We start from the raw sequence: 144,179 nt of genomic DNA on the forward strand, positions 1-144,179 counted from the left end.
GCTTTAGATCAGTATATCAAGTTCACATGAAAACTGTTTAATACATTTATACACCCAGGCTGGATAGGGTTTTGTACAATAACCATTTCTCATGGTGAGATAAGGGACAGAACTGAATGAGCCACTAACTGTCCATCAAAGCACACACAGGTTTATTCATGACTCTCCTTACCCCTGGGAACAGATAAACAGTTTAGATATCCCTCAATTAAATCTCTCCAGGACCACCTAGTCACAGATTTGTTTTTGATTTCCTACTTTTAAAACCTTTTGTCTCCATCTGCTGAGTTCACTACAGTCAAGGTTGGTGCAGTATTACCCTTTTTTATGTCAATCCTTTCTTTTGCCAGAAGGTTAGTCAACATTTTGAGTTCCACCCCACTGGCTCAGACAAAATCTCACTGATTGCAAAGATGAATGGGGCTCATTTCCTCGCTTTGTCCCATGGGAGAAGAAACGTACTTAATAATGCTCCAGGTTATATATGGCTCATATATACTGCCAGGGCCTCCCAGCACTGCCTGCTCCAGAGCAGATTTCCTGTATCCCAGACAGCTTCCCATTTAAACAGGCACACACTTCCTTCCCACCATGCAGGTGGGACTGTAAGTACCCATGACCCTGCATGATTAAGCCCATATCTTCTGAGCAGGCCACAAGGGCACAGTGGAAGCAAAAGGGTAGTGTTTAAGCCACCAAACAGCTATTCTTTTATCAGAGCAGCAGCAAAACCAGCACCACGCAGATCCAAAGAGGAAACTCTGCCATAATAAGCTTAGATCAGAGTGCAAAGTAACTGCAGGTGGAAACACGCCAGTTAATGACTTCCAGCTCCTACATGCAAAGCACACTAGAGGACAAATGGAGCAGTGTCTGCCCTTAGCTTGAGAAGTCACAGAGCTTGTTTCTTCCAGCTGCTCCATTTGTGTATTTGGAGAGGGGGTGGCATTAGGGGTGGACAAAAACAATGACACATAGAAACATGACACTCATTTGGATCTCAAATCAGACAGGCTTTCCCAGCATTCTATGATATTAATAGTTGGATCTTCATTTAACCCATTACAGACAGAGCTATTTCATGAATTCAGATATCACACTGAGTCCTAAGACCAGTACTGCTTCTCCTCAGGGCTGGGAAGACAGGGAAGGGAGGGAGGGCTGGGAGCCCACTTCCATTGGGCCACTTCTTTCCTTACCCATGAATTTCAGAACAGGCATTTCCAAAATATACTGAGCTTGTCATAGAATAATGGGCACAGCCACAACCTCATCCTTCACAGGACAGGGAGAAATCCTCCAGCATGCAACTAAAACTACAGGACAAGGGGAGGGAAAGAAAACTGCATCTTTGAACTGCAAGTGGATTAGCACTGAAATAGAGATTGAGCTCCATTATATACAGTGCCCTTGCTGGGAGAAGGATCCAGTCAGACACCAGCTGGAAGTCCCTGAGATAAAAGCTCCTGTAGAGGGAGAAGGGTGAGAAGCAGAAGGATGCACACTGACTTTGCTCTCACTGAGAGACACCTTTACAATCCAGCACCCTGGGAACAGAAAAGAGGGTATTCTGGGACTGAACAAACCTGAAACTTTAACTTTCAGAAGTTGAGTGAGTACTTCTGCCTGATTATTTTGCAGCATGCGAGCCCCATGCTGATTGCAGGTTTTCCACCCAAAACTCAAAGCAAAACTGCTGAAACCACAGACTTTTACAGAAGCTCTGCCCAAAAATAGCTACCTTAGCACAGGTTTGCTGAAAATTCAAATCTCTCTTGTGGGCAGGGCACAGGGTTTCAGGCTGGTGAGGAGAGCAGAAGCTGGGGGCCTCCATGGGAAGGACTAAGGCAGAGGGAGAGCAGGAAAGGCGGGAGCCCAGCCCTGCTTGCCAGAGCAGCAGCCAGTGCACCCAGCAGCTCTGCACATCTATTGCTTGAACCACCAAAGCTGTTCCTGAGCTCTCAGCATTTCTGAACATCAGTCCCTGTATGTGATGATGAAGTTCTTTGCCTTAATTACCACTTCTGTTTTGCTGCCCACTGGGAGTAAGGACCGTAAACTTTTCCAACACTTGCATGAGTGATTTTCGAGCTTCTGCTCCCCCTGATTCATGACCACTCTGCAGTCTGCTCATGCTCCAGCCATGACTTTGTGCCTTCCCTCTCTATTGTAATCCAAGCTGGGAGCCTACTTCACTTACTCTTTTTAGCAGCCTGTTCTCCATATCTGTTATAAACTCAGCAATGCTAAGAACGTAGGACACAACAGTGCTTGGATGGGATACCTGATGTCAGGAATAGCTTCCCTGGCTCCTTGAGTGGAACTGCAGCTTGACAAACACCACTCCAAGCCTTGGAGAATGTGGGAACAACTCTTCCCTTCTGTGAGCTGGATATGTTGTTCTTCACCCTGGCCATTCTGCACCTTTCAGGCACTTCTTAGAGCTGCCAGGTCAGCCAGAAGCTGCTCTTTGCTTTTTTTTCTTTTTTTTTTTTCCTTCATAAGCGACAGACAAAAGAAAACCACAGAGGGAAGAAAAGCCTTTAATCAGCATTGGAGATTTGGCTACTACACTACAGCTCTCTCTTTTATTTTTTAACCAGGCAGATCTATAGCAGAGATAAGCATATGCTTAAGCAGTTTACTGAATCAGAATCAAAAGAGTACTCAGATTCTCCACTCAAAAGTTGCTTTGATACCTCAGTTATGTGATTCACTTAAGCTGTACATGTAAATGAAATAAATCGGGTTTTTTTCCTCCCATGCTTTTGATGCTGATATTTCTTTAGGAAAGAGTGTTATGTCCTCTGTCTAACAGATTTCATTTTTCTTTGGCAAGACTGATGCTGCTGGGTGGTACGAACAGACGGTCACCTTGTCTGAAGTGACACTGACAGTCAACAGACTTTGGTTCCCAGGAGTCAGGCAGCTAAAGGCAGTCTGGCAACTATCTGCTATTCAAAATACTCTTAAATCTCTGCTCTGAAGACACATTCTAGACTAAAAAAAAGCCTTGACATAACAGCCCTGTCTCTAACACAGATTTTCTCAATGCAGTAAAAAAGACAAACTTTCCTACTAAGGGTAGTTCTGCTGGCAGAGAATCTCCCAGTTCAGTAAGTTAAATAACCTAAACAGGAAGAAGATTACATTGATTTAATTATATACCTACAATGGCATTTTAATAATACAGAAATGGCATAACTTTTTTTTCTTTAACCAGCATTTCATTATCATAAGCTTCTAATGTGGGCCTGGCCTTAAAGACCTGTGGGACAAATTTAACCTATAAGTCATTTCGTGCTGGAAAAATCTGTAACCATTATTATCCTTTGCAGATGCAGAAGCCAGTGCACCCTGCTACACAAAGCAAAGGCACTTGCTTTGGTGTTTTTTTAGAGAGGAGACTTCACTTGACTTTAATTTTTCCCCTTACAATAGAGAGCAACCCTGAAGAGTTTTGCAGACAGCTTTTCAAAATAAACACACAACAGTCACGCTGCTGCTGGGAGGAGGGAAAGGACAAGCTCTGCTCCTCAGGGGCAGGAAATGAGTGCTAGGGGAGCAGGAAGACTTGCAGAGGGGATGGCAGGTCCTTGGGAGCACCCGAGCCAGGGCTGGCTGCTCCCAGCCCCAGGAGAGCTCCATCGGTGCAACATCAATTCCCATCAGACCAACAGCCTCAAAGCCAGGCTTTGTGGATCATTTCTGAAAAGCTTTTTACTAAGAAAAAAACCAAACCAACAAACCAACCCCAAACCAACCAAGGTAAGGCTGAGATTTGAAGTTGCTCCCACGTGGCTTTATGCTTTAAAAATCAGGAAGGATAGTGCTGTAGAACCTGACCCCCTTGGTTACATATATACTGCAGGGGTCTGTAATGCAACATGGTGCTGTATATCTGCTTTTTATATACGTATGAACTGAAAGTCCACATTAATTTCTGTATTTAATGACCAAGAGATAAATGAATGGCAGCAAAAGCAGCCTCCATTTGGATAAATACTGGTCTGAGTCTCGGCAGTGGTCAAATGGGAAGTTTGCAAAGCAGGCCTGGAGGAGCAATTAGAAGAGGCTGACCTCAGTGTTAAAACATCCTTCCTTGCATTTTCTCCTTGAAGGGCAGATGGTTGCATGCAATCAAGTTGGGGCAATTAAAAAAAATTACCATTCCAGTGGTCGAAAAGTTGCACCCTGATCAGTTTAAACTCCCTGCAGGTGACTGGGGATGTCCTGCCTGACTGTGCACTGGAAACACAACTGCAGTTCATGTGTCTTTGCTGAGGGAGCCACAGCAAAGGGTCACCCATGCTGGTGTGGCCACCCAGTCTCCTGCAGCACAGGCTGTTCAGGGGCTTTTATAGCACAAGATATGGGATTGCCAGAACTAGACAGGGCAGGGGTTGGTTTGCTGCTCTGACAGCAGGGAATCTGACACCGGTGCCAAAGCCATGATCGACACACTGTGCTGCAAAGAGGTGGGATTTCTGGGTGCTGAACCAGCTGAAGAACAAAGCCACAACACAGTGCAGCAGTTTGGGTCTGTTTCTGAGGAAAGCACCCCCTTGCACAGGGCAAAGCCCTTCCAGTGCAGTGGCAGCAGCCTGGGGGGCTTGCTGGGCAGTGGAGGTGGTTTTCTCTTACATAGACTACTGCAGCTGTAATAAAATGAGTGAGCAGTTCACTGCACCTGAGTTGGTCCCATCCTGCCTTGGTCATGTTTGTTTTGCTTCAGCCTCCTGCTTTTCTCTCTTGTTCTGATGAGGAAAGGCCAGGGCAAGGAGAGGGAAAACATGTTTTCTGCCTTCTTTTGAACAACAGAGGGTTCTGCAATACACTGATCTGTGAGGCAGCAAATACCAGGAAGGGCCAGAACAGCATGAAACCCCTTTGGCCTGATGCTGACAAGAAGTTTACCACTGACTCTTTAGTGTTGTATGGGGAAAGTCCAGGCACTGTTTATGCAATAGTGAATATTTTATGTCTGAATAAGAGGTTTAATTAATGTTGATCATGCCAACCATAACAAAGATACCATATTTTTTTCTGTTTAATCAGCAAAACCCCCACCCCTTCTCTAACTGTTAAATTCTATCAGAATAAACACCCATTTGGTGTTATTATACTTAGTTTAGAAACAGGCGGAGGAAGCCATTTCCCTTGATATTTCCTCTACATAACCTTAATACAACATAATAAACAATTCAGTTATGCTGACACCGTTACTAAATCTGACATCAAGGTGCTGCTTTTCAAAGAGGGAGAAATTAAGGCATAAATTTTCAAGACATATCATTGCTCCACAGCTTTCCTACGACAACACCAAGCCCTTTCCTAGACAGAAAGGCTAATGAGTCTCTTCAGAGAATGGCAATGGTTTCAGCTCATTTCCACAGAAATAGAAATAGAAGCAGGAATAGAAATAGAAGTAGAAATAGAAATGTTGGTGGCAAGGCCAAGTGGGTAAGAAAGGCTCCAGGCTGCAAAAAGCTGAGTAATCCTGCGCAACACCGAGCTGCTCTGGGTAGGGGCTGAGGGCACACAGTTCAGGACAGAAAGACTTAAGCACCCTGCAGGATCAAGCTGTTACTACTGAATTCCCCTCTTTTGCAATCTGTCAGAGAACAGCTGTGCCAAAGTGGAAAAAAAATCCCAGAAAGTTATTGAAACATTCTTACTATTAAAGACCTCATGTTTCCACTGCAAATGGATGAAACTCCCAGTGAGATTTCTGGTGTCTGTTAAGGTCAGTGTTTGCGGAATTACAAAATATCAGGCATTCTGTGATGCTGTACTCATAGATTCTGGGAACATTTTTAAGTAAGACTAGAAAAAAAGTTGCAACTTGCTTGTTGTGCTTTACCCCACTGCTTGCCTGTAAGCACACATAACACTCATTTACTGTCCTTTCTACCACTGCTCTGTGTGACTCAACCTCCTTTCCTTGTGGACATCCCTTCTGACTTTGCCCCAGTTTTTTCTAGTGACTGGGGCTACTTTAAAAAATCTTCCATTGCCTGCATTTAAAATCTCCAATGAAGGGACTGCAGTGACTTTCAGACTGAGCAGCTCCTTGCTACCTTTGGCTGCAAGGGTGGATACTCTATTCCTGTTGTTCAAACTGACAATCACAAAATTAAGGGTTTAAAGAGGTGCATCACACCAACCACCGTCGTCTTCCTCAGTCTCCACCAGTGTCCCCACCAATGTGAGGAGAAAGATTGCAGAAAGCAGAATTAGCCGTGCTGTCTCTCTCTGAACTGCATTGCTTAGTTTTTTCCATAATCACTAGTATATAATATCCCTTTTGGGAAACAAAACCTTTTCCATAAAGAACTGAGGATCGCTTCAGACTGAAAGGGTTTTTCCCCTTTTTCATCCCTCTAGAAATGCACTCGGCATCGACAGATTTTAATATCTCACTTTGGCGAGGAGAGATCAGACACAAAATGGCATTCCATGCAAGTGAGGACTCATTACTGTGAAGCTGTTGTTTCTTGCCCAGCCAGTTATAACTCAAGCCTATAAAACTCCCATTGTTCAAACCTGGAATGTCTCACAGACTATGCCTGGACATGGTAAACCCCAAATCCTCATCCACTGGACTAATATATGGGTTCCCAAACATGCACGGGGTGGAAAAGTAATCCAAGACTGTGCCATTTGAGCAGGTTCTGTCCAGGGGTCTCCAGTGAAGGTTTTAATTCCATCTGTGGAAGTACAGACACTGAGGGGTGAAGTCACTTGCCTTGAGGCATGCAACAATTTAATTGCAGAGCTGGAAATAAAACTGAGGAATATGAACATGCTGGACCATGCTATAATCAGCAGATGCTATTGCTTCCAAGTTCTAATTAAAGAGCTGTCATTACACAAAAAGCATTTGTATTTTGCAGTAAAACTGATAAAGCTCAATAGTCTGGAATAGTGGAGAGGAGGCATATGTTTTTTAAATCTCCCAAAGATGACAATACACTGGGTTTATTTCAGTCTGCCTCAGCCTCTGTAGCTAACTGATCCCATCCATTAGGTCTCTCTCTGCTCTTACAAACCCAGGATCTTGCCAGTCCAAATTAAGTAATGCTTAAAATATATAGGCTACACTACAATTTCTTACCTGAGACTGTGTGAAAGAAACAGCCCTGTAGCACTCTCACAAAATAGACAGAATAACCAGTGGGAAAAATAACAAGTCTGGGAGAGAACAGAAGTCGCTGATGTGCTGCAGCCATCATTAACACAGTTGGCAATGTTTAAATGCATGAAAATAGACGGTAATCCAAATCAAAATGAACCAATTTGGTGTCTTGAGCATGCAAGTGCTCACACAGACACGCAGGAATACACACATTTCTCTGCAAAGGGAGGTCCTGCTTAGCACTATCACCATGCCCAGCACTACTCCAGCAGGATCCACTGCTCCAGCACTGGATCCAGCCCCAGTGCTCTGGGCTGGATTGCCTTAGTGCTGGAGCAGCTGCTGGATTTGCATCCCCAGCTCTGTCAGCCAGGCAGAGCTGGGATTTAGATCCCCAGCTCTGCTGCTTCTGCTGAGAGATGTCTTACAGGGCCACGGGGCTGGGGGCACCACGGGGATGGTGACACCACGTCACTGGTGGCACCACAGGTGGTGGCAGGGCTCTGCCATGGCCAGGTGCTGACTCGTGCCCAGGGAGGGTGTTGGGGTGAAGGTGTGCCCTGGGTTGCTCAACACCAGTGCCTCCAGCTGAGTGAGGAGCAGCAGGAATGGTCTCTCTCAAGCCCTGTCCAGCCCTGCTCCTTCAGGCAGGCACCAGCTGAACACAGGCCGCTGTGAAAGGTGAGAGGATGGGAAAGTGCACTTCTCTGTGTTTCCCACAAAAATGAAATATCTCAAAGATTTTCCTACAACCCAATGGTTACTTGGATTTCTTACCTCCTGAGCACATATTGCTGCCAATCCGGGGGAGGTGGGGTGTGCAAGCACTGCTGGGAACAGGGAGAAACTTCTCTTGCATCCACAGACCAGGTGAGTTTGTGTGAACTGCATCAAGCCACAAGTGGTGTATCCCAGAGCTTCCAATATCAGTTTTGCTAAGAAAAAAAAAAAGAGGTATAAAAATGAGGCCTTCAACTGAGCTTGTTTGCTGGTCTTTTTCCCCCAGGTACCTTGGGATCTCAGGTATCACCTTCCTGACAGCAAAGTCTGCCTTGGCACCAGGCTCAGACCTGAACAGTGACCCCAGGTGAGGACTGCTCAACATGCTGTTATGTTGGCTCCAAGGAGAGCCCAAGGAGGCTGATCAATCCCTTGAGGTTGAGACAAGCCTGAAGCAGCTTCCAGGAGCACCCATCCCTGCCCTGCCTGGCTGGGGATGATTCGTGCCTGCTGCCAGGAGCAGGAGTGGAGCATGTTACCTGTTCTGTGCAGGGAGGTTGGAGACAAGAGACCAGACCTTGCTGTTGCAAATGCTGAATGGGCTGTGTTGTGGAGGAGCTAGGGACCATTTTACTTATAATTCACTCTATTTCCTTCTGACTCAGAGCCAGTGTCCCACCTGTGTTGGGAGCCTGCTACCAGCAGCCAACACAGCTCCCAGGCCATTCCCAAGAGGAGGCACAAAAAGCCCCAGGTTTTTCTGGTGAGATTCTGGGGATCCCTGTCCAGCCCCTGTAAGCAGCAGCCCTGTAAGGGTGAACAGACCAGGCCCTCACAGCGTGGAGAGGAAAGCCCTCCTGCCACCTTTGCAAAATGAGTCATCTCCATGGGGACATTGCATATTTTAATAGTATAAAAGTGAAAAATGGAAAATGTGAAGCAGCAGTGCCCCATTCTGTGGCACTGGTAAGCAGAGCTGCTGGATTCTCCCTCTGCAGTCCCAGTCTACAGTCTGGCAATGCCTGTGCTGCAGAGAAGCCAGTCTCTGCTCTCCGCATCTATTTATCCTTATTTGATCAAGTTTGACAAAGGCTGTGCCTGAAGCAGACTTGAACAGTGACTCAGGTCCACGTCAGCCCCACAGAGGTGCAGCACAGACGTGCAGGCACTGGGCAGCAGTCAGGTCAGAACCAGCCAGCTCCGCATCACTGCAAGCACAGTTACTCACAGCTAAATTCCTCCTGCCTGCATCTTACTTGAGATTCTGTTATGGGCACTCTGGAGCACAAGAAAAAAACATCTTAGAAGGATTTCTCTGAAAGCAAAGACTCATACTAGGCTAGAGGTTCAGGCAGTGTTTTAGCAGAGCTCTACCAACGTTTACCACAAGAGAGAGAAAAAGAAAATGCCTTAAAACAACACAATGAGAATTATCTGTGAGGTGCTCTGTGATCAGGGTGATGTCCCAAGAACAAGGGGCCAGGTGCATCCAAGTGCCTAGGAGATAGAAAGGAGAGAAAAATAGCAACAAACCCCTGCTCCTGAGGAGCAGTTGAGGTCTTTGGCAAAATACAGGAGATGAGATAAAGGCTTGTGTAATTGCTCTTTAGACGGCAAACCAGGGCAGGTTTCAGGGGCTGTGACAGAGAAGCCAGTTGTGCTGCAGTGCGTGAGAGACAAGGCACGGGGTCGTTGGCCTCTGGGGCAGTTGGCTGCCGTGACTTTGCTCTGTTCACTGGAGCCAGAGGCAGCCAGTTGGCAGTCTGGAGTATTCTCTGGAAAGCAGCAGGATCCTTGCCACGGCCCCTTGCAGTGCACATGCCGTCAGTGCGTCATCACGAGCAACGCAGTTGAGAGTTATGTAAGTTTCTACTCCCAATTAGATCCAGCACAGGGGGGTATTAGAGCTGTGCTGGGTCAGAAATCACCTTTGAACTGCCGCTTCCAGGGCTTTGCCAGATTCAAAATTGACCATAAACGTGTATGTGGATGGGTGGCAGTCACTGGGTTTCTCATAGACTCTGACATAGCTCTGAGCTCTCAGCTGTGTCACTGCTGCAGCCACAAGGAAGGTGGCACGAGGTGGTAATTTCATAACACACAAGAGTGGCACTTTACCTGTGGGCAGGTGGAGGCTGCCCATAGGGAATTTCATGGTTGGCAAGGAGAACTACAAATTTGATTCCAGCAGCACTAAAAAATCTGTTTGTCTAATCAGATAAAGGGGTCACACAAGTTACCAGAGGATCCAAAAAGAGAAATTCCTGGCCTATGCTCTGATCAGAAATCTTCAGGGTATGTTGCTGATATGTGTTTCAGTCCTGACAGGATGAACACCAGGTATGGTGTTCAGGTTGACATGCCATGTGCCGTGCTTGGGAGCACAGACAGACCCCATCCTCCTGCTCCTGCCTTCCCAGCACAGCACAGTCAGGGCAGGACAGGACTGCAGGACCTCCAACACCTTGCTCACCTTCTGCAGAGACAAAACAGAACATCTTCACAGACTGCTCTCAAAAAAGGCATTCAGAAAAGAAAGGGCCTTTTCCTCTGCCCACTCAGAAGTAAAGAGATCAAGTGAGAAATCCTGACCCAAGTAAAGCAAGCAGGACTTTGCCACTGATTTCAACAGGCCCAGCTTTTCACCCTGAGAGGCTACTCTGCTGTTGAGTAAGGAGATAAGCTGCCAGCAGCAACAGTCTGGCCTAGGAAATCTGGAGGGGTTTGTTGGCTGATTGCAGAAGCAGTAAATGCACAGCTCACCCACTGTGCAGATGTAACTTGCATGTCTCCCACTTTCAGGAAAGCTGAGGGGTCTGTGTTGTTTATTGTGCAATAGGAAGACATTAATAATCATGCCTGATGATGCTTAAGAATGGAGATAAAATTCTCTATTATCATGGATTATCAGGGGTTGCTGATAAGGGGATGCTGGCAGACAGAAGCTTTACTGGGATGAGGTTTGCATTTCAATGAGCAATCTGCATGGAGAGCTTTCAGCTCTTCTGCCATCAAATCCAGGCAGGAGGAGATCTGAGCTGAAGCATCCTTCCAGGATGCCCTGCAGTGCTTAGAGAGGTCTGACTCCAGCCAGGTCATGGTCAAGGCTGTCAAGGCTAGAAATTGTAGATGGCCTTAACTTTAGAAGATGCTGCACTGAAGGGTGAGTAATCAGGGGTTTAGAAAAGCATGTTGAAAAGACCGTATTTCCTACTATTTATAAGAAGGCTGCAGAAGTATAAACTGGAAGCACTGATGTAGTAATTAAACCTCAGTTCTCCCTCAGACCCAAGGTACTCAGATTTTCTCATGAAGGGAATGGCAGAAGCACGCAATCCAGTTGCCTTGAAAAGACTTTAGGGGCTTTGCTGGCAGCTGGAGCCAACCCAAGCACCCAGCTAAAGACAAAGAGAGCAAACATGTCAGCAAGCATCTCACCTCATGGGGACTGTGCTGAGCCACACACAGAAAAACCTTGCTGCAAACATGCTGCTAGTTGTCCAAGGCAGTGGTGATTACAAGGGAACCCAGAGTGGCAGTTCTGTCCCTCACAACCTCTCCCAGCACCATCCCTCTCCCATCACACTTCTCTGCCCTGTAGCCATCCTATGACTCAGGTAAATCTCCTTCTTCAGCTTGCCAGACAAGCCTAATGAAGGGCTCTTTCTGCAAGCACATGAGCAAGAAACATCCATCCTTCCTCATTTCCCTGTAAAAAAAAAGACTTAATTTTCCCTGAAATACTGTGCATCAAGGAGCTGTCTCTTTGCCAAGTTATCAGGCATCTTGAGACTCACGATGGAGTCTCAAGAGCTGATAAAGCTGTCTGTGCAAGTGGCTGAGGAAGCTCTGAGAGATGAAAGGCAAGCCCCATATCCCTTCTTTGGGCCTCATTTCTACAATTCACGAGACTCACACGAGAGACAACGTTGGCTGCATAAATCCTCATGGCCCCGAGGAGCTCAGCGCAGGAGCCTGCTGACAGAAAAATCAAATTCTTCTTGTGCACAGCACCAACCCTCTGCTACACTTTAAACCAGACCTGAAATGCCAGCAGCCACGCTGACAGAGTCACAAGACAAAACACCGGCTGCTCTCTGTTTGCTCTCCAGGATGCAGCCACCAGCTTGTGTGGCTGTACATGCAGGGAGCATCTGCTGTGTGCTGAGAGTGCCATCAGCTCGGGGAGAGACAGGCACACACACCCCCCTCACCAGCTACAGCCTTACACCATAAACACAAGCTGCTGCTCAAGTGCAATGCTTGGCTGAGCTCCCTGCCACCTCTACGGCACTCAAATAGTTCAGAAACAAGTGGATTGCTGGGACAAAAGCAACCAGCCTTTATTTCTTCTACTTCAGAGCTGCTCCTGCAGGTTTCACAGCTGACAGTCACATAGTGCCCTTTCCCATGGGGTCCCCGCGTGCAAGGAGGGAAGAATCCTTATCCCCATTTCTCAGGTAGAGGAAGACAGTGCTTTGCACATACTGTGAAGACTGGATTTCCTAGAGCAGAAAGGCAGGAGTCCAGACCCAGGCTCCTCCTTCCTCAAGCCAACCCTTCTCACTGCAGTTTTGGCCCATTTCTTCATGTGTGAGCTCCCATGAACCTGGGGAGCAGGTCCTTTCCTATGGCCCTGACTTCATGCTTGAATCCTGTTCTCTTCCTCTTTAATCCTTTGTCCTTTTTAGTTTGGACAACCCTTATTTCAGTTGTTCCGTGCAGAATATGGGTGTGGAGGATTAGTGCTGCAATTACTTTTGCAGGAGTTTGCCATTATTATTTATGCAGCTCTTCTCTAGTGTGACCCATCACTTTCCTCAACTAGTGCATGCAAAACCCAGACCCAGAATTTCAGCTGTAGCTGCACCTCTGCTGAACATGGTCAGATAATCACTTGGCAGGGTCTTACTGGCTGCACTGATGTTTGTCTGAGCCCATGTAACAATGCCTTTGCACAGCTCCCTGCTCTGTAACATGAAAGTACAGTTTCACTGCATCTAGGCAAGGCAAAGGCAGTTGGGAACTCAGGCAGGCAAGTGCAAAACACTCTCTGACTATATCTCCATTTATCTCTGTCTGTTTCTACATGGCAGGCAAAGAGGAGGTTTGAAAAGCATTTCCCTTTGCAAGTCACAGTGTCCTGAAAGCGCCCCAGCAAGCCCAGCCCCAGCAGAGTTGCCTGCACCAGACAAAGAGCAGCAATGATTGTGGCTGCACACAATGATTGGAGGCAGCAGAGCCTGCATACATTTGACAGACAAAACCCTAATAGACCAAGCACACAGCGTGGGTTGACACAGCTGCCACTCTCTTGCTGTCTCTCTGCTTTCCACAAAAGTGCTTTGCTGTGAGGGCAGAGGAGATGCACTGTTGGCTGGGCTGTGCCCCTTCCCTCGCCTGGGCTGAGCCGCCCCGGAACAGAGGTTTAACCTGCCCCTCTCCACCTCCCCTCACTGCCCTGGGGCAGGGGCTGCCCTCCCCAGTTAACACCAATCATCAGCACTGGTTTGACACCACTGGGGCACTGCCAGCCTCCACAGATGGCCACGGAGCAGGGTTTTCATACAAGAAACAGTTGAAACAACAAAAACCCTGCCGAGGCTGATTCAGCTCGTGAGCCTGCATCCCATTAAGCAAGTCATTTTTTCCAGTTGTTCAGCACAGGAACCATGTGGTCGGGTAAGGCTTCCCAGGCAGTGGCTGGCCACGCTGAATCACCTCTCCCAGCCAGCCTGTCAGCAGCCAACTTACTCTGAACTGGACCAAAGTTGCTCTTTCTACTCTAGGAAACAAGTCCTTGTGAAAACAAGTCCTTGTGACAAGGACTTCCAGCCAGTTGAATACTGAAGCCACACTGGCAATCCAGTGTGTTTCATCCCCTAGCAGCCCTCTCAAGAGCATTGCTGCTGCCTTTTGACGCCGATGGAGACCTGCCCAGTGCAAAAAGTTTCTTAACATCCCCAGCTGGCACCTCTCAACATCTTGCAGGCTCCACACGTGGTCTGGAACACAAAGAGGTGGCTGTGAGGCCCTGTGGGGTCCAAAGGGTAGCACAGCTCTTGAGGAGTGGGAAGGAAGCAGAGACCAGCTGCAGCTCCTGCATATGGACCATCACACTCCAGAGCCAGGGCAGACAGATTAACACCACTTTTCCCCCTTTGTATCATGTCCTGGACTTACATTTTCTCACAGACAACTTCACACAAATCTAGTGCCTTTGAGACATACTAACTCAGGGTGCTAAAAAAACTCTCGAAACCTAGTAAAACCTACAGCTGGTGGAACAGCTCTGAAACTGTTTTTCCTCTTGCTCACTGCTGGGTTTTTTTGCTGTCCATTAAGTGATGCAGTCTCCAGACAGGACGTGGTTTGTGCCATTCTGCATCTGTTATCCACAGAAAATGCTAGACTGAAACAGTCATCAGCTGGAAGACTTCAAGCAGGACTTTATAATAAAGGAAAATATTTTTTTAAGGTGGGTAGATATCCCTAGGAACTCAAAGATCCCAGAGTACATTAGGAATGAAAAGGATAGGTGATAGGAACTAAATGTAACTGCATCTTTCAGGGTTTGGCTGCCTTTGAAAATGTGTCCTTTAGTCATTTAGCTCAAGACACAGTTGCTTTTAATTTAGCTTGGGAGGCTTTGACTCAAGGCACAGCTCATAATTACTACTGATGTATATACTGCTCTCTGAAGTGACGCACACTGAATTGTGAATTTTAGTAACAATAGGATAAACATTAACTGGGTAACCATTTTGCAATTGTTAAGCAAAGTCTAGAGATATGGGAGTTTGCTTAACAAAACAGTTCAGAGCAGTTCCTCGTAGCCCTGGACATACTTTCAAGTAGAAGTCATAACCAGGTTGTGCTGGAATCACATGAAGATGATGACGGTAGAATTACCAAACTTTGAGGGTTTGACCTCTGAAGCAGACTGATGAATGGGTTTGGTTCGAAAAAGAAGCTTCTTATCCACTGTGCAAACTCCTGTTTGCTGGAAATATGAGGAGTCATGTAACTGGTAGTGCCAAATCTGATAGATCACGGAGCTGATCCAGAGACACACATACCTGCTGGTTCCTTTCTGTGCTCTCACACAGTTTCAGATGTTGACTGTGAAGCTTTGGGTGTCCCCTGGGTGTTTTGCCAACTACTAACCTTTATGGTCCTTCTACTGACCAAAATGGTCCTTCTCACTTTCACAGGACTCACCCTCTGCACCTAAAGACTTCTGCTGCTTTTTTTTTTTCTATTTTCTTTCACATTTGACAGTTTTCAAAAGCACCCATGTAATGAATGTTAACAGGCATTTCTGTACTGCAGAGTTTCCCTGAAAGCACACCTACAGCCTGATGCTGCACTTTTGCACGTGTGATCACTTGTTGTTGCCTTCCCTGGCAACTGTGCAGTACCCATGCCATGGCAAAAAATTGGCCCTTAGTTCCTCGTTAAACACTGTTTGGGTGCATTTTGTTTTTGCCAGATTATGATGTTTTGAAGGATGAGTATCACATTACAGAACAGATAATCTGAAGCCAAAGCAGCATTAATCTTCCAGTGAATCCATGTCAACACGCTTACTCACGTCTCGTGGCTTAGGGAATGCAGCACTTTCCCTTCAACCTGAGGCCGGACCAAAAATACCAGAGGGGCGCTGGCAGAAACTGTAATTATAAATGAAGAAATCACAAAACCAGCCCTGCATAAAACTGGGATCATCCTCCAGCCTTGAGCTGGCTGCTGTGTTAGAATTACTGTATAAAAGAAGTACAAAGTTTATCAGTATCACTGGGAGACATTACCCCTACCACAAGCCATTATAACAAAGCTATAAAGTGTTACAGTATGTGGAGAACCATGACACAGTAAAAAAAGCCAAACCAAACCAAAACTCAACAAGTCATACACAGGCAGGATTTTTTTACTGAAAGAAATTAGAAACTTGATTTTACCAATTTTCTGGAACAGGATAGGAAGTTTTTAGTCTGCATGAAAATGCACATTTTTAATTTTAGCTATGAACTACACAATATTTAAACACTGGCATATAAAGTGAATCACCTCAGATATTTTTCTTCCTTCAGACTAAGTATATATTTTGGAGATGGGCCATTGGCTATCCAGTAAACAGCACTTCACCAAATGACCCATTTCCTCAGCCAGACCATTTAGAGGGGATATTCATTTGCTTCCTGTAAGTAACACTTGTGGAAGAATTTTCCACTGTGAAGCAGGTCAAGAGCCAGCAAACAGCCCTGGAGCTCTGTGCAAAACCCCCATGGCAGAGCAAGTCAGGAACGCTCACACTGAAGCGGCAGAGATGGGAAAGCTGGAATAGCAGTGCCTGCCCAGCACTAGCTGGATACGTTTTGCTTGACAGGAGGCAGTAGGAAAAGTGTAACAGAAAGGTATTAAGAGAATCCTGTTTTTTTTCCTGAAGCTCAAAGGCAGTATACTTCATAATTGAGAGGACCTCCTATAGCAGTAGGCTTTGAGACCCGAATCTCAAAACCAGGCAGTGTCTGCTGCCCAGTGCTGTTATACCAGGCAAACTCTCATTCCTGTTGCTCTGCCCTTCCAGCAGCCCTCACATGTCTGCTTGCTCTGTGGGGCCACTCGCACCCATTACTTTCTGCAGGGTTAGGGTCACGTTAAAGAAAAAATCCAACCTCAAATCCTTCCAGCTCTGAAGTGATACAATGATAACGAGCAATGACTTCCAGCACAAGAGCAAAGGCTCATGGTCTTCACAGCACTCTGTAAGGAGAACCACCACAGTGGGTCAGGCTGGATCAGGCCAACAGTCAGTCTGTCCTAACCCTGTTCCTGGCACTGGCCAATACAGGACATCAAAGAAAGAGCAGGAGAAGAGGGTGAAATTGGGAGGAATTCAGTGGCAAGTTTCTTCATCCACTTGAGGATGATGGAGAAGACCAGGACTGGCCCACAGATGAAGGCACACAACAGAACACTCTCTGTGGAGGTAGTGGAGGTAGTAAAATCCTCCGTTTCCACCTTGCCTGTATCCAGTGCTCTTTTTGCCACAGACAGCAAGGCACCTGCAGCTCCCTTTCCTTGTCTCTTTGAGACACAACTTGCCTCAAAGCACCAGTGTGTTTGGGAGGTGCCCAGTGTCTGACATACCAAATGCATCAGATTCAATAGCTAAAGCCTGTCTCTGCAAGAGGTCCAAAGCACCCAGAAAACACTGAAACCCAGGTGAGCCCTCACATAACTTGGATTTCCAGACATCCAGGATTCCCAACAAATGTGCAAGATGTCCAGCTTTCCCTTGGATAAGACCTGTAGGTGGAAGAAAGGACAGGTCTAGAGAAGGTCTCCTGCTTAGACCAGGGTTGGAATCTTGTTATTAGACCTGACTGAAAAATGCCCAGCAGACTTTGAACAATATGACTTCAGAGCTCTCTGCCCATTTCTGGAAAAGTTTTGACAAAGTGATGATATGACACAAGACTTCAAGCCAGTCTGAGGTACTGGGAAGAGTGACAAGTGGGTGCTACTGTGAGAAAGTTTAGTAGCACTGTGAAATCCAACAATACTCTTAAACTGCAGATGGAATTGGACAATTATAGCTTTGTACTTTCAACCAAGGACACCACACCTTGTCATAAGACTCTTTAGAGTGCTTTCTTCTGTCCCCAGAAATGCTCTCTGTCTGCCTTGGCAGCTGGTTTTCCTCAATAAGCTGATCTCATGCAAGCTGTAGCCTCACTGGAGCTTGTGGTGTGGTCAAACATAATGAAAAACAGCCACAGCAATCTCTCACTGTGATCCTACAGGCTTTTGGGTGAAGATCTCTGTACCAGTTCAGCTAGTGACTGATGGGGTTCCTAAAAAGTAACAGTTTCTAGATCACTGGTGTGAGAAGGAGCAGTTAGGTACCTTTAAAACATTTTGAAGAGATGAATGCTGGCTATTAAAGTCAAACTTTTCGTAAGAAACATAACATAAAAAAAAGATAAGCAGTCATAAAATAGCAGCCCTCATGGCAGGGCATTAGAACTAGATAATCTTTAAGGTTCCTTCCAATCCAAACCATTCTATGATTCTGTGAAAAGAGAAGAAAACATCAGTCTTAAAAACTACTTGTATTCAACTGTAGTTACTATTGAACATCAGAGCTCTTTTGCAGCTTTGTTGTCTCAAACTCAGAGAGGTAAATAATATGCTGTGCTATGTTTGTTCTTTAGGACAAACAGAGGATATTATACATTAATTTCAAGATATAAACTTGAATGCTTATGAGGTGTTACTTGCTTAAAAGGAGAAAGCATGCATATTAAAGAAAGCCATATGTTAAAAATAATAAATAAAGGAAATACAACTGGAGTGTCAGCAAAACTTGCATTCCACAAGAGAAAGGGCTTAAATCTTGAAGTCATTTCTGGAAGACTCTTAGAAGTAGAATATGGACAAAAAATTCAGGAATCCTATTCTCAGACTGTTTCATAAGATTTGGCTCCTAACCTCCTCTTCACTGCCTTTCCAAGTATAATATTTTCTATGTTAAGTGTCTTTTTGAGCAGTATTCTATATTTCTTTAAAAATAATCTTCAGGTAACCATTCAAAGCCGCTGAAAGATCTATGTTTTTGGAGATAATCCACGAGCAGTTATAGTAAAAAAAAATAAAATCAGAGCCTGTCAATGTCTGATCAAGATAAGAATCACCCTCACATTCTCACATCACTGGACAGATGAGTTTTATCACTTTTTTTATGTAGACCCTTGTTGCCTTGCTTATTCACTCATATTGCCTTCTGGAAGAAGACTAATCCGGAATATTTTTGCAAAAATGCAGTGTTTACACAGGGCTTCTTGATACAGCCTTTGAACCCACAGAATCCAGCTGGGTGTCTGCTGTCTCTGACATTTGCCATACGTAGTTTTGGAGACTCACATCAGTAACAGGAACCTGCAGCTCTCAGCATCTCGCATGGCCCTTGCTGAGCTGAAGGGCTCTGTCAGCTGGCAGAGCTTCAAAGTGCTTTTAGAACAACTTTATAGCAAAACTAGCTAATTACCACAGTCTGCAGCCAAGATGGGCTCTCATATATTATTATATTGTCAAGGAAGAAACTGTGGCATCCCTAAAGATCTGAAGAAGTTCCCAAACTAATCACTGTTGTATATACCCAGTTCCATAGCAGAACATTAAAACACTATGATATTTCAAAGCTGGAAAAAAAAAGAATTTTTAAAAAAGAAAACCACTAAATATCTAACATCACAAAAATTCATTATAAGGGATCAAAAGCAGCTTTAAATTTGACACCAGTGTCCTCCCACACACCCACCAAGCAGGAGCAGCCTCTTCACCACCAGCCATTGTCCCAGATCCCATCCATCAACATCTATATATGCCCATCTTGAAATAGCTTCTTCTTGAATCAAATGCCACACCACCAGCCACACAGTCCTCTCTATTTTGGCTTACATACCTCCAGAAGGCAGCAAGAGCTGGAGAGCCTTGTCTACCTGAACCATTTGCCATTGACTACCACATCTCTTGTCTCCCAGCCCCCTTACTCCTCACCAGGTATGGCTCACAAAGCACACTGCAAGAGACACATCTCCCCCAAACACATCAGCTTCACAGTAAAGGTACCTACAAATATATCACATGTAGCACACCTACAGATGAGGGAAGTGTTAGAAGCCTGACTAGCTAAGATTGTGAAAAATTATGATGTTCCAGATAAAAGCTTTTTTATTTGTTCTTAAACTTCAACCCAGAACTGCCCCTCTCTCTGGTCCACATTTCTGTTTGTTTTTGTTGGTGGTAACTGACACACGCTTAGAGGCTGATTTTAGTATTCAGTAAGAACAACACATTAATGTTTCTCAACAGAAAAAAAAAACAAATCCATTCACAAAGACTCAATTTAACCAATCTGATTGACAGCTGCAGAGCATTTCCATAATTTTAAGACTGCCACATAGCCCTGGCTGTATCTTGAAGCCAAAATCAACGTTGCTTCCACAGACGATGAGAGTGTAAGACTGGAGAGCCCTCTGTGGTCATACACCTTGATCTCCCCAGGCCACAGGACTTGCTTCACAGTTTCAGTTTGAAGGTTCAAACTTTCATGCCCACTTATGTTCAGCACTGAAATTGTAACCAGGCCTTACAGCAGATGCCCACTCTCTGAGGCTGGGTGGCATCAGAAAGGCTGGGTCAGCTGGGTAAGCTGTCCTAAAGGCTCTCCATGGAAAGCTTAACATTTAAAACTGGATCTCTTTCACTTGCTCAGTGAGCAAAAAGGATAATGTCAAATGCTGACATTTGGATATTTTTATAATGGGCAAAGAGACCTTATGGTAGAGGTTCCACCTGCATGGTCAGATATCTTACGTCAAAGGGCACCACTGGGGGACAGCTAATAGGATCCCTGGCCAAGTTCATAAGGCATTTTGTATTCTTTGCATGCAGATCAAGGGTCTTATGCTGTGAAACTCCCTTTGTCCTGTGGTCAAGGCTTTCCTGAAGAAACACAATGCCAGCTATAGCTATCGAGTACAGTATTTTTCCCAAGATAACTCCCTTTAGGGGAGTTATTTGCTGCAACATGTGAGAACCTGCACTGGGGGAGGACAGAAGGTCTTCCATTTATTCTGACTTCAGCCCTGACCATCCACAATCAAGAATCAAAGTTGAGCTGGCAGTTTGGTTGATGACACACAGCTCTATGAAAAGCACAGTCTTTCTGCTGCTCTGTCATGTTCAAGCACACACATTACACACATAAACAGGACCCAACAAATCCTTTCCACCAACATGCCCCAATTTTTGTGTGGTGATGTGGGTCAGGTTACTACTGCATATGGGACTTAACTGTTTCTGACAACCTTCTCACCAGGTAATGCCATCCAGCCCAGCAGGGCTTTTCTGGAGTCACAGCAATAACAGTGTCCCAGAATCAACACAGAAGGAAACAGAGATATCAGAAACTCAATTTAGATGAAGTAACACAACAAATTGACATCAAACAGGACTACACCTTTGTATCTTGGTTCCTTGGTAAATACTCCTAAATCAACATGTTACTTGTCTTAATTTCCATCCCGCTGAAGATATTAATCTATTTTTTGCTTTCAAATCAACTTCCATGTGAGATATTGAAGCACTTGGGAATCATTCCCAATGAAATTAATTTAATACAGTGTAAATCCTGAATAGGAGTGCATATATGTACCAGGATACAGAATGAGGACCCTAACAATAATCTGCTGGTATCTGAAAGCACCAGGAACACCAAACCCTAGCACAGCACATCTTAAAATCAGACACATCCAGCTGGGCTGACAACACACAGTGAGCAAGAACTTCTGTACAACCAGCCCTAGAAGAGTGTAGAGCTGAAGCCAGGTAGAGGCTGGAGAAGAAAATGCTGCCCAGACCTGATGACCCAGAATGGCCTGGGAGAAGGCTGGTAGTACTACAAACACACAGGTTCCTTCTTGTTTTTTTAATTTCATTCACAAGGTTAAGGATGCTTGGTGCTCATATTTACTGAAGGTATTGTCCAGTCACTCCCTACCCAAATGGGGAAACATTATTCTGTGCATCCAAATTAATCCTTATTAGGAAGAACTTTCTTATGTAAGGAACTCCCATTGCTACTCTCATTTCACATAAAAATGGGGCAAATTTATATCTGCTTTTTTCTGCCCCACAACCCCAGTCTAAAAGGAAAGCAATACCCAATTGAAAAATTTGCTAAAAGCACACCAGGGAATTCCCAGAACATCTTCATCTGGAGAGTAGAGTCATGGATTTGCACAGAGACCCAGGAGAGGCACAGAGCTAGGGAGAAACAGGAATTCCAGCTATTGTTGTATGCCATGTGAGCTGTGAGATGCAGATGGTTCCTGAAGGACTGTGGGCCCATCTGCAAGTTACTTACCCTGTGGAGAGAGTGACTTGCAGCAGTGTTTGCTCTTCTGGCAAGAACAAACACGTACACAGTGCAACCATGTGATAACCCTGTGTTATATTCCTTAAAAACAAAACCAAAAGCCCACCAAACCAGGACCTACAATGAAAACACTCTAATCTCACCTGTGCATGCCAGAGCAGGCTGGAACACAGACAGGACACCACTGGCTCACAACACAGTGCCATGGTGGGGCAAGGTTTGCTGCTGGGAGGAACTCTGAACGCTCCAGCTGTTCTCACATTGCAAATACAGCACTAGAGCCCAAGGAAAGTGCTGGACAACTGGATATTAACTTACATCGTGACATGCTGCAGCCAAGCAAGGGACTAGGAGGGCAGTGAAAGCAGGCAGAGGGAAGAGTTGCTCAAGGATGACTTGGATATGTTAAGACTTGAAAGTCCAGAGAGAGCCTCACCACTGAGTGTCCATCTCCACAGGGAAGGGGAGGTCGGCAAAGCCTGGGAGTTAACAGGCTACAGTCAGGCAGAGAACCAAAACAAGCTGCCTGCAAGAGAAACCAGTCAGCCCAGTTAAAGCTCAGATGAAGCTAAGTCTTAGGTTTAAACTAAGATTTACACTGTTTTTTCTCATGTGTTTCTGAGCCTACAGAAAACCTACGCAATTGCACTGTGTTATTTCTTTATAAAGTGAATAATACAGCTTAGCTTGCCTGAAAGTAGAGAGGAAGACCAGCCTAGTTAATTCAGAGAATAGTCAAGGCTCGTGTGAGACCACATCACACCAGCATTTCTCTATTCAGTGCTCTCACACAAAACACTGGAAATTTGTGTTGACTTTAACAGCATTTATCTTGGTCATAGCTGTATCAGGTTGCTACAGGCCACAGGAGAGCGAGGCGGGAGGAAACGTGATGCCTGGTGTCACATTGTGCTGCAGTTCAGAGGAAGTCAGCTCTGTACGGGAGAAAGCAATTAGCTGGGAGCAGTGTGGATGTCCCTAATGGCAGTCTGGGGTGGGAGCCTTGGGCTGGATCCAGCTGTGGCTGGGAGGGCTGACTGAGCAGACTAACTTTCTTATTTTGTGCTTTTACCTCTCACAGTGAGAGGTTTTCTACTCAAACACGGTTAAAATAAGAAAAAAAATTTAAAACAGCTGCCAGAAAAAAAACATGGTGAATGAATCAGAGTTGCTAGAGAATTATTCTTGGGCACCAGTATAACTGGATGCAAAGGCAACTAACTGCAAGAGCAGCAGTCTCAAAATAGCAACGTTTTACAGGCCATGATGCAGTAGAGCTCACTGACACTGCTGACACCTCTAAAGGAAGCACAGCTGCTGGGCTTACAGCAGAAATTCGCCTGAAGCAACATAAGGTTTGGCCATGGACTGTGTGTGTATTCATTTGGCCAGTTCCCTGTGGTGTCCTCATGAGCTGGGGTGCTGCCTCACCTGCACTGACCAGCACAGAGCCAGCTGAGGTAAGCCTGACATACTTACCTGACAGACTTCACAGCTGCTGGCTTACCACAGTACCAGTCCTTTTATTTCTTTTGCCTGCTCAGACATGTTTTAAGTGACTTGCTGCATTTCATACCACTTCAGATGAGGCTATAACAGCAAAAGAAGAAACTCAGAAATTCCTGGGACCAAAGACTACTCTGTAATCTCAGTGCAAAGCTCCTTACTTCATATATTATCTAAAAAAATCGCTCACAATGGAGAAGTCAGAGATTAAGTGATTTCCCTTTTCTTTCAATTTTCCTGAAGAGCTCCATGTGACTCCATCCCACAGTGACAGACTGTACTTGCTGTTGCCTCAAAGCACGTCATTATCTACCAGAGGGATTCAGTGTGACAACAAGGGAGGCACCACGAACCCTGTTTGAGAGAAAGGGAAACCAGAACACGGAGTCGCAACGCCTCTTCCCCAAGGCCATCTACTGAAAACAGTGACCCTTCTCCTGGCAAGAGTGGAGCTCCCCAGCACATGCTGAGTTCCCAAAGACAACAAAGGAAAAGCCACGCTGACAACCCTCCTCCCAAACCGGACAACTCCCTTAAACAATGTTTTGCCAGCCGCACAGCCCTTGAAGATGCCCCCACTGCAGGTGTCTGCAGCAGGCACACCCGCAGCTCTCGGGTGGAGGTGGGTGCCAGAGCAGGGCTCCTGAGCTGCTCTGTGGCACCAGCAGGGCTGGAGGGGCAAGGCTGGCTTTGAACTGCGGATCAAGCACAAGCTGTGATTGTTCCTGCAGGCACTGAGCGGGAAACCTCGCTCCAGCCACCGGAAACGAGGCGTTAAAGCACAAATTACAAAACCTGCTGCCACAGGAGAGGCCTCCAACATATGGCCCTCCAAGCTGAGATATGATTAGGGGGCTGTGAAACACTTGTCGAGGGCTGGTCTTTGTAAGAGAAGCTTGCAAGCAGCATTTACAGGAAAACAGCTGCTGGAAACTTTGCAAGTCCAGCTGTACACAGAAGTTATAGCTATAAAAATACAAACAGTAGCTCCAAAACTAATTCATTTTGACTGAAGGAGGTTGTGCAGCTCCAATGGCAGATCTGAGGGAACCTCTGTAAAAGCAGATGGTTCTGCTATGAAGGCAGGAGCTGGAAGAAGGCGTTTGTCCAAGCCAAACAGAAGTATACCAGTTCTCCATAGGTGGAGTGACCAGAGAGGATTGGTGCTGCCTTGGTTTAAAACCATCTCTTCAGCTACACCAGTGCAAAGCTGTTTGCAGGTCAAGCCTCAGAAAAAATACTCCTGAAGTGCAGTTTCAGCAGAAGGGCCAGAAACTGGCATTTATTGCACTGTGCTCCTCTCACTTGGAGGGTGGTACTCTTAATCCCTGAAGCTCTGCTGCCTTATTTCTGTTATCAGGGCTGCCAAGCAGCCCCTGGGGTACAGCCTGCAACTACTCCTTCACAACAGCTTCCCCAACAGCAACCAGGGCTTTTTGAGCTCCTTTAGACCCCCAAAACTCCCATTCCCAGCAGGCAGAGCCTTGACAGGAGTATACCTCCTCACATGTCCATGAGGAGCACACTGCCTGGCTCCCTCTGGCCAGCTCTTCCTCATCTAGTCTTCATGGGGATCATATTGCTTCAGAGAGGGGCTGATCTTCACCACTGGTCTGAAGGGAGGATTGTCAGCTGACAGCCAGTTTTCCCAGGGCAGTTCTCCCAACCCTGGCGCAGAGGTCGTGTTGGGAGTGGAAAGACGCGTGGAACATGAAGCCTGTTCATAGCAGCTGAGGTTTGAGGTTTGAACTGTGGAATTGTACTCAGGTGGCAGAACATAATCAGCCCCAGGTGCCTGTGTGACGCCCTGCAGCCAGGAGCTGGCACAGCACCATCGCTCCTGCCCCAAGCTCGTCAGTTCAGGTGCACCATGGAAGGTGAAGAGGTCTCTGCAGGTGTGCTTTGCTCCCCCAGGCAGCTCCCTGGAGGGAGTGAATTCATCCAGACTGTGTCTGCAAAGGCTCCACTGCCAGGATTTCTTCTAACCTCAAACATCTGAAGAACTAAATGTGTCAAGCACTTATGTGCAAGACGATCAGCAACACCACTTGCTTCTGATGTCAAGGTCATCTGAAGCCACACGGGTTATGTGTGCTTGCTAGAAAGCTTGCAGGTGATGTTTACGTGGGGAAAAAAAAGAAGCAAGGATGAAGATGCATTTTGGGAAGGATTACTGAACTGGCAGAGAAGAAAGTGCAATTCAGCACTAAAAATAATGGTAAGGCAAGGAGATCCTTGGAAAGGTTCTCCTGTTATGCCGATGGGCACTGGAGAGGAGTCAAGAGACAGATTCCTACAGGAGCAAAGCATGCTAACACTTTACATAAATTGATCCCATGGGCACAAACACAGCTACTAAATGCAAAACGTTTGCAAAAACACAAGCCAGGACCCACAGGCTGACCACAACCTGTCCAAGACCTACTCAGTGTGTCACACAGCCACCAGCACTCTGGGTTCACAGACTGGTGGCCTTAGCAGAGAGGTGACGGGCTAAGGACACTGCCATCTATCACCAGCAGCTCTTTGCACTGTTCTATTTTCCAGGTCCCAATTCATTAGCTGAATTCACACCCTTACAGGGTCATTTTTTGTCCTTCACACAACACAGCTCCAACTCTGGTGGCTCTTTGTGCTAAGGGAAAAGATCTTTCCTTTTGTAAGTCTCTGCACAACCCTTTCCAGGGCTTAAATAGGCCAGTGTTTTTCCTAAGCTCTAAACAGAAACAAAAACATAGACAAACTGCTATTTGACCAGCTATGCAAAAAAAAAAAAAAACCTCCTTCAGCAGGATATGATTTGTGGATTAAAGTTTTTTCCCTTGAGCTCCATGCAACCCAAAAATCTCTTCCGGCAGCTTATCACAATTTAGCTAACCCCAATCCTTAAAAGACTTCTGTATCTCAGCATACCAAGGAAGGTCTTTGTCAGGGACTTTCCAAGAGCCCTTGGCAAACCTGCTGCACACATGGCACAGAACAAGCTTCTGAGCTTCACAGAATGCCTGAGATGCCAGAGTGAGAAATGGGGGGTTTGATGTCAGGAACAGAACAAGCCTGGGCATTATTTCACTTTGAAATCTTTTGCCAGTCATCTGGAACCTCGACAGGTTGTTCCAGAGGCATTGAAAACAGGGGGCTTCAGTCAGAGCGAGGTGCTCCTCACATCCAGACTTTATGTGGTCCTGGAGAGGTGGCAGCAGCTCCCTTGAGTGGACTGGAACAGGTCAGTAAAACAAAAATGACAGAAAACAACTCATAACATCCCTCCTGCTTTCCAGGTGATTCTTCACAGACTGCACTTCCTTTACTCTCCGAGCCATGCATGAACACAAGGCTAAAATATGTGCAGTTCAAGGGATTCATCAAAGGAAGCCATGAATTAGTTGGCAGAAAGCAAACTACATGCCTGCAGTAATGTCTGCACACACAGACATTGCTTTTAAACACTGTCATGGGCTTCTTTGGTAATTTTGGTCCATTCACAATAGCACTATATCATAGCCCTCTTAAAAAACAGAAAATATTATTATGTAATCTTAGCAGTTTCACAAACTTAAGGACCACACTTATGAAAATATCTGGAAGTCTGGATAGGCTTTTCATTAGTATTTTCATTATATTAATCCAAAGAGCAAGATAAACTCCACAACCAGCAGAAAATGCATCACATTTGCAATGGAGCTACATATTGTTAAACTACCCAGAATCAGGTGCTGTCAGCAACTTGAGCTCTAGGAAAACATACTTATAGCTCCTTGAAAAAGTAGAGCATCACATACAAGGACTCACTAGCACACACAGAGTTAACCTCTGTGCGCTGCCCTCTCGAACAGAACTGGTTTTGAGATGTATTTGTTTAAACAAGTTAAGAGAAATGTCAGAGGCCATTTCACCAACAGCACATGACGACAGCCTCCTTCCTCCTTCATCAGCAGAGAACAATCACACACTGGGCACCAGGGGCTTACCAATGTTGAGTCAGAGCAGGAAAATCCATCCAGAAAATACGTGCAAATGAAGGAAAGGAAAGACAGATTTTGCATTTTCTCTTCCCCCTCTTCCTCCTCTCTTCCCTCAAAAAAGGTGAGCTAATCAGAGACTGCCTCTCCTGCCCTGGCTGGAAGAGCCCCATGGAAGAATTTGGCACATCAACAACCTCATCAGTTTCCACAGCTCCCGTGTGGGTACTGCTGGTAAATCGGATACCTGCATAAATCCTGGCTAAGGTTAACAACTTCTGGTTGTCTCAGGGCAGGAAACTGTTTTCCAGGAGTATCAGGAAACAGCATATTGTTCCAAGAATGGGCTTCTGCATAAAGCACAAGAGCTCTTACATCTGCTCCAAGATGAGAAGCTCTGGACTTTCTCAAACCACATGGACAAAGCATGCTGGTGTTTCCTTCCAGCCACAGAGGACATGGAAGGCCCTCTTACTTCCATGGAAGGTCCTCTTACCTTGTAAAGGACCCAGGGCCACGAGGCTTGTTAAGTGTTGGGCATGATAAGGGCCTGCAGACAATTCAATTTTTTTTTCCACTGCTGAAACTTCCTTGATTTCCACTTGTGAGGAAGGCACAGCACAAGGCTTCAATGGCAGTGCCTCTGCTTTGCCTGCCTTTCACAGGGGGATCCACTGCCTGTCAGAGAGGCTCCACAGCACCTCTCCAGACTGCAAATGGACAAACCATTCTGAAAACACCACCGGTCTCGTAACCCTCTCTAGTTTTTTAAGAGCAACACTTACTCAAAACAAACTAAGAAAAGAAACAACACTTCTGAAATTTCTGATTACGCGTTTAACTTCCTATTTTCAGGACAGGATAAATACCAGGTGAGATGCAGTGAGTTATTCTGGTACAGCACAATTTTATTTCTTTCAGAAGACTTAGCCATAAATAACTGAGTACTCCCACCTCTTCCAGGAACACCAGCCTGGCTCCAGCCTCAAGCAAAGGTGTCATACAGAGGTCACTCCTAAAGTTAGGAGAGTTCAGCTATTCTCATTAAGGAGAGTAGAAGGTTCTACTAAGTCAGTAGTGGTAATCAGAGAAGCCCATTAAAACATCTTTCTTCTCACTGCCAGTGCAAGACTGTCTCTTGTTAGTGTTTTATGTGGTCAATCCCTCTTTCCCATGTATTTTTTTCAAACTTACTCTCCTAAAATTATTACAGTTGCTATTCTTTATGTACAGCATATACTCCAGAAGGAAACCAGCTGCTGACCAAGCCAGTAAAGAGGCACATCTGTGAGCCCATGTACACCAAAATGAGCCAGGAGGCTTTTCTCAAAACGTGACCCTGCCAAGATCCCTCGAGCCCTGAGCTGCCTTGCCCCAGCATGAGCACCAGCCACCTTGCAGCTGAAGTGCACTGAATTAGTGACAGGACAAGAGAGGGGAAATTTATTAACAAATGAATTCCTGCTATTACAAACCACTTCCACTGCACTACCAGGGCTTTTAAAGGTTTGTGGCAGGATAGGCCATCTCCTTTCCCAAGAGTGCTATTGAAGGCTTGATTTCCATGATTGCTGAGCTTTTACTGCAGCTCCCATTATCTGTGGCAGGAGCTGTGAGTGTTTAGCTCTTCTGAATCAACAGTTTGAGGGGGGGGTACACACCCTGGCTCTCACTGAAGGCTCAAGATGCAGTCAGTGAGCTTCCACTCGTGTCAGTGAGCTTCCCACGTGAGGGGCAAGTGCAAGTACGTGCTTGGGGCAGCCTGTGACAGTGTCCATGGGGCTGCCCTGAGCTGGGACGGGAACAGGCTGCACCTGCCAAGAAAGGTTTGAATCCAGATCTTGCCCTGGTACCTGCAGTTAAAGGCAGCCAGGAGTGGGGAGGGAGTGCCAGGTCTGGGGTGCTTTGGGACGTGTCTGATCACAGCCTTCGCCTGCACTGATCCAGAACACAAATGGAGCAACAAGCCGATGTGCTTGTGAGGGCTGGACCTCCTGAAGCTCTACAGAAGCAGCAATTTCAGCCCTAAATTTAATTGGCAAGAGGAAGATTTGATAGACATCTGCTTTCTGTTAGAAAATGCTTTAGAGAGAGAACAGATTCTTCAGCGTAATTCTCCTCCATCACCTACAGATCCTCCTTCTTATCTAAATGCAATATCAGCAACTCAGCTATTGATGCTCCACAGGGGTTTAATTATTTGCAAGAAATGACTGTTGGCTGCAGACAGCAGACAGTGCTGGGTAAGGTCCTCTGGGATCAGACTCCAGGCTGCTTTATGGCTTGACATTACAAGGAAATCACCTGAAAATCAGTCTTCTTGTACACGATCAGATAAATGCAGCTGTCAAGCACAAAGCTGAAAGATCTTCAGTGGAGAAGAGGCAGAGTCACTTTTTTTTTTTCAAATGCTCATATAAACTATTAAGTCAAAACGAACTCATGAACCCTATTCAAGCTCTAGTGTCTGCCAGACTCATACAGGCTTCTGTGGGAGGTCTGTCTGAACGAGGATGTTTTCAGCTATCCACCTGGGGGAGGGGAAAAAAAAAGAAAAGAGGATTTTGTTTCAGTATAATCTAGTCCCACCACGTGATGCTGACTGACGTGTGATAAAATTTCCAGAGCTCAGCAAGTGTTTGGGGAGTGACTGCAGCCGCCCATTCAACACAACACAACACAACACAACCACAAGAGAGGAGTCTGAAACAGCGGTCAAGGGGAGAAGAGTGTAGGAAGTTAGGTGTGAAGATGAATGATGACACTAGGTGAAACTTGTGCCAAACATGATTTACAGTAGAGATATTAAATTCTCTGCCTGGGTGAGAGCAAATTGATTGGTCTGTGTTACAGGTTACTTCTCCATCACACTGACAGTCACAGGTCTACACACACCCAGATACACTGCGACAACTGGCTGAAGACCCCAGGAACCCCAGGCCAGCACACGGCTCACACCACACTTTGTCCACTTCCTTCTACATTCAGCAAAGGAAAGGGATTTTACTCCTTCTCTTTCAGAGATCCTACTGTCACAGAATAGCTGAAAATCAGCCACAGAGTGACGACACGACTTCAAGCAAACCAATTCTTTGCTGGTTGCGTATCCCAAACACCGATGACACAGGAGAAAGTTCCAGCTCACTGTTGACACTCAAACGCCAAGGCACCCACAACCCAGACCCTCTGGCTGTCAGACGTTTCAGAATGACACACTAAATATAGTCCTGACCCTAAATATACCCCATGAACACTCTGCATGGAGTAAAACACTTGGCATGCACCAGCTAGACAGATTCATGGTAGCACTGGTGTCATGTGCAGGATAACCAATACGTGCTTATCCAAAACTGCTACACTCCTACACAGGCTGCACAAACTCAGAGTTAACCACAGAGCAACAGGAATTAAAGCAGCAAGGTTCCTAAGGTCTGATGAGTACGAACACAATGACATTAAGGAGAATAACCTGGAATCAAGTTACCAGACAGAAAAAAGGATGGATAGTTTCTGCACGTATGCTGGCTTTCCCCTCGGAAAATAAGGCAAGCATTGCTTTGCACAGCTCCCTCCTGACTCTCCTGGAGCTGCTTCCCAACACGCAGGCAGAAAGGCTCGTGCAGCCACAGGCAGGAGGCACACCCCCACATTCCCAGCCTCCCCTCCTCCGTGGGGGGATCTAGAACAAATTACAAACTAAACATTTCCCAGCAAGACTTTCGGATACCAGGAACTTCATGGTCAAAGGAGCACCACACTAACCTCAGAGTCTTTCCCACAGGAGCTGGGGATCGTGGGTTTATGAAAGCTGGGTCCTTTCACTTTCTGAGCAAGCCAGTTTTAATTCTTGCAAACTCTACCCACAGTATTACTGAAGTTGGAGCAGCCTGGCCCAGGGGAAGCACATGCTCAGCAGCACTGAGTCTTGCTCCTATAAAGGGAAAGAACAAAACCAAATCAAAGAAACTCCTTTACTACAGAAAGTTGCGCTTTGTCTTTGTACAAATATTAAATACTTTGGAAGATATCTCTGTAAATTGTTGTAAGGAACTTGCAGTTGAAAAATACCGTAATAATTTTATTATTTTTGCCCGAATCCTCAAATCTCGTGCACTGTTCTATTTTCTAATACAAGGCAAAAAGAAACTAGAAAAAACCCGCCACAAACAAACCAAAAGATCTGATGGGTGAGGCTTCTCCAAAGAAATCTGCAACAAAATGGTCTGACCAGCCTGTACAAGGGCTGCCCCAGTTTTGCCATGACTTGCACATACAAGGACTTTAAACCTGATTGCTACTGTAATGATGAATCATTGCATAACTGAGGCCTTGCAACCAAAGTATCCTTGGCAAAGGGATCACCCTCTACTGGTTTTTCAGTTCCCTGCTAATCTTTTCACTGCTGCAATTCCAATCCCCAGAGAAGGACCAGAAACACTGCATTGTAATGACCTAGCTAAACATGACTGTATTTATAGCATTATTATTTTCCCTTTTGTACATTTCGGAGTAAAGAGAGAGCAATCAGACCCCTTGAGGATTGTATCCTAACATATCTACTATAAATATTTATCTGACTTAATTTTAGCTTTACCTAGGTCTTTCAGGGACACACAGTGGGCCTTAGCTTGGGAAACCAGAGAAGCAACACAACATGACCTTCTCGTGTTCAAGCCACTTTCCCTTACTATGTCTGGGTCACGTTACCTGTGTGTAACCGATCCAGTGCAGCCCCACAGCCTCACTGCTTTTCTCAGAACTAATGCCAGGACTCACAGTCCCTGGTGGAAGCTGCATTTATTGCTGAGCTTGCTGATGGAGAAGGTAGCATTTTCCATTTTACTTTAATGCTGCATAAGACACTTTGCCATGACAATGAAAAGCCTGGCACTGCCCAAAATAGTATCACTCCAGAGAGGTAACTCCTTTCTGCCTAGTACAGTGTGTTCTCATGAGAGAAGAATGTTCATTCAGCTACTAAAATAAAAGAGGATTTGAATCCTGGTCACAGGAACATCTTGGAAGTAAATTGCCAATCAGAATAACAGCTTACCTTCTGGAGCATGACTTGGGTGTCTACAGTGGTGCCTCCCAACACAGTTAGTGCCACTGCCCTGAGGATGCTGAGGTAGTCCAGCATGGTCTCCTCTCCTATTAACAACAAATTGACCTTAACAATGAACTCGAGTGCTCACCACGTGACAGCCAGGAGGAAAGATCAAGAAGGATTGTTATAAACTGAAAAACTAAGCAATATTCAAAGGCCTCAGATCTGCATCCCTATGCAGCACTACAGAGCTACCACAAGGCTGAAGGGGAACGCCCCCCAAATTAAGTGAATCACTCAGATTTGGACATTAGAAGCAACTCATCTCAGCAGAAAATGTAAATACACAAAGTAATCTTCACCAGAAATAGAGTGCCTCCTCTCCTTGCCCTGGTTTCAGGGTGGAGACAGATTCCTCGGGCACACACTTACAAGGCCAGTCACACGCTCTGCTGCTTTACAATGTTATCAGATGCTGAGAGACCAAACAGCTCATAAATGAAAGAACTTAATTCAGGAACAAATTTTCTTCTGTTTAAACGGATATTTTTTTTTTAACTAATCTCTGGTTATTTCAGTACTCCCTTACACTCTGACCCCACAGGTAGGTCAGTGGCATGAGGAAAAGCCCAGGCTGTTGATGCAGGAATAGTTTGGTTAAGTGGATTTGGTTTGTTTTGTTGCTAAAGAAAACACAGCACTGAGCTGCACCTCAAGTCATGTTTTAGTACATGAAATACTCCCACAGGCTGCAGATCCCCCTTGCTCTCCCTGCACAGGCCAATGTAGGAAGAGCTAGCCGGCTCCCACTCCACCAAGAGCCAGGAGGAAGACAAGGGGTGGTGCTTACAGGCACTGAGGTAACTTAGGAGACATTTGGCTCCTGATTTGTGACTTTTAAATCCTTCCTTCTCCAAATAATTAGTGGAATTCTTGGTCTTCAAGGTGGTATGAGCAGCACAAATTGCCACAGAAACTCTCACTGTGAGTTCTACCTACCATGGGGCCCACATAACCTAGGGATGATCTTTCTACAAGCAGATAGAAGTCCTGCCTAGTTCTGCAGCAAGGTGAGGTTCAGCCCACTCGTGCAGCAGAAGTGTCTGGCATCTCCTTCTCACCCCACACCTGGCTGCTCCCCTGGGCTGTCAGCAACTTTTGATGGGGCTTCACTAGCTGAGGAACAGATTCAGGTCTTAAAAGTAATAATATTAAAAGCAGGTAAGATAAAATCAGTTTTGTGTTTCCTTTAAATGCAGACCTGCTTGGCACAGAGTCTCACCTTGCAGTTGTGTCACCGTGAGGGGAGGTTCACTCAGTTCCAGAACCCAGGACAAGAAGCCAAGGGTGGAGTGGGGAACATTGTCACCAAAGTGTCTGTGCCATGAAACTACACCCACACCAGCCCACTGCCAGAACAGCCCTGTCCTACCCCCACAACCCCCAGTGAACCACCATGCCAGCAGCAGCAATATTCACCAGGCTGAGGAGCAGCTGAATGAGAGCCCTCCCCAGCAGGGCAGTGAAGCAGAGCCTTCAGACCTCAGTACATCCTAGACTCCCTTCAAAGGAAGCCTCCCCTGCCCTGTTCTTCCATGTGAAATAGGTGGCCATGGAAAAGAACAGTGTTACAGGAGGTGATGCTGTTGATGGTGCCTCCTAAGCTCCACACACAGACAGCATCCTGGTGCACAGCCAGGATCACAGCTTCACATTCTCTGCTCACCACAACTTTCATGGATCTAAGGGGACCCACATCTCCTTTTGAACTGTTTCAAGCAGGATGCAAGAGTGGGTTCATCTAAAATACTGCAGAAAACAACATTTCCACCAGACACCATGCAGGAGGCATCTCAACACCAAGGGGAGGGTGCTGGGCTGATGGAGCAGGGGTTAACTGGCTCCTTTGGCCACTCACAATCCCAACAAGCCTCAGGTTAAGTTAAAATACAGCAGAGGTTGCTGGAGAAGCTGTAGTGCTTGAGGGACAAGACAGTGCCCAACAGGCAAGGATGGGCATGGGGACTGTGGGATGTCTGTGGAGAACAGCCTGCCTTCCTGCCCCTGGCCTGTGAAGAAACCACATCTGCAATGCAAATTGACTGTGCACAGGCAAGTTATAGTCCCAGACAGACTTGCAGGCCTGATCTTCTTTCACTTCTGAAAGGGAACCTGGGATTCTCACCATCGATGTTCATACGGTAAAAGCACTGCCCAGCAAACAACTACTAGAGGAGGGATCAGACAACTATTTCAAATGCAATTCAACAAAGGCATCTCTGGGAAAAAATCCAAAGTCTTGGGGGTCCCCCTGCCACTCCCAACCTACCTGTCAAGACTCAAGCCACCATAAGAAGGTGTTTTCATATTGCATGTCCAAAATTGACTCCTGTGGATGGGAAACGGCTGCTCCACGGTGAGACCCACTCAAGTCAGGCAGGTGACAGGGACAGCCACAGGTGGAAGATAACAAAGGATGTTCCTTAGGTGCAGTTTTACACAGTACCCTCAGTATTTGGTATCTAGACCACTTATGTGTATCCTAGAAGGTTTATACTCATGTGATTAACCTAAGCATTAAGCGACTAACTTACCTGCTCCAGAAAACAAAAAAATAACCAAACCTTACAAGCGCTGGTACAAGTGTAGATGTGTCAGATCAGACGGCAGTCAAACTTTCTGTAGAGAAACACGAGACACACAAGCTCTTCAACCAAACAAAAAGAGTTTAAGCTGGTTTGTTGCTGGCAGAGCCGTGTGCAGTCCTGTGCTGCAACACAGCCAGACACCCACTCTCCAAACAACCAGCAGGCCTGCTGGCTTCTGCTGGAGGTTACCTGCCACTCCCACAGCTCCATCAGCCCCAAAGGTTGTGCTAGCTCAGCTTTGGGCACAGACAGATGGGTTACCTGAGGTCAGCACCCAGGGACCATTTAGTTATCCCTTTTACTGGCACAGCTGTGGCAGTGTTGAACTGGGGGGCAAAAATGAGGGATAACATCTTTAACACACACAGCTAGTGGCTCTTAGGGGCTCTCTATGGCCTTGCTCCAACTGCGAATTTTTTTAAGAGGACTTTAAGCCTTTAACAGACCTCACGGGCTCTCACCTCCCCTCTTGTGCTGCGGGCAAGGAGCACAGGAAACCTTTGTACCTGCACCAAAGGTGAGTGAAGCAGAAAAGCCCCCTCAGCAAGCTTGTGCACCGGAGCACACCAACCTCCAAGTGGCCAAACACATTATGTGATAAGAAACACCAACAGCCGCTGAATAATTTATGTGATAAAGTATTTCTGGAGCATTTGATCAGCTCTACTGGCTACCATTACTTTTGCTGAATCAACAGCTCCCGTCAGAGCATATGCTCCAGCAAAAACAAGCAGTGCTGTGACAGGTTAGGAGAGACATTTACTAAATTAAATGCACACCCTGCTCGCTCTGCTGAGCCACAACGCAGCACACACACAGAAATCCAGGCAGCCAAATGCACGCGCTTCCCGAAGCGGTGTCTGAGCACACACAATCTGTCCCTCCAAGGTTTTCCATTAACATACCCACATGTAGAGCCATAAATCAAAATGAAGGAGAACAGAGTGGGCTGGCAGAAGAGCAACAGAAAGAAAATACATTGCAGGCCATTTTGCAAAAGGTGGTGATTAACTATTGTCGGTTAAAAGGAGCGATTCTGCACCTTGGCAGCCTGGGGAAGTGGAGGGAGGCTGGAGAGAAAAAAGGTGTTTAGTTGCTCTTGAAAACAGAAACGAACATGACAGCAATTTTTAAAGAGATTAAAACCATTGCTAAATATGCACTTCATTTCAGAATTTACCACAAACAGAATGAGGACACCAGTACTGATTTCTGTAGAGGAATCAGAGGACCCAAAGCAAAGGAGGGGACTGCAGTAAGCACAGAAAAGACCCTGGCAAGAGGTTGCTCTGCACAACTGCCCTGGTACCTTCCTAAGGCTGCTCAAAGAGCTGCGGTGGCACAAGGGCTGCCCACATCCACACAGGATGGAATTTCAGTGAGCTATCCCTTCACTTCAGAAAGTAGTGCCTGGGATTTGCTGGGGTAAAATGATCAGGTTTTTACTACAAACATCCCCCAGGGATACCCTCACTTCTACAAAATCTGAAATCCTTCCCTGCCACCACCTTTCTCTAAATGGCAGCTGGAGACGACTCTTCTTCTCATATAGAGTTGGCAGATTTTCAGAAAAAGAAAGAAAAACTGCCGTGAATCGCTGCTGTGGGACAGATGACAATGCCACCAGCACTGGGATTACGAGACTCCTTTTGCTAGTGGAAGAGCATTCCTGGTAGGCAAGCCCCCATACTTGCACCCAACTCCGTGGAAGCACAACTGTGGGATCACCCTGCAGATCTGGCAAAAAGAAGTCACTGCTTGTTTTCCCAAAGGACAAGAGGGACCCCAGCACACGCTGGGATCTTCAGCTCAAAACACAAATCCCACTCCTATTTGGTGTTAACAACACACAAACTCCCAACTCCCAGAAGAGAATCTCATTGTCTATCCTTGATCACGCCGAGGTGCACGAGGGTTCACAAGAACAGCCCGGCCCAGCAGGTTATTTTGGAGTGGTGAATCAGTTCACCGGGCTGCCCGCAGCCTGCCAGCGCGCATGACGAGGCAGGAGAGCTGCCAGCTGCCCTTCAGCTGCCGGAGCAGCTCCTATCTGCACAAACACTCTGGCACAACACCCACTCTCTATCTGGCAACAGCAGATTTTACACCGCTCGACGCTGCTGTTAAATACAGGAATCATTTTAGAGCACAACAACAAAGTCACACATAACAGGTTTAACCAAAGCTGCGTATTTTCCTGCTATGGAAACCGGTCACAAGAACCAAAAAGCTGCCCAATGACAAGAATCTTGTGTGCTGCTCTCTCCTAATCTGCACTGTTCCCTTCTGAAACCCTAAAACTGATGAACGGCGACATGGACTAGTTACAGCTGGCCCAAAGCAGCGCTCTCAGCTTTTCACATCAAAGCTCTGCCAACGCATCATCAAGGTCACACCAAAGCACAAGGATGTTTCACCTCCCACCTCCAAATGACCTCAAGCAATGCAAGGCCTCTTCACAAAACAGACTCCCCACATACAGACAGCCAACAAAACTTTAAGTTTAAGGCCTTAGGGCACCTTTTCTTTTTTTTTTTCCAGAAGAGGGAATAATCCCTGAGTCCAAGCAAAATGGGAGCTGACAAGACTTACTTGGTGGTCCACAACTGAGTGAGAGAGACACCACTGTATTTAGAAAAAATGCTCAAAAAGCAGCTATGAAAATTGCAGCTTGTTCTCGTCTACCAAGAGTAGAAAATGTACTGACTGAAACTAGCAAAAGGTGAGCTGAGACTCAGGAAACCTTTGGGAAACTGGGCACAGTTAAGCAGCACAACCATCACTGTGAACTTACAGGTTAAAATCTGTCAGAAAGGCTTACACGAACTTTACCCTGTCTCTGAGCATGGAGGTCCATGTGCAAATGTATTTTCCTATGAACTTAAACCCACTGGTGTTTCATGCCAAGAACCCAAGGACTAAAGCCCTCAGTATTATGTACTGCAGAATTTTGGCTTTAGAGATTTGCTACTCTGCATCTCAGCAAACATTTTCCTGCTCTCTAAAGCTTTGTGTAAACTCTTTATAGGGTTTGTAAGCCATGCTCCCATCTAACACCAGCCCTACTGTGCCACAATCTGGGTTTCAGAGGGGCTTCACACGCTCACAAGACCCTTCCCATAAACCATCGTGGAGCGGAATAAAGCTGCACCTTGTCTGAAAAGCACTTACACACCATAACTTATGCAACAGCCAAGCATTTCATACGTGGAGAAGTGCAGCCCTGCCTTGCAAGAGCAGAAACACCAGGCGAGAGCTGAGCCGTCAGATGGAGCGATAAACGAGTGACTAACGGGGAGGACTCGCACGTGTGGGACCTGCACGAGGAGCCTCCTGCCCCAGCACAGGTTATCCTGCTGTGCCTGGGGAGCTGCACAGGTTATCCCACTGTGCCTGGGGAGCTGCACAGCCTGGGCAATGCAAAGGCACAGCAGACTGTGTGTGTGGAGATACGTGAAGTATCTCCTGCTGCTGTTGTTGAATGCGAATATTTTTTCAGCCCAAAATTGCATTAGTGTGTATTCTAACTTTTTTTTTTCCTTTTTAATGCAAGTTTTCAGTTTATTTTACAGCCTTCTTCGTTACCGGTTTTAAAACACATATATTTATATGGTTTAGAAGGGACCATCTGGACCCACCATTTGAAAAACACATCCTCCTGGCAGACAACTTGTGTACTTCTGAGTAATTAGTGCATGTTTATAGAAAGCCAGGGCATGCCTCTGTTTTTTTATCTGTGAGCCCACTCTTCATTAATTGCCGTATTTCCCAAAGAGCAAGAAATAACATTGTGCCTCTCTCGAACTCAGCTGCAACAACCCCCTGAGTGTGAGGCCAAGATACAGCCACACTACAAAAGGCTGTGACTCATGTCTTCATTCCCTCCCACACCTTCTGTGCACCTCCTTTGCATGGTCCTGCTCAGCTCTGCCCCAGGGCAGGTGGCTTCCTGCAGACAGGCAGCTGCAGATTCAGACAGCCCCGGGTTCATCCAAAAAAGCCCCTCTCTACTGGATTAAACACCTGCTAGGAGTTCTGCATTTCCCTGCTTCCAAAAAACCCAACATTTTTTCCCCCCTCTATTTAATTTCAGACTTCCTTTAATTTTAAAGCTTTTCAGGTTTTTGAAACACCCATATGACCTGATGTAAGATACACCTAAAAGCTGGACCCCTTCAAGATCAAAGGCCTTCAAAAAGCCAGTTTACCTAAAATCTCTAATAACCTTGGAAAGCTGTATACTTTTTAAATTTTACTGTCACCGTGTGCTGAAAAAAATGTGTTTGCTCAGAGTTCAGCCCCAGAGCATGCAATGCATCAGTCTTCAACCACTCCCAGAGATCCCCAGCTCAAATGTGACACTTTCTTAACTGTGTCAAGAACCTTGAGCCCTCGTTTCTAGATCCCTGGCAATAGAGCTGATCTGCCAGCACACCTTGGATGATGTTGTGTAACAACAAAAACCTGTTAGGCCTAGGAAGGTCTGAAGAGATTTAATAAGATATTGTGAAAGGAAGGCAAAAAAAAAAGGGGGGGGATAAAGAGAGGCTGAAAAGGAGTTCACAAAACATGCCTCAAAATAATTTCTTTTCCTTAAAAAAGCTTCCTTCCAGCTTATGTGGGAATTGTTTTTCTATGCAGTCAACTATGTCAGATGCAAAATACTGTGTGATATCCAGTGCTACATCCAAAACTATGAACTGTCCCAAGCGCCCAGGTCAGCTCTCAACCTTTTTCAATATGCAGCATGAACTCTTCTGCACATCCAACAGAAGCCTGTTCCCAACCTTCCAGCTTTTCTTAGATGGTGTGGATCCCTTGCAAGTAAGTTCAGAGACAGAAATAATTTTAAAACACTGCTCTACACGACTGTGTGACTTATGCAGAGGTGTAAGTATTTCTAGGGAACATACTGCAATCACAATGCAGTGCACATTTATATAATTCCCATGATGTAAATCCAGAACTGCCTTTAATAAATGTCATTGCACATGTATTAAGGACATTTAAATGACATGAAAAAGCTCAGATAATCCTGCTTACTCAGAAACTTTGCTGGCTAACCGAAGGGAAAGTTGTCCTAAGAAAAACCAGGAGCAGAGGTAGTAAACAGCTATGGAAAACAGCAGCCCTGAAGTTCAGTAAAGTGCCAAATTACAGAGTGACTCAAGTCTTCAAACTGGCAGTGCAGCATTCACAGATTTATTTCCCCCTATATCTAGTAATGTCATGCTATGGCAGGACTAAACCTTAAGACAGACAACCAGATACATGGAGCTGCCTCCTACATGGCAGCAGCTACTCCAGGTTTAGTGTTTGAAAAAGTCTGAGAGCCAGAATAATCCTATTTAGTTCCGAGAGATCAAACAAGATTTGTAAAAGGGTAACATATCCACAGATTAGTGAAATGTTCTCAGTTTAAACGTGGTCACTGTGCAATCATGTTCAGAAAGTATTTTCATCTGTAGATATAAGGAAAGCTTTTGCTCATGTCCAGAGACATGAGAATTACATGGAAAATACACATTCATATATATGGATATATATGAAAAAACCCAGGAGTGGTATCCATAAAACACCAATCCCTCCTTATCTACCCCTCATATGAATTTTGACTCACTCACTCGTACAGGAAGGTTCTCCCACAGCCATATGTACTATCAACTAAGGGAACACACCAACAGAGCACAGCATCTCTTCCTTAGCACAGAACAGCCCATCAATATGCTCTAGTAATCAACTTTTCTAAACAAGGTTTTCTTCAGGAGAAAAAAAACGTAAGGATACTATCAAATTATCAGTTATTTAGGACAGACAAAGTCCGTGCTGTTATTATTTACAATTAATTCATAATGAACTTAAGATAATGCCCTGATGCACTGCCCCACAGCCAGCACAGCCATAGAGGGGTGCCCTCACTGCAGCCCACAACTGCTCAGAGGAGGACAGTGGGTGAGAGGGGCTGATCCCTCTGGTGACCAGTCACAGGACATGAGGAAATGGAGCGAAGCTGCATCAGGGGAAGCTCAGGCTGGACAGTAGGGAAAGGTTCTTCACACAGAGAGCTCACCACTGGAACAGGTTCCTCAGGGAACAGGTCACTGCACCACCCCTGACAGAGTTCAAGAAGCACTTGGACAATGCTCTTAGTCCTAGGGTTTAGTTTTAAGTAGTCCTGAGAGGAGCAGCAAGTTGGATTCGACAATCCTTATGGCTCCTTTCCAGTTGGAGATATCCTATGATTCTATATGCCAAAGCACACCTGCAACAACAGCAATTACCTGTTTTGTAGAGCTTCCCAGAGCTCATTGTTGACAAGGTCCTTAACAAGGTTCCTTAGCTATGAAACTTCCAAGTCTTTGCTCTTAATTCTTTGTGCTCTGCCACTACTATGAAAATACCAGTATCACTCACTCAGCTCACAACAGAAAAGCCTTCACCCAAGGCAACTGTGAACCAGCTGCTTCCAAAAGAAAATGTAGCCCCCTGAGATCACAGGAAAACACAGCTCAGGGGACTGAGCTGACTGTTTGCAGCATCTGACCTGAAGGGCACAAAGGAACCTTTCTGAAGTTTTCTACCACACTCTATTCCAAAAGCAAAAATGAGCCACTTGCCAGTGGAGATCCTGGGAAAACATTACCTAACTGGTTACAGTATACACAAACCTAATTATCAACCAGACAAGCACCATAAATAACCTAAATAGATGCACAGATGTTACTTCTGTGATAAGAATGGGGGCAGTTAGAGCTGCAGAAAATTCTGGAGCTCACTCAGCCACTACAGGACAGCTTCTGCTCTTTGAATATTCATTCCCGTGCCCCCTAATTTTTTCATCCCACTGGAATTAAGGTTATTTAAAATGAAACATGGATATTTCAATATCCACCAAACACTTTTATTTACAGGAACATCCTATCCAGCATGTCTATAGAGTAAGGGCAGCCAGATAAGTCAGCTGGCTGGCAAGATAAAAGTCAGTATATTCCCTATGTATTCCCACTATCCAGTTGTACAGTTGTCACTGTACAACACACCTCCTGAACCTTTTACCAACCTACCATAAGGACTCACCAGGCACCAGGACAGGCTTTATACCCCCTCATTAGATGAACACACAGATTTTTATATACTTGGAAAAGGAATAGCAAAAACTGTCCTTGAGTGAAATAAAACTATACATTAGACCCACGACTAAAAAAATACTGTGGATAAGGCTAAGTTCATTTAAGTGACTTTAATTACAAGACGATTGTTAAACTAATTTAAGCTGAGAAAACACTTTTTAAAAGTCCACATTTAAATAAGACTTTAAAAGAGCAATTTACAAAAGACAAGAGTGTAAAAAATTACTTCTTTTCATCTTCGTAATCCAGAAAAAGCCTCATTTTTGGAAGCTAAAGTGGACCACTTACTTAGTAAAGGCTTAGTCAGCATCAAACTTATGAAAGTGATTAAAACATTTTCACTCTTAGGAGTGTAGTAAAAATAAAAATAGCCAACATCTTCATTAAACTGACATAAAAGCAAACACATTACCGGTGAAATGGTGCTGTTTCCATATGCCAAATTTGTTGTTTAAGAGGTATCTGGGAAGCTTTTAAGTTAAAGTACAGCATGTTACACCCATAATGAGTCCCTTCCTAAACAGCTGGTTTCTTCCTGAGAAGGTTACAAACGGAGAGCAGGTAACCTCATGTAAGGAACCAGTCTCCCAGCAGAGGTTTAAACTAAGAGGATTACAGGGTCAAAATTCTAGCAGACGGAGAAAGGTTTTATCTGCACATTAAAGAGGCACAGAAACTCTTAGATAACAATTTAATTATAGAAAAAAAGAATAGTTTCTCAGGCCATCAGACTTGCAAGTTGATATTTTTCACTTTGTTTTCTTACTTGCAAATGTCTAAACTGCAGTCAGCTGCTCAGCAGAACATATCAACACACCAGAGCTCTGTCCTACTGCAGCCAGAACGCTTCCCACACCTTCCAGGCAGGAGAAATGGAGGTAGAGTATTGTGACAAACAACCGTCCTAATTAAAGAGGACAAAAGCAAGATGTCCAGGTTGAAAGCTCTAACTCAAAGAACCGGGGAATATCACGAGCAAAGCGCTCACTGTGAGGCACTTTCACCCTTCTACTGTTTTATAAAAAGGCAGAATTCAGCTGGGCAGGAGAGAGATGGGGAACAGTCCTTCAATAACTACCAGCTACTTTATTTCAGCTTACATAACACAAATCCACATAATCAACTTTGCACAGCATCAGTCAATGATTTTGTTTAAAGAGGTGTTCAGCTACTTCCATTTTCTCAACTTCTTCAAGTCATATCCAGGCTCTGCAGGACTGTGTGAAAAGTCAGTCAAAAAGGCAACACAGAGAATGTAGGAATGCTCCTTCACCAAGCACAGAAAACACATATGGGATATGTCATCCTGGAAAGAAAGTGTGGAAAAGTTCAGGTATTTCTTCCAGCGTTTCCCCACTTCACAACTGGTATTTGATCATCAAATAAGGTGTTTAGAAACAGTGTAAAAGCAGCAATGGACATTCTCCTCCTGTGACTTCCCAGCTTAAAAAAAACCATTTATAAAACCAACCAGCAACAATAGGAAATAGCACCATAAGAATTATATGAGATTCTGAGACACTATTATTAGGTTGTATTTTTGCATTCTGGTTCATCTCCCCTTTTAAAGGATACTCTCATCTCTGCTGGCAGAAATTACTGAGTCTTGATAAAAGGAGTGCTTTTACTCTGACATTTACATCACTAGCATGTGCCAATTATTATTATTTTTGTTGTTTATTATTATTAATAAGAAACAAGGCAAGAGGCAGATTTTCATTCTGGGCTTCAATGCATGAAAAATAAATGTCTTCTGTGATCAGTTAACTATTCTAACTGCATGAACTTCACAGTTTACTCAAACGTGGCAAGAAATATTTTTAGTTAGCAAAATATACCAGCATAGTAATGTGCTGTCCACTGTAAACAGGAAGTAAGGAATATCTAGGGAAAAAACAGACTTGTACTGTACCACTGTATGTTCTTCCAACCCTTCCACACAGACAGCAAGCTAAATCACCATACCCTTGTCAGACAAATTTATCATTTAAGCATTTAACAGAGATTAGCATGGCTTCTCCCAATGAACTCAGTAAAGTTACTGACCCATTCACTTGAATAACCAGTTACTACAATTTTCAAAACTTAAATGTGCTGTGCAAGATAAAAACCAGCACTGTGATGATCCCTGGTGCAACATGTGCTGCAATAAGAGAAAAATCTTATAAAGTAAAAGGAAATCAAAAAACTTCATTTACACCAAAAACGCAGACTTTGGAATTTTCCTTTATCAAAATAACCCCATTATGGTTACTTACAACTTTGCCCTAAGAGAACTGTACAATATATATATAAATATATGTATAAAAAACAACAACAAAAAAATCAACTGCTGTTCTTCCTTAATATTAATCGTCATCTTCTTCCTCTTCATCGCTGATCACGTATTTCTTATGCTTCTTACTTGCTTTGTCGTCATCATCTGCTTTTCTCTTTCCAGAAGGTTCACCCTCCTAAAGGCAAAAAAGGACAAAAATAAACCACCATACTTGAAGCTAAAATAAAAAAACAAACTCAGAAGAACAACAAAAAGACCTCAAAGCCATTCTTGTAAGAAAAGCAAAATTACTAGTTCTAGGTTTTCCATTTTGGTAACTGAAATACTCAAGTTCAGCCACCAGTGTCAAAACCCCCACCCCTGGAGCTCCATTCACCTCAATGGACCTGCAACCACATCTGCCTCAGTCTGAGCTATGGCATGGGCAGTCTCTGTCATAATCTGGATTTATAATGTGCAATATCATTCTCAGCAAGTCTTACAAGCATGGGTAACTTGGGTAACTCCTCAGATTTGCAGTGAATTTTCCAAGAAACACACATTCCCCTTAGGCAGCCGTTGTAGCTTTGCTAAGTTTTCAGACTACTTATACTTACATGCCCTAAATCAGAACTACTGAAGCAAAGAAGAAATCCTGTAAGTGGGTAGGCATTTTGTTCATTACAAAACCAAAACCACTCTCTGGCATAAAGAAAAAGAATTATGAGAAGCCACTTGTACTCAGAATCAACACCAGTTTACAGTCCAAGAAATATAACAGTTTATGAGGTGTCAAAGGGCTGGTCAAAGGAACTCAAATCACTGAGTTAATTACCCGTTTGCAAGTAATAACATAATGACTTTTATAGACTGGATGTTCCATTTTCAGTCCCTGAATATAAAGTTAACAGGTTGATTTTTTTACTCCACGTACATTTACACCAGTTCAGTTTGAATCATCCTTCCAAACAACGTTTTAAATCACTACTTATTCATGAAATGAACACCTGAAGAAAAGTACAAAGATCAGTGTTTACAGAGCCATAGTGCTGTCTACTCTCTTATATGGGTCTGAATCGTGGGTCATCTACCGCCACCACCTGCGACTCCTGGAACGCTCCATCAACGCTGCCTCTGTACAATCCTAAACATCCACTGGGCAGATTATGTGACTAATATGTCTGTTCTAGAACAAGCAGCAGTGACAAGTATTGAGGCCATGTTGCTGAGAACACAGCTGTGCTGGGCAGGGCACATCTCCAGGATGAAGGACCAACCACCCCCTCCCTAAGATCCTGCTCTATGGTGAACTTGCCACCGGCTGCCGCAAGAGAGGAGCCCCGAAGAGGAGATACAAGGACTCCCTGAAGCAACATCTCAGCCTTGGCCATATTGATCTTCATCACTGGCCTACCCTGGCCTCCAATTGGGAGGTCTGGAGACACGCAGTCCATAACGCTGCTGCTTCTTTTGAGAGCACACGCAGGATCACCATCGAGGAGAAAAGACAGCGCAGAAAGAATCATGTCCTGCCAATACCATCCAAGGAGTCTTTCTGCTGTGCCTTTTGCAACCCATCTTGTCTATCTTGCATTGGCCTCTTTAGCCACCAGCGTGCCTGTAGCAAATGTGGGTAGAGCCCTTCCCAAATCCTCGTTCGCGAAGCCGAGCCGTGATATTCATGAAAAACTCATCAATCGTGACGTGAAGAACAAGTGGTAACTCAATTATTGCTTAAAAAGATGAGTATCTTTAAAAATACTCTCATGTCTAAGTAATCTCATCCCTTTTCCCATTTGTCAGTTTTGGAAGTGGAGGGATTTTTTTGGTTTGGTTTGTTTTTTTAAAGCAACTTGCTTGGATTTTACGAAGGAGCAAAGACTGAGTTTCAGAACTTTAATTAAAGCTTCAGAACTCTAATGAGTAATTATTTATCCAAAAGCATTTTATTTTGTATTAATGCATGAAGTTAATACCGTGAGAATGTCACTTAGGAAGGAATTTTAAGCATGGAAACCAGAAATTAGTAGGGGTGGGAATCTCAGTGATAGCCTCTTCCTCAAAACAAGCATTCTCTTGTAATCTAGCTGGGCTATTGTTCAATGAGTCATCTTCCTGTTCAGCAGAATACCCCCATTAACAGTGAAACTACTTGCTGTGTGGTGATAAAGTGTATTAATCACAGATTGACATTTACAGTAATAGCAACAAATTGTTATCAGGACAAAGATTTGTGCTGTGTTGTTGACTGACAGCACATAAAAGCATGTGTGTGTACAAGGAACTCAGTGTTTCACATATGTGGATATGTATTACAAATATCACAGTTCCTCTGTGGCCCTGAAATAAGTACTTACACATGGCTGGGTTTTCTGTAACACTGTAGCACCCCTCCATGGCCTGACAGGAATATTACCTTCAAGTCATGGCATTTTAAAATGGAGGTTATTGTTCCTCGAGCAGCAGAGAAATGCTGTTGACTAGACTTTTTCTTCTGAGAGAAGGGAATTGCAAAGTCCTGACATCGCTGTATCATGAACTAACACCTGGTAGTGTCTTACAAATAAACAATTCAATTTCTACAAACACTCACAGAGCTCACAAAATTACAGTTTTGTCTACACGACTCACTACTGTGGTCTCCAGGACTGTGGTCATATTTTCTGAAACATTAAAATTTCCTAATGTATAATAAAAAGCCAGAATCTATGTCCTTCAAAGAAAAATCTGATTTTTACTCCTGCTTCACATTACAATGCCTGTTAGTGCAAATACTCAGGTGACAGTGTAAGAGGAGTGTCCCAGCAGCAAGAACATGCATTCAGAACGCAGCAAACACCCAGAGGCTGGGAAGTGTGGGATTCCTCCTGGGGAGTTTACAGGAAGCACAGTATGGAAGTGAAAATGAGAGCAAGCTTCCTCCTTGTGTAACACTGCAGCGCTGCACCGGCAGTGACACTACCTGAACTAAAAAAGACTCATCTGATAATACCCAGCAGTGATAAATTACAAACTAATAAAACACAAATTCAGATGAGGAATTAGCACTGCTGCTGTAGCTACAGTGACCTTGATCATGTTTCTAATGTTTCGGATGATACTCGGGTGATGGATAATGTCTTTTTAGCAATAGACATTAACTCCTTTTAACTCAGTTTTTTAACTCTTCTATTTAAAAAGAGTAGAAATACTATGTAAAATGCTTCCACTATTTCCATAATAAACAGGAGAGGACCATGTAGCTTGGACAACACTGCACTAGGATTCTAATATTAAGTCTTCTTACTCGTTGCATAATTTTGGTAAAGTCATTTTACATAACTCTGCATAAATTTCTCCATCTTGAAATCAGCAATAACAATAGGGACCTCCTCTGGGAACCACTCATGTCTATGAAACAATGTAGTGTATAAGAAACTGGTGATTAATTACCATGGAAAGCATGCCAAGTCAAATAATACATTTATCATGGCATTAATGAAAACTATGAAAGTCTCAGCTTTAAAAATCAGATTTAGTGCTGAAATTTTCCTCATCAAGAATGAGCAGCTTAAGAACAAAGTCCTTTTCTTACCTCATCACTATTAAGTTTCTTTGCCTTGAGTAGTCTTTGGGTTTTATCTTCATCTGAGCCCTCATCACTGTCCGAAGAGTAGATTCTAGCACGTTCCTCTGCAGAGAAAAATAAAAAGATAAATATTTATCTTTATATGAAACTGGTGAGGAAGAGAGAATATTAAAAATAATTGTCTTACATTTAGTCCTACAAAAATGCTGAAGTCCCAGAGAATCTAAGTCCAGAGTAAACAAAATAAACTTACACAAACTGAATTAATGTCTCCTCATGTATCAACTGGCAAAATACCGTCTTATCAGGACTGTCCTGTGAAATTAATCTATCTGAACCACCCAGGCCCTAATAACGTGCTGTTAAGGTTTATGATTACCTCTGATGCCACCTTTGTATCTGTTTTTGATAGCTGCCAGACTGATTGCATCATCTCCCTCATCCTCCTCATCGTAGCGATCGGGTTCCAGGTAACTGGCGCTCAGCCCACGCTGGTGCTGCTTCTCCCGCATCCGTCGCTGCTGGGATTCTCTGCGGATGGAAGCTCTTAATCTCTCCTCTTCTTTCTGTCCAAAGAAGCAACATATAAAGACTGATGGATAAAAAAACCCCAAACAAACCGTCTCAAGCGCTCTTTGTATTCTACTGCAGCTTTTGAAATAATTTCACAGCAGTGTAAAGGCTGTAAATATTGTCAGTTTTGTCACCTGTAAGGTTAAGCAAACCACACCCATGGCTTACAACTCTTGCCTAAAACTCCAAAACATACTGTTTTTCATAAATCATAGAATGTTTAAAAATGTTCAGCTATATTACAGTTGTGATTTTTTTAGATTAAATCAGAAGATTTTATGTGTGTGAGTTCCATGCCACAATACCTTAATCATTTCTGTGCGCTGAGACTCTGGATCACGACCTGCCATAGGCAAAATACGGATTTTCTGGGTCTTTGAACATCTATCTGCCAGAGACAGAGTCATCTTCCTGTGAGTGGCACTGTCTGTAGAGTGTGGCCTGGTAAAAGATTGCTATGGGTTAAATACCTCTTAAGAAATGTATCCATTTTCAAAGGACAACGGTAGGACCAGCACAGCTAAGATTTCAAAGATTTATCTGCACAAAAGTAAAAGCATCATCCATTTTTAAAACACATGTATAAAAAAATTACATGTAGCCTACATATTACAGTTGAATGGCACATTAACCTTTCCAGATTGGACACCTAATTTAGGACAAACCTTTGGAAAATAGCACATTCTTATTAAACAGTTAAGGTCTGAAGATTTACAAACTGGTATCTCTAATCTTTATATACTCGTTACAACACTTAATTTCAAAAATAGTATCAACATTTGATGTAGAATAGCATGTTTACCTGAAGGTTAACTTTGTCTTGAAAACAGCCTGTCCTTGTAGACCTGTCCCTTGTCTGATGAACAAATGGTTGTGATCTCCCTGCAGCGGCGCCTTGTACACGTCAAAGACCTCATTGCCCAAGTGGAGGGACATGCTTAAAGGAGATTCACAGATGAATTATTTGATAAAGCCACTACAGTCTATTTTTTTGTCTCATTTCTAAATGAAGAAAGCCTTCATGTTTCCTTTTTATATATGGCCAATAATTATATTTCAATCCAAACTAAGCAGAGTATAAACTTTTCAAAGCACCGAGACTAAAATAATTTGTGCTGCACAGAACTGATGTCAAAGCTTGTTGACCTTGTAATTTTGCATGTCATGGCACATCACTGTAAGAACAACTGCATTCCTTCAACAGCAAAAAGCCCAAACTAACCTTCCATCTGACCATTTGACTATCCGTGCATTACTTTCTCTGATCTCATTCCCTTCCTCATCTCGTCGCATCCGCCATCGTATTGTGTTTTCTACCTGTGGGGAAAAACCCAAAACATGTTTTCTAACTCTTAGTAAGGAATACTGTGGTAAAATATACTCTATATAGGTCAAGAATTGCAGTTAGAAAGGCTTGATAATTTGCTGCATGATGCAAAGAAACAAAGGTGAAAAGTGTTGCTTTTATATGTGGAAGGCAGCTGTTGAGTTTTTAAAAATTTATTACTAAAATGAATCAACTGTCCTCAGTGCTGAACTGGCCCACACTTTCTTAATCTGAATCACAACTTCAAAACCATTCCAAGATATCTGAAATAGACTTTGAAGAAATGTGGCTAGATAAGTGTAAAAGAGAAAAAGAAACTTAAAATCATACCTTGAGTTTTAACCTAGTTCTACCCTCTTCATCAAGCATCTCCTCATCTTCAAACTCATCTTCGTAATACTGGGGATCAAAGGGTCTGCAATAAATTTTAAAATACTTTCTTTATTCTTCCAAAGGATTAATCCAGATTATTCTAGAGTTGTGCAAAATAACAGGTTCTTGAAAATTTAAATTTTAAATTATAACCTGCCCACAACAGCAGGCACTGCAGTGAGACAGCCATTCCTGCAGCAAGGAATCACAGCATTGATTCCCCACCTCAGGAGCCCAACCCAAGTGTCCTCACTACCAGTGATTACAGCCACAGTAACATTCACACCCTCCAAATGGTTTTAGCTGAAAAAAGCAAGTCTGCCTCAGAAAATATTGTTTCTTTAGTATCAGGATGATGGGGTGAGGGTTAAGTCTGGAACAAAATACATACAACATTGTACAGAGAGAATAAAATGAAAAAAAAAGTCATCTTATAAATGAGGTGAATTGGAAATTTTCTAAGAGCACAATCTTTGTATTTTTTTTTATTTCAATCTCAAAACCAGCCAAAGAGAAAGGAAAATGAGATCGTTTTTCCTCTCTGGCGACTGGGATGGGAGTGGGTGGGGGAACACTTTCCCTAACCACCTTCCTAATATTTTCCAGGCTGTTGCAAGGGAAAGAAGTGATAAACAGACTCTGCTGCAGTGCAATTCTATTTTCAGTCCTGTCTGACCCCCAGTGATCACCAGGACTTATCTCAGTGATTACAGCCACTAACGGGATTCTTAACATTTCTCTCTGGAAGCAGCCTAGAGCCAGAGGCCACAAAGGATGGTTTCACTGAGCTATGACAGAAACAAGGCTGTGCTGCCACCTAACAGGACACCTACTGAACTTCCAATAAAGTTGCTTAACAAAACACTCAAAGAGAGAGATTTAACAGTAATTTGCTACAAGTGCTGAACCAGGCCTGTAGGGCCTAACATCACAAACTCCAATTATTTTGTTTCACATAATTGTTCCAGCAATGTCTTCAGTTTGGGTTAGGTAAACATGAAAAGGAGTAACCAGCCTCTTCACAGTAAAGCAGTACATTTAGCATATACAGATAAAAAAGGTCGCCATCTAAAATTCAAAATGTTGTTTTTAATCATTCAGAAGTGAATAAAGATCCTGTGCATTTGCCTTTCACATCCCTGAGAGCCTGAACCTATGTTTAAAATTGAACTGATAGCATGGGATTTCAATTAAATCACATTTTTGCTTTTTACAGGCAAGTTATTCAATCAAGCTGAAACACAAGCTCAAAATTACTCAGCACCTCATTACATAACAATAGATATTACAATTGAGTAATCACAGCCACAAGTTTTCATCTTAATGTCAACCATTTTAAACAGGGCAAACACATTTAGTTGTATTACTAAATAAGAGCAATATAGGGAAACGCCAAAAAACCTTATTAGTCATGTATTTAACGTGCAATTACCTGGGCTCCACACTGAGGAAGTTGGGGAGCTTCACGAAATATAAATCATTACCCAAGTCTGTGTTCACTTTTGGTATTTCTACCTCTATTCTGGTCTCTGGAATAGGCTCTTCTTCCTGCTGTTCTTGACTCAGCCCATTCTCATCCTAATGAAAAAATGGAGAGTAGGAGCATAAGTGAAAAGAAGTCTACCTGGCTACTGCTGCTCTAATAAGTACATTTTCCTTACAGAAATGTCATCCATATGCACAGAGAGAGATGGGGTAAAAAAGAACTCACACATTTTCATTGAAAGCAATTCAATTCAGCATTTTCATGTGCCACTTAAAGTGACTTCAAATACCAGTGCAAACTCCAGAGACGAGAGAGAGTAAAGAACAGCACAGAAGCTGATCTACAGTTTTCAGTTAAGCACCAGAGACTAAATGGGCAACAACTCCCAGATTAAAAAGGATATTTTTCTGCATTATCAACAAGAGATGAAAATTTATCATAAAAATCAAAATATTTTTGAAATAGCTGTAATAAGGTACCAAAGACAGCTATGGCTTTGGATGTTATTTGATGTCAATCAAAACTATTCAAAAAGCAGAGCAGGGATGGGGGAAGGCAGACAAATGAATCCATATGATAGTTATGTATAAAACTTTAATAATTCTTTCAGCTGGGGCAAAATTATCCGTAATGCTTACTTCATGTCATTACTTTTTTTCACTCAAATATTATTAAACTCAATGGGTGTTCTGCATTTCAGAGTGGAATGGTGTGTCCATTATCTCAAAAGTCAAGTCTACTCACAATGGGCTGTCCTGGGGTTGGTGGTTTGTCTTCTCCATCACTCCCTGAGGAAATGTCATCTGCACCTCCAAACAGATCCATGACATCTGCATGCTCTTGAGCAGAAAAATTGCTATTTTAAAACACACTTATATGTGCACACACAGGCCTAATGCAAGAACACTCACAGAAAAAAAAAGGTTAACAAATCCCTCGCTCTTATTAACACTTGAAATCACCTACAGAGGTTAAAAATTTCAAATGTTTATGAAGCCCACATTATTCCCTTATCCTGAAAAACAGTTTTTCCATGTATTTTTAAGCTAAGGATTCAAGGTATGTTTTCCTGGGAAGACTCTATCAAATAAGGGAACGTAGTTGAAAAATGGCAACAGAAGAATGTAAGATAATCCTTATTCAAGTAACTTGAACATAAGCAACAGCAACTTCATTATACATTTTGGAGGTTTTACTTCTCAGAAAATCAACACTTCTCTCTCAAGCCAGCTAACCCACCACAAAAACCAGTACAGGTTCCCTGGGCTGCTCTGATTAAAGGAACCATTTCTTAACATCTTTCAATAAAAACATATTGAAAGAACATTCACAGAAGAAAAGTTCATGGAGGAAGCTGAAAAGCTGACAGAACTAACCAGAGAGATTCAGAAGCACAGCATGTATCCCCCCCACAGAATTCCCGCTGTTTCATTATTTCCATGGCACTACAGTCACATGTACAGCAAGTGCTACCAATTCTATCCTGGAGCAGATGAATGGCACCTCAAGATGATGATTAAAGGACTCAAACCCCCACAAAACAACAACACAATTTACCTTTCTGCCCTTCTGTATCACTCTCCACTTCTGAATCTGATGCAATTGGTTTCTTTCGCTTCATTCGCAGAACTTCATCTTCGCTGTCGCTGCCCCTTGCAGACTCTACCAAGGAGCATAATTATTCTCAGCAAATTAAAAACTTTGCTCCACAAATTTTAAAATGCCTTTGTATTAGTAAGCTGATTCAGAGGAAAAGGAATTTTAAAAGTGCTGCATAAAAAAAGCATTACAAAGATGACTACAGTCGAAAGCTACACAATTAATGCCTTTACACTGAAGTTTGAATCTTTTCAGGCCAACGCAAACAAAACAATAGAGACCAAACCAGCAGCAAATCATTACTTCTGTACTCAGTCCTACCGGATTTGTGCTCTTGCTCCTCCTCATCAGAGTGCTGGGCCCTTTCCTCATCATCAGAGTTCTGCATCTTCTCCTCATCAGAACGCTGGGCCCTTTCATCGTCATCTGAGTTCTGCATCTTCTCCTCGTCTGAGGCCTGTGGCCTCTCCTCATCATCGGAGTTCTGCATTTTCTCCTCATCCGAGTTCTGGAGTCTTTCCTCGTCATCAGACACCTGTGGCCTTTCATCCTCATCCGAGTTCTGCGCCTTCTCCTCATCGTCGGAGTTCTGCTGCCTCTCCTCATCATCAGAGTTCTGCTGCCTCTCCTCATCATCCGACTGATCACTTTTGTCCTCCTTGCCCCACTTCTCGTCCTCTGAATGTGCTTTTTCAGAACCATCTCCCTCTGAGTGGTGACTGCCTTCATCTGAGCCGTGATCACGATCATCCTCGTCGTCGTCATGAGCAGCTTCTGAGGCGCTGTGCTGGTCCCCGTCCGACTGGTCGTTGTCCTCGTGCTCAGAGTGCCCCGAGGCCTCAGAGCGATTGTAGGACCTTTCAGAGTGGTTGTCACTCCCTGAGTGATGGGATGCTCCTTCATCCTCACTGTCGTCTCCAAATAGCTCCTTATTGCTGGGTTTTACTGCCTCCCTGTCATCGTCCTGGTCACTGTCGCTTCCAGAGGCGTTGCTACCAGAACCGGCGTTTTCCTGGTCGGAATCTGAATCAGATCCAGAGTCAGAATCTGCAAAACAAGCATCACCCTTTCAAAAGTCAAAATGTCCCTACAAGGATGCCCATAAGATGATGGGCATTGCTTAACACTAACCCCCCCACCACCAAAACCAACCCAAACCCCAGAGAGAGAACCTACAGAGAACTGTAAGAAGGACTGACAAAAGTTATCGAGTACAGTAAAATAAAATGTCTGCTAATAAAGGCACAGCCGAAGAAAGACACAACAAAAAATGATGCCACATGAAGTTTCAAGCCACAAGCTGTGATCTAAGATTCTAAAATTGTAGAAGGAATAAGGAATTACACAAAGGTAAATAAGATTATTAAAATACCGAAGGCTTAAACAAGTAACTACATGTACGTGGCTTACGATATCCTACAAATTCAAAAGTCACCATGTGTTTAACCTAAATCATGTAGCCGGGCACGTTTGTGCCATTGGAGCTACTCGTCAATGCTGAGGCTGGTAAACGCCGTTTCGAGCAGGAAAATAAAAGAACATCTGCCTCGAAAAGCGATTTACAAGAATGGAGACAAGTTCTTTGAAAACACGCTAAGGACCAAAGCCGGGAGGTGCTCCCTCATCCCCTCCCCTGCAGGCACCGACCCCTCGGCCCGCGGCTCCGCTCCTCCCGCGGGCCGCTCCCTCCCTGCCTCCCGCCCGAGCCCGGGCGATGCGAGAGGGGCGATACGGGGCGGGCGGGCGGCGCGGCCCGCCCGTGCGGGATGGAGGGACGACAGGGAGGCGACAAACCCGCACCTTTGTGCTCGGGCTCCGAGTCCGCGTCGCTGCCGAACAGATCCGCCATGTCGGCCATGGCGGCAGCGCGGCCCCGCCGGCGCGCGCGGGCACGTCACGGCGAGCGCCGCGAGCGCGGCCCCGCCCCAGGGCTGAGGCGCCGCCTCTTAAAGGGGCCGTGTCCGTGTGGGCTCCGGCGCCTCCTGAGGGAGGCGAGAACTCACCCAGGGTCAAAGAAAAGGGATCGCGTTTGCCCGTCTCCACCTCCGCTCTACACCGCCCGGTGCGGCTGAAACACAGCTGCACAAAGCAGCCTCACGCCCCCGCCGCATCCCTCAGGGCCCGCTGGTACGGAGTGAAATCCCGCTCCACGGCACCAGCCCCGCATTCCACCACCGTCACTCCGCTCACTTTCCCTCTGGAGAAGGAAAGGTGTTGCTTTGACACAACGTAAACACATGGGTCAGTTTTAAGCAAGTCAGTGTACTGTTTAAAAAAGCAAACAAACAAACCCCCAAAACCACAACAAGAATACAGTACTTTAATCATCCACAGCGTTTACTGGTTTACAATCTGACAGCATATAGTGCTGATAGGCTAAAACACTCAATGCATGTTTCCTCAATGGAAATTTAAATTGAACACTTGCTTGTTTGTAGCTTACAAACACAAGATTACTCAAGCTGTAGAGAGAATGAGGCTATTTCTTTAAAATACAACAGTAATAGATAATTGCTTTGAATTATAGGCTATGTTTCCATGCTTAGCTGGGAACCAAGAGAATCAATATATGCAGTCATTTGACTTCTCCATTAAGGCTGAAAAACAATCCATATGAAAAAATATCATCTCTTAGAAAAAAGACCTTGTGTTTCTGGTAAGTGGTTATCAAAGTAATACCACTCTCACTCAGAATCAATGAAGTCACACACAGGATCTCACCACACCTAACAGCAGAGCGTCCACTTGGTTTGTTGAGACCGTGTGTGATTCCTGGCTACAGACTGAATTCCCTCATTTATTCCAAACAGGATACACATTGTAGGCACAAAAGTGATTGTTGTTAATTGTTCCATGCACCATGCCAAAGGTCTTGCAACAATTTGGATGGCCAAACCCTTCTGGTTGAAAACAACAACGAAGTTTTCTGTGCCCAGTCTGTCAGATACCTGTCCTTAAAGTGCTGTCAAAGTCAAATTCTTACCTGCTGTCTACAGAGCTAAACCAATTATTAAGGTCCACTACTATCACCGGTGACAGGACACCCGAGAGCTGCAGCTTAAAGCCCCTGCCTTTGATTAGGATGTAAATAATTAAACAGCTAAACTTGATTTAACAAAAGTGAGGAAGGGATTTGGGCTATCATTTCCATAATCCAGCCTTTCAATTTTGTCCCTAATTTTCAAGAAGGAGATAACTGTCTAATCTTATTAGATGATGATAAAATAAGTCAGCATAGAATCACAATACATGAACAGATTCTCTGAATATGGCAGCCCTTCAACAAATGAAGGAAGACATCACAGCCTGTTTTTTGACACAAAATGATTATGGTGCCTAGCAAATAAAAAGTAAAGTACAGCTTTAGGCAACTCAGCACATGACATGCTTTGGCCATCTTTATACAGCACTATCTGTAAAAAAAGACACTTAAATGTGACTTCATGCACACTGTATAGGAACTTAAATTTCAAAATCTATAAAGTTCTTGGAAATTTACGAAAGCTAAAACCAAAAGAAGCCCTTTTTGTTACTCATCAGATCACTCCTAGATTTTTCAAGGTTATAGTAAGTATAGTCTTTGGTTTTAACAGAATTAATTCCAAGTTGTTTTGAAAAGCACATATTTATTTGTAATTCTAATAAAAGGCTGATTTTGAAATAGGAAAAAAAAAAGTTCTTCCACAAGTATAAACCAGTTATATACATCCTCATTGAAGGCACTATAGTTTAATATTCTCTGTTACAGTAAAATTCGAAGTCACCTCTGGAATAAAGTCTGTCTTTAAAGATCCAAAACAAGATTTGCAGCAAATTACACCGTGGGCACAGTGTCAGAGACTTGCTCTGTTAGGTTCTTATAGTATATACAAACTGATGCAAACATCTCAGTCCCCTCCATGTAAATTTGTTTTCTATACATAAAAGCTCACCACATTAAGATCTCTGAATGAAAAGAGTTGTCAGTTGAATTCTCTGTTGCTATAAATATAGCCAAGCAGTCCTTTAGAACATTTTTGTGACCTCAAAGCAAACCAGTACAGGACAGTCCAAGCAGACCTAACCAAAAAGCCTCTAGATTTTTATATTATTTCAAAGAAGTGTATTGTGATTATGTGCAGAAGTTGAAGTGATTTTTGTTGCCTTATTAGTTTGCTTAAACAACTTTAAATACTTTAATAATTACTACATCATACAGATCTGACACTACATATTGATTATTTTTTGCATGTCTTAGGTAGTGTTCCAACATCAAGACCTAAGTAAAATTGAAAAATCCTTTCTCAAAAGTGTTACTTAAGTATTAAAAAATGATAGATTTATATGAAGTACAAATAGCTTAATACAACAGCTTCAAATAAAGGATTTTTCGTTTGCCAGCAATTTAGGTCAGTGGTTTTACACTTAAGGTTGCTCTTCCTGTACAGTTATGCAGAATTTAAAATATGTATGTCCACTACTTCTAGAGAAATTGATACTTGTGAACGTAGATAAAGATTTTTAAACAAAGAATATAAACTAAATAATGTTGATGAACACATGAAATCAGTCTAAAAATATATCCAGTTCAGATACAGAGCAAGACACACTTTTGAAAAAGACTTGAAGGATTTAGGTGTAATAAAAAACCTGTCATTTTGCAAGGCTCCTAATTTTTTTTTTTTGCAAGTCTTTTGTATGAGTCCCTCTTATCTCTTGGGAGAAGTCCTTAGCCCATTTAATTTTGTTTGCCTTAAAGGGATGTCTTTAAACTTACTCACAGTATCAAGAACTAATAAAAAATAAAACAGTAGAATTACAAATAACATTGCTGTGAAAGATTTCTCTTCAGTGCATATGAACAAAGCTGAACAGCTCTACACAATGAGTCCAGCTGTTGGGTGAAGAATCCCTTATCACTAACCCATTGTTTTCAGGAATAGACACACCCCTCCACGTAAATAAGCACCCCCGGATTTTCTAACAAACATTTTAATTGGGTCATTATCTTCCCAATGACCTTAAATGTCCCTTCTTTGACTACAGACAATTATACCATTGATTTGCAATTATATTTGAAGTAGAAAGCTCAGCCGAAGTCTTGAAATACAAAAAAAGTTCTTAAAAAAAAAAACCCAGTCAAAAACCATGGTACAGAGACTGGTGCAGTTACTGTGTCTCCACGAAAAACGTGATGCATACCAGCAGATTATATAACTTTGCTTTAAAAGGAGTGGGGTTTCCAGTCTTTTCCCTTCTAAGCCAGGTCAATGTAGTCCAAGATTGCCAAAGCCCACGGTGCCGACCGTGATGACTCCACCGAGTGTTGACAGCAGGATTGCTAATTGTCTCCTTCAACCCTTCTCTTGCGAACTGCAACAAGAGGGACAAAAAAAAAAGTTTTGCTGTTTTATCATGGTAACTGTTTTTTGTATTTCTACAACACGAACATTTATTTGCCACCTGAGGTTTCACACAGCACAACTTAAGGTAATGAACACTTAGTGTAATCCATCATTTTAAGCTTATGCTTTAGCAGTGCTTATTGCCTTATTCACAAACAGTTGCAAATACTTGCAAGGGAAGACTTGTGGGAAACATTAATCATCTTATGTCTGGTAAGCAGATTTAGCCAGTACTCTTTTTTTTCATTGCAGTTTTCTAGTGCTAAATTAAGTTTATATGGCTTCAAAGGAAACAATACAAAAGTTTCACAGTATATTTAACACAATTTATACACACACAGAAGATATTACATTCAATAGCCTAAAACATTCCATTTATTAATGAAAACATTTGTTAGAAAATGCAAGAGCAATAAAAATTTGTGAATAAAATCACTAAAAGCTCACATGCTATTTAGACTTGAGAATATGCAAGATTGCCTGAATGACTGGAGTTTTCCTCAATATTTTATTATTTTTGCTATTTTTTTCACCCTATCAAATTACATTTTCCTTTTCTGTGCAGATATAAACAAGGCTACGGGTCTTACAAATTATATAGGGCATCTCATTTTGTTTTAAAAAGTCTAGCAAGCACATCTATATACAAAGAAAGTGATTCTGTTCTCAAAGCCACTCATTGGAAAGTAGGTGACAGAAGTTATTCACACCTGCTTTCATCAAATTGCAAGAACAGAGGAAAGAATTTCGAACCTTAGACTTCTCCAATCATGCAGTTAAAAGCAACAGGTGCAGTTTCAGACAAAGAACAGGGAAGTGGTACAACAGAGTGTAAGCAAGAGAGAAAGAAGATGTAGATGCAGACTATTTTTTTGGAAGAAACGTACAAAGACAGAGATGAGAGACTTGGAACATCTGAGTTTCAGTGCTGAATACCCAGCTGGGTATTCAGAGTGACCTGTCTCTGTAGCTTCACGGCTGGAGAGATGAAAAGGTATTTGCAGAAACTTTTACTCACATACTCCAGACTAAGAAAGCAAAGAAAAAAAGGCAAGATATCAATAGAAAAATAGATTTACAACAGTCAAGCACTAACAAGAGAACTAGTGAGAAGAGAAACCTTAGAAAGTAAAAAGACACCTGAAGCATTATGATAAAAAAATAACTGGTTTAGAATCTATTTTGAGAAACAGTTATAGAGTGTCTGAGTGCCTTTCTTCTCTCTCTGTGCTCTTTTCTAGTTACTCCTCCTCCATATCTTTCAGAGCTGTTCTCCTCAACTTTAACCTTTACTCAGAGGGGAAGCAGATCTTTAAACCCAATTCCAATTTCCTATGTCATTCCCTCTAATATATTCCTGAACTACTGCTACTACTACTAAACTGCCTGGCCCATTTTCATGCTGATGAGACGTATAATCTTTACCACAAAGCATCTAAAGACAGAATATTTAATTAAATAGAGTTTTAAAATGCAATTCTATTTAAACAGATGGACCACATTATCTTGTAGTTGAGTGCTACCAGTATTTGACATTATACAAACAATTTCCATTCATGTGGTATATTATTAACTGATTTTCTGCTGATCCATTTCGTTAGGATTCTAACAGATGAGCTCCAACAAAACTGACTGCAGCAAATAAAGATGCCACTGCTACCAGCTAGAGAGGCAGGGATGGTACTTGTGCATGACCAGAAGAGATGACCCAGTCCCAGCCTCTGCACGTGACAGGATGTTTGGTTTCCTTGCTTAAGCACTCCAGATGATACTGGGTGTACTGGCATTCAACAGGGCATCCTACACTGTGCATTTCCAGTACTGCTTTTAAAGAAGCAATGAATCTCATCTGAATAAAACTGAACAATCAAAACTATTATTATCACTCCTTTTGCCACAACTCACATGGAATTTGAATGTTCTTGTTCTAGACTATAGTAAAAACCCTCAACTCATACACCTGAACACCCTGCAACAAAATAGAGAACATCAAGCAGCAACAAAAGAGTAGGAGCACAGCACAGGAGAAACCTGAAACAGGTCTAACATTGTGCTATCCTGGTTTTGTCAAGGGAGAAGCAGAATAACCAGACACCTTTAAAGCCTGTGCCACATACATTCAGTTAATAGTCAGTCTCTACTGACAGGTCTTACCCAAATCATTATTTTTTGTGATAGCTGCAGCTGCCCTGGCTCGAGGTCCCTGTTGTGTGAAATGGTATCCGAATTTGAGGATCTTGGTGTTTTCTTCAAGCATTTTGGCAATTTCTACCTCTGCAAGTGTGCCCAGCTGCTGCCTCTGTTAAAATAAAAGGTACACAAAGACAACAGAGCTTATGTGTGTTCATCCTAAAAGAGATCAGAATACTTTAACTAAATCAGTCAATAAACACTCAGCTTCATTACGATTAGTTGAATAGGCAGAAGGTCACAAAATGTGTTTGTGCACTTCAAAGCACCAGGAAGCACAGAAGTGACCTGGAATCAACTTCAGCTGTGTGCTTCCAAGAATCTTAAGGGCAATTATGGAGGGTGTTAAGATAATTAAACATAAAATATTTTGAAAAGTTTATCACAAGCTGAATTCCAAAAATATTCAGTCAACTAGGACTGGCTGGTTTTAGCTTTGATATCACCACCACCACCTCACTTACCTGATTATCAATTTTGATCTCTGTCAACGTTTCATTGTCTTTCAGTGCATCAACTAGTGCCAGAATTCCAACTCCAGTGATGAAGTTTGATTCTATGTTTAAACTTTTCAATTTTGTGTTAACTCTCAACATATCCGCAAGAGCCTTTGAATGTAAGAAAGTATCATTAAACTTATGAATTTTGCTACAGTACATCATAGAACATAGAAGTAATCATTTCCATAGGAACTAGTTCCATAGGAGCAACAAGTTCACCAACACATGGTGTAACTTTGCAAGCTTTCACTTGAGACTGAACTGAATCTTCAACCATCTAATCTTCAACCATTCAATTATCTACATCCCCCTTTAAATAGTATTGAGTCAAGAAAAGGCCTGTCTTTCTCTTGTTACAAACTAAAAAGCTACACAGAATATAAATTGTCTGAAATTAGCATATTGGACCAATTCCATTTTGTAAGCCTTCACAGCCTACAATGAGTAATGCAGGCTGCTAAGTGAAGGCCAAAGAAAGGGCGTTAGTTGGCTGAAAGAACTGGATATGGTTAATTTGTAAACAGGAGATCTGACTTTCAGAATGCTTGTGCCTACAGATTTGGTAGGAAGAGGTAAAATTCAAAGCTCTAAGCACAGTACCAGCATGTAGCTAAAAGCACTTTTATGGAAATATACCTGATCCTATTTCTGAGAAAGGAAGAAAACAAGAATAGCTGACTGCTGAGGTTTACTGTCATAAAAATCATACCCTGTACATTTTTTTCTATCAAGTCACAATGCAAAGAAACCCAACAAAAACCACACCCAAGAAAAGAAGCCTTTATAGATTTTTATTACATTATGTTTCACTCCTGCTGAAAAGAACTTTTTAATTGACCCAAAACCAAAGCTTTCAAATGTTCATTTGTTTATTAAATGCTGTCTTTCAAACTAGATTCCTTTTTAATTTGAAATTAAAACAAATGCCAAGGATTGTTCTGTCAAAACAATTAATTTTGTTTTCTTACCTCTTTCTTTGCAAATAAATAAGGCACTGCTTTTGATTCAACATAGAAAAAACCAAGACCTGACGATAAATTAGTTTAAACTGTATCAAACTAGATACCTTGACTAATATTATGCTGTATATACCAATGCTTTAAGCAAATCTTTGGTAGCAGGGAGATCACAGAAACAAGTATTTTACAATTGTCTTCAACTAAAACTCTAGTTAGCTGAAAAATATTATGAGCTTTTTCAGTTCTCTAATGTGCTTCTTGCAAAGTAATTTTGAATACGCTATTGGCTACTGGAATGAACTAAACAATTAGGAAAGAAAGAAAAACAAGAAAGAGATCAGCAAAATGAAAAATCAGGGGGAAGGGACTGGAAAAAAGAATTCTCACTCATCTCCCACGTGATGCATTGGTGCATATTAGTCTGCTTGTAATCATTTACCAACTTTGATACAACAAAGGTTTGTTAAAGAAAACATACTTTACAGTGTAACAGAATGTAATCATTTTCATCCCTAATCATTTAAACTGGATTAAATTCAATCCCTTACCACTGCCTTTCCATCCTAACTTCCCTTGCACCCCACTTTAGCACATTATCAAGATACTTACAACAGCAACAGGATCATTGCTTCGGGTGGCTGCCAGGCTAAAATTCTTCACATGTGTGTTGGTTTCTAAGGCTTTTGCAAATTCTTTCAGCGTTGGAATTGGTATGTTCTTGAATTAAAAATAATAGCATTTTACTCTCTTGAGATATGTAAGTTTTCCCCCCCCACCCCAGCTTCTTTCATTATCTTATTCTCTTTACAGCAAAATGTCCTATAATATGAACTATCACTGGTCTTGAGCAGTCTAACAGTAAAGATGCAGTGGCTACAAGGGTCACCAATTCTATAAAGCAATAATTTTTACAGGGTAGTATCAACCAAGCTTAAAAGGATTAATTTTAGATAATTAATTAGGGTAGCAAATTTCTCAGTTTATTATATCAGGAATTTTGATCTGTTGCCTTTTTAGACAGCTATTTTGGCCAGCATTTATCTATAATACAGTATTCTTAAACAACGTATTTTATTTTCTTCCTTTAGTAAGTGAAACAAGTAGCCTTGGCTGCTGACAAGGCTGTCACTGCTATCTGCACTGTAAGTCAGCAGTGCTATAGTTCTGTTTTCTTTCAAGCAAATATACAAAAGTTTGTCACATTTAAAAACACAACTGTTACACTCAGAAGCTGCCCTAACAGCCAACAGCTCTTTTGTACAAGAATCAGAGGCATGGCAGGTACAAATATAACTTTGTTTGCAACTGCAATAACTGAGAGCACATTGCTCCACCAAGGACAAAGGATTCAAAAAAGTAGTTCACAACAGTGAACTGCTGCCAACTTGGCAGCAACAGAAATCTGGGCTGGCAGTAAGAAAGTCTAAGACTTTTTAAATACACATTTGGCAAAAGAAACCAAGATGGCTTATTGGTTTAGCTCCAGGTTTCTGAGCTTATATACACTGCAACATTTAGCAAAAAGGCTGCTGTACTTAAAATAAGCCTCTCATGCTCTCTTAGAGAGTTCTGCAGCTTAAAGTGTCTTCTACTGAGAAAAAGCAGCATATTTACTGCAGGCTTCAGGTAATTACCTTAATGTTATTTAGATTAACTTCAACAAGACGAGAATCATTATCTTTAATCCTTTGCAGCGTCTCCTCCACATTTGTGGGATTTGGTGGTTCATCAAAAACAGGCAACATTTTTTCACCTTTTACTATATCTGAAAAGTAAGGCATTTCAGTGTAATCAAACAGGTTGCATACATTCACTGGGAATAAATGATACATATACTAAATATTTACTGTATTTAAAGATCATTTCATCAGTCTTTACATCTCTCCCCCACACAAAGAGCACACCATCCTCTCCTGAAATACTTTCATAAAGTTCAATCCTTTTCCAAAGGTCTTTACAGCCTTTCTGCTTTTATTGCACACCAGCTTTTTTCAGAAAGCACACAGAAGTTCAGTTGCAAACACAAATATAAAACCTAAAAACCAACACACACAATGCACGTTTGTGCCTACTTTTGTCACCAAAAAGTGACTTACCTGCAGTTTAGTGTACATATATTGTAATTCCAGAAGTCAATTAGCAAATGTTATAGACATACACATTTCCAGACTAAGACTAAAGAGTCTAAAAGAATGTTGGTGCAACAGAAAATAGTTAATGCAATAGTAACTGCATGCAGTACAAAGAATTAATTTTTCCAGCACTTGCATACAAACACTTACTTGAGAAGCTGTCTTTGTCAATCCCATTACTGCTTCCTACTACATCACAGAACTGATTGTTTGTTATCAAGTTGGACATTCCCAGTATAGCTGTAAAAGGAAAAAGAGAAACAGCAAAAAATCATTTTAATTGTTCCTGACTAATTCAGCTCAGATGAAGGTTCCTTTAACTAACAAAAACTGATGTCCATACAACATCCAGTTAACGGTACAAGAAGCCATTCAATACCTTAATAATTTAAAAAAGCAGAAAAAAATTAATTAGAGACTTTTTAGTTGGCTTTCATATCTTAGAAAAATTTGACCTCACCAGGTTCCAGCTTCAAAGTTAAAAGTGCTATTCAGTCATGAAATGAAGCTTAAGGAACACAGGTACATAACAACACATTCTTATACACAAGAAAAAGCAGCCACCCACACAACAAAAACCAGGAAGTCTCAGGAATGGATTTAAAGGTTTTGAGTTTGAAAATCAGGTATCTTTTGCAGGCCAAAATAATTTACCTTCCTATAAATTATCACAAAGGAACAAAGTTGAAACGCTACAAGGAAGCTGGCGTATAACATGATACAGTTTCTATCCCAACTACAACTTCCTGAGCTCAGATAAATACACTGCCACACTGATTATAGATCTTTCTTGTCTAAAGATGCACCAGCCCATTCATACTTCAAAACAAACTAACCTGCAAGGTCACCTAATTCTGTGTCTGTGGCACTGGTCAAGGCTTCCTCCAGTTCCGGATCAAGAGAGAATTTTTCTTCTGCAAAAGACTGTACAGGCTTTTGCTTGGGGATAAAGATTTTCCCTGGAGCAAACAAAATGAAAAGTCTGATGTTACTTTGTGTCATGTAGTTACTTATTTTTAAATTGTTCTGTATCTAAAGAATACATATTATATTTAGTAAATCCTGAGAAGAGCACCACAGACAGCAAAAAGGAATGAGGTTTCTTCTGTTTTTGCAAGTCAGAGATGAGGAAAGAGCATAAAAAGAATAAATTTTCAGGAGTCTGTATCATGACTCCAATCTTATTTAATTCTCCTAAGGATTCAAAAGTAACATATAAGCCTCCATTATACCTTTTAAAGAGTCTAGGAAAAGTGTCTAAAAAGATTTAGTATCACTAGAGAACAATGACCAGTATCCTCTCAGAGGAGGAAGGGACCCAGGCAGAACTTTAATCTGAATGAGAGAGTATATCAAAGAATTACCTGAAATCACAGACCTGTGTATTCAGTGCAGTTTTTACAGCATACATGATAATTTATAATTTCAGATGTGAACTCAGTTCTGAAGTAAAAAAAGAGATGCCCAAGATGCTTGAGAAAACCATGGTTTGTGAACAGCACAAAACAATATAACAGATTTCTCTGGCAATGACATTGTTTCCTGAAATGATACTTAGAAAGGCCATGAAAGATTCAATGGCAAAAGAAGCAATAGTAATACCACCAACTTTTTAGTTATTACAGGAAGTAGTAAGAAAAGTTATTTTAGAAGACATGCATTTTAAGTAGAGGTCTGTGTAGTTACCATAATTCCTGCATATATCTTCAGCTGAAAAGTTAGGGTAGGAAATCAGAATACAAGCAAGATATTCTGACAGTTCAGCTGTGAATGGTTTAGAATTGGCCTTTCAGAACACAGAAATCTACCCCTGGGTAGGAGCCAGGAGAGGTAAGGGGTGCTTAGGTTCTGGGCAAATTAACATGGTAAGTAAAAGCTCTGGTACTCATACATTTGATAGAAGTAATTCACTACTAGACAACCATGAATCAAATCTTAACAATTATTAAAGTTTTTCAGACTTTCCAAGTTGCCTGAGCTATCAGCAGAAAGAGCTATGGGAAAGGGGTTCCAACTTCCTTTTGTTATTTCCTGGGGTAGGAAGTGGTGTTGATAGTCTTCCTATGAAGTCTCAGTTCTAATTCAGGAACCCCCCCTCTTCCATATCCATAGTTATACAATATTTCCACACAGGAATCACCCCAGCTCATCCCAATCACATGATTACAGACCTCCTGGGCACAAACCAGACACTAAGATTTTTTTCCCCTCGTACTGCTCACAAGTTTATCTTGTTACATGCTTGGGCTAAGACTAAGTTTAGCACTTTTGAATACCTCCCAGTGACACAAAGCTTTATAGGGATGTTTCAGTTTTATTTAGGGGAAATGAAGTGGGATTTTGGTTTCACCACTGGTGGGAAGCAATGCTGAAGCCAGGCCCTGTGTCCCACAGTAGACACAGGCATCACAAAACCCATCCATCTCCTCTCTCTCTCTTCAAGTTCCTATCTTAAAGTAGTTGTGGTTCATTTTCTTTTTAAAGGAAGTTAGTGCATTACCTCTAGCACAGATTACAGAGAAGTACATCAGCTTTTTCTCTGACAACACAGTCTGATGATCAAGATCTGTTGCTAGCAACACAGTATTTTTGTTCCTGGGTTGCTATCTCTTTGGAAACTTGTATAAATGGTCATTATCCATATTTAGAAGCAGAAAATAAAACTCCTTACATAACTATAATGACTCCAAACAGTAGCTGAATGCAGCTGACATGTATTACCACCCATATCTCAGCTTTGATGGACAGTGTAAAAGAAACTGTTTGTGGTGATTCAGGATTAAAAGAAAACTTTCATAAAGTAAAGGCTTAGGTAGTAGATGCTGCAGGTTATTTTAATATAATTGATACAGTATGTTTCTACCATTTTATGTTACCAGCATCACCTACTGAGGAGAAAATAACTTTCAACTTAAATTGTAATTTTCAGAAGAGATACAAGAATGTTTGACAAGGTTTTAATTAACCCATGAAACAGCCATCCTCTCTGCAGCATCAGTGGAGCAGGCAGAGAGCAGAAGAAGGAAATCAATCTCAATTACAAGCAATTTTGCAAAAATGTATTTCAACCTAGATCAGCTTTCTGTCTGCTTCATCACACAGTACTCACAAAAAAAGAGCTACTTTTCCTGATGTTGCTTTTAAGTAATTCTTAAATTCATAGGTTAGGAACGTCTGGTTCTAGACATTTGCTTTCTAAGAGTAAGACTAAATTTATACATATGTGCCTGACTCTTAAGAAAACCTAAAGAGAGTGAGAAGTATATTCAATTTTTAATAAAGCAAAAATGTTAAAAGCCACTGCCCTCCAGAAATGTTCACTGCAGCCAACTCCAGTCATATGAACTGAGTCAGGAGCAGTTTTTGTTATAAAACAGGTCACACCCTTGTGTACATAATCTCTCATTCACTGGCTTCATGTCACCCTAGCCCAGAATTCAGAGGTTTACAATGCACACACAAAAGCAGGTCCTTCCCCACTCCCCACTTCTAGTAAGGAACTTACTTCAAAAGGGATAAGACCCCTGTGTCTCTGGGGACAATGATCTAACTCAAGGCCTGCTGCCAAGATAGTTTGGCAATTCCCTTCCTCTCTCACTAATGCAAGCTTTAAATAAAAAAAAAACCAGAAACCACTACACATCTGTGCAGCCCATGAGATGTACAGCTTTCCTGGCCCTCAAGTGGAACATTTCCAAATAGCAGGGATTTGATTACATGAAGGAACATGACATCCTCCTTCTCAGCCGACAAGGATATTGCAAAGATTAAGCAATACAACACAAAGAGGCAAATTTCAGGGATGTTCACATCATTTCTGTAATAATTATATATCCAAGTCTTCTATGCCTTTAAGCTAAAATGTTAGATGATGCACATCCCAGGATTAAGTCACAGGCTTTATCTGCTACAGAATGAATTTGCAGTCCCAAGTTCCACACAACTGTATTGCTCAAAAGGCAGGAACACTGGATGCTGTTTGTTGAAGTGCCCTGGACATTTCCTACACAGACTCACAGTATCCAAGGTGGGGCTCAGCATGTTGCAGAAATCAGGGCTGTTCAGTGGGGCCTATTGCTGGCACTATTCTCACACATCCCACAGTCCTACCCCCATTCCAGCAGGCAGCAAGCAGCCACAGTTTACACAGCAGAAGAAAGTCTAAAATCCTCTTTTATAGTACTCCATTTGTGGAAATGAATCAAGTGTTACCTCAGGACAACTGAATACAAGTTTTTCTCATCAGTGGCTTCAAGAAGAAAAGTGAGTAACATCTGATATATTCCTTACATCTTATGTTCCTTAAAGTCTCCTCAGTTCAGAAATCTGTATAATCCACACTTCGTCCATCTCCAGTTCTTACTATGTGAGAGACTTAAGTTCATCAATTCACTTGTAAGCACAATTTAATACTAATTTTTTAAAATTCAACATATGAGTGACTTCCTCAGTGTCTTACTGCAGAAACAGAACTGTTATTCGTTATCTGATTACAGATCACAGAGCAGTGAGTTAGAGAACTGTTTTACATTAAGGCTGGAGTATCATATGTTACTTTGCTCTAGTGCTCCTGTATGGAGAATGTCAATCCCACAAGCTCTTTCTGCAAAGCTCCTACAGGATATTAGCTTCACTTCACAACATGTTACACACTTCTTTAAAGACCAGGGATTCAGTGGCAAACAGAGAACACAGCATCCCAAATCCTGCTGCAGCAGAAGGCAGTGGTGATCCTGAGCAACAACTGAGCAGGGTGGCAACAAAACAGCTCCAGCCAGCTACAGTTTGAGCCTAACAACACTTTCTGGGTGATGCAGACAAATCAAAACAAAACAAAAAACAAACAAACAAACCCCTCAAACTTCAGCAAGCCCCAAGCATTAAAGCAGAATCAGAGAATCACAGAATCAGCTAGGTTGGAAAAAACCTCTGAGATCATTCAATCCTGCAGATTTACCCAGAACAAACACACCCGGCAGGGATGAAACGGGAAAGTTGGAAGAATAGGCTTCAATTAGGAAAGTACAAAGGCTAGAAATGCAAAGCTTAGCTTACACAATACTTTGCTAATGCCTTCCACTATACAGCACAAAGTACATTACTGATCTTAGATATGTTTTTATCTCAGGTGCAATAATTCAGTTCTTTTGCTGTTCCCAGAGAAGTGGGGAGCATTGGTCAGATGAGTGGAACACATTTGAGGGCAACAGTCTCCAGCACTAAAGCCTTTACTGTCTGCATGAGAGATCCTTCTGCTTGCAGTATGCCTTGTAAAATCTTTATGACATACTTCCATGCACAGATTAAGACAAAGCTAGTTTTGTTGCAATTATTACCACATTGCTCTCATTAATCTGTTGAACAATGCTTTACTGTATGGTTCAACACTTAATTGGAACAGAATGTGACTTAAATCATTAAATCATGTTTAAAAACAAAGTAAGTTTTTATTGATGTTTTTAGAAACACAATCAGGCACTGGAAAAATGGAATAGGACATAATGTAAAGATTGTTAAACTTCACATTACTTTAGCACTGTTCATCTCACTACTGGAGGACACTTTACATTATTTCAGATCTTCCACATTTCATAGCACAAAATAAAAGAGAGGTTCGAAAGACTTGGGGAAATCACGTCCTCTATCACTGAAAGAGATGCAACAGTGTTTTAATAACATGCTCACCCCAAAATGAGGTACTTGGGACACCTGGAAGAGAGGATTTTCCTTTACACTGTAGTAGGAAAACAAGGTTACCAGGATCGGCAGCAAGCCAGGATGGCTAAAATTAACCCAGGATAAGCTTCTTGGATAAATCTGCTGGTCAAATCACCATGCAGGACATCAGTTCTACTAAAATAGAATAGGGAGAGAGAAGGATAGATTTGCCCCTTCTTACTCCATGAAATGAATAATTAGGCCAAGTTAGAGCAACAAGACCAGCCAGGCACACAGAAATGTTTTAGCAAATCCTGACCCAAAAAATGGCACCAAGAAAACAGCTGCAGTCCAAATCCATCTCTCTCCTCCCAAAACCTCTGGAACTGAAGGTTGCATTTGTCAGTTTTCTTCTGAATTAACAGGAGAATCAGGCAAGATTTTCACCTACCCCTATTCTACAATGTTTTCAGCATTTCTCCATAATACATTGTTCTAGCCAAAGAGAAAAATTATTATCCATCCTAGTTGTTTGTTATTTTTTTTCTTTTAGTATTAAAGAAAAGCACATACAAGCTCCCTCTAGATAAAAAACATCCTACACATGTATTAAGTTTTACTTCATGCCCTTTCTAAGTTCTAAATCTAGATAAATATAACGATTTCTTGATTTAAAAGATTAAGTTACACAGATTTGCCATTTTTGTGCAAAATGATGCAAACATGGCAGCAAGTCACAGCTGAACCATAATATTGCCATGAGGGGGAAAAAAAGATTATCCCTCACCTACTACAAAATGAGCTTGGCCTTCTTGCCTCCTGCCCATTTACCAGAGCATGAATTTCCACAGAAAACATTTGTTTCCACATTTTTAGTTTTAATGAAAGTAAGCTCCATTCCATTTTTTTCCATTTTTCGTATTATTTTCTCTTCTTATATGGCATTAAAATAAATGGTGGAAAAAGTTATTAAACAGCAACTTTTTTTTTTTTCCAAGAGTTACAGGAAATTTTACTAACTAAACTGGTATGACTCATTGCAACATGCAGACACACTGCTGTTTAGTAATACTTTATTACATAGAGGAAATGACATTTGATCTTTCTTAACCAAGATCTACGTTACAGCTGGTCCCTTCTGTTTTTCTACACGATTCTCACAGATTTTATCTACCCAAACAAATAGTTGTGCTGTGTGCATGTATATGTAAGCTGACTTTAGAGAACCACCCATCTGAACCATAAGGCATCACACCTGCTGCTATGGGTACCTTCTGCATTCAATACATTGCAATATCCTCATCTCAGTTACTCTTACAGATCCTGTCAGCAAAGAAGTGTCACAGTTATCTCAACACAAGTGGTGTTAAACTTCAAACTAAGGTAAAACACAGTGTATGAAGGAAGTACTACATGATACACAGAGTGCAGCACACTGTGAAGTCATAATCCCTCTATTACTTCAAGGAAAAAGTAGAAAGACACCAGCATTGTCAAGCACCTGGCACAGGCAGAGAAAATGCAAATATGCCCAAGAAAATTTTCACCAAATATACACCACTATCTTATAGACAAACTCAGTAGATGAATGAAGACTCAAATCTGAAATAAGCTATGATTCACGCCAGAGAATTAAGCAGAATTAAAGGGTTTCAAACCCTTAAGAAAAGAGGAGCCTGTTCATCTTGGGCAGCTGGAATACAACTTAGCAACAATTTGCTGAAGTCTTAGTGCAGCAGATCTGCCCCTGCTGCTGGGGAAGGTTCAGACAAGCCCGGATTCACAAGCACTCAAACACTTGCAGTGACAGCTAAAGGCCTCCTGCTATGCACATGTACCCAGCACAGCTCTGGGAGTTTCTGTCCTTACCAATACTGCTTGGTAAGGCACAGCGGATTTGGGAACTCTTGTTTTATGGGAAAAATATGAAGTTATTCTTACAATATTTAAGAAGCACATTATTATTTAATTTTCTCTTGAAAAGGTAAATGGTCCCATCAAGTCAATGAGAATACCAGATCCAAAGCAAAAATTTCTAATCCCTGGCTTTAATAACATGTCCATGGTTTTTAGACCACAAACCACTGCCAGATTTCAAAACTTGTTGTGATGTTAACTATGTAATTAGTTAGTACTAACTATGCAATCTTATTAAACCTTTCAGTAAGGACACTAGAAAAACAACATGACTGCATACACCACTTGTCTGGCCTTGTCAGCCTCCAGCATCTTTGAACATTACTGAGTGTCACCCACGACACTGCTCAACTGCTATTTTTCTGATTCAACACAGCATTACAAAGGTTGCTGTCTGTGTTTAGCACAAGGCACAAGCCACAGGCACAATGACAGCATTTGTTATTACTGACGCAAATCAGGGTTAGCTCTTACTTTGAGGATCCCATCCCCATCAGAACTTGGCAATTCATGATAAAACCTTTGAGTCTTATTTCCTTCCTGTGCTACATACAAACAGCACACCAGCTCCAGAGGCACAAAATGCCTGAACAGGAAGCCTTCTGCCTCTGCACAGCAGCAGCACTCACTTGGGAACGCCGCGAGTCAAAAAGCATTAGAGCAGCCAGTGCTCCAATAAAATTCGGTTCACAGCAGTTCTGGCTGGTCCACTTCAGGGATTTCACAACCACTTGCACCAGAAAGGGTGGTGTTACCTTTCTTTTCTCTTGTAAAAGGCACATAGTCCTCCCTGTCTTTGTGCTCCAGCGCCTGCTTCTCCAAGTACGCCAGGAGTCGCTCCCGGTCGAAGGGACCCGAGGCCTTCTTTGCAGTCTGGTCCTTCTGCCGGAAGCCTGCGGGCAGCAGAGCATTCTGCAAAACAAATGGAGCAAACAAGAACAGCTGAGAAAGTCTGGGGGAACACCTGCTTAGTTTCATTTCCCTCTTCCTTCTCCCTCTCCGCAAGGTTCAAACCTGAGACATCATCCTTTTCAGGCAAACTCTGATCTCTTGCCAACTTCCTTTTTTTGGGGCACGGGAGGACACAAAGTAACCTGTTCTTTAGACACAGAGAATGCAATGTAAAATACAGCACACTGCCCTCTGAATAGCACTGAAGCAATTCTTTAAGTACAATAGCTCCCAGCACTCGATTTGCTAGTTAGTTTGAATTTCGTTTCTAGAATGAGCACTGTTTAAATGAGTAGGAGTAAATAAAACTCAGCTATTTCCAGTTTAGACATTCAGTAAAAGCCTACTTCCTCTATCATTTACTTATATGTTTCTAAGTCTTTAAGACAACTGACTCTACTATTGTTTGGCATTTAACACAGAGTATTGCTACCTTTTGACCTGACTCAAAGTGGGGTGTTTCTTTGGTATGATCAACATATTTTAACTAAAGAGAAAAAAAAGAGGATATTAGTAAGGAAAGAACAGAATGTATAGGAATTCACACTCTTTTAAAAGACAACCAATCCCTTTTGCCAGTTCTCCCCTGTTAAAATGCTCATAAAGCCAAAGGCAATTAAAATATCAATAATATCTTGCAGTGCAACAAAATAGGTGATCATAATATTCTTAACTGATCCCTGAACATCAAGATTAAACTTAATCTTAAAGGAAAAACAGAGAACCACTAGGTGAAAACACAAGTCTTGGAGTCTGACATTAGCTGCAGTATCAGTAGAGGACAACTCAGCTCTTTATAGCAGAAAGCTGTAATATCCCAATATTCCAATACTCCATGCTGACATAATCATTCAGGAGCTCAGTAATTATTTGCCTTCTCTTTACAAAGTCAGCATGAGGACACCAATAGATACAGACTACCAGATACAGGACCAGGAATCTTCAGAAGAGGTTAGCACCCTGCCTCTCCCATCAAACTCTAACAGCAGAAGCAGTAAAATAAAAATGGATGCAAAAGGGCTGTTTACTGGAAACAGGAAAGTTAAACAAGCCTTTCTAAATAAACTTTCTTTTCAAGAACATGACAAAGAGCAATTTTTATTTATAAATAAATCCCAGAAAGCTCCTCCTGACTATCCTTTCTTCCATTCTCCTCTATTGCAGTTCCTTGCAAACAGGAAATAAACATTATACACATGTATATATATGGAAGATCACCAGCAGACTAGGAAAAAGCTCTGTCCAAAAGTATATCATACAAAGTCTCAACTTATTTTACCCAAGTTATGGAACAAATGAAAAAAAATAAAACTTCTTTTGGCTAATGCCTACCTCAGGGTCAAGATCATCCAAAACAGTTTCCAGTTGTTTCAGTTCTTCTTCTGAAAGTTTGCCAAGAATTTCATCCTCATCGAGATCTTTGTACTTGTCCAAGTCCTTTCGAAATGGGAGCGTCATGACTTGGGCAGTAGCAAGTTGCTCAAATACTTCAAAACCCAACTCTTAATTCTTAACCAGATCTATGAAAAAAAATTTTAAAAACAAATAAATAACCACAGTTAAGGTAAATATTCAAGCATCTTCAACCTCCAAATACATCTCTGAAAGGAAAGTTTTTCATCCAGTAGTCATATCTGTTGCCCTACAGCAGCCAAGGAGCACGTGGAAGCTGTGTACACCTTCCTTCTCCACTGATGAGAATCCTGTCCTGCCATGCCCTTTTCCATCAGTAACCAAGCCACATCTATTGCCAGATGAAAGTCAGTACCCATTCTTCTCAATGAGAACTCCAAGGCCATAATTCCCTCAGAGCAGGGCAGGTTGTAGGATAGGAGGGAGGAGATGCCAACTATACCTAGTATTTATGAGTCCAGTTAACCCCAGTGGTTTTTATGCAGATGGTTATTTTGACTGCAGATAATGCAGCCAAAAGAAGAGTTAAGATGCTCCTCATTTATTGTTGCTACTGCAGTTTGAGGGCAGTTAAGGAGAACTCTATAAACAAGCTAATTGGTTATTACTGACTCATATCCCTGCATATTACCTACAGAGGAAACAGAGGAAGTCTGCCTCTGAGTTAATTATAGAACTACCATTGAAGCAACATTCCGTTCTGTACAAGGAAAATCAAAATACCTTGATGAAAAGCGTAGGAAATACAGCTCCTAAGCAGCAGCACTCCAGTCAATCCTACAAAAAAAAATTAAAAGTAAAGAACGGGCTGTGTAACTGCTCTCTAAATATTATACTTGGACAAAATCAGGGTCCTTCAAAAGATGTACAGTCTATATAGCACTTCTCATGGGCAAGCAGAGTGCAGGGAACCTTTTTTTTAATGCTCAGAATTTTTTAGCATTTGTCTTGGAAAAAACCAGTTAATCACAGCAGTGTTAAAGCAGACAAGTTGTTTCTTCTCATTTTTCTGAAAGAAGTTACAGGATTCTCATTTTGTTCAGCCAAATTCCTGCTTCAAGTTGATTGAGCACACAGACAAAAAAAGGTAACTTGAATGACTCTCTGTAGGTAAGAAAGAGAGTCCACGAGGTATTTGGGGAGCAAATCTAAATCCATACAGTCAGGCTCATCAGTCTCCTTAAATCCTTTCTTGGCTCTATACAAATACTCGACACAGACCAGACACACAGCAAATGTTATTTCTTCTCCAGTAGCCCCATTCCAGGTCAGATGCTCACACCACACACACAACTGCATTACTTCAAACCTGCACTTACAATGGCCTTCAAAAACAGATCAATGTAGTTATTGCCTCTTAAGTAAAATGAAAAGAAGGACTGTATATACATACACACTATACCATGGAATCCTGCTTAGAGGATTCCTTCACCTCAGTTGTTTACACCAAGAAAGGTCTCCCTGGCTGCCACAGTTACATACAGTGACATTTTAATTCAGAGACACTAAACAGACATGAGCACATAAAGCTCCATCCACACCATTCAGTCAAGTGTACCTGTAAAGTAAATCTGGTTTTAACAATTTGCCATTGCAAGAACGGTAAATTTTCAGTCCCTACCAACATCTACAGCTGAATGAGGAATATATTTACAGCTATTTTCAGCATGTTTTCTTTTAAAAAAATATTGCTGATATAAATACTAGAGCTTACTTGTAAACTACAGCTGACATCGATGGAACACAATTCCAAAGCTGAACTACCAACTTAGACAGAGTTCTCTTGAACATAACAAAAACCAGGAGGAATTCCCAATTCATGACAATTCCCAAACCATGACAGTGGTAAATAACATCAAAAAGAACACTGTCTGGCTTCCTCCAAACTAAACCCAATCATGTTGGAAGAGCCTGGACCTTTTGCAAGAGGCTACAGAGGTAGGAGCATCCGAGTTTGGTGGCTGCAGAAAAGGCAGAGAGCAGCAGACCTATGTTTTCCTAAGTTCCAAAAGTAACTAAGGAGTGTCTCTGTGGCCAAGAGAGCCACCTCCCACAATTCTCCATAGTCTAGTGCTATTTGTTTCTCCAGGTGCACAGCAGCTGATGGACAATTAGCTGATGACAGCAGATGCCACACAATCTGCATGAGAACTTCTCATTCCTAGAGCCTTAATGTTTTGCCCTTCCTGACAGTTCAAGCCATTACACACTATCATAAGAGAAAACATTTCCTGCAGCTGATTACACAGCATTGTTTGGGACCAGGCTGCACTGTCTGAGCCCTACATCAAGACTCTGCTATTTACCACATTTCTGCATGTCCATTTGCATTCAAATATTAAAAGGTGTAGTTTTAACAGGTAATTACAAGGAGCAGAATGGTTAGTAGGCTGCAGAATAATGCTGCCCTTACTCTGAAAGAGAGCAGCACTGCATAACCATACATTACTTCATGTAGGCTGTATTTCCTCTCCATTAATTGCTGTAAAATGCTGCCATCCAGAATTAATTACCTTTTATTTATTGCACTGGTATGTTTCATATGGGAAAACTACTCATCTTTTGTAATACATTAATTAATGTTCAGGTCACAGCCCTTGGTCTCACTTGTTTCTGTAATAAGACCAAAGTAGCCATTTCAAATCCTTAGCTACAGTGTTCAGACACACACACACACAAAATGAAAAATAAAGAAGCAGAACAAAAAGCCCTATCTCTCTGTAGCTGAGCCTTCACTTCATCAAGAGGAAGAGAACCACATGTGGCCTGCCAAATATAAATGTATGTTTTGGACATATTTTTTTAATGCCTATCAAAGGTAATTTTTTTTTAAATATGAAAGCACACAATGTGACAAACCTGTAAAACTTTATGATGGTAGCATTGACTAGCACATCTGTACTACACAGAGATTGCTTGGTAATGACTTTCAGAAACATTCCCTACAAAAGAAATCACAGCATATAAAACACTAGCATATAACATACTAAAAATCAAGTTTTAAGACATGGTGTTAGGAATTCTCATTGCATAAAAGGGGCATAAAGGCCAGCTGAAGCCCTAATCTAACCAAAGAAGCCCTTCACCTCCCATTAAACACACAGTAAAACATACTCTATTTGTTTTCCACCACTCACTGCAGCAGTTCTGCATAGAGACATGAGGAACAAACTACAAGTTTTTAGAAAGAGCAGTTACTTGGCCTATGAATATTTGTGGCACATTATATATATGTGTGTGATCTTACTGCAGAATCACAGGCAAAGCTGTAACCCTCAATTTTGGCTTTGCAAATACTTTGCCCTTTTTTGATGAGCAAGCTAGTTTTCTTCTAAGTATCCTTCTTAGCTTTACCATGAAAACATTACATATATTAAAAGTCCAAAGGGCTTTTTCAGATATATAAGTATAAGGGGAAGTTCTTCAGCGACTTCATAGTCACATAAGAAACATTTAGGGAAATGGAAACAAAGCCATCACTTCCAGTCCACCAAATTTCAATTCTCTGTTTGTTTATGCAGAAGACAAATTGAAAAACCAACAATGAAGAAATTCTGCTGGACATCACAGAGACAAAAATCTTGTCATTATTCCTTTCCCTAAGAAATCAATGAAGAACTAAAGAAATGAGAAAACAGCAGTAACTTTAATTTAGGCCATTTTATAATTACCTGAATCATCCCCTGAAAGACTGTCAAGCAACTTCCATACACCTCTTATCTACAAGTTAAAATATTTTTGTTTTCTCCTCTCCTCTCTGAAAGTGTATTTTTAAAAAACAAAAGATTCTAAAAATAGCAAGCTACCAATTATCTTTTAAAAACTCCCCCCCCCATTTCTATTATATTTAAGGTCCAATTTCTTTGGACCTTAACAGGAGAAACTCTCTAGAAACAAATTGCCCGCAGGAAACTCCAGGGTTGTTAAAGTCCACTGCAAATGGTTTCCGTGACTTGGATTTTAAAATAGAAGCAACATCACGAAAAACAAACCGAGCTGGTTTTGGCCAGCACATTCACAGAGTTCACTTTAATCTCATTTGTTCCTCCCGAGCCTCCTTCCCCCCAGCCTCTGCGTGAACCCGGCCCAGAGCAGGGGGGTCCACAGGGCTGTCAGCATTCCTGCACCACTCAGGGCCCCAGACCATCCCAGCTCCTTGGAGGAGCCTAATCTGAGCATTTCCCCAGGGAACCCTGACGATGGCAACAATTTTATTTTCCAGTGTGCGAGATTATACAGAACTGTTTATGAAGAATGTGCTGCACTTGAAAGAGCTATCTTTACTTACCAAAGCTAGGAGAAAAATTAGTAAATATAAATATTACCGTAATCCCAGAAGGTTCCTTAGGATGTTTTTCTAATGCCTTATGATAACTCTGCTGAACAGCCCAATGCTGCTTTTCTTAGCAGAAAGCTCTCAAAAACCCACCTGAGCCTCCCAAAACTCCAGCCTGGGGTAGGGCACAGGATCCAGGTTCTCCTGCCCAGGGAACCAGCAAACAACCCCCAGCCCAAAGCCTTATGGAGCCAGCAGGTGGCAGCTCATCTTTGCCTAAGCTTTTTGTCAGGGTAAATTGTATTTTCCAGGCAGAAAGGAATAGCTATTCTGGGCTATTTTCCTAGAAAAGCAAGCCCGAGGCTTCATCCTGTTCACAGAGACAATTCACTAAGTTTTACACACGGCAAACTGGACTTCCCCAACTTCACATTTGTCCTCGAGGTGACCCGAGGAGCGGATGGGGACAGACAGCTCCTGCAGAGGAGCTACACCGACCATGAAGATGCTTTCATGATGAAGGAAATCTGAACACATCTGTGTTTGCACTTCCTGCCAGCTCCTCCTCTGTATCAGAGGGCACCTGGAACCAGACAAGGCCCACTTTGCTCTTCTATATGTCCTGTATACAACAACACTGAACTAAGGCACCGCTATCTTGCAGGCAGGGTGCTCCAAGTCATGGCTAAGCTGTCCAGCTGGCATTGTCCCATAAAAACTTACTCCTGTGTGCCTGTTTTTGAAAAGCAGCCACCCACACTGCAGGACTAAATGAACATGCCCACCCAGCCCAGGCAGTGGCGAGGGTGACAGGGCCAGGAGCCCTGAAGCCTGTACTTGGCAAGCTGCACAGGGCACGGAAGTGGCAGCAGTTCAGCACACCCATCTCCATGACACTTCCAGGCACGCTCATCAAACTTGCTGCAGGGCAGCTGTTATGATCCCAAATAAACACAAGGCCAGGATAAGGTAAAAATCCCAGGTACCACAGATACTGCCTGCCTTGAGAAGTTCCTCTGGTAGAAATTGCCACTCCAGCTGTCCATTCCCTCTCCCAATGTGCAGGGCAGCACCACTGAGTCAGAAGTTATTGACCAACCAGGACGAGGGATGTTTTGGCATCATTTTTTTTCAGACAATACTTGGATGTTCATTAGAGATCTACTGCACATGGACATTAATACACAGTATCTCCTCCTGGAGGAACTGCCTGCAGGTGTTTTGGTCAAAAAGAAACACCAGGTGCAAGCTATCTGAAAGTTTATAGAAACATTCAGATATTTCAATCTATTGCAGAGAAGTGGAGAAACTTGCAAGCCTAGAACAGGACAGCAGAAGAAATTAATTTCATTCCCATTATGTTACTTCAGGAAAACTTCTGAGTACGAGCCAGTTTCAGGTTCTCCCTTACATCATGGTCTGTACACCTGACACAGTCCCCAAACTCTAATTGATTCGGTACATTATAGCAAACTCAAAGCACACAGCAACCTCTCTAGAACATCGATTACCTTCAACACAACCTGCGCCTACCCACAAAGAGACGGGCTGACAGGGGCTGGGAACAGGCCTCCGAGAGCTCCGTGCCCACCGCCGGGACAGGCCGGGAGCTGCTCCCCCCGCCCGGGGCCCGCTGCCGGTGCAGGGAGCGCACCCCGCCCCGGAAAGGCATCCCTCCGTCACCCAGCGCCGGGCAACCGGGGCAAAACACAGCGAGCGAACTGCAAGGGTTACGCTGACCAGACCCACAGGCGAAGCTTTCAAAGACACATCTTCGGGTCCCACGGCAAAGTCGGGAGCCGGCTAAACAACCACTCACCCCCTCACCGGCACGCCCCCCGCCCGGCCCCTCTCAGCCCCGAGCCCACCGACCGTGCAGCTGCCAAGCCCTGCCCCAGCCCGGACCTCCGAGACACACCAGCGGGGGTCCGTGTCCGACGGGGTCCGCCGGGGTCCGGCCGGCCGGGCGCCCACAAAGCCCCGTCTTTCCTCCTCCCGCCGCGGGCGCGGCCCCTCCCGCCGGGCTCCCAGCGCGCCGCGGCAGCGGGCGGAGGGCAGCGCTCGCCCGGGCCCTCCCCGGCACCCTGCGGCCGCCAGCACCCGCCGCCCCGTCCCGTCCCGTCCCCGCGGCCGCTCCCCGCTCACCCGGGCGGCGGCCGGACCCAGCTCCCTCAGCCCGACCCGCGCCTGCGCCCCGCGCACGCCGGGAGCCGCAGTCCGGCCGCGGGCGCAGGCGCGGGCTCGGGGCGGCGCCTCACGGAGCGGGCCCGGCCCCCGAGCTCCGGGCCCGGCCCGGGGAGCGGCGGGATCGGGCGGGGTGCGGGTCCGAGAAGGGTTCGCTGGGGAAGGTGTCCCTGCCCGTGGCAGGGAGGTTGGATCGAGATGGTCTGTAGGGTCCCTTCCAACCCAAACCACGCTGTGGTCGTAGGTGCGTGTGGCAGCACCTCCCAGCCTTGCTCGCAGGGGGCAAACTCCTGTGTGCCTTCACGGCTCCGCATCCTCGCAGATCTCTCTTGTTCCTTCTTCTTCCTTCATTTGGCCCCTTCAGGTCTTCACCTCTGCCCACATTTTGCTTTTCCTGTGTTCGAAACATGCAGCTTTTCCCCTCTAGGCTGTGGTTGCGTTCGATGTCCTGTCTCTCCCTGACCGACAAAAGGAGGATTTACAGGGACACAGTGGCTTCTCCTGCTCCTATTGGCACGAAGCAGGTGGAGTCCAAGCCTTCTCAGGCTCTGGTGTGTGCTCAATGAATTTTTTGACGTTTCGGTTAGCAAATACCATGCACTAGTAAACACCTTGTGCTAGTAAACACTATCTGTGTACAATTGTTTAAGGTTTATAACGTGAAAGAAATCTGGACAGGTTGTCTTGAGAAAAGTGAAAGGTTTAACTTGATTTAGTCTGTTCTCTGCCAAATTTCAGTCTACATGAAAGCTGGAGCTGCTCACAGGCACCAGTCTTCAGAGGTCTGATTTTTTTACTGTGAGTTCTTATCTCAATGTTGAAAACTTCAAAATAAATAAAAAACCACAACTGTTAAAATTAAGGCAGTTGTCTGGTATGTGCTACTTGAATGGCTAAGTTCTGGCAACACAATGGAAAATAGGATTTTACAGCAGAAACTGTTGAATAACTATCCTTGTAGGCATTGCCATTCATGCCTTCAGAATAAGGCATTTGTAGCATGAAAATTATAAGTAATAATCATTAATTAGTTCAGATACAGCAGTTTGAACCTGCATTTTCCAGATATCAAGGGTGCTACAATACTGCTATGATCTAGAGAAAATGATTCCCAGGCTTACACAGTAGGTAATACTGAGATTCTGATTTTTTCAGAGTCGCTGGAAACTCTTGGCAGATTTGGGAAAAGAAATTGGTGGTGAAATGTTGGCCCCACGGGCATCAACATGAGTTCTGCTTCAGTGGTGCCAAGATTTCTGTAAGATATATAGAGTGTCAGGTATCATACATCAACAATGTTATTTAATACAGAGTTTATTTAAAATGTTTTAAATTCTAATAACTTATGGCTAATACATTACTTAAAGATAGTTTGCAAAGTCCTGACTGTGCTTAAGTCATTAGTGAGGCTCTTATTAACTTTAACAGAGATAGATAAATTTTATTAAAATCAGATTTGTGCAAACCTAAAATGGAACAGTCCTTATTTGTTGGGCTGAACCATCTGAGAGGCTTCTCTTCAAAGGAAGAAGCTCCCAGTGCACACAAAGGAGGCTGGAGGCAGTCAGCAGGTGATGGGCTTTTGACCACTGTGAGATTCTCCCTCATGAGGCAAGAGACTCACAAAGCCATGCTGAGCCCTTCTGGCACCATGGGTGAATGAAGAGGCACTTTTATAACCACAAGAGCACTTCTGCAAATGCTCAGCAGTAGATTCATAACCCTCCAGTCATTAGAAGGCTCGTGATTTCCAGGCTGACAGACCAACGCCTGCATCAGGGGGCAAACATAATGTTCTCGACAGGATTAGTAGAGGGCTTTCTTTTTCAAAGACTGGGATGCAATTTAAAACAATCTTACATAGAAGAAGAACACTTTTTGAAGAAAGTGTTGCAAATATGAAAACTGAAAAGACATAGAAGACCTGGACAGCAGTGGAACTTCCACTGGTGCTGAAACAATGCACATGCACAGCAAGAGTGGATGCAGCACGGAGCTTCCTCACTGCTGTTCACTGAGCTGAGCTGTGCAGAGCAGGAAAGGAGCATCCAGAGCCTCAGACATAATCCTAAACTGATTAAATCATAACATATTTGCTATCTACAATGATGATGTGGTACAAATGAAGCACATTGGTTCAAAGCATATGTCTTGAGAGAGAAATATCTTCCTGTCTGGGGAATTCACCCGGGATGTAGACAGGAAGGATATTGTCAGTAAAGTAGATGATAATAAAAAGCGATGCCTGACCCTCTATCCTATATATCTTTTTTTTTATGAGAGTGGACAAACTCAGATTGAAACAAACTATGACTGAGGAAATCATACTTCTTCCAATGGCAGCAAAGAAGGACACGGTTCAGTCCTGGTTCTCTTGAGACACAACCCTAACACTTGGAGAACTTTATGTTCTGACATGAAGGGTTAAGATGAGCGTATTCCCATGAGCAGACTGGCTTGTACAGCCTTTGGTAGGAGGCCACAGGGGTAGCTACCTACCTGTGTTTGGGAATTTTTCCCTCTTCTTGCAGATGGCTGCCTTGTGGCCAGCCCCAGACCAGCCTAGCTGAGGTGTGTCTGGAGACAAGCTCAAGCACTGACCATCAGACCCACAGCATTCTAAGCCCTGTCGAATGTGCTCTGCCCAGCATGTGGGAACACACCTCACAGGGTTTTGTTTCTCAAGTGCACCGCTAAGACCATTTACACATATCCAAAATATCCCAATTCTCTGTGTACTGGCTGTATAAAAGAAACGTGTTATGAGGAGCTTCCCCAGTGCATTCTGGTCAGCTACAGTCGGCCTTTGTCAGACCCCAGGCTCTTTAGATAAGGAAGGAAATCCAATGCTGAACAAGTTGTCCTGCAGATCTGTTCATGGAGAAGGAGCTGGAGCAGAAAGGTCTTCACCATTTGCAGACTCTGTAAAGAGAGGACTACAATATCTGTTGGCTCCTGCTCCCTTCTGAGGAGCAAACCACTTTAAATGGGACACTGTAAAGGAGGTGGAGAGCTGGCCTGTGCCTCCAAAGTCTCCTTCTCACACCAGGACAGACAGCAGAACTGGGGTGGGTGGAGAAGCCACTGTATCTCAGCAGACGGAGTAGAAGTCATGTTGCCTTTACTCCAGGGAAGAGTGAACCAACCCAAAGCACACTTTTGAGCATGCTGCCTGGAGCAGAGCAGGGGTGCATAGGTGGGTACAGAGGGTGGTGAGGTGCTGAGGTCTGGGCCCAGGGTCAGCAGTGGTTTTCTTATGTCCTTGGGCAATTCCTTCCACCTTTCAGCCTTCAGCCGTGTTCCTGTCCCCAGTGGCATGAGCACCAAGTGGGCCCCAGGCTTAAAATAGCCATCTGTTCTGTGTCTCACTTTCCACATCTGCAAAATGGAAATTGTGGTTCAATTTGACATCTACTGCTGCAAATTAATTGGTACAGATGAAGTATTTATTGTTACCCTTACTACCATGGCAAATGCAGTGTACAAATCCAAATGCATTTCTTCAGGATTTATAGTACTAAGGATATAAAACATTTTGCAGAAATCAAGTTTGGGTTAAATAACAGATGACTTGTAGTTAGTGTTATTTAATGCATTACTGTGCTTTGCCTTATAAAACAGTCCAAGAAAATCCTATTAACTGTCAAAGCAATGCAATTAAAAAAAATTCCAGCCTAAATATAGTTGGGGGCTGACCAGTTGAAATGCTGCTGGTCAACATTTTAAGGCCTGACCCATGAAGCTCTTATGAACTGGGGCTGACTACTTACATTGGTTCTTTTTCACAGCCATTTCAGAAGTGTCACCTCAACTCAGTATTTTACATGTGAGTAAGAGTCAAATTTTATCTCTACCCTGGGTCTGAATTTGCTGATCAGGCATTGAACCAAGAGGTTTTATATACAGGTTGCTGAATTTGATCAACAGCTGGTCTTTAAGGGAAGAGATCAAAACATGCACAACACAGTAATCGGGTCCAGATGTTTGTCTAAAAGACAAGCCCCGGCTCTAGCAGGAATTAATTAAGCAAAGTCTTACAAGCTGTGTTATAAGGAAACCAGATGAAAAAATCACAACAGCCCCTCTAGGTTTTTTTTTTATTAAAAAAAATTACAACAAACAATTTAAAAGAACTGACCACATTTTGGCTACAAGTAGTTCAGTGAACTAAAACTTGCTTTTGGGTGCCCCAGTTAATGATTTACTGTTGGAACCTGCTGCCAGCAAGCTCAGTTTAGGCAGTGTTGGGAAAATGCCAAACCTCTACACTGCATTCACCATACAGCGGCTCTGAACCAAATTGTCACTGGTTAAAGGGAAGGCTGAGCCAGGAAATATATTGTTTTGGGATCCACAGGACCCTGGTTCTTGAAGGCATCCCCCAGAGTGGAGCCAATTTTTTTCTAGAATAGTTGTCCTCATGTATGTTGTATCCTTAGGGTGTTCACTCTGCTTCTTTCAACAAGTCAAGTACGTAAATTTGATAATATATAAAAGCCTAGATGGGCAAAATGTTGTGCAGAAGTTCCTGCCAGGGAAAAAGAACTGGCTGGGAGCCTTATCCTGCCCTCTCAGATGTCCTTTCAGGCTGATAGCCCGAGAAGTCCCACACATGGGAAATGTGGTCAGTGAAGGTGGCCACAGTCATCTGATGTAAATGTATCACAGCAGGCACAGCCCATAAATGGAACCTCATGTAGCCCAGACATGGGATATAGCTCAGATTCATGAATTGTATTGAATACATTTGTCCTTTAATTTTGCAGTTTGGGAAGATTGAAAGATTACTTAGAGCACACACTCTGAACACAAGACTGAAGTGTGATATGGTTTTACTTTATATGCTGTGATTTTAAGGAGAATGTTATTCCTATACATGTGAGTAAACACGTATATTGTGTTCATCTACATTTAATCTATTTACCATGTATATTTTTGCCTGTATGTCTCATGAGTACAGGCAACCTGTGCCTTTCCTTAGACAAAGACTGATCACGTTTCTAATTTTTTGATTGCAAGTTTGATTGCACGAGGTATAAGGAAGGAAGAAATATAAAACCACAGCCAAAGAGCCTTGACTTCAGCCTAACTCTCCACTTCTTGCAGAGGTCTTAGATTGTTACATTTCTAACAGAAATTAATATGAAGTGAATTTGTCAGCAGATACAAGGTAACTGCAAACAGAAAAGTCAGTACGGGAGGGGTTCTTCCCATTCACATCAACTGAGAAAGAGTTTCAACTTAATAAATACATTTTAAGGCGTGACAGGAAAATCTGACCGAAAAAACTTGCAGAAGTTTATCAAAATACAAACACTCCAAGTTAATTTTCGCTCTTTGTTGATAGTATACATTTCCCTTTCCCAGTATTTATATAATTATGACTCATTCAAGCCCTGATCCTACAGACCTAGATAATATCCCAAAAGATTTGGTTTTAATCCATGCCAATAATTAAATCCACATTTCTCTGTCTCATGTCTGAATGAGCTCTGTTTGCAGGGAAGCTTCAACCCCAACGCCAAATCAACAAATTCCTCTTCAGCCTGAGCCACCAGGTTACAGAGCAGCAGATTTCAAAGCAATTTGGTTCAGCTTCCCTGATACTTCTGGTACTGAACAAGCAAAACCACTGATGCAAACCCTGTTGTCTTTGAATGCTTTAAGGCAGAGAAAGAAAGAAGAAGACTGTGGAATAAATGGATCTGATTCTTTTCCATTTCTGTTGATCTAATATTTTGGATGTTAACCGATGCCTGGATATCCCATTTCACAAGAATTTTGAGGCAATGAGGCTGCGAGCAGATAATTGCAGCTTGGAGCATCTTTCTGCACTCTGCACATTATTGTGAATACAGGTGTTTTCCTAAGCAGCAGTGGCAAAATGCCCATGGTATAGATCTGATTTTTCTGCTGTAAGTCTTGCTACAGAGACCTGGGGTGTTTGTCAGGTTCTGGAGTGAAGGCATTGTATTTCCTAGGTGTGCCTTTTTTTCTTTTTTCTCCGCAGGAAAATTCATCTCTGGTGCAGCATCTGCTTCTTAACAAGGCAATGTCTTGTTTTCCTGCCAATGTGTCATGAAATTTAAAGACATCCCAATCATGGGAACAGCTTTTCTGCTGCTGGTGACTCATCACTTAGTGCTCAGAACCAAGGGCCTCAGTTCAACTAAATCCCAGCATCCTGTGAAAATGTTCTGATAGATTAAATTATGGACAAACTTAATTACCGGGGGTACATTCAAATCATATTACATACAATTTTGACCAAGGGTCAACTTTAGTATAGATTAATAGAACAAATATAAATTGAATTGTCAACACTAATTAAAAGAATGAAGGAAAAACATCAAAATGGTCTCAGAGGCCAGCACCCTCCACTCCATAATTGACTCCCTGGAGCAACACATCTTGGTGCAGGGTGAGGGCCAGTGCAGCCCTGTTTGGCTGGCTCAGTTTGCAGCGGGTGTGTAAGAGGAGCAAATCACGTTCTTTGGGGTCGGCTGCCTACACGTGTGCCCAGAACAGACCAGCGCACCTCCTGGGGAGGGCGTGCACCGCGAGCAAGGAGCGAGTGCTGAACTGCTTAGAGATGTACGTGGGGCAGGGACGGTGGCTGCAGGGGGCAGAGCATCCAATCCACAGTCTGTTTCCATGAGCCACCCAGAAGAGGGGCAAGGCTGCGGCTGCATCACGCCAAGCCAAAGGCGAAGGGGAATAAACCTGTCGCGGATATGGGTTAGGTGGGATTCCACCTGCAGGCTTGGGGCAGACAGAGTCGGAAAGGGCTGAGACAGGCTGGGGGGACCAAGATGCTGGGGGGCAAGAGGGATGCTGCTGGCGGAGCTGGCGCTGGCGGGGGCTGGTGGTGCCGGACTACGAGTCCCATGGTGCCCGGCAGGGCAGGCCGGCGGTGCGCAGCCGCCGCGCCGGGCACCCACCTGCCGCCGCGGGCGCTGGGCTCGGGGCGCGGAGGGGCGCGGAGGCAGCGGCGGCCGGGCCGGACACAGCGCGGGGTAAGGCGGCCCGGGCGGGGCGCGGGGCATCTCCCGCGGGCGGCCCCGCGGGGCTCCGCGCAATGCGGAGCGGAGCGATGCGGAGCGGGCGGGGAGCGGAGCGATGCGGAGCGGAGCGATGCGATGGGCACGGCGGGGCGGTGGCGTGTTGCCGGAGCATCCCCGGCGCGGGGGTTCGGATGCGGCCGGTCCCGGTCCGACCCCACCCGCGGCCGCGGGATCGCCGCCGGGAACCGTCCTGGGAATGCGGGGCACGGAGGGATCGGCCGGGCGGCCCCGCCACGCCCGGGGCTCGGCGGAGACGGCTGTCCCCGAGCGCCTTCCAGGGCGATGCGCGTGTGTTTATTGCGGAGCGCTCGCATCCTTCGCGCCAGGCGTGAAATGACAGAAATTAGATGGAGCGGCTTAATAAAATAAGAAAAGGAGGTGATTTTTTTTGTACGTGGAGATGAGCTGTCCCTCCTTGGAGATCTGTCTTTTGTATGTCAGAAATACGGCAGGACCGGCGGAGGGTGGTTCTGCTCGGCGGCCGGGGAGCAGGTCAGAATAAACGGGCCAACGACAGGTTCAGGAACAGGATGCTGATTTAGGGAATTTAATAGCATTTCCAAGGTCTTGAGATAAAAAATGTGTCCTAAACACCTGCATATTTACATTAGATATCACACATGCCCTGTTTTGTCATCTAATTAAAAAGATATCAGGGTGGCCTAATGCAAGGGGTTTTGCTTTGATGGAAGCTTTGGGGAAATTTCCTTTGCCAGAGTAAAAATCCACAGTTGATCAATGAGAAACTTGTAGAGAAATCTGAGGACTATAAATACCAACAAATCAATGATAACTGGTTAGATTCATGTGACCATCCTGAGCTTAGCAGTAACATAAACTTATGAAAAAAACAGTTTAACATCATTAATGATGAAAGAAATTCAGAAATGTAACGATATCAAATATCAGTTCAAAAATAATTGGAAGAAGCAATTGTATTTTTATACCATGAATGGTACACTGTATAGATCTATGCTTTTGACAGTGTTTAGTAGAGGAAATAGTCAGCAAGTTACTGAGTAGCCTATTTGTAGTAAATAGATGCAGTATTTCAATTTCTTATCATATGAAAGCTTTTCATTAACTGATTATTCTAAGAAATTGCCCTTGAACTTCCTCTGTTCTGCCCTCCACTCTTGGGAAAGAAACACCTGGGACCAACTGGCCTAGTACTGCAGGCATCACATCCTCTAATTCTATGCAAGGGATACAATTATTAGAAAAATGAACTCATGCTCAGGGATGCCTGGCAGTGTCTCACTGAGTTATGCTATCAATATTGCAGTCTTTTATGCATCATTCTGCACTCATTTGCTGTCTAACAGCCTGCCTGCTTTTGCTGTGGTGCTCTTTGCTGTACAGCTCTTACCTGGTTTCCACTATGGATATATTTAAATTTTTACCACTCTGTAAAAAAATGAAGATGGTTATGTGAGTTATTTTAGTGACTTCACCAACCTTAACTCCACATGTATCTCTTTTCCCACTCATCCAGCTTGACTGTATTTGTCTGAACTTAGCCAGTAGCCTCTCTCATCTTGATAACCTAAATAATTTTGTTCAAAATAGTGCCCTTTGCTCTCTCGTTGCATAACTTTTCTTTCTTTTCAAAATTATTATCATTTCCAGTATTTACAACTTCTGGCAAGCATTTCTGCAGTAGACAGCATTTCTGCTGTTACTAATCTGCTTTAGGGGGTTTTTTTGGTAGCATTCCTGTATTATTGAACCTCATAGTTTGGTGCCTTCCTGTAATTGAGTATCCTTTTGACTGAGGCTGAGGTGGCTGAGCAGGGTTTTGCACTGGGAGGCTCCAGGTAGCATCCTGTAGCCACAGGTATTTGCACGTGGTGGGTTAATACTGGGGTGAATGCCCATGTTCTGTTTACTGACCACAGCACACGAGTGTAGCAGTGACTTTTGTTTAACAGTGGAGTTTGGCCATCATTATTTGGTGCCACAAAAAATCTGTAACCTTTTTTTAAACTGTTTTTAAATCCTTCTTTCAAAGAGCAGCTGGGACTGAAAGTCCAGCTGCTGTGCTAAAATAGGGAAATCTGAGAACAGTGACAAAAAGGTAGCACGCCGCTTGCTATCTGTTGGCAGCACAGGTGGAACAATACTCTTGTTAATAGTACCCAGTGTCCTTTTTTCCTATCGATGTTTCCAACATGTGGGAAACAAACACTAGTGTTGTCTTTTCCAGGACTGGCCCGATCTATTTTGTTGTAAAAATAAAAAGTCTATTTCCAGGTACAATTTATTCTCCTGTTCGTTGCTCCAGCTATCAGGATGTGCACATCAGGGATGGTTTCTGGCTTTGGTTTATAGCTAAAATGCAAAAAATGTAAGGTAGTTACAATGTCTCTGTTGTAAAAAGAAAAAACAGCTTAGGAAAGATGCAAAAAGAAGTTTTATAGAAGGTACCTACCAGTGATCATTATTAAGGATCCCAGTTCTGTGGTCAGTAGTATATGCTCCTTACCTTCCCTTTGGGTCTCTCTCTGCTGTGTTTTTGCTTGGCAACTATTGTTCATTTAAAAGATCCACTTCAGTGAATGAGACTGTCTGTGGAAGCAGGGACCCATAACCAAAGGAAAAGCTCTCCAGTGCTTGACACTTGAAAGATGGTTCAATTCCTTGTCTTGCCACAGACTTCCCATTTGACCTTAAACAAGGCATTTCTTTCCCCTGACAGGGCCGTGGAGAGGCTCTCATGTGGCTGATGTGTTTAAGGCACAACAACAGTTGTTTCCACATAAATGTGATTGATCAATGAGGATATCAGACCCTGCCTTTGGCTTCCCAAGGATACCTTTGTACAAAGCTGCAGATAACTGATACCCCAATGTGTGCTTTGCTTTGCATTCATGGTGGATGTGCTGATTACAAGAACTACAGTTCTTTACATAAGACAAAATCTGGGAGACTGAACTGGATAAAACCAGCACCTTGTAAACATCACAGCTGTTACTGTAATGGGCATGGTCTGTGTTTATCTGGGGACCACAGAGCCATGGGCTGCTGTGTCACAGACTGGGAGCACGTCTGCTCTGCGACACTGCTGACCCGGGCAGGCACAGCCTCTTGTTCCAAGGTAAATCAGCACCTGGCTGCAGAATCAAACCTGCAGAGTCTGGTAGTTATTGAAGGAGGCTGAAATGTCATTGATGCCCTACAGGAGATAATGAGGCACTTTTCTTCCAGTTGCTGTCAAATGGACACTTCCAGTCTCGTCCAAGGGCTGTTAGTCGACCACCACCAGTACAGCTCAGCAGGAGGGTGTTCTGTTCACATCGGAGTGGGGCTTATAGATGACAAATTGTGGGTGGAGCTGCCACTTCATAGTCTATTTTGTCTGAATAAAAAGACTCTGTTCTGCAGGATTTTCAGCCTTGCACTTCACACCACTCTCACTTTCAGACAGTAACTGTGTTATGTTTTTATTTTAGAAAAACTAATTAACCTTGCACAGATTTTCCAGTCATCACTGGAGTTCTAAAAATGGAAGAAACCTACCTTCCAGTTCCACAAAATTACTGTTGCCATGAGCAGAAAGATTGTTTCATTATTTTATAACTAAACTTTACCCTTCTAAAAGCAAAGGAGAGTCTTCATCTGCAGGAGACTCGACAGACAGACAGGTCTTTTCCATTTCCTATACTAGATACATCACTGGAGTGTCAGAACACCATAAACAGTCCCATTGGTATCCGCAATGCTTATGTTCATTCTGTCATCCTCTTCCTGTGGGTAGGAATTGAGTGATTTAAAGGTTGCTTTTATTAAGTAAGACTGGCTTAAATCATCATATGGTCACTGTATAATTTGTCATCATTTTTGTATGGAAACAATTCCAATGGTTATGATCTAAAAATATGATGATACGTAGAAACAAGTTACAAATTCATCAGGCATTGTAAAGAATACTTCCTTCCCAGGTCTCAGTTTCATGTTTTGAATGCTTATGAGTAATACCACTAATGTTCTTTTAGAAACAATCAGAAATTAGTTATTACATAACATTATTTTGCATCAGTAGGAGAAGCATTAATGTCTCATCTTTCTTTAATCACCACTGAAAAACTTTTCATGTTATCTGAATCAAAGGGAGTACATCCCTTTATGTCTTCTATAAATAACAGGACATTCATATGGATAATTTTGCAATATACATGATAGTTATTTTCTTATAAAGGGCATGTCTGAGCTCCCATTAAAGTGAATTGATGTCTCACATTTTATTTGCATGGAAGTTATCAGTCCTCCAATTAGGAAGCCAACTGTAATGTAAACGATGGAGTGGCATAAGCATTACCAAGGTTCAGAAGGGCTCATCCAATTATGAAGTGGAGTTTCTGATTCTGTATGATTATCCTAAAAGTTCAGGCCTAGTCTAGTATTAGGACAACATAATTGTTGATTATTCACTGGTCTCTATGTAGGACTAAACCAGTTACTAGGAACAGAACATGAAATAACCCTACATTAGCCCTGGGAAAAACCAGCGTTTTAAATATACAAGGATTTTTAGGGATTCTTTGCTACAGGATGACAAAAGATGGCAAGCTAGTCTGGGAATAGAAGAGATCTGGCCACATCACAGCTCTCCCAGAGCCAGCCCTGAGCTCAGTGCCAAGTGCAGCTGAGTGTGCTCCCCACCAGCCCTGGACACCCTCTTGAGGAATCCAGTTCTACAGAGCCTCAAACAGGTTGTTTGCTTTGATCCACCAAGTGACCATGCTGTGTCATGAATGGAAAAGAGTTAGAAAAGGTGACTAAACTGGAACAGTTCAGTGCTTCTTATGGTGGAGTTCTTCAGAAGATTTTTGGGGGGGGAAATAGACAGAAAAGTTGGGGAATTCTAGAAGACCAAAATCTTTACAGATCTGTCTTCCATTTGCTACCTATGTGAGTTTCTTTGACATGTCTGCATCTTTGATGTGTCTGCATCAGGACCTGTAGCTAATACTATTTTCATCCTACCCACACAAAACTCAGTTCCATAATGCTTCCCTGTATGTTCCTGTCACACCTGTGTGCTGTAATGGCCCTAATGCATTCTTTCTAACTTTTCTGAGGTTTCTGAACCTCCTACCTCAAAACATGATCTCTTGAGTATACATCTCCCATATATCCATGGTTGGAAAGTACATTGGTACATTGGTCTTGCATTTTAAGTATAAGAATTAAAAAGGAACCTTATTTACATGTCAAACAATGGAGTATTTCTAATTTTTTTTTTTTTTTTAAGTTTGAGCTGTCAACAGCCCAGACTTATTTTCCATAGCCATTCCTGGACAGCAGAGAGGTTCCCTGTCTTGATTAAATGTATGATGGGAGCATTCCACTGCCTGGACAGTGCAGGACAATCATCCTCCTTCTGCTGAGCACCTGCTTGTGTTGCACAAACACGGCTCTTAATCATAATGGCCCCAATCCTATTTATTTGGTCCCGTATCAATTTAACTTGGGATTAATTCCACCTGTTTCTTATTTTCATGTTTAGCTGCTTCAGTCTATTTAAAGAAAGGGAAGAATTTTTCCACACTTACAGAACAGTTTCATGACTACTTTTCAAAACACAGATATCCACCACTGTGGTTATGGAGATAGTTTAAAGCAGATCGTGCAGCAGGATTTCCTTTCTAAAGATCACTTGTAATGATCTGGAAAAACGAGAACAATTTCTCAAATCTGATTATAAAAAGGTATTTTTTTCCCCAATAAAAATGCAAAGAACTGTGTTAGATATTTCCTATTCAGCACATCTCTCTGTACATCATAAATGCACATTGCCAAGCAGCTTCTTTCTTAGCTTGTACACACTATCAAAAGCTCAAAATTCATATCATCGGTATCACAGTATTCTCATTTCTGCAGAACCCAGAGACATGATGTTTCTGCAAGTGTACAGGTTGTATTTTGACAGCAAGAGTCTAAAGTGCCTTTGTAGCTGCTGGTCCGTAGAAGGCTCTATAGTTCAGGTTGTCCCAAAACTTCCCAAGGGATCCAAGCAAATGCGAGTGGGACCTCTGTGACAGTCAACATTAATTCAGCAGAGGACTGATTCACCCTCAGAAAGAAACATCTCTTATCAGCAGTAGAAAATTATGACAGTGTCATAGTATCAGCAGAAACTACAGCCTAGAAAGCCCTTTCAGAAATGTATAAGGATAACAAAAAAGTACTTATGGAACATGGCAAGGTATAGAGGAGTTATATCACAGCAGGTGTTAACTACATAGAGCAATAATGATTTTATGCAGGCTGACTAATGACACCCTTTTTCTCTTTGGAAACACGTTTCAAATCCTGCTGTTGACAGGAATGGGTGACAAAGCTGCCCCAAATAAAACCATATGTATTTCTTTCTTTAAAAGGAAACAAAATTAAAAATATAGCCATGGGTTCTTTGAAGTTCACTGTGAAACCTCTGTGCTCCACAAAGATTTAAAAGTAGTATGTGGTTAAACAGAAATGATGCCTCTCACAGTTCTGCATTATCCAGAATCAGCACAGATTTCACCTTTTGGGCACCCAGCAGAGTGCTTTGCTGTGTAACAGTGGGGACTCGGGCCCATGGGAAACTATGATGCTCCATACTGAAACTAAATGCAAAAAAAGAGGTGGGATTTGTGTTCTTCCATTCCTTAATCTCCTCTTTCACACTTCCCTGTAAACGTGAAGGAAACTCCACAGTCTTACCCACGGTCCTTCATTCTGCTTCCCCCAGTGTCCCTAATACAGTGCAACATTCAACAGCACATTTCCTCTGCAGTTAGACTGGACATCTCCCTTCTGCTGTGTGACACCTGATCTGCTTTGGTATGTTCAAAATAACAGTAGCAGGGAGTCTTGATTAGGATTGCTTTTTTAACTAATGGTTTCATACAGTAATCATAACAAAGCAAATCCAGTGGATGTCATGTATAAGAAGTAAATAGTATGTGCACACTCAGAAAAGCCAAGCCACAGTAAGAAGCCACACGGGCAGCATATGCTCCTGTTTACATACACAAAATTAACAGTATGGAATCCAATTAGGAAGGTGGAGATTGTAATCAACACATTAGACAGCAGTTTCCAGAGTGTGTGAATCAAGACTTCAGCATTTCCTTCCCAGACTGAATGATGCTGAATTGTTGGATTTATCGCATTCCCTTGGTTTCCGATAATGTGACTGTGGTGAAAGGTCAATCTAGTGCATAAAGCCAGGACATGAGCAACAGGCATTTCAGCTGAGCTTGCAGTAGCCTCTTCAGCAGAGTGAAAGCTCCAGAAGAGCTTTACTGCTTATGGGGATTGTGGACAAACAAATTCCCCAGGCAGCGTCTTCTGCTTTTGTTCAGTCACAGAGGAGGAGGATTCTGTTGTGAAAGGGAAAATATCAAGGGAATTTCTGTTGCAAATGTGTGCATGCAAGAAAAGCAGGATTTCAGTCTCTCTCACTGCTAATCTAATAAGGGTTATCCAATACAGTGCTTCGTGCCATGAGGGAAGTTAGGTTGATACGTCAGTAATATCTGGGTTTATGTTTCTCTTTGGGGTATCCCTGCTGCACATGGTCAGATGCCTTCTCTTCCTAACAACTAAAAGGAAACAGCTACAATATTGGAACTGTCACCTGTTGAAAAGTGTCTCCTGGCACATCTTCCCTTTTAGGCAATTCACAAAGAAATCAGAGTGTCTGGTGCACACAAACCATACTCTGCAGTACCTACCCATTAGCACCTGGATTCAGCTTGGCAAAGTTTTTAACAAAAGCTGTTATGAACACGGCCTTGCTGATACCAGTAAAACAATTCCTGGCTGTGTTGCCTGATGGAAAAGGTGCAGTGCCGAGGAGAGAGCCAAGGGAGAGGTTCTGGTACCAGGCATCCTGCACCACAGAACTGCTGACCCTCCGCCAGGGAAAGCAGTTGTGTGCTCTCACTAGTTACTTTTCCAACAACATTTAATTACCCCAACCTTGGGATTATATTTCTTTCTTTTCCGGGGATGTGATTAAACTCTAATAAAATAACCATTTAAACTGTTAAATAGTTTTAAAAAGCTCTAATCCCCTCAAAGAAAATTTCCAGCTCAGTTAATGGCTGCTAGCTGAAATATTATGTTTGTAATGAGTTTATCCAAAGGAACTTAGAGAAGGCACCTGATGCCTTACTACAGAATGTTGTGCTGCAGCTCAGTTTGTTTTTACAGTTTAAACAAATATCACTTTTAAATAAATGCTTTCGGTATTTAATAAGTATTGTTAAATTTTATTGATTAAATACATATTGAACTGTTGTTCTCTTTAAGCACCAAGTACACAAAAACATTAGCTCTTTTGGACCTTTTTTGGCCAAAATATCTCTCACACTCATTGCATATGATGATATGTTGATATTATAAGAAAATTACACACCTGTTGTAACTGAGAAACATCAGATGCCAACTAACTTCCTGAAAGAGACTCACAATTTAAAGGATGGTTGAATTCTATCCTGACATTTGGAATGGCTTGTTGATGATGTCATGCCAGGAAAACAGCAGCACCAAACAGAGCAGCAATAAGGAACAAAATGAGAATGTGTTAGGGAAATAAAGCTTTTTCTTGAAATAGGATGTTTAAGTGTTTCAAGTCAAGGCTTATTGTGCCTTGCGGTAGTCATAGAATTCCAGATTTTTCAAATTTTTAATTCTACTAATTATTCTCTTCCCCTTCTGTAGGTTACTGATATTTAGTCTTTTGATAAATAGAAAAATTATATATGTTTTAATATTTAGTATTTTAATAGTGAAACTGTTAAGTAAATGAAATATTTTCATTTGGATCTTGAATAAAAGAAAAATAAAAATCAGGCTTCCAGCTTATATGCAGAGAACAGAACCCACATGGATTTTTTTGGCTTATGACTACTAAGGACGTGGCCAGAGGAAATCAGAGTTAGGGTTGATACTTAAGCCAGTCGTAGGTGCCAGTTGATTGGTTTCCATATCAACAATGACTTCAAAATTCATGAATGCAAAAACTCAGCTGTAAAACTGCACAGTGAGCTGTGTAATTTGGAGAGAGCTGGTGCTGCTGTAGGAAACTGGGCAGACTTGAGGGCCTGGAGCACAATTAAAGTCCCCAGATAATGCTGTTTCTGATCACAGATTAATTCTCTTTCACTCTGTCCATTTACAGGCTGATTCTGGTTCTAGAATTTGTTCTGGACAAGGAAAAAAGCAAGTAAAGACAGAGAGTGCTTTGTCATATTGTCATATGACAAATAATATGACAATGACTGTTGTGACCATGCAAATGAGAGCTTCTTGTTCCTGATCAGTTGGGATCATCTATTAAGGAACCACATTCAAGTTCTAAAACTAAGAGTTTATGAAATACTGAGTCCATATTTTTTCCATGGCTGTGTTTTGAACACCTGCAGGTGCCCCGTGCAGCAGAGTGGTTTACAGATAATCTTCTGAGCTATGAGCAGCATGTCCTCACTCCAAGAATTATTTTGATAATAAGTGCTATCGTGTGTAACTGAACACGTTGAAATAAGACTAAAAACCAGCATAGTTTAAAGATGTTTTGGTAACCAGAGTGTGCCAAGAAGTCATCCCAGGTGATGTGGGTTAGCTTTCAGCCATCAGCAAAGCTGGGATAAGATAGAATACTTCTAGGCATAACATTTTGTTTCTTGTTTGTCAGTGCTGGACTGTTGTCTGTAACTCTACCACTTTCCTTTTGGCCAAAAGAGCAAACAGATACTGCTGTTTGCAAGCAAATTAAATGAAACATTTATTTCAATGGAAAAGGAAAATTCCTAATATTTTTCTTATCTATTCTTGAAGCTTCTCTCTGCTGCTGCACCCAATCCTTGCTATTCCATGGCTACTGCTGCACAGGCAGCCCCAGCACTTCCCACACCCCCCCTGCTGTGCCAGGACATGTTGCTGCTTTGTTTTCATTAATAAAGTGTCAATGTGACTCTGAGCACGTGGGCTTTCTAGGACTCTCAGCTAAATGGAGATACTCATAATGCTTTATTGTTAACAGCAAGTGAGGCCACAAGAAGCTCAGTACTCCTGAATGGTTGAAATCTTGACAAGCAGCATCAGTGGAGCTGTGCAGCAGGAGCCATGTCTCTGCCCTTCCGAAAAGAGTTGGAGAAATACAAGAATATCAATGAAGATGAAATACTCAGCAAACTCTCAGAGGATGAACTGAAGCAGCTGGAGCATGTTCTTGATGACCTTGATCCCGAGGTTAGTGATGGGGGCCGGGGGGATCATAGTTCAAGAGTTCCTTGTTATAAATGCCACGTACTGCAGCATTTTTTATTTGTGTTCTGTTACAGTGTAGCCTAAAGTATGAGCAGCTCAGCTACTTCAGTTGTATTCCTGCTGTGATGTGCTCCTTGCTTTTGTACAAGTCACTGTAGCCTTTGTCTATCCCTTGTCTATTTAGACATAAGCTTGTCTGCAATCTAAATCTTTAATCACGTTTGTACACTGCAGCACAATGAGAAGCTTTTTATGGCTGCTGTTTCTGAGCACAGTGATAAACAAACATAACGTATGTTTGTGAGGATCAAGTCTTTTGAACGTCTGAAATCTGTTGACTGTGGCATTCAGCACAGATATTTTTAGCTGAAGAGAACATATATAGGCGTGATTAAGAAAAGTAAGATTCAGCTACACAACTGTCATTTTCTAGGGAGTAAGGATAATTTGGATATTTGAAGACACCCTCACAAAGAGTTTAAAGATCTCTGGCCTGAGAACCACTTGGTCCTACAATAATAAGGTTACAATCTCAAGTGTGCTGGGAATTCTGAATGTACCTACCCCAAAACATTCAAACTGATGTAGGAGTTTGAAAACTGGCAGATACAATCTGTTCAATCTGGAGGCAAAATAAATTTGGAAAAACACAATCAATTTATAGTTTCTAGTTCTATAACACCAATTTACCTGGAAATTAAGGGTGGGCTTTACTGTTTTCTCCTTCCATGTTGCCACTTCCCTCACTGCTGCCACTTCTACAGTGGTATTTTCTGGTATTTTCAAGTATCTGGAATCTCAAATGGTGACACAGAAAAAAATCAAAAAACGGACACCAACCAACCAAATTAAACAGGCCATGGTGCATTGGAGTCATACTAGATATTTGTGCATGCACAGGTAAAGTGTCTAGTGACTTGAGTTCACTGGATACACTCAGAATTTGCTGGATATTTGCCATGGATCAGATTTACTGTGCATGTTCTGGTCAGTGATGAAGTGTTTCAAAAGTACTCTGGGGCATCCTCAACACGTTGGTTTTACTGCAGGTGCACTGCAAAGTCCACACACCTGTATTCCTTTCTGGGATTCCTGGACTGGCATATGGATTTCCTGGACTAAAATGTGGAAGCCTTATGCGTCTTCTTATGTTATGGGATGAAGATGCAACCACAGGGTCACACAGCTACGTGTTGAGAGTGGGACTTATCTGCTTGCTTCCTCATACTCTAAATAGCTGAAGTCCACATCATTCACCAGTCTCTTTCTGTGCATGCCATTCATGTCTGAAGTCCAGGACACATCTGCATTAGAATGAAAGGAATTTTGTTTTTTATGAGACAGAGAAAAACGGTGAGGAAGAAGATCAAATGAAGTGTGTAAAAGGAGAAGGCAGTGTGTAAAAGATTTACCTGGACTGCAAACTCTGTGGTCATATGTGTGACACAAAGGACTCTGATCTTAGTTCTTTGGTGCTGTGATTGTAAATGTGGTTAATAAAAACATTAATAGGTGGTAAATCAAGAAGCCTGAACAATATACTGGTTTTCATGGTTACATTTAGGTAAGGTGTGTTATTGCTGTCGCCAAAGAGCATTATGCAAAGAACGATGGCACATAAAAACTGACAACATTGAGTTGAAATTTGGAGCACTGTATGAATCTGCCTCCCTCTCCTCCACAGAATGCCTTGCTCCCAGCGGGATTTCGGCAGAAGGACCAGACCACTAAAGCTGCCACGGGCCCTTTCGACAGGGAGCGCCTGCTCTCGTACTTGGAGAAGCAAGCGCTGGAGCACAAAGACAGAGAAGACTTTGTGCCATTTACAGGGGAAAAGAAAGGTACTGCCCATCTTCATGTCAGTGTTGAGCGATGGACTATCTGGTGCCTGGCTTTTTTGTGGAATATACTGGGACAGAAGAGGGGAAGGCTGTTACTGAGCAGGGTGAGGCTCAGGAGTCAGACCTAGAGCTGTTGTGGCAGCAGCTGAAGGGATGGTTTTATTTGCTGCACAGGGGTCTGTCTGACTGCTCTGGAGTTACAGTGGCAGGTTTGAGGGCTTGTCAGTGGCTATGGGAACACACAGGCTCCAGTCCAGCAAAGGGCTCAGTCAGCAGCTCCCTGGGCAGCAAATCCCTCTGTGTGCAGTTAAGCATGGACAAAGGTGCCCTCACCAACCTCACAGGGACTATTCCCATGTTAACCATTAGGCCGTTCAGGAGGAAACATATAAATACCTTCCTGAGTAAGTCTTGCCTACAATTGCTGTAAGTAACAATTCAGGGAATAAAGTTACACAAAATAAGTATTTTTCCACTTGTTTACTATCACATCTGGCAATGCTATTCATGCAGACAGTTTCCCTGCTACCCTTGTCCTACAGCTACAGGAAAAAAAAAGGGGAAAACAGGAAAACCTAATTTGAATAATTCAAACTTTGGTAGGATAACCTTAGGGCAGGAACAGTCATATTTTTTAGCAAACAATATTCCTTTAGCCACACTACCTCCTTTTCCTCTTTTGTAAAAAGTGGATAAAAATGCCTGCCTCAGGCCACTCCTTCATTCAAGAAGAAACTTCCTATGCCTGGGTCCATTTCTGGCCATGTAATGGATTTGCCATTATTTCAATGGGTTCTGCTTAAGGGAAAGCAGATATTTCAAGAAAGTCAAGGGCAGCATTTTCTACTTTATGTACCATTACCAAAGATGTAAAATGTTATCTACATAACATTTTATGGACCAGGAATGGGCCAGGAGTTGTTACTGTCATTACATTGTGTTCTCAGTCTTTGAAACAATGGTTTTAGACAAATGAGATATTTTTCAGCTAGATCTGATGTTATTTTACCATGCAGCATATTCTTTAAGCTACTTTTTCCTCCATCACAATGTCTGTGTCCTGCTCTTCACAGAGCTGATTCTGGGCCCAGTGAATGCAGTGACACTGCAGAGATCCTGCCAGTAGCAGGAGTGGTCAAGCACATCCTGTGCAGAAAGGGAAGTGGTTTATTTTAGTAGGGATTTATTATCAGTTGTTTCCAGTCTCCTACACACCACTGTGCCAAGGCAGTACAAGTCACCACTTGCAGGTCTCTGCAAATAGGCAAAAACCAGGGGTGTGTGGAATTAAATATACTCATAGGACTGGCACTTGATCTCTACAAAACAAGTCCCTGTATTGTCCCCGACAGCATTACTGTGTGTACTGGCCTATTTACTCAATTTCAGTTTTCTTTTGATGAAGCTGAAGCAGTATTGTTCCTACATTTGCTTCCAGATGCCCTTAAGGTGCTTATTAGTGCAACTTATTAATTCCTGGTGTCTCTGGTGTGGAAATACCACTGCTTTGCAAACACAACCAACCACACATTTCACTTTTCCCTCAGCACAGAGTGAATGCAGCTCTGCTAGCATTCTAAACTATTCTTAATTTGGCTTTTGATTCACTGTGTTCATTTACTTCAAAAATTACACTTTCAAGAATTATCACAACTATGAGGTTATGACAGAATTTTAGGCTAAAGGAATTATTTCCCTATTTATTATTTCTTCTATTCCTGGTACAATACAAATTTCTGACAAAATCCTCAGAACTGTCTTTAGCAGATTAAGTCAAGTGAGTGTTCTGTGATTTCTAAAGTAATTTTACAATTATGATCCAAACACAAAGAATTATACTACATTTCCTTTGAAGTCAAAGGCCAAATGCCATGAAAATACCCTTTGTAAGTTAGAAATAACTGAATTAATCTGAGATCTGATGAGGTCCCCTACCTTGACAATTGAGAACTGATGGACTGCACAGTGTCATTTTCTTGCTGCTTTAAGGGAAATAACTGACTTTGAGAAAAAAGCTGCTTATTTTGAACTTGGCATATCCTGTATTGATATTTGAGTTTATCTCCTGCTGCCCCTGGCTTGCTTGGCAGGAGATGTCCTGCAGGAACACCACCAGACTTCCAGCACTTGGGCTTCACGCCCTCCTTTTTTTGTTCTCCTTTCCCCTTGCTCTGCACTGCAAAGACTTCATGCAGAATCTGAGCCTTATAAAACATATAACTGAAAACTCCATCTGCCAAATGTACTGAAACCTTCCCATGGATTGTATGGTGATCCTGCTAATTGGTTGAACCTGGTGAAATGTGATGAATGTTCCACAAAGTCCCTGTGTGGCTGTCTCTGGATCTTAGAATCCATGCTTTTGACTGCAGTGTTACTCATTTTGACACTCTCAATTGAAAAAAAAATAACAACAGAATGGCTGTATTAAAATATTAATTACTTGATTTACATTTATAAGGAGATGTTTTCTCTGAGAGGAAACAAAGCAGTCCTGCAAAGACGTTTTCAAGATATGATACTACATGCTATATGGAAAGTCACTATAATTAGAAAATAATTAGTATTCTTCCAAAGCTCAGTAATTAGTTCAGGATAAATAATTTAAATTTCTAAAATATATTCTCAAAAGAATCTAAAGAAGGATCTCTTCTGAGGAAAATCTTGTTCCTCACCTGCTGGTCTCTAAGGTATATTTACAGATTGGTAAATATTTATATGATTATGTTATATAGATGCCTGTTAAATGATTTATTTATACTTGTAGAAGCATTGTAATGTAGCCATACTGTAGATAGCCCCAAATTAATTTGATACTATTTCTGCAGTTAAAAATTAAATTCTTGAGCAGCTCAAAAATGCATCCAGTTGTGTATGATTAGAAATGGGAGGTGTTGTGGACCATTTGGCACTATTTACCACCTGAGCATACTTGTGTGTCAGTAGGATGAGAATATGCCAAGTGTTGTTTCAGCTTTTGTCAGTGTTTTGTACTATGGTGTTTGTCTGTCACTGGGAAATCATTTATTTTTTCAAATTACAAAACTGGGATGCTTCTGTTAAGTGACATTTCTACCAGTTCCTACAGTTATCATGCGAAGTTGAAACTGTCTTGAAAATCCAGTGATGAGTGGAAAAGAAGGTGGCATTTAAAATGTCCTCCTTCCAGAATAGTCTGTGATACATCATTATTTTTTATCTACTGTGTCTATCTCTATTTTTTTTCTGTTGCTGTTAATGTTTTATTAGAGAGTTCTTGACCAAAAAGCAATTCCAAGCAGCTGCTGAAGGACAAAATTCAGTTGCCTGTGTTGGTCTCTATATGGTGAACAACAATAAGGTTTTGATTGTCCTAGAAAACAAGCCAAAACAAATTCCAGAGCTGACAGGGATATCCAGAGCGGTTAAAACACAGGAAGTGTTAAATATGAGCTCGAGATGGAGGGGCTGATTATGCAGGGAATTGCCTTGTTTTTGATTGTAATTGTGGTTTCAAGAGGTTGGAAATATTTGGCAAAAACAATCGAACGTATGGCATGCATTAGGGTTTTGGCCCTCTGCCACATTGCAGCTGGGTAACGTACTTCATTAATTACTGTACAGAAAGGCTTTAAGCCTGTATAGGATAATTCTCAAATTTCAATGGAAACCCAAGTTTTGCCAGAACGGTCACAGGCGCACACCCGAAGCGGCCACTGAGAAATGTTTTCAGACTGCTTTACCCCACATCCTCCCCAACACAAGTCTGGGCTGGGAGCTTCATTTGAGTGTCCCCACAGCGAGTGTTTGCTCCCACTGTGGTATGAAGTGATCTGGTGGCTTTCAGGAACTGTTGTGCAATACAGCTGTTTGTTGTTAGTGAGCAGTGGCAGTACAGGGAGTTAGGGCTGATAACTGGGGCCATAGTGGTCGGCAGCTTGTGAGTGTTTATTTTGTGCATTTCTGGATTAGCTCCTACTTAGGGTAGATATTCTAGAAATCCCTACATAGAACCTGATGATCTACAGAAGTTATTTAGGCTGACCCACTGCACTTAACACATACAGCTGGATCAGCCGGTTATCAGACTTCCATCACTTCCATCCCTGTGAAGCCTTTTCAGTATCATTTTCAAGTTCATGAATGGTCCAGGAATAAAAACAAAAGGTGGAGAAAATAAGGGGCAGTGCAGGCACAAAATATTCAAGAGCACAGTCAGTGCAGCATGTTTTCTCTCATGGAATGCAGTGTGTACATCTGACCTCAGTTAAGAGCTGAGCGCTACTGTAATACAAACATCAACTGGGAACAACATCTCAGTTTCTGCTTTGTTGCAGGGATTCTCTTAACTGCATGGTATTAATGAAACATAATTAAAAAACGTTCCTCAGTTGTGAAATATCATTAGATGTGAAAGGTTGCTATAAGGATTGATGTTTCAACCCTTCACTACTGTTCCTGTTTTCTTCAAGGTCTTCTGCTCCCTGCCAAACCATTGCATTTTGGATCTGATCCAGTTCTCATCAAAGTCATGGAAAAACTCCAGTGGATTGGGCTATTATTATTTGTGACTGGAAAGGGAAGTGGAACATGCTTGTATGTGATTAAATACTAACATTTTCAGCCAACTGATAATAGGGAAAAGGAAGAAAATAAGGATCATTAAACCAGAGAACTTTGGGCCAAACCCCTGTTTTCAGAGACCATCTATCTTGCATGTGGTGCTGTGCCAAGCAGAGTATCAATATACAGCATTAGTAATAATACATTTTCAGGTTAGAGTATTAGAGTAGGTGCTAATGAGTTCTAATTCCATTGTCTCTAACAGACTTTTCTCAAAGGTTAGGGTTTGGTATAAAGACACGGTATCTTTCTTGAATTGCCAAGGCAGTCTTTTCACCCCCTAAGCTGAAAGAGTTTACTTAAATTTTTGCCACCTTCTTCCTGTTCTTTAGGGCTTACATTTAGAGCTGATCTTTGTCTCTTAAGGCACTGAAAGTGTTGCAGTTGCTGACAGTAATGCCTCTAGCCAGTGCCTTTCACTGCTTGCTTTTGTAAGACCCTGTTTTAGTTGCTCATGACTTTGCCAGACTTGCACAGTTCACACTGAAATTTCCCATGCTGAGAGGCTGCCTCGAGTTGAATTTTTGGAAAGTGTCAGCAAAAAGGACTTAGCTGTTTCCAAGAACAAGATTAGGAGAAAACACATTGTTTTATCCATCTAGAGTAAATTTTTCCAGCTGGTTTTTTATGACCTGCAGTGTCTCCATGCTTTGAAGAGGGGACTTGAAATATGTGCCCTTGGGAATCCCCAGGGAAAGACACTCAAGTTTGGCATCTTCAAAATGTTGTGCTTTCTTGTACATCCAGTTTGTTATGGTGTTCTCCAAATAGTGCCCCTGCAGTGTGTTAGTCATGTCCTCAGAGCTGTGCAGACAGCCCAGCAGTGCCCAGGGAGGCCTGGTGTGGCTGGTCAGAGGGCACTGGGCTGTGCAGGATGTTCTTCCAAATCTGAGAGGCCACTGTCACACCAGGAGCAAGGGCAGGGAGACTCCCTCCTGCTCTGACAGTGCTCCCCTCACTTTGTAAAGGAGAAAAAGAGAGTAAACAGGCAGCAGAGAGGCTGGTGCAGAGAGGTGGAGGAGCCTTTTGAGGAGCTGTATAAATATTTCAGGGTGAAGGACTCGATGTGGCAGCTCAAGGGAAAGGAGCTGTAGGAGAGAGCAGTGATAAGGGAGAGAGGGCAGAGGGAAAGGGGGTGGTGGGAAGGGTCAGGATTCAGAGATGTGTAAAACCAGGAGACACAAAGGATGGGGAAGGCACAGGGGGCAATGAGGTAAGGAAAAAGCAGAAGAATATGTGGGATGGGAGAAAAGAGGCCAGAGGGGAACATAATCATTGTGTGGAATATGGCTCTGCCCAAGTTTCAAGGCTTTTTGGTGTCCAGGAGAACCTGAAGCACAGTGGCACAGTTGGACTCTCTTCCTCCTCTGCCACCATTCCCCATCAGACCTAAGAGCTTTCTGCTCTGTTGGTGACGTGGAAAATCCAGGTGGTGATCCAGAGGATTGCTGTAGGGCTACATATGAGCTGTTGTGATAATCCATGTGAGGCTCTGATGAAATTCTGGGCTTCCTTCTGTTGTAAAAAATGTAGGTTGGCTTTTGTTTATTTTTATTTTAGAAAGCATACTCCCCGGGAGAATTCTTTAAAGGGTATTGCTACTGTGGCAGAATCACAGCATGCTGATCAAAGTCAAAGATGCTGGTGCAATTTAACTTCCTTTTCTGTGTTTACTCACAATAGATTTAATAACTTTGGAAAGCTTATCTTTGCAACCTTCCTATTCCATTATCATAATTTTTAAGACATAGAATATGCTGACACTAATCCAAGAGTAACAGAACAGCAACAATTACAATACTGCATTTTTATTACTAATTTTCAGCTTCACTCTTATTTGAACTTGGCCTTCACTATGTAAGTTTATTCTTGATAAGAACTAATTTAGCTCCATTTTCATAGATTATTTGTAGGGAAAAGTTCAAGTAAGCCTCAACAGAAAATAATAGTGCAAAATGGAAAAAGTGAATCAGATTTATGCGAGGCAGATTTCCAAGATTACTGAATTTCACTTCCAAGGTCAGTGTAGCATTCTGTAATTGAGAATAAACAGGCACTCACTGCAGTCAGTGATTCATTGAGAAGTAATAAGTGGAACCAGATACTTTCTTGAAAGTACAGTAATCTGAACTGCAGTTTATAGGAAAAGAAAGTACATAATTGTTTTACAATTATAGCAGAAAATGTGTTTGTATTATAAAATAAAGTAAGTATCCTTAGAAAAAATTGATGTTAAAAAAAGGGCATTTTTTACAGCTAATACAAGTGGGCTTATTTCCCATTGCTCTGTCCTTTATGAAGTTTTCGCTTGTACAGTTTTGGCTTGTACAAGGTGGGAATAGATACTAAGTATTTATACTAAATAAAATGGTGGCAATTTATATTTATTAATATAAGCCTAATGACAAAAGAAGAAAGGAATAGAGAAGACATACCAAAAATGATGTTCCAGATGCTGTAAACTCTAAATGAATGTGAAGTCCTCAAAACATTTTTTAGGCTGGACTGGCTAGTAAAATTCTACCAACTGCACTATTGAAATTCGTTTTTTCCCCCTCCTTATGTAACAATAAACAAAAAAACTTCAAGAAAATACACTTGAAGTAATTCCCTGCTCAGTTAATAGATCTTCCTGTAGATGTGCATGTGTGGTTATGTAGGTAACTATTACTGAATGAAGAGATGAAGTTAGGGATACATCTCATTTCCTTGCCTTACCTTGACATTGCTTCAATGGGGGCATTTGCACAATGCAGGAAAACAGACATTGCTGAACCAAGTGACAAAATTTAATCTGTGGTTTCATGACTGTACCCAGTGTATTTCCTTTTTTATAGAGAGTTTGTTTTCCTTTTACCTTCCTCCACATTTCTATGTGTCTCTGTATTCCTTTTCACTGAATCCTTCTTCCCTCTGGTTTTCAATGGATTTTTTTTTCCATTTAGCCTCTTTTGAGTAAAACATGAACAGTATCATATTTCAATTTCAATGGAGGCTTTGCAGTGTGTGAAAAGGAATAGGTCTGTTGTTAAAGTGAGGCAGGACAAATCTCTGCTCACTGCACTCACAGTCAGAAAGTCCCTGGGTTATAATAAGCTACCTCAGTTGTCACCCAGGTCACCCCAGACACTTATCCCAGTTTGACAGAAAGAATGGGAGAATTGCATTGATGTTTGCTTAAAATTGCATGTTGAAAGAAAGCACTTTTGGGTTTTAATATTTTAATACTTAGTATTGTTTTACTGGAATTGAACTTTGTTTTTCAGTTAAAGAATATATTATTTTTGTGCATAAGTGTGGTTATATTTGTGTTGTTAACACCAGTGTAACTCAAGTTATGTATAAACAGAACTTTTGTCACTGTTTTTCATTGGTAGGCAGTTAAGCTATTACTATTAAGACTTAGCACAGAACATTAGCATATTCTAGGGGCAAAATGTAACACAGACAACATTAATTATGTCACATAGAACACTAAAATACAGTGTGGCTATAAAGAGCACCAAGAGCCTTTCTTCATAAATCTCATTTTAAAATAATAAAACCTTGCTATTCTTCCAAGGCTTCCTCCAAATAATAAATTTTAATTTGGACCATTGAAATGAGGAGGCCACAATCCATGTTTTATTTTGCAAGTGAATTCCATGATGGCAATGTATAATGAATTTACAGTGTATGGATGTGGGACTAGGAGAGACCTCCTGCATCTTTAAACTCTGTCCTTAAAAAATGAAGGAAAACTGGTTAACAGCCGTGTATAAACACAGACACACGGTTTTGCAGTTGGTGGACAGGTAATAAATTCCTAATAACGTGCAAAATGCACAAGTTTTTCTAACCTCCATCTGCTGTGCTGCAGCATCTCTTCACAATGGAATGTTCTTATCTAGATAGCAGTAAAAAGAATATTTTTAAAACACCACTGGATGCCAGCAAGGCCCACATATATTAAAGATATATATTACCATCTTTGACATGACCTTGCCCCTTTAAATATTTCATATAACCAATAATAGAATTTTTTCTCTAAAACATTTGCCAGGAATGCTTTAAATGAAACTATCATTGGGAATCATACACACATTTTAAAAGAAAGGTTTGGGCTGTCATCCAAGAATTACATATGCCTGAAACAAATGTTTAAAATTGTATTCCTATATATGTGAACTGTACAGAAAAAGTATGAGCCCATACTGGTTTCCATTACCCCTTGATTTCTTGCTATGCAAGATACTTGGCCTTGATATGTCTGGGATGGCTGTCCTTGATTCCTGTCACCCAAGGCATGGTGAAAGTTAAAATGATTCTTACCTTTGGCCCACAAAGGCTTTTATCTTCTTGAAGCCTTTTCTTAAAAAAATTACTTAAAATATTGCATGAAAAATATGTCATGATACTATTTTGTCTTCCTACATAACCTTCTGTCCAGTGTTGTACTCTGAAATTATTTAGCCTTGGTAGAAATGTCTCTAAGGTAAATAATTTGAACACTGCATCAGTAAACCTTGCCAGAGTTTCAGAAATTTCCATCAAAATTTTTTTCTGAGCTTACTCAGTTACCTCAGTCGTGGAAGTTGACAGTATAGAAATGGCTGCAGACAAACTTGTATGAAAGAGATAAGTGAATTGGTTTATTACTACATGTTGAGTCTTTCTTGGGCAACATGTGGTTCACTTCAGACTTTTCAGACCTGCACAGATGATCAGAATAAGGCTGTTTATGTGAATGATCATCAGGAGACACAGAGGGAAAATACTCTGGAGAGGCTGGAAATGAAACTGAGTTACTGGAAGAGAACAGGTTTGCTGAGCTTTCAGGATTGTATATGGAACTGAAAGGTTCTTGCAGGGGGATGGTTTTAACTCCTTCCAGTGCCTAATTTAAATATAAGGATAAAATTTCTGCAAGCTTTTTATGTAGACTTGATTCTGCCTATTTAAGGGCACAGGACCTTCAGAAAAATCCCAGCTGTAACTGCTCCTGAGAGCAAATTCCCTAAAATAACAATCACCAACACAGAGCAGAAGTCTGCACCTTTTATTTTTAGACTTATTAAGATCCTAGTGGAGGATAGCATCGAGTAAGAAAGAGAAAAACATGCATTTGATAATATTTTCAAGCAGTTCCACTGTCACAGACCTATTCCCATCCCTGCCAGGAGGCAGAGGAGTTGTTCCAATAATTCATAACTCACTCTGGCTCTTTTCTTCTCTCAGGAAAAATATTTATCCCTAAAGAAAAGCCCGTAGAAACCCGTACGGAAGAGAAAGTGACCCTGGATCCAGAACTAGAAGAGGCCCTGGCCAGCGCTTCAGATACTGAGCTCTATGACCTTGCAGGTGAGACAATACATAGATATGATCCTCTCACACCTCCAGTTCTTCTCTGCCCAGACCTGCCACCAGGAGTGTCTCATGATCACCTCTCAAGTCCCTGCTGTTCCTGTGGGTTGAATATTGGGGAAGAAAAATGATTAGGAGTGTAGCCCTGAAACAAGTTACTCAAAGAGATTGTGGGATTTCCATCCCTGGATGTTTTCAGGATCCAGCCAGACAAAGCCATGGCTGACCTCATTAATGTTGGCAACACTCCTGGCTGAGGGGGAGGCTGGACAAGATGACCCACAGTGGTTCCTTCCAGCTGGCGTTCCTGTGAAGTGCATTGTACATTGACTCAGTTGTTCGAAAATCTATATTGAGAATGTCTGCATCGCCAGAGATTAAACCCCTAAAGACTCTCCCTACAAGCAGGCATGACTCAATTAATATTTTATAAAGGGGGTTTTGTTTGGCGAACTAAACTACAGATATTTTTCTGAAGTCTGTGTTTCTGCCATTAACATTTTATCCTGCCTCTGGTATTTACACATTTCAGCTGTTCTTGGAGTGCACAACATGGTCAACAACCCAAAATTTAATGAAGCAGGAGCCCGCAGTAAAGATGGAAAAGGAACCGTGAGAAGTAAGCAAGCAGATTTGCTCTTGTGGGCTGCATGTCATCTTTAGGGACTTCTACACCTGTGGGCCTGGTCAGTTGGTCTAATTTAGTGTAATATAATCGGGCCTAACCTTAATTGATCTAATTAATCGTGAGAGGTAACTTTTTAAAAGTAAATACAATTTTAAAGTCCATTATCATGACAACAGTAGTATACAAACAGATCATTCCTAAGGAGCTTTGTTTTCCTAGAGAGCAGTATCTAGCTCTGCAGAGGTGCTTGAAAGGATGAGAGTATTTAGGAGGCCAAGACATATATATTTCCTTTTCACTTCAGTTCAGGCAGCAGGCAGAAAACAGAGGGAGCTGCAGCTAAGAGTTGGCCACAGCTCAGGCCAGGCCATCTTGCTCTAAGTACCTACATTGACACAACTGAAAAATGACTTGTAACCACTGGGCTCAAATGTGGCAGAGTCCCTGGCAGAGTCACATCTGGGACCAGGGTCACCTCAAGCTGCATTCCCAGGGAGGCAAAGACTGCATGGATGTGCTCCTGCCCCGACTGCTCTCTCTGATCTCCCACCTCCACCTCAGCCCCGTGGCCGTGGGTTTAAACGGTGCCTGTTCTGAGGCTCCTCAGGTACATGGGAACCATAATCATCCAGGAAATCCCCCAACAGAGACACCTTCAGTTACTAAAAGCAAATCCAGAAATGTTTGCACTGAATAAACAGACCTGTGGGGAATCAGATCTTAGTTCAACAACCCCACAGGAGGCTGGATGGGGGGGAGAAATGGGTGCGTCTGAATTCCACGTTTTTCTTGAGAGCTGCCAAACCTTGATCCAGAACTTGTCACCTCTGAGCTCTGGGATATCAAATGGGGTAAACTTTGCTTTTTAAGACAAAATTGTGGAATGTCCTTTTCTAGGGAAACAGTACTAAAAAAATGCTTACCTTTTCTAAGACCGTGAGAACAGCAGCTGTCTTTACCAAGGACTTTCATTTCTATCTTTCATTACTAAAGGGGAGGTGGGAAAGTAGACAGGAGACTGTGTCACTTCATTTTTCTCAGGATTAGGCTGCTCTGCAAGCCTCCCCAGTGGGGCCCTGTGTGAGCTGCCATCTATCTCATAACAGGCAACTGCATGCATTACTAATCCTCATAGATTTCAGAATATTTTTGTTGTACTGAGTCAAAAAGTCAGCTATGTGAGTCAGCTAAACTATGCTCCAATCACAGACCTAAGAACCAGAAAACCACTGTCACATCACTGTATTTCTTGGTCCAAAAGCAATACCTTTCCTTAGCCAAGTGAAATGCTGAAGTAAAAGAGAGAGACATCTCAAAAGTTGCCCATCAATGTGGCAAAACAGCACCATGATTAAAGAAACAAGAAGAACTCGTGGGAAACAACAAGAAGTGGAAAATGAAAATTACTACTAACTCTAGAATGAGTACACTGTGATGTCTAACCTGAGGACAGGGTGCTTGTCTCTCCCCAGCTCCCAGTTTGAAAGGCTGTTGCCACAAGTGCAAAAAATGCTTTGCTTTTTTTTGTTTCCTTTCTGTCCTTGCATGCAAGGTGAATTCTCTCTCTATATTTACCTGTAGTTTTCACTTCCCTGCTCCCTAGGAAGGCTGGAATGTTATTCGGGGATATGTGAAGTCTCTCAGGGGACCAGTAAAAATAAAGTTTGGTGTCAAAGGGAGCAGCTCAAGGATTCTGTATGACCATCTCCACTAAGAGTATGAGTTCTAAAAAAAGATGTGGGATTTTTTTGGCCCATGACATGGCATAAACTTTACCCATAGCACTGAACAGCAATGCATAGTACTCTGAGACTTGAAACAAGCCTTCAAAATCTCTCCCTGTCTGCAGCATAAAATACAAGGGTTTAAACATACTTGTGGTCAGCAACATATTCCTTTCTTGCCTCTGGTGGCTTGGGTGGTCAAGGTTTATGAATTAATCTCCATGACTACATGCGTGGGAATTAGAAGTACTAATTGTCTTCTAAGCTATGATTTTTATGCATCTCTGGGAACATTTATAGCTCATTGCTTCCAGCATTAAATACCGGAGTTCTGTGAGCATGAACACTCAAAGATTTCATAAATCTTGGTGCTGGCAGATGGACTTGCTTTTCGTGCTTTGATAGTTTTATCATTTAGAAAGTGCAGATGTTGCAATTTTACAAGAGCTAATTGAATTTATGGTAAGGCTGATAGTATCAGCTGAGAGAAGGAAACTGAGGGGCCTCCTGACCACGTTGCTTCATGTTAGCACAGTCTATTCATAGGTGCAGGGATGTTTTCTTACTAATGTCATGGGCAAGTTCTGAGCACACCTTTTGTTACAGATATTAGACAAAGAACAAAGCAGCCCTTGCAGTATATTACATCCTATACAATAGTCTTTAAAGCTGCTTTGGCTCAAATTAATTGTACAGGGACTTCTGTACATAAAGGAGGAATTTGCTCATGATGATACTGCCCGGCCTGTGACCACAGCCTCAGTGACATGTTCTGGGGCCACAGAAAGTGCAATGGGCATGGCAGGGATGATGGGGCTGATGCTGCAGTACAAACCTAAATGGGAATTGAGAAGCCAGACTGTTGTTGATGGTGTCTGTTCCTCGGTCAACATTTCACGAGATCTTGTGTTGCAGATGTGGTGAAGGGTGAAAAGGTCAAGCCCATCTTTGAGGAGCCACCTAATCCGACCAATGTGGAAGCAAGTTTACAAAGGATAAAAGCAAATGATCCTAGTCTCACAGAAATCAATCTCAACAACATAAAGGTAGATGCTGTGGTTTCATTTATGTCATCATAGGAGGATTTATTCAAATATTTCCAAAGCCCTTGCCTTTTATCTTCAAATTTTGTCTCTCTTTACTGTTCAGAAAAAGCAGGACACCTAGTGAAGGCATGTGGAAAGGACTGCTGTAGAGGCTCCAAGGTCATCAATTCCTGATATTGAATTAAATGCCAATTAAAAGCCCAAGGGGTGACTCCCTTTGGCTGCCTTTCTTTAGCAGATTGTAAAGCAAGATATCTCATGGGCACTATTAATCATCACTGGCCAAATTCAATTAGCCCACACGTGCAAATCGAGGAGGAGCTGGCATGTGGACACTGAACAACCAGCAGCAAAATAGGAAAGTAGCTCAGAGATGGTCATGTGCTTGTGTTGGCCTGACCCAGTTACAGGCAGCACTGACATCACAGCCCAGCACAGGCAACCATGAGGCTCCAGGGGCCACTGTGTGCAGAGGAGGCTTTGTGCAATTGGAGATACTCTTAAAAGCATCAGGGATGTTTAAACTGTGGTTATTAGGCAATCAGTTTGATAATAATTAAAACCAGTGTCTAGCAATGTGACTGGCTTTTCTGATTACTGGATTTATCTTCTTATTATAGAATATTCCTATTCCAACACTGAAAGAATTTGCAAAAGCTCTGGAAAGCAACACACATGTGAAGACATTCAGCCTTGCAGCTACTCGAAGCAATGACCCTGTAGCTATTGTAAGTTTAAGCACTGTTTGGAAAAAAAAAAACCCACAACAAATTTTGAGTAGGTCCATGTCTGCTTTAGGATGCATTCTTCATTTTCTCTTGCAGATTTTCCCTGTGACTATGCAAAGTGGAAGTGTAATCTCTTCTGATCTACCTCTATGTTTTTCTAAGCATATTTTTGTTTTATTTCTTGTCAGTACTAAGTTATGTTTTGCAAATTCCCTGTTATTCCCCGAAACTCTCCAGATGTTATCTCATGCTCCCACTTTTTGACCCCTCAGGCATTTGCAGATATGTTGAAAGTGAACAAAACACTGAAGAGTCTGAATGTAGAATCCAATTTCATCACCGGAACAGGGATTTTGGCACTGATCGAAGCACTGAAAAAGAATGAATCCCTAACAGAGATTAAAATTGACAACCAGGTAAAGAGAGACCACTGAGGAAGTCCACTTTTGTCTCCCTTTTATATGAATTCCCAGAGGATTCTCCTAGGGGACTCTGGCAAAGTCAAGGCAGCCTCTGTGGCTCAGTTATTCTGCAGCTCATGTCCCAACCAAACAGTGGAAAACTTCTAAATAAAAATATCCAAAGCTGAATATAAAACCTAGAGGAAAATCTCCAGGGATGGGATTCTCTTTGTAGTTTGCAGACCAGTGCTGAAATATAACCACTTTCTCTCTCACATGAAAACAAATATTTTCTTTTCTTTTGGGGACATTTCACCACATTGCCAACAGAGGCAGCAGCTCGGGACAGCTGTAGAGATGGAGATTGCCAAGATGCTGGAGGAGAACTCAAGGATTCTCAAGTTTGGATACCAGTTCACAAAGCAAGGTCCAAGAACCAGGGTAGCAGCAGCTATCACTAAAAACAACGATCTGGGTAAGATGCTACTACATTTATTCATCATTTATTTATGTGAGCCAAGCCCTGACCTTCCCAGACACAACTTTTCCTGTCTGTACATAAGATTGAGTTTTGACTATGCAACATTCAAGCTGCTTTGTGTGAGGGGGGATGCACAGGGACTCCAGATAGGCAACAGCAAAGATCTTACTGTGATTAGGAGCCACTATTCTCCTTCTCCTGCTCCTTCTGGGAAGGGGAGTGACTTCAGCCTTTTCCATGGAACATGCTGGATTTCCAGCTGCCCTATCATCTATTCTGGCCCATAGGTGAAGAGCCAAACCCATCCTGTTTGTTCAGTGGACACAGAAGTCCTGGCTTTGTTGCCTTGTCCATGACTGGCCAAGCCTGCCCAGCCAAGGGAACAAAACAGGCTGTCCTGCCTCTGTGACCAAGTACAGCCAAAGACAATAAAGCTTTGCAAGTCCTGCCTGAGCATGACACGCTCTGCCCTGCATGCTCAGCACACAGAGTGAGGAGGTGACTAGGCAGAAGTAGTTTAGAGTAAGAAGGGGAAAAAAAAAGAAAAATATTAAACTATGTGTTTTTAATCAATTCTACTTCAGACTGGGATGTCAAACCATGATGCCTTTGCAGGCTTCAGTTTGGGTTTCTCTTTGTGGGAACTACGATAACAGCTGAGCTAAAACCTATTTCTTTCACATATACTTTTGGGTTTTTGCAGTTTTAATTTTTAGTAGTACCTAAGCATTCCAATTATATACTATTGGTCTTGAAACTATTTAGTGAATGGTATTTGAAACATCCCACCTAAAAAGAGAAAAAGACCCTTTTTTCCCCACTATTTTACCAGTTGCCATTAGACTTATGTCCTAATCTTCATTTTCCTGTGTTTGTATTGTATGGCTTTGTTCAAGATTCTGTAGGACAGAATTCCTTAAAGAATTCAATAAAATAAAATAAATGAGGCAACAAAACACTGAAAGCAGACACTGATGTTACACTGCAGGCTTTGGTATAATGCAGTCTGTTTGCCAAGAAAGCACTATGAAATAAAACTCCTGATAGTAAAGTAATGGGACGTTTGTAGTAATATGTTGTTGTTATTGACTTTTTGTAGCGGAGATTCATCCAGTTTTCCTGCTTTGTTCTGTACTTCAGCCATTTGATATCAGAAACAGGACAGGACAGTTTGACCTGACACTAAATTTTGTACCCCACAAACAGGAGAACCTCACTCATCTCATCTGGCCAACTCAGAAAACACTCAGTACATTTTATTAGAGTACGGAGTAGGAAATACTGCTCAACTAGACCTGCTCTATTCCAGGTGTAATGTGTCCTAAGTGCTGTAAAAATTCACATGTGGCTGCTTGTCAGAATAATCCTGCTCATAAAACAAAGCTTCCCACTCTGATTTGCTAAATGGCAACTTCAGCCTATGTGGTTTCCAGTGAAAATCCATAGTAAATTAACTTACTCCCAGATCATGAATGCAATCAGATCATGTGAAGTTTAAATAGATAATTTAAGGTCCAATATGATATTTTCCTTGTTGCCAATATTTGCTGATACCAGTACTTAAGAGTACTTCAGATTATTTTCTAAAAGGATATGATTATTGCTTACCTATAGTACACACTGTGCAATTACAGAAGTTATTAATTTTGGATGCCTAAAGCTTAAATAATCCAGAGTGCTGCCATGCAGACTAGAGCAGACCAGTATCAATTTATCTGGAACACGGTGCTGTTTAAAAGAACAATAAAACTGTTACAAAAATCCAAGTGGATCCATTGGAAGGAAGCACTGGAAATGGTGATTTCTTCATCATTTAAAATGATCATAATCTGATTTTTTAGCTCAGAACCTGATTTTTATAGGAAATGTATTGATATGAACACTTGGTGAAACTCTACAGTCTTGTGATATAGAAAATGCGGTTTAGGTACAATTGTTTTGTTGGGCGTTAAGATCTATTAATTATGGTATTTATGGACATAATCCTGCTGAGTATTTCTTAGAAGCTCCTTCCTTCTTGTCCATGTTACCGGGAAGGGAGTATGTCTGTGAGGGAAGTCCTTAGACTCTCAGGGAGGCAATAATGGTTGGTCTTTCCTTGTTTTCCTGGTCCAGTTCGTAAAAAGCGCGTGGAAGGAGAGCGGCAGTAGCCACGTCGTGGAGGATACAAGCCAAGAGTGGAGGCCACCACCAACTGCAGTCTCAGAGTGCTCACTGGTCTGAAGGGAAGGCACTGGAAAACCATTACTGTGGGAGTTGCTCATTTCTGTTGATGTCTCCTTCTAACCTTGAAAACGGAGCCTGTTCATTTTCAATTTTCACGGTTAATTTAATTCTTATGGGAAAGGTTCATAGTTGGTTTGATTTTAATGAAAACAAAATGGTCTGCAGTATCTGAAGCCAATATGCAGCATCTTAACTGTGTTGCTCAGCATAACATATAGTGACTCTGACCCTTATTTTAGGCACTTTTTGATATGTTAAAATATGACCTTGTGTATGGATAAGGGATTCTCTGCTGAAAATAGAAACTTTAGGGCCAAGTTCTGCAATGCCTTATGTTTGTGAATAATCCTGACTTATGTGTAGAGTCCTGCTGAACTGAATCCTGCCATGAGCTGCTCCCAGGAGTAGAACTAGTAATGCCAGTACAGGTTTGCAGGTTCACACCCTTGATCTCCTCCTGCAGTGGGATCTGGGCAGCTGGAACCACCCTGGAACAGCACCCATCTCCCTTGTTGGGTCTCCACCCGTCCAGCTCCAAGTGCAGGATCACGCCTAGACGTACAGGCATTGTCAAAGCGTACTTGTTTACATGAGCTTAGGTTGGGTGGATCATTTTGCAACGTTACTCTGATGTTTTTTATCCTTACTCCACGTTGTAAAGTAATATTAGTGCTGCCAATTGAATGTTTTGAGTTTTTTCCTAGGCCAACAAGTTTTTGTTTGCTACTAGAATGCACAGTTTACAGCTAATCTTCACCTAAACAAGTATTCTGAGCAATATTTGTTTTGCTTTGAGCCATGAGTTTGATTTTTTTAGTTCTGGTATTTATGTACATTTGTTAGAATTATAGAACTGTTCTCAGGACCTTTTAGATAAAGATTAATTAAATATTTAATCCAGGAGAGCCACTGTGCTACCAGGAAAAAACATTGAAGGGGTAGTTTTGACAGCTACATTTATTGGCTGCAGTTGAGGTTTGTCCCTATATCACAAGGCACAAGGATTTTTGTGTCAGTGCTTATCTGAATAAGGGCAGATTTAAGCATATGCACAAATGCTTTGCTAAATCAGGGCCTTAACTCAGATGCTGGACATAATCCTAACCCAGTGGATAACACTCATGAAGCAGCAGCTAACCCAATGCTCAGCAGCGTTGAAATTTTAGTGAGAATTCAGTCTGGTGTTTCATTTTGTGTATTTTACAGTTTAAAACTACTCTCTGCCACTGTTTTATCACTGCCAACAGTTGACTGACAGCCAGAGGTTCATTTTGGTTACATGTGTGCATGCTGTAAGAGCTAAGGGACACTCAGTTCAGGTGTGTCACACATACCAAGGCTTCCAGAAAGGGGCAGAAACGCACCTGGGGCTGGTGCCATTCCCTGGGACACACTGGCCTCTCCTCTGAGAGCAGGGATGAGGCACTGCTTCCTTGGGACAACGCTGGAGGTCACAGTTGCTGCAGCTTCTCCTGACCCAGGGGGGAGAGCTGGGAGATGCTGTACAGCTGGGCATCCAGGGATCAGAAACCTGGGGAGCCCCAGGAGCAGTTGGTAAATGCTTGACACACTTCCCTGAGTGATGTTTTCATGACCAGAGCTGGGGTGCAAACTAATGGGATGAACCCTATCCCTGTGCCTTTTATAATGGAAATGAGTAGGCCCAAGGCAACACTCTTTCTGTTGGATACTGGTCTTCATACGGGGGTTCAAAGTAAATAACATTGATGTAAATCCTACTTAAAATAGTTTGCTGAAGTGGTCTGCTGACCTGGGATATAAAGTGCAGTAGCCACAGTTTACTACCCTGACAGCTCCCAGTCTCTACAATTTCCTCCACTGCTTCACTTCCTCAGAATAAACTGAAACCTTTGCTTTGCAAGTAGAAAACATAACACACGGGGGAGTCGTGCTGAGATTTTCCCTGGATCCATGCAGGATTGGCTGTGAAAAAATTTGATATCCCATTAAAAAAAAATTACAAGTTCTGTAATACAGTAATAACTCAGCATGTGTTTCAGTGAAGTCCTTAATACCCATTTGGCTTACCAGGGGAATACTGGGCTTTTGCAGCATCAAGTTTCATGGGTAGGAAGAATCCTTATCCACAAAACCTAAAGATTATGTTACTGCCAGACTTCAGTGATAGGAATCATGCTGCCCCTAATTTCTTCTTCTTTTCCTTTGATCCAACCAGGGGAATCCCAACTATCAATCACTTTTTTTGAGATTTCTTTTTAATGGTTACTTTTTTTTAAGGGTGGTACGTGTTTAAGGGAAACAAGTGCAATCCATTTCTAGTCTTAATTGCCATTTAAAGTGTTGGTATTTGCATGCAGCAGTTTTGCAAAGGTGGATTGGTCTGACTGCTTCATGGTGTCTGCAGCATGTCACCTTGTATAGCTTTGCCCAGAGCCACACGAGTGGTCCCAGAGCCACACAAGTGGTCAGAGAGCCAGGTGGCTCCATCCAATGTCAGCTACAGTTTTGCATCATGGACCAAGGCACCTGGCTGGGGAAAGCCCTGCAGGCTCTCCATCCCTTCACCATGTTTCCTCTGAAGGGATGATTCCTCAGGCACTCTGAGAGGATCATCTCAACCAGCAGCCCCACCACGTGCTCGCAGACAGGGCCTGGAGCTGTGCACGCCATGGCAGGGGGACCTGGGAGGTCAGGCTCCTTCCAGCCTGCATGAAGACAACTCCTAATCCCTGGCCATTTTCTCCAGGCAGCTGCTGCCAGCCCCTGCCAGGGGCCTCAGTGACCAGGGACATCTTTGTCCTGCCTCTTCTGTGTGCTCCACGCAAGGGCTCGGTTGTCATCAGCCTTGAGCATCACCAGTCAAATATTGCAACAATATAAAGATCTGTTCCATGCACCAACAGCACATGATGGTGATGCTTGAAGGCAGATTTTCATACTAATATAGGATTGTTTAGCTGGTTAAAAATCTCTGCAACTAACATGAAGGGGGGCAGGATGTGACTAGTTATTTCATATCCTACTTTCAGGCAACATCTAGCATTGTCCATGCTGAATGGGGAACAGGGACAGAAGAGCCCTTTTTTCTTAAGCAAACATTCAGGAGTAACTTTGACTATTTTTGCACATTGCTTCTCGTGTTGACTGCTTCAGTTTGGTTTGTATTTTTTATACAGTTTTTTCATGGAAAAGCTCAACTTTGTGCGTGTCCTAACATACATGTGAAGTGTAGTGTGCACTGAGGACTGTATGTGTACATGTATAGATGAAGATGTTATCTGGAACAAAAGCAATTGCATGCGCACAGTGTGGTGCATATTACTCCAGAGGAAGAGAATTATCACACTATGTAACAGTGACTCCCCAGCATCGTGGTTTTTCTAAATAAATCTTCATAAAGGATTTGGCTTTTGCAATTTCTCATGGGTTTGTGCCTCGAATCAAGCCTCCCTTGATGCTGTGGCATCAGATTAAGCAGCTTTCTCCACTGTGGCTCTTGCAGCTTTCACTCATCTGGATTACCTGCTAGGTTTCACCTTCTCTTCCCCCCACATTACATGCTGGAGCTTTGTGAACAATGATTGTGTTGTCAGAACCAGGACTGGGAGCAGAGAAACCTGGATACTCCTCACAGGTTTAACAGAAGCTCCCAGGTTTACAAATGTCACTCTGTGCATCCCAGAGTCCTGAGGAATTGGCTGATGTAGTTGCCAAGCCACTTTGTGATACTTGAAAAGTCACGGCCATCAGGTGAAATCTCTGGGGACTCAAAAAAGGGAAACTTACTTTTAAAAAAGGGTAGAGAGGAGGACCCTGGGAACTCCTGACCTGCCAGCCTCACCTCAGTGCCCAGGAAGATCATGGAACAGATCTTCCTAGAAGTCGTACTGAGGCACAAGGAGAACAGGTTGGTGATTGAGACAGCCAGCACAGCTTCACTCTCAGCTGGTTTGCACATGACACCAAGCTGAGTGATGTGGTTGACACACCTGAGGAACTGGATACCTTCCAGAGGGACCTGGACAAGCTGGAGAACCAGGGTCCTATGAACCTCATGAGGTTGCACAAGGCCAAGTGCACAGTCGTGCAGAGAAGGACCTGGGAATACTGGTGGATGAAAAGCTGGACATGAGTCTGCATGGATTTTGAAATTATGTGACAGCACAGTAACAGATCTCTGCAGGCTGCTGGGTTTTTTGAAGTATAAAATTAGTGCAATTTATAAAAATCTGCTGCCGTTGGGGCTCCAAAGACTAGATTTCATGTTTTCTTCATCACTAACTCAGGAAAGATAGAGATTTCACTGTTTTGCAAAATTTAGAATCCAATTTAACTGTGTGCAGTTGCAAGCATAAAACCAATTATTGTCTGACTGGGATCCAAAACATAGCAGAAGCATCATATCCAATTACCCCTCCTCAGCTAGCTTCTACTTGGAAAGCCTGCAAAGTGGGCTTTCTGTGAGCATCAGGTAGAGAGATTTTTTGTATTTCCTGCCCTCTGTTCTCCACACAGTGTCTCAGCAGTTTTCCATATGGCACCTCATTAGAATTTGACACCAAGAACTTACACCAATTTCTTCCACAGTATGCACAGCTCTAAAGCTTCAAGGACTCAAGTGCATTGTGGAGTGCCTGAAGGCATGACCTGAGTTAGATGGTCCTAAGAATCTATGTTACATGTTCTAAGATGCTGCAAAATACACATAACCACACACGCTTAAGGACAATTGAAAAGGAAATGTCAGAACATCTCCCGACAGACAATTTGCTCTCCACAACCCCAGAGAAGTTCACAGTTAACCCACAAATGAACAAAGTACCTTCTCTACCCATTTTAAGACTGCCTTTACTTATGTCAGTACTTTAAATCTGAAATCTCACAATATCTTTCTTTTCCTCTCATCCATGTCAATAAATGGTTGAGACTCTTCCAAGAAAATGAGGAAATCTCATATTGAAAGAAGAGGAGGTATCTGGTTCTGCTGGGATTTGCAGAGCCTAACATCAGAGGGAGTGCTCATGGAAACTATGCAGCACAATTCCCAGATCCTCAGTCATAAGGGAATCACAGAATACAGCTGCAGAGAAGCTTATGAGGTCACACACTCCATTTTCTATCTCCAAGATACAGCTTTACTTCTACATAATTTTTACAAAAAGACCGATTTTGGGTCCTACATCCCTTTCATTACAGGGGTTGTGTTCAAGTCCCTTGGGATTTTGACTATGAATGCAATATATGCCAAAGAACACCTTATCACTCTGAACCTTTATTTTAGGAATCTTCCCTTGCACTCACTTTTTTTCAGAATGAAAATTTTGTGTGCAAACAGTTGAAAATCTATGAAGTTACAAAGAGTTATATACTATTCTAAGTCCCTGAGCTTCCATCTTCATATCTTTCCTATTCCAATCTCTTCAATCCTCTCCCAAGCCTGAGTGACAGCAGTGCAAACCCCAGGTGCTTCATATTCTGCAAGGAATGCCAGGTCAGTCTCCCCATGAATGTGATATGGAGTGACAGCCTGAACTGCACCAACTGCATTGACCCCTTGCCCATCCATCTCCTGCTGCTGCCATGCAGAAGGTCCCTCGCTTGTGCATCTACCCAAAAGGAAAATCTCAATTTTGAGTGATACGGGGAGTTTTAATACAAGATCAAAGAATGAGTGCAAGCTGACTGAACCTCCTGCCACATTGCAGTAGCTCTGCTCTGTTGGCTTGTGTGTCTCTCTAGTCACAGCCAGGAGCCCTGTGCTCTCTGCCCAACACAAGCTGCTGCCAAACCTGCAGCAGGCTGGCAGGCAAATGCAGCTCATGGAGAGCAAGGACTGCTGGGGAGAGGAACCACAGGGCAAGGACTCGGCTGGGTATGAGGCTGTTGGACAGAAACCACAAAACTGGGCAGCTCTCAAATCAACTTTGTAGCTATTTTAATAGAGGACAGCATTTGCACATTAAAACCAACGATCTGTTTCAGCTATAGCAAATGTACATCTGTCTGAATGGAGCAGAATTGTTAATGGCCTTTGAGGCTTCCTTTTTGAGGAAGAGAAGGGGAGGGTGGAAAAACCAGCAGAATTGTGTTCAGCTGGTTCCCAGCCACAGGAAAGTGCTTTAAATATTCATGCTTTTCTTGTCCATTCCTGTAAAGCAGAAGAGCACAAACAAAAGCAGCACAAGGGGCCTCTCTTAATGAGGGACTGTTTGTTTCTTATAGCCAGCTGCCTGACTTTATTGAGCCTGACATTAGGTAGACTCATTCCGTGGGCAAGGGAGGAGAAAACAAGGCAGTCAGATAAAGCAATTGCATGTGTTGTTTCACACTCAATCTTTTCTGATGATTACTGCATTGACAATATATTGAAGAGAATCTGGAAGGAACATTTCATAGTTGCGAAGTTGTTTATTTCCCAGCTGCCACCACAGATGCAGGTCACCTAAAAGCTGCCTAGATTCTCAATCTATGGTGGTGAACACCATACATAAAGAGCTCCCCAGCCCTGAGAATCTTGCACTAATTCTGAAAAATTATATACTCATCATCTATCTAAATTAGCTTGGAAAGCTTTCAGATGGTGGTGGTGGAGAAGGAGGTCACTGTGTATGAGTGTCTGGGGAACTGGGGCGTTGGCATTCTTGGTTAGTTTGTGCTCAGCAGTGCTGGCACACTGCACACACTGGTGTTCATCATCCACGTTAACTCAGTTGCTTAGAGATTTAATGTGTTTTCTCGTCATTATAACAGTTCACATGACACTGCATTCAGGAACAGGAGCTGCTAAGGAGGCTCTCCCCTTCCTGCCGCTGGCGGCAGCACCGGGCAGCACAGTCACTCTTCCATTCCTGCATTTTTTCCTGCGTGTGTTTAGGTTCCTTGGGGGTGGGGGGAAGAAAGGTGCCATCGAATGTGTCGAGCTCACTAGAAAATAAGGATAGCCCCTCAAAAGAATCTCCTTAAAATTTTGTTCTGCAGAACCAATTGCTCTGTGGCTGCTGATTAAAGCTGCAATTAAGCTCCCTCTGCCTTTACACTCCAAATGTGCTGGTTGATCCAGGTTAACTACTGTGACATCTTCAATGCACCAAAGGGAAGTTTTATGGCATCTCTTCTGAGCCTGGAATAAAGTCAAGAGCACTTTTACTGAAGCTGGACCTGGCTACCTCACATTTAGGTTGCCCCCTTTTTTGCAGAGTACTGATCTCATATGCATTTGTGGATAAAAACTAGAGTGCCTGACAGAAGGGAAATGGAAGTTTGATTGTCATAAGTGGACAGAAGTGCTCAGCAGCTGTGACAAACCCAGCCAGCAGGGACATAAGTGGTTATGCCACCTGCCAAGAGCTGGAGTCCCTTCCAGCACTAGAGATTCATGGGGTTTGAAAGATCATTTCCATGATGAGAAAGACTGAAGGTTTAAACAAAGATATGTGATGACATTTAAATAAAAATGCATTTGCTTTCACTTTATATACATTTTTCATTAAAATGAGACAGCTGCACTTAATATCTTCCAGTTATTTCCTATTCTATTCCTGTACCAGTGAGAAAATCCAATTAAAAATACAATTTCCCTTCACTCTTCTGAAGCTTTCAAACTGAATCCATGATTAAATGAACAAGTCATAACAAGTTACTTTTAGTATTTGTACGATGGAAAACTCTTTCCAAGGAGAAGCAGCAGGATCCTGCATGCTGAGGAGTCAGCAGGGACTCAAACCTGCACGCAGCCAGTGCCGAGAATGGCAGCAATCCCTGGGGACTCTGGCTGGTCAGTGAAGGACTCACTAGGCTGTCTTGACAGCTTGGAGTCAGAATGAATCACTGCAAGAATATCCAAGGAGATCTAGGTGTTCAGGAGGACACTTGCAAAAGGTTTTGCTTATTGTTTTCCCACTGGTGCACACAGTGATTGGAGCATCCAGCTATGCCACTCATTCCAGTGCCATATAAGCCATCACAAAGGCCATGTGGGTGTTTGATCACCTGGTGGGACAGGTCACAGCTTTGCCCATGAGTTGCTGCTGCTTTGAAACTGCTCAGTGCTTTGTAATGGTTCCACTGGGTCTCATTTTTCCACGACAGGGACTATGGGGCCACCTTGTCTGGCCTCTTGTGTATCTGATATCCTTAAATTCCATGCCACGACCCAGCTTATAATTTAATCAGGCCAAGTCCTTGCATCATACAGAATAAAAGAAAAATGTTGACACTAGAACTGTGTTCCAGAGAGTAAGTGATGCGATGGCAGGAATGAATTAGGTGTGACATATGCAGATATTTTCCATGTGCTGAATGTAAAATCCACCTGCTACAGAGGAAGTGAAAAGCCTGAGGTCTCCGTCAGCTCAGCTGGGTGGAGGGAATCAGCTCAGAGCTGGTGATTAAGTTTACCTCTGGACACATATGCAGTTTGGCACACAAGATCTGCCAGAGAGACTAAAAAAGCATTGGCACCAACTTTCTGCATCCTTTTCCGGATGTTCACATTGAGCCCAATCATTTGTTCTGCTTGGAACTTGACAAAGAAATCTCAGCAGGCTAATTTACTTGAAAATGTTTAAACCCATGCCAAGCTAATCAGCCCTCTGGATGACCCTTTGAATCTCCTCCCCTGAATAAAGCTGCCCTGAACTTAAAGAGAGATTTACCTCCAAAAGAATTTAGATACCACAAGGGTTCACACAGTATAACACTCACACCAGTTCCAATGGATCTGGCACTGACAGCCAGAGTTTAACCTCACCACCAGTGGGGTCAGCAAGCACTTTTCAACTGCTTTCCCTCAGACCATGCCCAGCACTGTCAGTGTGCTGATGGTGCCTAAGCAGACTGTGTTCACCTGGTGGAGTTCAGAATAAGCAGGGCTGCTAGACTGGGCTATATTTGGAAATCCCTCTTATCTGCAGCACAGAACACGAACAGTATTCCTACACTGTGAAGGACAGCCCAAGCAAGCAGCAAATTAATGCTCATCCTTGTCTGCTCATTGTCACAAAACAGGATTTATTTCACTGGGTTTTAACAGGGAAAACACAGGCACTGTGCTGGAAACACCACAGTCACCTACTATTAGTTAACATCAATTTACTGCAAAGGCAAATGGCATTACCCTCAGCAAGTTTCACAAGCAGGAGGAATGAGAAATCACGCTCTGAAACGAGTGCTGGCATTCAGTGGGGTGCCCTGCATGGCACAGCTCCCCTCTCTCCCACCATGGCTTTGGGCAGGTCAGTTCTGGTGGCTGCTCTGCCAGGGGCACAGGGTACAACAGGTTTGCCTCCAGTGACAGAGAAGTCACAGGATGACAAACAAGTTATTTATGGTTAACTGAAGAGGGAAGGGAGGCAGGAGGAGATCTGGGCTGAATGTGTGGGCCTCATTACAAATGCACTACTTTTGCAAAACTGAGGAATACCTTAAGCACATAAATATTGCTGGGGTGATGTGTCTTTATATATTTCTCTAAACTGGGCATTAATGACTAGCCCTCAGGATACTGATGCTCAGAACATCCCCTGCAATGTCAACTTTACACTTTAAAACAAGTCTTTGTGATTACCTGCTTTAGAAGGGCTGGCTATCACCTGCACTCTCCCTTTGACTGGTACAAGTGACATTTCAATTTCATCTTCAAATCATTAATAAATCATAGTTCACTGCATTTTGCCAGTTTTGGTGTAAACACTGAAAAGTACTCAAACAGGCACTACTGCACATATCCTTCACACGAACTACAGAGGTGGAAACTGAGCCACAGATACATTCAATGCTTTTTTCCCATTCACCCAACAGGACTTTAAAAGTAGATGTCCCTTGATATTCTCTGTAGTAGTTCCTACAGATCCTGATCCACCAGCCTGTCAGTGAAGATTCATCTGTTAGTCATGCATTTGTTTTTCAGTGGGCCTCACTGGGGCTGCAGTAATGCTTCTTTCCCTCTGATCTGTGCCGTGAGCCACCAAGCCTTGGCTCCCTGTCTGGGAAGGAACGAGAGCAGCGTCACCCTCCCTGCACGCCGGCAGCCAGGCACCCCAGCACGGCACAGGGAGCAGGAGGAGCGTGATTCAGGCTGGAGCATCCAGGGGCAGCGCTGCCATGGCAACTGTGCTTTAACCACGGGGTTACTCAGACTAGGCAGCCTTTAATTAATGGCTTGACTCTCGCTCTCTCCTTTCTCCCACAGTTGTAATATTTACTGCACTCCCTAGGCAAGCCTCTGAAAGACTCCAAACAGACAGCAAACAGCTGAGACTCCAACTGGTCCAAAAAGCACAGGGGGAAAGCCCTGAGCTGCAAGGAGCACTGAAGAAACAGGGCTGGGTGCAGTTGCTAGCTGCCCCAAGGAAGGGCACTTCCAAGGTGATGGACACCAGGTAGATCTGCCTAGAGCCACGTGCTCGTCACTAGAAGACCAAGATTCACTGCCAGCATCTGTCAGCCTTTAACACTGAGAAAGTCCCTTCAGCATCAGAGCAAGGGAGGAAAACATGCACTTGTCATCAGAAGCTCCCAAGCATTCCCTCAGTTGTATCGCTGATCATGGGAGGAAGAGGTCAGGCTTCATCCCCTCTCCTCACTGTGGGATGACTGAGACCTACCACAAACAGGTTTACATCTCCTGGCAGATGGACAGCAGGTCAGTAACCTTCAGAAATCCAAAGATCATAGGCTAGAAACCACTGTAGTACAGAGTTCAAAACTGAAGACACACTTAGAAATATTGGGAGTTTCTTGCTGTTTCAGTATTAGGTGAAAGTCTATACTAGCAATCATTCACAAAAAAAAAAGATGCAAAATCAAAGGCAATAAAAAGGCTAACCCTCATACTTTTTTGAAATAACAAAGGAAATTACAAACACAGCATGCAATGTGAGAAGACATGAATCCAGAGTGGATGCTAAAAGTAATTTTTTAAAAAAGAAAAATCAACTTGGGACAAGGTATACAACAGGTACTGTAATGATCCCCTTTTAATGATGAGGAACTGAAATTCACAGCCTGTAGGAACAGACCAGCCCTCTGTGTTCTATGGACTGAATAACTAAGTGTGCAAGGAAGACAAAAAAATACTCAGAAAACAATAAAATTAAAACATGAAGCAATTTGCTTTTTTTTTTCAGGTGTGAAAATTTACATTCTCATAGGTCTGATTTAAGCATTTTTAAACTCATCTGTAAGTCACTGCGTAGCGAGAACAGCACTTACCCACTGTAAGTTTAGAGCTGTTCAGCTGTACCTTGTGCTCAGCTGAGTGGAGCAACACCACCCTTCCCTGAGTACACAGCCTTGGCACAGCTTCCATTACAGCCTTTCAGGACTGGCTGCTCAGTGATGACTATTTCTAACAGCTGAAAGATGGATAATCTGTTCTTAATGACAAGGTCATTGCATATACCAGAGCTATATGCATGTGGTCACTGATGCTCATCCCATCTTCAGATACATGAACGAAAGATGTCTCTAGTCATATTACAGAGCCCAAATTTCCTCACTAACTCATTGCACTACCCTTCCATGTAATGCCTGCTGCTCCCAACCATTTTTATGCTGCTAGGCAAGGGGCTGCAGATTTGCTAACAGCAGTAAATGGCACTGCATTGAGAATCTCCATTTTCTCTGTAACTAAAGGCACTCAAGATGATCTCTGCTTTACACATGTAAAATAGGCTTTAAAATAGATGATACTGCTAATACATACCAGGTGTGCAATTGGAAGCAGAAGAATGAGACCAGCACTGTCCCCCTAATTGCCCGATGTCCACAGCAAGAAAGGATGGGCAGTGTGGGGGATACAAACACAGCTCTTTTCTTTCAAGACTTTACAATTTGACTTCAAGGTTCAAAGTCTAAAGTGCTTTGCCCATAATGTAGATAACACAAAAGCCTCCAGATACAGCCAAGCCTCTAGTTAAAGCTCTGACTTGTGAAGAGCTCCCTATTTTAATCTCAGCACCAAGTGATGTAAATCAGCATTTGGACTTCCCCCTCTACCCTGCTCCTCGGATGCCATTGAACTCTGTCTCACAGAAGACACCGAAGGTTTAGGGCTCCTGATGAACTTGCCTTACAAGGGCAAAATGAGTGAAACTACACAGAAGAAATTCCTGAGGCAAGTTTAAAGTGCTGAGGACTTATTTTGGCTCAGGAAGAAGCAGGACACATTCTTTCTCCAGAACATCACTTTCTTTTGAATAAGTACTACTGAAAAACCTGTTTAAGTATAGGGGAGAAACATGACTAATAAAATATTCTCTGCAATTAGAGGGCATTTTCTTGTCCTGCACTTCATACCTGAGGCACAGGGAGGTTGATGCTAACAAGGGAGAACTAACCTATTTACAGGGATTGTTACCAGAATGACCCAGGGAAGATCAAACTTGCTTTTCAAAATGACCAGTCCAGTTGTAATAAAGAACATGGAACTTTCATTGCTTTGATTTCATCCCATTTACATATGCAGTTCAGACTGACTTGAAAGCTTTGTTATGTGTCACACTGCAGACTAATCAGAGTTCATGCTCTTGTTAGGAGATGGAACAGTAAAATAGATAAAACCTGATGCTGTCCATAGTGACAGACTGGCCCGAGCCCTCTAAAATTCAGCATAAAGAGAAACCACCATCCAGGAGCAACTGTGCTGCTCTGTGTAATGGCACAGCTGAAATAACAGCAGCCTCATCCCCAAACCAGATGTAATCACACAAAACAAACCCACATGCAAGGAAGACTCAGGTCTCTGTAAGGAAATGCTGCTACTCTGCCAAGATGTGGGTTGATGAGGACTAGAGAGCCTGAGAGAATACAGACAACATGAAAGGCCAACATCGATACACTAATGTAATAGCTGATACCCTGAAATGAAACTTTACGGTCTGTCAGTGAAGCTAAGGTAGATTTTGTGCAAAGATAATATATTGGTAATAGAGATGATGAGCAGAAATCCTTGCAGGAAAAACATCTGCTAAGAGAATTCCTGATTAGAGAGTGCAGTTAGAAAAGGGGGTTAGAAAAGGAACATCATTACCAGTATGGCATGATGTTTGTCCAGTGCAAGTAAGTTTTGGTGTAATCACTTTTGTAAAAATAAATTCAATCTTAGTCTAAACCTCATAGGCTTCACCTTTGAAATGTCAGCTCTGAGTACACATTCTACTTGATTTACTTGTTTGCTACATTTAACATTCAACAACAGAAGCCTGCCTGTTTACAGAACAGGTCAGGAGTTCGTGACAGAACTACAGGATGTTACAAAATGGACCTAGGGATATAATCCAAGTGAGGATGAGTAATGGTACCTGCTTCCTCAGATGTGCATCAAAACCAACCATCATTAAGAGGTTTGGACTGTTAATCTTGAGATTTGCAATGCTGTTAGATTTTAAGTTATTCAAGGACAGAAAGAGTTATGATTCATAAAAAGGCTTTTAAGAAGATGAGTCTAAGCCCTGCACTGGAACAGCTCAGGTAGTGCTCTCACTGTAGCTTAGATAATCACTGGGGTCAATTAAAAGCTACAAAACTAGCTCTAAAGATGCATGTGCATTTGTAACAGCTCTTTATAATTTACAGAGCCTGGCAGCCTCAGCTGAGTGGGAGGCCCCAGTGTGCCATGCAGAGCCCACATATCAAGCAAAAGCACAGTTACTATTGCACAAAGATTAGAAACTAAAGCAGCAGGTTTATTATTTCTGTTTCAGAGTTCAAAATTACAAACACATGTCTGGCTCCATTGCACCCAATATCTAGAAGCCCAGATGCATTTACCTTTGTGTATTCTGGTCTCTCCAGTGACCTCCAGCCCAGGAACCTCTGAAAGCCCCTGCAGTCAGACTGGAGCAGTGCCCAGGTGTGACAGAGTGCCCAGGGATCTCACTCAGCCTCTGCAGCAGAGCAAGGACTCCTCACCCCCTGGGTACACATTGTCCTCCACACAAACTCTTCTTTGTTTGCAAGTGTGTTCCCCACAGAAATCCCACACAGGTGACCAGTACCTCCACACCCACTGAGCTACAACTCACAAGCAGCTGCAGTCCCACTGGGGAGAAAGATCTGCCTAAAAGAGCTTGGGTTTCTTGTTTCCACTTTCAGATTGAACATAAATACCAAACCAAAATATCAAGTCCTTTTAACCAAGAATAAAGGAAAAGAAGTTTACAAGTTTATAAACAAAAGCTGAAACCTGTTTTTTTTTCCAGACATTGAGGCACTAGAGAACATCGTGTGTATTCATGATGTGGATTATATGAAGAATTAAAAAAATCAGTAACTAGAAATTAGCATTTTTGGGGAAAAGTAGTTATTTTTTGGACAGAAACATTTAAATTATTTTGACAACTAAAAGTGCTTTCCAACTCCTACTTTGAAGCACGCCTAATAGCTGCAAACAACCATGGATTTAAAAGGTCACTGCATAATCCAATTTCAGTGATTACCATTTTCCTTTGTAGTTATGATTACACTAAAATAATGATCCCAATTCACAGGACGATTAAACATCTATTAATTTATTTCAGTAAAACAGGCTGAAGAACCTTTGCATTAAAAAGGTAGCTGAAGTGTAGTTCACACCACCTTTTCATTCAAGGATGTTATTCTTGCCAGTTAAACAAAACCAAAAAAACCAAAAAACTAGTTCTTGTTCAAGCCCAGATTTTTCCTATTCAAAACTAAAACAAGATTCCATTTTTAGAATCTAATTCACAGCCAGCATCTCAGAACTACTGCTGCTAATTTTAAGGCACTCATTATTGCCCGAGGAGCATATAATTGTTTACTACAAGAGTTTCCATGCTGTTCAAGCCATTTGTACAAATATTCACAGAGATGAGTAAGTGCACTTGACAGGTGAAAAGCCCACAACTTCAAAAAAATTATGCCCTCAGAGCCACTTGATATCCACAGTTATATCTTTCTGTAAGAAACAGGGGTTTAGCAGCCTTTTTTTCCTTAGATTTCATGATTTCACTGATTACATGAACAGACATCTCCATCAACCAAAAGAGCAATTAACATGTAATATTCTACTCTAAAGAAGTTCTTTCTTTCTTGCATATTTTGTGCTCACTTTACATTTCATACTAATCAGTCACATGAGTGAGCAGAAATGTACTGTTAGTATGAAATGCTATTTTAATGAAGGAAAATTAACCTCTTACCCTGACAGACAATTAAAACAGCAAGTAATGAAGGCAGATGGCAACTAGGTCACATCACTTAAGAGATTAATATATTCAGTACTTCTTGTTCCTCAGTTCATGCATTAAATACTGGTGGTCAGCTTGCAGAGCTTAATCTATACAACTAAATACATGGACTCTAGCCAGCTCTTTTTGCAGATTCACATTATCTCACATTATGCTGCAGAAGAGAACAGAGGCAACAAAAGGGTCTGAATACCCATCCCACAATGACATCCTAATCCCTCTGCATCCAAGCACGATGAGGCCCAAAGCATGAAAATAACCTTTTTTTTTCTTACAAAGTCATTGGAGAGGCACAGACACAGCTTTGCAGAGACCCTGGCTCCAGATGGCTGCTCTGACTCTACCCCTGACATTTGCTTGAAGTCCTTGAGTTTCTGTTCCCAGCTATGGAGCTGCAGAGGTGAGTGAGCTCCATGTTTTCTACAAACAAGGTCAAGATACAACCCCTGATCCCTTTGCTCTGCTGATGACAATCCTTTACCTTTTATGTCCTTCACCTTTTCTTTCCTTTTTTACGTGGCATCCTTTTCTAGAAGCAAGACACTGAGCAATACACAATAAACAAAGGCATCACTTAGTGGTGACATGTTAGTGATCACAACTCATTTTTTGATGGAGAAATGCAACGTGGCAGCCGTGACCAGTGTAACCAACAAGAATACTTCGGGGGGTTGGATAATTTTACAAGAAAGACAGCCTTGATACTAAATGCTAATTAATTCCATGATTGCCTCCTAAATGAAAAACCTGCCAGGGATGCTCACCAGGAAGCATCAGAAGACTGATCCTGAGAAACAGAAGATACCTTTTCAGGCTCTTCACATGCATGGAGTTAGGAAGTGATTCAGAGCAGCTTGAAAAAATTGCTTAACAGGAAAGCTGATGTGAGGCAAGTTCCAGCAAATTTGTATGACTAACAACAGCTCAGGTATTTGCATAAAATGTCTGGGCTCCTTCAGGTAATTCCTCCCATTGGCTCACTTGCCATCTTGAAAATATTTGTTGAGCTGCTACAAGTGACAGGACTCTCACAGGACAAGGTGGGCCTCACACACTGCTCTGTTCAGGTGAATTAGCTGATGGCAGCAGTTTGTTCTGCAATTCTTCCGCTCAGGTTGATGGCCAGCAGCGGAGTTCATCTCAGGAAAATGAAAATCCCTGGTGCCAAAGAGTAAAGTGACAGATTGGAATGGTCTATTTTAGAAAAGAGCTGCCATGTCTAGTTAGTATCATACACAGATTCACTGCACGGTAAAAAATGGATGCTGGACTGAGCTTGGAAACTAAAGCCAAAAGTATATGGAGTATTTCAGCCAGGAAAAGGAAGAAAAAATGCTTTTCTGCATTGAATTGAAGGGAGCAAGCATTCCTATTTAACTGATGTTCTCCATTTTTCTCCCTTAATTTCCATTCCAGTTATCTTTTCAAGGATACAAGACCAAATTTGAAATTCAAGGGAAGCAAAGATTATTTGATGTAAGCAGCAAGCAAATCAGTGGGTCCCTATTCAAGTCAGGTTTCACCTGAATGGATTAAATGTATCAAAATGTATTCATGTTTATTGTAAATAAATGTGAAATCTAATGTAACTAGTACAGTCTAGCTAAAAGAGAGACTCTGCCTCCTTTAGTTGCAGCTCTGGCCAGCTGGCTACTTTCATTTGCAAGTCCAGTGAAGAGTAACTGTTTCCAGGAACTATCATTGCCCAGACCTCTATATACGTACAGCCCAGGCACTGACATTTAGCATCTCTCCTATCACTGGTTTAATATTAGAGATAACCACTGCCTCAAGCACTCAAGCTTACTAACTTCCACTCTAGAGTCAGCTGCCCGTAACATCAGCTTGCAAGTCTGGCATTCCTGTTTGCAAATTCAGAGCATGAACTAATACTTACCTGGTTTACTACCATAATATTCTGGGCATTTCCTTGCTGTATTCTTGCCTGTGGTAATACTGTCCCAGACAGTCTTCCCATACTTTACTCTGTTTTGATGGGATTTCAGATCTGGGTAAAAGCAGATGAGGTGCTATTACGATCATTTGAAAAAAATCACATCTTATGGCTTGTACCAGCACCTTAATTAAGGAGCTCTCAGCAGCTAGAAATAGAGATGTAAATCATTTCTGAGAGAGCTTTTCAGTACAGGCAGCCTTCAGCTGAGCCAAGTCATCAAGGAGACAATTTTACTGACAATATTTGACATAGATATTTCACACAGAGGCTCTCAGAGGCCTTCATACACCCATATATCCATAGACACACAGGCACAGCTATTGCCAAGACTAATCACCCAAAGGACAGTGAGCAAGACTTGGCTGGTCATTGCAGCAAGTACTTCATGGGATGAGGACTGAGCAGCAGGGGGGGAAACTAGCTGAAAAATCACTCAAACTGGAACCTAAAGGGATTCTGAAGGAATAGGAAAGTAGGGGAGACTCGGACACTTAAATAACCAGTCCTGAAGGACTCCCTAGAAAGGACTCTGCATCTGAAAGTACATGACTTTATGTACTCACTTTGAGTCTGCAAACTCATCTGTACTGATGCTTAAACAATCAAGTCTGTCCTTAATTAGGTGTGTTAATGAAGGAAGAAATTATGGTATTTGCGTATTGTGCAGGTTGATAGAAGTTTACAGTGCATAAGAAAAGCACTATGTTCTGTCTTTTTGAAAAGATGGGAACATGAGAACATTCCCAATAGGACACACTTGGTACTTGCCAGAAGAGTTAATTACATACAGGTAGGATTATATATCCCTTTGGACAACTGGTCTACAGTGAAGCATGGAAACATGGAGTACTCTTCAAATACCCTGGGAATGCTAAGAACAAAGTCCTCCCAAAAGACACAGCTCCCTTCACATAAAAAACCTTCCTCATTTTTGTTTTTGCTTTTTACCTTGCAGGTAAAACAAGTCACATACTGACACACTATTCAGTGGCCCAGAAAAACAACCATCTGAGTTATACCAGTACACTAAGCCATGACTTACTGGCTTATGCTTCTAGCAATGCTGCTATAAAGGCTGTAACCCCTGGCACAGAGACACAGAGTAAAACTCAAAGCAGTAATGCCCCAAGCTGCTTTCCCACAAGCCAACTTTATCCCTTTATTAACCTCTCATCTTATATTCTAACTTAATATACACTGTTGGGGTGCTCTGGAGCTCATTCAGAGGATACCTTCATACAGGACAGAGAGCACAGTGGAGATACTACTCAGACAAGCTCAGAGATCTTTACCCTGTCACAGAGAAACACTCTTCTGGAAACAGTTTCTATGTTAAAACCTTGAACTAATGTAGAGAAAAAGCTCAACAGATGGAGTTATTGGAAGAAATATTCATATGAATTAAATTTAGAGGTCTTGTGGTCAGATTAACATCTTGAATCATTACATTTCCTTCAGAATCACAGTTCTCCATTTTCTTGTAAAAGCTGAGGACACTGTTGGTGCCAGGGAGTTCAAGCTGCTGTGCCACAGCATTGCTTGGAAACTTCGGATCAGTTACTGCACGGAACAGGCTGAGCAGGTGCCTTCAGCTGGATGCTGACTCTGGAGCCTCGCTCTGCTCGGGGTACCCGGGCACCGGGAACATTCACCCCCCAGAGGGGCATGCGGGGCACCAGCCAGGCAGGACCAGCAGCTTGGAGACCTCCGGCTGGGATCAATCATCTGGTCGCCACTCGAGGGCAGCATTTCAGTAAAGAAAAGACGAGGGAACGAAAATGAAGGACATCAAACTGCCGGACTGTTCTAGCTCACCACGAGGATTTTGTTTGCAGGCCGATCTCAAAGCTTTCTGTATGTATTTAAACAGGGTGGCAGAGTACTGAAGTGTAAGCAGCGAAGAAATATGAGGTCAACAGCAGATAAATCTGAGCAGAGACTGTACAGATACGTACAGTTTAGTTTGCATATGTCTTAGCTACCAAAAAGAAAGGCAGACACACCCACATTCTAGTCTCTCACTCTCCTCCAGTGGAAACAATTTACCTGAGAAAGGGAAAAAGTTAGTTTCCACTCAGATCAGCCAACTGTCTTCTATCAGATCACAGAAAGTTCTTGTACAATTGTCACTTTAAAAGCTAAGGAACAGCACCTAGAAACTGTCAGGATACAAAACAATGACCCACTTGGTCCATCATCACCTTCTCACTTCCAATAAGAGCATTGTAATACTTCTAAGGCCAACCACCCGAAGTGAGAAGCCTGTAATAAAAGGAATGCTGTAGGTTTAGTGCCCTATTTACACCAGCTAAAAATAGTCACAGGCAAAAAACATACTCCAGTTTTGGACACTGAATGACAATATGAGCTACAGGGCCAATTAAGTCATATTAATATGTACCCACAGGAAGAAAATAAACACTAGTAAACTTTGTTTTGAAGGCAAAGAGAAGTCTTGGAATAGAAACTTGCTACACAGCTTCAAATGCACCCTTGTCATTGCTTTGCCTTCTTATTCCAGTGTAGCTTTCCTTTCTACCAAGGACAGGCTGCTTTCAGAGGAGCATCACAAGGGCCACCACCTTCAGGCCTGGGGATGCTGTAGTTTGAGGCAGCCTCTGCACTCAGTGAAGACAGGTAATTTCAGAAGTGACTCACAGCAAAAACATTCTTTGAGTTGCTGTTTCCCACACAAGAGTTAAACTTTGTTTTACCTGGAAGGAAAATATTCACAAACAGAGCCCTCTCCCCCATATTTTGAAGCACTGCTCTTTTTCCTCAGACACACGAATCCCCTGCGAGCACATGCTGTAAAAGCAAGCACCCATATGCTTCTCTTAACTTGTCTTTCAAGTGGGCAGGGGACTGTTGGGATGTCTGCAGGCGGCTGAAGATTTGTAGCTTGAGTTTCGAAGTTATGCTCTTAATCACCCCAGGGACTCCACAGATTGAAGCAAACCGGAGTCTAGATGACAGACCAAGTCTACTGGCAACCCAGATTCTGTCTTAGATTACTTCAGCTCCATAGATGAAGCCAGGTCCAACCTGAAGAAGGAGAAAAGGCAACAAAAGGATGGAAATACAGGATGAGGACTGAAGGACGGTTAAGAGAAATAGGATCAATAAGCAGGTGAAAAGGGAGAATAAGTATAGTTCAGTACGTAAGACATGGAGATGAAAAGCTTGATATTCTGATCTGGATTTTTGCACATCAGATGACTTCTTTCATGTTCTTGGGGAATTTCTGGACAGCTTCTTTGGATTTCCTCTTGAAGTAGTTTGAGGTACACTTGGACAAAGGACAGACCTCTTTGAAATCACTAGTTGGTTGCTATTGAACTGAATCCTAGGATTGAAGGAAGGGTTAAAAGAGCTGTTTGATTATTTTTTTAAGTCTTCCCGAGCTAAAAAAAAAATCTAAAGGCATGTATAAAATAAAGAAGTCATTCTCGACCTGTTAGAACAGGTTATACACAACTGTTGCTAAAAATAAGCTTAAAAAGAGAATTGTAATAACATATATAAGTAAAGCAGTCTTTTTTTCTATGGTTCTTCACTTAATTAAGAAAGTTCCCTTTGGCTTTAGGCAGAGATGTGACTAGAACAATTTTGGCAAAGTGAGGTGCATAATGATACTTAAAGAAGAAACACTCACTGATGAATAAATATTGATTTTATTTTTTTTTTAATCTGTATGAATAAACTATTTCTAGGGGTGAATCACCTGTCTACAGATTTTCCAATAAAATATTCTCCAACCAGGAAAAAAGCCACTCACAGACATAATGGGGTGAAGACAAGTCACTTCCTTATTGCCATCCCTCTGGCTGTTCTGCACAGTTCTCCCAAACAACAGAGATGTTTTTCTTACACTCATTATTGGGTTTACACATCAGTGAAGGTGCCATTAACATCCTAATTACATCCAGATTTACTGTATTCATTGCTTTTTTAATTAAAAGAGGCTAAAGCAGAGGTTAATTGCAGTGAATTTGAATTCAGCAGGAAAAGGAAGACACTATTTTTAACTTGGCACCAGAAGGCTCAGCAGTGATGGCAGAGTGCAACAGTGGGGAGGATCCTGCATATCCAGCTTTAGCTGGGCTGTAGGTGCATGGGAAGGAGCTGTTACATGGACAGCTCAGGCAATGTGAATAGAAACACACAGAAGCTAAATCAAAAACACATTTAAAATCAGAACTATTCTGCAATGGCTAATATTCCAATTTGACATTAATTTCAGCCTGGAAATTGAAATCAACTATTGTATCATGAGGTCCAATGATAAAGGAGTCACTGAGAAAGTTGTCTGTTCTCACTCATATTTACCTCCATGTTTTCAGCAGTATTTTTCACTCCTCCCCTTCCAAAATGAGCATGATGTGCTGCCATCATCCTGCAGCAGGCTTTACACGGACAACAACAGTTAAGTAACACAAGGCATCCCCACCTGCAAATCTATGAGCCATTTTAGGAGGTAAAAGGTGTGTTGCCAATATCCCCTGTCACTAATATGCTGGATAAACAGTGTCAAAGGGACCGTGCTATTGAGGCATTATGAAGTTAATCAACACCCAGCCATCTGCCACACATCATCTCAGGTTGCACATGTGATCAGCAAGGCATGGATTTAATGAAGGCTATAGCCTGACATTTTAGTTCTAAACTGAATACATTTAATCCAGAAGTCATTGAAGGAGAGCAGATACTGTCCCAGGGCACCTTCCTAACAACTGTTTCATAGTGTAGAACAGTGTTTTATATAGTTTATGATGTTAAAGGATATATATGATGATGATGCTCCAAATGCTTCCTCCTCCTGTACTGTTGACTTCACTGCCTGATAACTTATTAACCAGATAGAGCTGTAAACAACTTGATTTCAAGGATTTTATGACTTCAAGGAAAAAAAAGCTGATAAACAATAAAATGGGTAAAAACAAAAAAATGAGCAAAAAGAAAGCCTGAAGGCCAGAGGCTGTCCCCAAGGAGCCACTGGAGAGCTTGTCTCACACTCCTCCAAAGCAATGTCAGCAGAAACTCCCTGTCTGCCATGTCCCCGTGTTGTGCTCAGCACAGCCTGCTGGCCCCATTCCCAAGATCTAATACATCCATGGATGGTGCCCCCTCAGATGCAGATGTGCAGAACATGGTGATTCCACCTTGCATATTCAGCCCACCTATTTTCAGTGAAAACAACTACGAATTGCTCAAGAACTACCTGCCCTTAAAACATGCACAGGTAGAAAACAAGTATCAGTCAAAAGCTGTGGTTAGGAAGAAGAGGCTGACTGGTATCATCACTCTCCAGGAGGTCACACCAAAAACCACATGGTTGGAGGAAACAGAACACACCTGAGACAGCGCAAGCCAGGCCTTGCTATGAGACCCAAACTAGTTTCATCCTTTCCTGTGCAAGATTGCTTCTACCAGGATGGGACTTGCAACACACATTACCAAGTCAGCAGGTGACGTATAAGTAAAACTGGAGGCAGTGAAGAATGGATAAACATGCACTACAATCCCGATTAGAAAAATATTTAGCCTCTGCAAATGGTAGGGAAGAGGAATAAATAAAACTTCACTGGCGCTTTATACAAAGCCGAAAAAGCTCTGAGAATGCAAACCCACAGCATATGATATTGCAACATTGTCTTGTAACCTTAATAGAGAAACCCACAGTAACCCCTGCTAGGAGCGTTAAATATTAATAATGGCTCCCAGCTGCTCCTGCTACATAATGGGCTTATTTTGATGAGAAAGATGTGCACAGCTTAAGGAACGTTCATGATTCTACTTTCCTTTTGAAATTCATGCAAGACCCTCTCTCTTTGCTGCAATTAATTGAAGAACCCAGGGCTATTATTCTTAAAAGGCAAGATTTGTCTCTGATCTTTGTCCTACATTACATCTTCTTTTTTGTCAGAGGTTGCAACATGAGCAGAGGTGGATGGTTTAGCTCGATGCACGGCTCATTACCAGAGGGTAGCCTTCTTTTTCCCTGTTCTATCCTAATTAGTGCAAATCTGCCCACACATATAGCCCACAAGGATAGCTTTTTTATTGTTCCTGAAATTAAAACATCCCTGTTCTACATCAGTACAACTATTATAAATGGTAATGTCCCTGGCGTGCATCATCATAAACATCAAAGTTAGGAAATGCTGGCTGTTACATTTAATCCTTTACTAAGCAAGTTTGAGTTTCTTTACTGGCAAAGTAGGTGATGAATAGCTGTGACCATTAACAGAACGATTATTTGGCCAGAAGGCATTCTCTTCTCTACTTACTTTGTCACTAAATCATATGCTCACCTTAACCAGACTGACTTGGTACTGATCTCTATTTTAGAAGATTGCTGACTGTAATCTGTTGACTGTATAATATCTAAAATAAATCAAGATCACAGTGCACTTACTGATCTAGATATGAATGATTTTCAATGATAAAATGGCAGCTAGATATCCAATACTAACTAGAAGTAGTCCAGACTCAAATACTGTTGGTTATTTAGAAGATTTATCATGCAACATTACTGAGAGGAAAGGTCTCATCCTCAGAACAAGTTCAGAAAGACAGAAGAGGCAGTGACAGTTCCTGAACTGAACAATTAATTTGAATTACCTTTAACCACTGCTGCATGAGTAAATATGACAATATTAGCTCCCATGCATCATTTCTGTCATTATCCAATTCCTGTACAATGATTCTATGTAAGAATGTAAAACTAGTATTATCTAGGTCTGAACACGTCCCCAAGGAAAAAAAAATGCAGAGGGGACTTTATCTTCTTCAGATTCAGCTCTAAGGAACTCTTGGGTCAGGCAAGCACTCCATAAAGCTTAGTTGAGTTTTATGAGATTAAAGCTTTCATTTCTAAAAGTATATTTCTAGCTACTATAGCTGCAGCAATAACCTCCCAAAGGCGAAGTGAGTAACAGATGCTACAACGTCTGCAGCCACCCTTGGGACAATGACTCAGAGGAGTGAACTCCTCTGTCCCATGTGAGTCTGATGAGCGTCAAGTCCAACCCCCAGTTACATGACTTCAATGCTTGCATTACTGATTTTAAAGCAAGAAACAGGTTTGGGCAAGTACAGCTCCTTGAAACTGGAAGCTACTGTGGGGAAAGAGGTCATAGATGCAGTAATAAGGAAACAGCAAAGACAGAAAAGAACAAGAAGAAAGGAAGGGGAGTCAGTAGTGCCAAGTGACTCCCTGAATGAGAAGGTCATTATCAGCCATTAAACCAATGAACTCAAACTAATTGCCATGTAGCCCCTGTGCATATCAGGAAATCCCCACATATGACAATAAGCTGCTGATTCAGAGATCAGGAGGGGGAATATTGCTCTGGGGAACTGAGAATCCCAGTTATAGAAGGGACTGTTTCTAATGTGGCAAGTTAGATGTTGTGATATTGAATGCTCACACCTTGAGGGGCAGGTAAGCACTGCAAGTCCTTCCCTCCTGGGGGCTGCCAGAGGAGCTTGTTCACAGTTTAGAGTCAGTGACAGAGCAGCCCACCCAGCTGGCAGTGCTGGCACAATGCCAGTCTGCACCACACCAGCTCCAGCCCTTTTTAGTGGGACACTGTGAAGCAATTGAGCTCCAGCTTCTACCAAGATCAGACAGGGGGCTGACAACTCACAGCTCAGGGCCAATACACTGCAGGGAAGCTACTATTTCACAGACCAATCCATGGAGATATTTCAGTAGCCCAGACACCATGTTTTAAACGGTAACACAATTTTCTTCCTTAAAAATGAAGTGTCATTAGCCAGTCACTTTTAGTTTCTTCTGCAATTCATTTTGAATGCATATTAAAGATACAGGTAAAAGATGGGTTACCTAATTTAAGTTCTGGCTCAAATTTCTAACTTAATGTTTGGTTTAGAAGGTATTCATTTCATGTAGAAAAAAGGCAGACAGCTAATCAGATCAAGTATCTTGGCAACATCCAAGGATCCAAATGTTTCTCTGGCTATAATATGGATTTTGAGATAATAAACAAGCATCTCCACAATTAGCTGATGCAAGGAAAAGACAGTCCAGCAACTCCAGAAGAAAAAAACCCTCATATATCCTTGAAGAGGTTTATTACTAAAATAAATCTTTCAACATTAAAATATCCATGGTATCTTTATACTAATGCAAGAGGTGCTTCTGCTGTTCTCGGAGTTGTGACAGCTGATTTAAAGTGTATTGGACACACTTGGCATATAAATAGAGTTTAATATAACATTAGAGGGAATAATACTGTCTAATATTAGTGCACCTTTCAAGCACATTTTCAAACTAATTGATATTGCATGTTCAACTCATTGTATCACTAATGTTACACAACATTTCCATTTTATTGAACTGCAGCTCACCTTTACTAAAAGCCACTTTAGCTGAAGTAACTCCTCTGAGTTATTCCAGCTCTAGGCAGGCATCCAGATGTTTGCAACTTCCATTAATCAGCCGTAAGGCTGAAGCTGATCCATGGCTCCACACTGCACACACAGTAGACATTTTTAATAATGCTGACCCACAGCTCAGCTCTTTTGCTCGGTGGGTCATGTCTGAACTGCTGATCCAGTTCAGCAGATCAAGTTGTTTCACAAGGAATTGAAAGCACTGAGGTGTCACAGTTGGGTGCTCTCCTTCTATGGTTGATATAAACTCAACTGCACATCCCTAGGGGAGCCTCCAGCTTCCCAAATGTACTGTAGACTGCATAAAAATCAAAGTGAACCTTTTCTTGCCATCAGTTTATAGAGTCTCTTGTACTTCCCTGATCTGTCTATGCTTTGCTTACAGTTCCTCTGTTCATGATTGTCACATTGGCTTCTCATGTGATAATGGGGGGCTGATGTGTCATTCCTTATCAGCAACTCGTGCATCTTGCAGGGCAGCTTTTGTATTTTCCTAATTTATGCCTGGAAACTTGTGGCCAGAGTAGCAACGTTTGTGAGATCTGCCTGGATTTTTGCACTGTATTTCTTACAGAGACTCCATGAGTCACCCACTGAACATAATCTAAAAAACCCACAACTAGATATTATGTCAATTGAAGCATTTTATTTTTGGAAACACTTATGTGAATACATACTGTTCTGAGGAATGCTGAGGTTATGACATGCATGTTTTTTTGCTTAGGCTTAAGAGAGAGGTCTATCCTTCTAGGACTTCCCAGAAAAAAAAAATAAAATTACACCACAGGAGGTGTTCTGTCCGCACACTTTCCAGAATCCCAGCCTGGCTGAGTTTGGAAGTGACCTTTGAGGGGCATCTTGTCCAATAGCCCCAAACACAGGCACCTAGAGCAGGTTCCTTTGGACACTTCTTGGTATTTTGGTACATATCGTGCCTGTACAGGATGCACAAATATGCATCACCTCTATGTAACACAGAGTTTTTGTTAGAAAGCTCCAGTTCAGGAATAATGGATCAGTTTTCCAAGAAAACTTACACAGGTTTCTTGGTGGGAAGTACCCACTCAAAACACTGTCATTACATTAATTTTAATATAAAATGGTATTCCAACACCTGAAGGGACCTTTCAGGAAAGATGGGGCAAGATCACGTAGTGACAGGACAAGGGGGATGGGTTCAAATTGAAAGAGAGTAGGTTTAGATTAGATATTAGGGAAAAAATTCTTTACTGTAGTGGTGGGTGAGGCACAGGCGGGTGGAGGGTGGGGAGGCACTGGAACAGGTTGCCCAGGGAAGTTGTGGATGCCCCATCCCTGGCGCTGTTCAAGGCCAGGTAGAACGGGGCTCTGAGCAACCTGGGCTAGTTGAAGGTGTCCCTGCCCAGGGCAGGGGCGTTGGAACAAAGCGATTTTCAAAG

At 42.5% G+C, this 144,179-nt stretch overlaps 3 protein-coding genes across 8 annotated transcripts; 1 reads left to right on the forward strand and 2 right to left on the reverse strand.

Moving 5' to 3' along the window:
- Positions 1 to 43,165: 43,165 nt before the first annotated feature.
- LEO1 (LEO1 homolog, Paf1/RNA polymerase II complex component) lies at positions 43,166 to 55,175 on the reverse strand. The gene is made up of 12 exons (XM_027688503.1): positions 55,082 to 55,175; positions 53,603 to 54,328; positions 53,240 to 53,344; positions 52,427 to 52,521; positions 51,629 to 51,774; positions 50,155 to 50,239; positions 49,720 to 49,814; positions 49,300 to 49,434; positions 48,803 to 48,938; positions 48,304 to 48,490; positions 47,931 to 48,028; positions 43,166 to 44,552 (listed from the first exon to the last, which is right to left on the reverse strand). The coding sequence occupies exons 1-12, from the start codon at positions 55,137 to 55,139 to the stop codon at positions 44,448 to 44,450; spliced, it is 1,971 nt and encodes a 656-aa protein (XP_027544304.1). The 5' UTR covers positions 55,140 to 55,175; the 3' UTR covers positions 43,166 to 44,447.
- Positions 55,176 to 56,979: 1,804 nt separating this feature from the next.
- On the reverse strand, positions 56,980 to 80,879 carry LOC113969949 (tropomodulin-3). Of its 5 annotated transcripts, XR_003534981.1 has the most exons (12): positions 80,807 to 80,879; positions 75,109 to 75,162; positions 74,305 to 74,492; positions 72,777 to 72,933; positions 65,283 to 65,405; positions 64,597 to 64,686; positions 63,949 to 64,079; positions 62,924 to 63,031; positions 61,320 to 61,463; positions 60,820 to 60,964; positions 59,553 to 59,693; positions 56,980 to 58,633 (listed from the first exon to the last, which is right to left on the reverse strand). XR_003534981.1 is itself a non-coding variant. In XM_027688325.1 (11 exons), exons 3-11 carry the CDS (start codon positions 74,428 to 74,430, stop codon positions 58,602 to 58,604), a joined length of 1,056 nt encoding a protein of 351 aa, XP_027544126.1. In that variant the 5' UTR covers positions 74,431 to 74,492; positions 75,109 to 75,162; positions 80,807 to 80,879; the 3' UTR covers positions 56,980 to 58,601. The 5 variants fall into 5 exon arrangements, 4 of the variants coding, with proteins under 4 accessions (XP_027544126.1, XP_027544127.1, XP_027544128.1 ...); XM_027688325.1 differs by lacking the exon at positions 59,553 to 59,693; XM_027688326.1 differs by lacking the exons at positions 59,553 to 59,693; positions 80,807 to 80,879 and adding an exon at positions 77,245 to 79,179.
- Positions 80,880 to 87,491: 6,612 nt separating this feature from the next.
- On the forward strand, positions 87,492 to 120,576 carry LOC113970100 (tropomodulin-2). Of its 2 annotated transcripts, none has more exons than XM_027688630.1 (10): positions 87,492 to 87,588; positions 97,946 to 98,154; positions 99,857 to 100,013; positions 109,833 to 109,955; positions 110,491 to 110,577; positions 113,226 to 113,356; positions 113,977 to 114,084; positions 114,357 to 114,500; positions 114,816 to 114,960; positions 117,082 to 120,576. In XM_027688630.1, exons 2-10 carry the CDS (start codon positions 98,029 to 98,031, stop codon positions 117,114 to 117,116), a joined length of 1,056 nt encoding a protein of 351 aa, XP_027544431.1. In that variant the 5' UTR covers positions 87,492 to 87,588; positions 97,946 to 98,028; the 3' UTR covers positions 117,117 to 120,576. The 2 variants fall into 2 exon arrangements, with proteins under 2 accessions (XP_027544431.1, XP_027544430.1); XM_027688629.1 differs by lacking the exon at positions 87,492 to 87,588 and adding an exon at positions 87,781 to 87,861.
- The last annotated feature ends 23,603 nt before the right edge of the window (positions 120,577 to 144,179 follow it).

Source organism: Neopelma chrysocephalum, unplaced genomic scaffold (genome assembly GCF_003984885.1).
Source record: "Neopelma chrysocephalum unplaced genomic scaffold, ASM398488v2 Primary Assembly neopelma1_75, whole genome shotgun sequence".
Classification (NCBI taxonomy): domain Eukaryota; kingdom Metazoa; phylum Chordata; class Aves; order Passeriformes; family Pipridae; genus Neopelma; species Neopelma chrysocephalum.

Excerpts from the sequence above, each read along its gene's own strand:
- LEO1 (XM_027688503.1), bottom strand. The coding sequence starts at position 55,139 with ATGGCCGACATGGCGGATCTGTTCGGCAGCGACGCGGACTCGGAGCCC. Across the intron at positions 51,775-52,426 it reads CAACCCCAGGACAGCCCATT|GATGAGAATGGGCTGAGTCA; the intron begins GTGAGTAGACTT and ends TTTTTTCATTAG. Across the intron at positions 49,815-50,154 it reads GAACTAGGTTAAAACTCAAG|GTAGAAAACACAATACGATG; the intron begins GTATGATTTTAA and ends TTTTCCCCACAG.
- LOC113969949 (XM_027688325.1), bottom strand. The coding sequence starts at position 74,430 with ATGACGCTCCCATTTCGAAAGGACTTGGACAAGTACAAAGATCTCGAT. Across the intron at positions 61,464-62,923 it reads GCAATGATCCTGTTGCTGTT|GCTCTTGCGGATATGTTGAG; the intron begins GTAAGTATCTTG and ends TTACATTCAAAG. Across the intron at positions 58,634-60,819 it reads CACAAAAAATAATGATTTGG|TTCGCAAGAGAAGGGTTGAA; the intron begins GTAAGACCTGTC and ends CTCTTGTTGCAG.
- LOC113970100 (XM_027688630.1), top strand. The coding sequence starts at position 98,029 with ATGTCTCTGCCCTTCCGAAAAGAGTTGGAGAAATACAAGAATATCAAT. Across the intron at positions 110,578-113,225 it reads TGGAAAAGGAACCGTGAGAA|ATGTGGTGAAGGGTGAAAAG; the intron begins GTAAGCAAGCAG and ends CTTGTGTTGCAG. Across the intron at positions 113,357-113,976 it reads TCAATCTCAACAACATAAAG|AATATTCCTATTCCAACACT; the intron begins GTAGATGCTGTG and ends TTCTTATTATAG.